This window comes from Myotis nattereri, assembly GCF_964212035.1.
Source record: "Myotis nattereri genome assembly, chromosome: 3".
Classification (NCBI taxonomy): Eukaryota; Metazoa; Chordata; class Mammalia; order Chiroptera; family Vespertilionidae; genus Myotis; species Myotis nattereri.
Genome location: NC_138077.1, coordinates 57,512,421 through 57,656,599, shown reverse-complemented (window position 1 = coordinate 57,656,599; position 144,179 = coordinate 57,512,421). Strand labels below are relative to the sequence as shown.

Here is a 144,179-nt window from a genome sequence, read left to right as displayed (position 1 = left end):
TTGCCAACAAAGTCTTTACCATCATTTTTAAACATGCCTCCTGTTTCTGAGGGTGGATCTTCTGAACTCGGTAGTACGGGAACCAGATCAGGGCCAAAGGGACATGCTGCCTGCTCTCCTACTGTTCCCAAGGTTAACTTCTGGCTGCCTGTTTGTTCTACCTCCATGAGGTTGTTGTGCATGTTGAATTCTTCCTTTTTCATGTGCTCTCCGTTTGTTCTGAGTGTTTGGATTTCTACTGTCTCAGATGTTCTGTAATGATCAAAAAAGGCAGAAACAGCTCTATTTAAGTAGCGACAATTGACGTCATGGGACGTTTCCTCAACCTAAGGAAAAAGAGAAATCTTTTAAGTGGTTACATAAACTGGAAAATAAATCTAGTCAGGGTTGATTTATTACAGAATACCAACTGCCATGATGGAAACCAGGAGCGGCCTACCTCCGTTGGGTTTAACCAAGCCCTGGTACTGTGTGGGTCCTCCGCAGTTTTCAGGGCGCACACAAGCATGCGGGTGATTGCCTCTTCTACCCGAGCCTGGTGGTCCTCTTCCTAAGTTGAGATAAAACATCATTTTTTCATTTGTCTCTCTGTCTCATGGCTTACAACAGAGACTAGAGTCCCTAATTGCGTGTTCTGTTCTCATCAACATAAGCTTTGTTACACAAGGAATGGCAGACCACAGTGTTTTATGTGTTCACTATCATCTTACATCTAGAAGAGCTGTGGAATAGTTCACTAACCAAACTTACGTATATATCCTGTCTATAAGGCATAGGCCTTGAGTAAGAACTGCCCTCTGATGTTTTTCCAATCTTTTCCATTCTCTGACATGTCTCAAGGAAAAAAAGAAAAAGTGTTACATATGGAGGAATAATCCCTATAGAGGTTGATATGCTAATTGTTTGAGAAATGGGAGAAAATTTCATATAAACTTGCTTAGCCACACGAATGTAAATATGTAAAGACACAATAAATATAAACTATAGCATTAATGAGAAATTGTATTAAGATTAACAACTTCCGTTCCTCAAACTCATAAAAGAAAAAAACCAGATGCCTGTAACATTTAGTATAATCGATATGAGATTAATATCTGGAATACATAAAGAATCTGCACAGTTCAAAAAGAAAATGACCCAATTTTTTTAAATGGTCAAAAGACATGAAGATAAGCATTTCAATTAAAAAACAATTATATGACTAATAAACATAAAAATATGCTTAACCTCATTAAAAATAGGGGAAATATAAATTATGAAACTAGTAAAAGAGGGTTTGATTATTTCAAATGGTGGAAAAATGTGCACAGACAGAAATCTTACACACTGGTGATGGAAGTGCAAACTGATAGAACCATTTGGAAAACATCTTGGCATTATCAGTAAACTTGAGTATTATGTACCCTACAGACCACCAATTCCACTTTGAGAATCACACATAATCTCTAGAGAAACTTGTACTTTTGTACAAGAATATTCTATTTATAGAAGTAAAAAATTGTAAACAACCCAATTATCCATCAATAGAACAATGAGCCAATACAGTGTGGTATATTAACACAAGAAAATGTACCACAGTGAAATGAATGAACAGCTCCATGTGACAACACAGATGAATCTTAAAAACATAATACTAAATTTTAAAAAGCAAATCCCCACAATGAGACACCACTTTACACTACGACAGATATAATAAAAAAGATTGGTAAAATTGTGGAGGATCCAGAATCTTCTTACACTGCTGGTGGGACTGTAAAGGGTGCCGCTGCTTTGGAAAATAGCCTGACAGTTCCTCAGAAGGTTAAACATAGAGTTGCTGTATGTGATGGTTATTTTTATAAGTGAACTTGATTCGGCTATGGTGCCAGTTGTTTGGTCAAGCACTGGCAGAGATGTTGCTGTGAAGATATTTTCTAGATGTGATTGATATTTATAATCAGTTGAATTTAAATAACAAAGATTGTCCTCAACAATGTGGGTGGACCTCATCCAATCAGTTGAAGGCCTTAACAGCAAAAACTAAAGTCATAATCACAAATGAAAAGAATTCTGTCATGATGGCTACTGAAAATAGTACTCTGTACCCAGTTAGTAGGATATAGTCTAACGATAAAAAGGATGCAAAAAAATATCAAATTTTACTGACGAGTTTTATAGTTTCTGAAGAGAAAGTCACATATGAGTACTAGAATTTGAAATTGTAAATTCGACATCTGAAAAAACATTGGTGGATAAAACAAAGAAGTAAATATGATACTGTTATTATGGACCCAGAAATTCAGTGTAAGAGAAGACTAAAGAAATAAATAAGAAAAATCCCTATAATGTTAACTTTGATTTAGAAGTATAGGTATATTTCTATCTATTAATCTATCAATCACCTACCTATCTATATCACATTCTAGCTTCACCACTTAGAGAGTCTGGAAACAGTGACACCAGTAGCAACGAGCAGCCGTAGAGCCCAAATCTGGATTTCTAAATACCATTCCCACTAAAAGGAACCTTGGCCACTTGGAGAAATTATTGACTTCCAAGTTTGGGGCAGCCCAAGTACAAGGCAATCCTGGGGTATCTACTATGTACCAGAAAGCAAGGATAATCTCAAAGATTAATGGTGACATACCAAAAGGGCCCAAGCCAGCCTGAAGGAGTTTCACTAAAAGCATAAATGAGACTCAAATTCAAAATTATCTTGGGAAGCTGCAATGCTCAACCAAATAGACATGATGAAAACTAAGAGAGATGACTAAAGAATGGGACTCAAATTTAAAGAACCAGCTTTACAGATTCAGGATGAAGGACAATCTGATGTGGCTGTTGATCATGTGAGAAACACATGGATATTGTAGAGCTGGATATGAGTCGCAAGTGAGATAAGATTACTAAAAAAGTTAATGTAGTATTATAAGCAGTACTGAAGAAATTTAGTATCAAAAGTCACATGAGGTAGAAATCTTATGCTCCACCAAATGAGGCCCACTGGTTTTCAGTTTTAGGTGCCAAACATTAAGAGGGCTATGCTTGGCATAACAGCTCTTTCTCCTCCTCGTGGCAATTTCTATTTTTGAACACTTCCCATGTGCCAGGCACTGAATTAGATGCTTATACATGTTTTGTCCAATTTAAACCTCACAGCCACCCTACTGAAGTGTAATAATAATCCTGTTCTACCAGTGAGGAAACTTAGGCTTATGGCATTAAGTAATCACCTAGGTTAGACAGCTAACAAAGGTATAGACCTGGGTCTTAAGTCTACCTAACTCCAAGTCTACAGCCAAAATGGTGGAGAGTCTGAAAAGAAAATCACATAAAAACATCGTGCAATAAAAAGAGGTTTTGAGCCTGGAAGAGATTAAGGGGACACATCAAAGGTATTATAAAATACTTAGAAAGGAAAAAAATTGTGTATAGTTTCAGAAATAATGGGTATGGCTGTAAGTAGGCAGATGACAGGCCCACTATTCAAGAACAGGATGAGCTACCTCGGGAGAAGCGGCATCTGTTGGGGCTACTGCACATGTGACTGGTACAGGGAGTGGAAGTGGAGTCCATGGACTCTACCTTGGCATTTGCTCCAACTCCAATTCAGCCTGCCACAAGCAGAACTTCCAGTGAGTCTACTGATCTGTCCCACCTCTCACCTAACTCCCAAGGGCGACAGATCTGCTCTAAGCTCACACTATACAGCTTCCTATTACATTTTGTTCCACCAGAGCCCTTTCCATCACCAAAGGGTAAGAAAAGCCCGACTGAGGGGACAATGCAGCCGCCAAGGAGAGGAGATGCAACCAAGGCTGGAGAGGACAGCGGAGATGGACTGAAGGCCTAGGTTAAAGAGGGCACAGGTACAGTCAACACCTCTGTAAAAGAGTGTATAGATTCAATCAAGGCCTTGGGTTGAAGAGATAGACTTGAGCCAAATGGGCAGCCATTTTAATTGTGGAGTAGAGCAGGCAACCAGGACTAAGCATAGCATATCGGAGAGAAAAGGCTTTAGGCAGAAATGAAATGATAAAAACCTAGCACAACTCTGCTTTGAGAAAATGTATAAGCCAGGACTTGGAATTGTCCAACTAGTTATGAGAGATCTGAATCAAGAAGCAGTATTTCTGGTCCAGATGGTGTGAGATGGGTCTGGCAACATGAGACAAGCATGGCAGAGCCAGCCAGGCCCGCACAATCTAACAACACTGGTCAAGGGAAAAGACCCTGCAAGCCAACCTCAAGGCCCATTGTGTGCCGTTAAAAGAAAGAATGGCACATCACTAAACATCCTGTTTCCATCCTAAACATCCATCCACAGAGCACAGAACACAATTCATGATACAGCAACACAAAGTAATACTGGAACGTTGGTTAAAATTAATCACGTTTTAGAAACAGGCTTTGTGTATCTTAAAAGCAGGGAATACAATTATTAAGAAAAAAAAGTACCATTTCAATCCACGAGTTTATACTGACAGTGACAGGATCAACGGATTCTACATAATGCCACCAGTGTCTGGGAACAAACAGAACCTGAAAACCAAGTAAAGAATGGTTAGTACAAGTCCAGGACATTTTATTTTTATATCAGAATCAAAATAAATGCCCAACTGAAGATACTAGAAAAAGAAAGTAATACAAATGAATTTACAGTAATATTGCTGTAATAAAGGAAAACAAGAAAAAAACCACAATCCTTTCATTTCCTTTTTTATTGAGAAATTCATCTGTTCTACAAAGGACACTGCCAGCTCCTCCAGTTTCTACTCTCCTTAATCCAAGACCTTATCTGTTTACATCTAGGTCTTAGTAAAGAATTCTGAGATTCTAATATTTCCTCCTTTCCATTGCAAAATAATTGCATGCATTCTGAGAAAGGGCCTAGGTAAAAAGATAGGCCATAGTTTCTATCTCCTCACAGTCTAAAACCTAGCCAGTGGAAAAGTAGTACATAGAAAGGTGGTATAAGCGGTGAATTAGAAGAGTGGACACTGGTGCAAGGGAGCTTTGAAGGTGGGAGAAGCAGGCACAAACCAAGGTCAGGGGCATCCTGGATGGAGGAAGTGTGATTTGAACCAGGGCTGGTAGAGAGTTTAGACAGAGAAAAGGATGAGGACCTATCAGGAAGGAGAAGTGGCACAGACAAGGGAGGTGGGACTGTTGAGGCACAGCAAGTAGGCCAGTCTTACCACTGCAGATGAGAGATGAGGTGGGAGAGTCAGTTAGGTGAGGGTCTGTGGAGGGCTCTGAAATCAGAACACAGAGTCTCGATTTTATCCTATTGGCACTGGGAGTGGCTGAGAAACTTTGAGTAGGGGGATGGTTAAAATAGCGACATTATGGCAGAGTCTAGGAAGGACAAGAGATTCTTGCAATAGTCCAGTTATTAAATGTTAAGATCTAAATAGGAAGGTATAGGAGACAAAAGCAATGGGCGGAGTCAAGGAGGACTGTGCTTGTCCAGACTCAGTATGAGATTTCCTCGGAAGGCTGAATAAAGCACATGGAGATGCCTCAAGCTTTTGGGCTTCAGATTTAGGAAGCTGGTGGAACTCACTATGGACAAGTAGAGCTGGGAGGTGGGAAGAGAGCACCTTTCAGTGAGACAGGACTAAACACAACCACTGGATTCCGTCACTAGGAGGTCATGCATGTCCCATCACAGAGTATACTTCAGTAAAGTAGGAAGAGAGAGAGCCAGTTTGTAGTGGATTAAGGAATAAGCAGTTTGTAGTGGATGTAAGGAAAACTGATACAATGGACAAAAACATTCATTGAAATTTGGCTATTAAAATCAAAGAAAAGATGAATTACAACCACTTTAAACCCAGTAGAATTTTTATAACAATAATAACAGTAAAGGGAAATAACAATTGTTGGTGAGGATGTAGAACAATTGGAACCATAAGATGTTGCTGGTGGGAAGATATAATGAAGTAGATGGTGTGGAAAAAAGTTTGGCAGTTCCCCTCGAGTTACTAATATGACCCAGCAATTTCACTCCTATATATGTACCCAAGAGAACTGAAAACATATGCACGTACAAAAACTTGTACACAAATGTGCATAGCAAAATTACTTATCATAGTTCAAAAGTGGAACCAACAAGAATGTCCATCAACTGATTAATGGATAAACAAAATAGATCTCCATACAGTGAAATATATTCAGCCATAAAAAGGAATGAAGTACTAACAACATTCTACAGCATGGATGAACCCTGAAAACATTATGCTAAATGAAAGGAGCCAGTTCTCAAAGCTCATATGCTGTATGAATGCACTTATGTGAAAAGTCCAGAACAGTAAATCTATAGGGAAAGAAAATAGGTAAGTGGTTGCCAGGGGCTGGGGGCAAAAGTGAAGGGGGGTAACCTCCAATGGATGGAAGCGACTTAGTCAGACTGTTTGCGTTGGAGTTCTCAAGTATGAAGGAAGCAGGAAGGAAGCCAGGGAAAAGGAAACAAAGGAAGGAAAACAGGCAGGGGAGAGGGATAAGGGAGGGAGTAAACTCTCTGTAAGAGACGAAGAATACCTTTCAAGTTGTTAATAAAACATCAGACAGCAAATGCCAGTGTTGTAAGGTGATTTTCCCTACTGGGTAGCAGCACTAGGTACAATACTTTTGTTAATGTTTCAGAGACAGTTACAAAAGCAACATCCATTCTTGCTTAAAAGCACGTCATTCTGGCTCTGTAATGCCTCTGCCCCTAGATGCACCGCAACTATATGTGTCTGGGTTCTAGCACGGTTGAACAGGTATGAACTGTGAATAAAGGTTCCCGAAGTGCTCAGATACCCATGCCTTGACACTTGCTCTTAATATGAAAAAAGAAGAAAAAAACGACTTAGTGAGCTGTCTTCTTCCACAGTCCATTCTCTTCTTTACCAGTAGGAGGAGCTGTGATCCCTCCTCCCATCTTTCCATGACTTGAGAAGCATGTATATGAAGTATGTATATGAAGCCTGTAGCTGGAAAAGCTACCTTCCAATAGCAGAGCACCATGGAAGAAACCCTTCTTATTTGTACTAGGGCCGTGGTCGGCAAACTGTGGCTCACGAGCCACATGTGGCTTTTTGGCCCCTTGAGTGTGGCTCTTCCACAAAATACCACGTGCAGTCTCATGTACAGTGCGATTGAAACTTTGTGGCCCGTGCGCAGAAGTCAGTTTTCGGCCTGGGCGAGTGTATTCTGAAGAAGTACTGCTGATATTTGGCTCTGTTGACTAATGAGTTTGCCGACCACTGGACTAGGGGAAGGTGAGGAAAGCTATAGGCATGTGTCCTAAGGCCTAGATACAAGTCCCAGCTTCCGCATTACCTGTCCTGGGCTCAGTGTAACCACATGTCTTCGAGCTTTCTGGAACCGAGGAAAACGTTTTACATCAGGATTGACAACATTGACTTTACTAAACACACTAGATTCTTCATAAGGGATTCTAGTTGGATAAAGGAAAGGAGTATCCTCAGGGGGAAAGAGATGCCATCTTTTCCTAATTTAAACAAAAAAGACATAAATTAGTACTGTGAACTTGAGACAAAACATGTAAGGAGGCAGCAATAAATATTCGTATTTACTCATTTTCATTCAATCCATGGAGGAATAGAGGAGCAATGTCAGTGGTCACTTGGGCCACCTCTCAGTAAGTGCTGGCATCTCTGCTGAACAGAGTGGAGGGAGGGCAGGATGCAAAGAATAATCTCATGATGCCCTGAGGTAGCCCTTTGCTGAGACAGGGTGTAGTTTGAAAGGTCATTCTTTCTTAGCCCAAATCAAAATCCTCCAATAAATTGTTCCTATTCCTCATTCTAGAGCAGTGGTCGGCAAACTGCGCTCGCAAGTCACATGCGGCTCTTTGGCCCCTTGAGTGTGGCTCTTCCACAAAATACCACATGCGGGCACGCACGTACAGTGCGATTGAAACTTCGTGGCCCATGCGCAGAAGTCGGTATTTTGTGCAAGAGCCACCTAAGGGGCCAAAGAGCCACATGTGACTCGCGAGCCGCAGTTTTCCACTGTTATAGAGTAACTCAAAGCAATCCCCACCCTTTCAGATATCTGTATTCTTATCTTATCCAGAGTAACCACCTGTAGTTTTATCCTCCAAATAGTTTCCAGACTTCTTCCTGTTTGGGTTGTACATTTTTTAAGTTAAACATTTGTTATGTTAATCTATTAAGGAAGACAAATGCATAAATGATGCCACATAACTAATATAATATAATGTAATAGAGGAGTTGTCAAAAAAAGTATAAGAAGTTTCAGTCACTTTAAAAATTTTTGAAAAATGGAGGTGATAAACTTTCTTACACAACACCAGACACACCCACAGTTCGAGCCAACAGAGGGAGGACATGGGAGGTAAAGGAGGAGCAAGTGTCAAAAAGGAAGAGACACAGAAATACACTGGTGGGGAAGCAAAGAGAAAAAAGGTAGAAGAACACACCGAGTTCTGAGAAAAGCCCGAAGCCCTCTCATGACCCAATGCAGTTCCACTGGGGCCATCATGTCCTTCAGAACTGGAAGCAGCCCTAGCTGGTTTGGCTCAGTGGATAGAGCGTCAGCCTGCAGACTGAAGGGTCCCAGGTTCGATTCTGGTCAAGGGCACATGCCTGGTTTGCAGGCTTGATCTCCAGTAGGGGACCAGGAGGCAGCCAATCAATGATTCTCTCTCATCACTGATGTTTCTATCTCTCTTTCCCTCTCCCTTCCTCTCTGAATTTATTCAATAAAGATATATTAAAAAAACAACAAAGAACTGGGAAACAGTTGGCTGCCATTTTCAAACTAGAGAGTATACACTCAGGTCTCATTTTGCCTGAGAGATGATAAAGCTGCTCCATTCCACTGTACCTATGACTAGTTTAGAAAAATGTTGGGTATTTAGTATGATTAGAATGTTGGAAGGACTCTTAAGAGATCATCAGTCTAATTTCACTTGCGAAGTAGTGGAAGAGGGACCCAGCACTTGCTTGGGTCTTCCACTGGGCTAGTGTTAACGGTAGGGCCAGAGCTAGGTCACAGCTCTCCTGACCTCTCCAGGTACCAGCTCCTACCTCTGCCCCATAGCTGTGGTTCCCAAAGGAAGAGCGATAATGATAACCAGGCCAGACAATTTGCTTGGCTTGGCTTAAAGTGTAACATATATGCATCCTTCTTTTGCTAATCAGAAAGCATAGTCAATCCATATGTCAAACCCTGCTCAAAAAGCCCCCATGGTTCGGCATGCTGAAAGAACAGAGAATAAGCAGTGTCTGCCTGGGAGGCAAGACCCTTACGACCCTTTCTGCTTTTCCCTCTGTGCTGCCCTATAAAAGCCCTGAAAGGCCAGGAGAAGAGACTGGGGAGTCACTAATTAGGGAGAAATAAGGCTGCACATACAAGAGCCAGAGTACATCTCCAAACCGGCAGGAACACTTACATTCCTACATAACTCCTAGAACCAGGGGCTATCAAAAGTATTAGCTGACTTAGCTCTTATGTCTCTTAGGGTCCACAGATAGGTGAAGATACAAAACTGACCCAAGTTTAAAAAAAATACTGCCTTGTGTCTACAGGTAGGCACAAACTAAAACTTAAAAGTTGAAAGAGGCAGTTCTGGTCCAGCAGTTCTCAAACCAGGCTCCCTGGCATCGCCTCAGGGGCCCGGGGTGGCAGCAGTCTCTTCCTTTCGACAAACTGCTCTGCTCTTACTTGTTTAGGCTTGAAGGAAAGGTGTTCCTGCTTTTAAATAAAAGTTTAAAAATTATGCAGACTCTCATGTAAAAGAGTAAGCAGAGCACTATCTCACTGAACTGAGATTCTAGGATCAGCTTTCTGTTGTTGTTAATCCTCACCAGAGGATATTTTTTCATTGATTTTTAGGGAGAGTGGAAGAAAGGAAACAACCAGAGGTCAAGAGATCCACCTTGGTCATGAGGCAGGCTGACAGGATGGGGCTGGAACTAAAACCTTGGGGTCCTACCGCCCGTTTTGTACTGGTTCCTCTTCCTGTGCAACACACAGAGATACACTAGGCACGCAGACACACACACTCTCATGCATGGGCCTGTGTGTTACCTTCCTTGTACCTGGAATACCAAGTTGCAACCATATGAATCCAGATGACAGGGTGTGTGAGCCCCCAGGGAGCCAATCCACAATGTACTTTCCCGTCCATTTCTTCCACGAAACCCAAAGTCAGACCATATCACATCCTGTTTTGAAAATAAAGTTATAGTCCATTAAGAATCAACCAATTCCTCTGTATGGTAGTGTTGCACATTAGTCTGACATAAACCCAAACCCATGGAATTAAAAAATATATATAAGCTAGAAGAGAGCAAACTAGTGAACCAGCTTGCAGGTTTGGTTTTATTCATTTTTTTCAATCATAATTATTTCCTACTGAGTTTAAGAAAACAAGAAAAAACACTTCCATGCGCAGAACATAGTCCTACATGCTGACACTTCTTTTATCAGTATCTTCAATCTCTATTTTCTATTTTTAGAGGCAAACCATTAACAGCTGTATTCAGAGAAAGAATGTTTTGGGGAGACATTTAATGGATGGTTTTGAGGAAGATCAGAATGAACATTTCCATTTTTGTTCTGAGTGATGAAAACAGCGGAACATGTGAACATAACTAAGGTCTGTTACAGAAGGGGGAATTTTCGCAAGGTCAGCACCACTGTAAATGCCTATGGCTCACGTGCAGCCACTCCAGGGAGTGGCAAAAGTCATGTGTCTTCTGGATACAGCCCATAAGCTCCACGCAGTGACTCAGCTCTGCATTCCCAGAGTCTAAAAGTACACCTGCCTCAGGGTGAGTGCTCATAACACTGGCTGCTTGGGAAGGAAAGAAGAATCTGTGGCCTGGTTATGGGTAAATGGTTCAGGCCAGGAACATTTTAAAGCATCTATCACATAGTTGGTATGACATTGGGTGTTTGGGATACAAAAATTAATGCAACCCAGGTCCAGCCTTCAAATCTAATAAAGAAAGATAGTCCCGTAAGTGGAACCTTTCACTATAATGTGGCAGATGCTCTGACAGAAGTGAGCAGATAACCAAAGAAGGACGCCTGGTCGCCAGCAGGGAGCTTGGGGAAGGCTGCCAATGAACCTGGGTCCCTGTTGAACAAGTCACCACACCTCAGTCTGGAATTTAGCTAAAGGCAGCTTAAAGACATGCAGTATAAAAACAAAAAGCAGGGGTTTGCCTTAGCTAAGAAGCAGCTGGTTTAAGTGATTCTTAATCTTCTTCTAGATACACTCCCTTGGGAATCTAATGAATGCCAACGCCCCTATCCACAGAGAAATGCAAGCACACACAAAATTTCTTATGTTTTGCGGGAGTCGAAGCACTGACTGCAGGTGAGAAGCTCTGTTCCACAGCATTGCTTCAGAAAGAACCACAGAAAAAAGGTTTTCTACAGGATGGGGACTGAGGGGGAGCAGAGTTAATATATGAGAAACTGACAAGAGGTTTCCCTGACCTCTTATCTACCACAATATTGATTAAAAAAGGGAAATTGTTTGGGAATGATTAGATCAAGGTGACCTAAACTACCTAAAATTTCAGCAGCATATTGGCTGGGAAACACCAGAGGAGGAAGAGTTGGGGAGGCAGGTGATGGGGTTGCAGAGAAAGTGTGAATCAAAGTAAATTTGTCAGGAAACGAACAGCATTTTGTTTCTTTCCCCACAGGCTCTTTCTTACCAATCAAGGTCAGCTACTTACAGGTAGTCAAATGTCTGAAATCAATATAGGCCCAGGAGGAATCAGCCTCAAGTCTTGCTAAAAACAAGTGACCCTGTTAGGTCACAACATCAGTGAAACCAACACAGGGGATTGATGGGGTGAATCCACTCTGGAATCTATTCTCGCATCCACCTCAAGCACTGGAAAAGTCTTTTTTTTTTTTTTTTCCTAATATATTTTTATTGATTTCAAAGAGGAAGGGAAAGAGAGAGACAGAAACATAAATGATGAGAATGATGAGAGAGAATAACTGATTGGCTGCCTCTTGCACGCCTCCCCTGGGGATCAAGCCCACAACCCAGACATGTGCCCTGACTGGGAATCGAACCATGATCTCCTGGTTCATAGATCGACATTCAACCACTGAGCCATGCCAATCGGGCCAGAGAAGTCTTTAGAAATCATCTATGTCCAGAAAATCTTTAATTGTTGAAAGTATTACATATGTTCCCTTTTTCCCCTTTGACCTCTTACTTAACAATAAATACTATGTAAAACTTATAAAGAATAAATACTTCAATTTAAATTTCAAACAACCCTTAAATGGACATTACAAATTAGCAAGTACTTAAGGCTCTGTTTTTCCTTAGGAAATTACCTTAAGTAACATAAACAGAAAACAGGTAGGATTGGATAAACGCCCGAATTCTTACATTCCAATCTGTTTCATCAGAAAGCATTGCTGGCTGTCAAACAAATCCCTTTAAATCATTACTAAACCGCCTGGTTCAATTTCAACATACTCTCATAACTATGTTATACAGTAAAGTCCAAGACAGTTATATAGAACTAATCTTCCATGTATTGCATTGTGTCCTGGTGACTTAACAAACTTGCTGACTCTCAGTAGCTAAACTGAATCACAACATAACGTGGAACCTACCTGAAAAACATTCTTGGGGCAAAATCCCTTTTGCTATATATTGATTCTTAATAGCTTCAATTGTGATGATACTTATTGATAATTATAAAAGGTAACACACCTGTCATTCTTACCTAATGAATCAGAGGTAAAGAAATTTTATATGGAATGTCACAAATTCCCTACCTTCCTTGGGAAGTAGAACACAAAATGTTTCAGATAAATGCTTTACTTAGATTAGTCAATGATATGATACATAACTAAAAATTAGTGAGACTTATTAATTTCATTTTCCACTCAAGAAAGTCAGTTAAGTGTCAATATCCTAATTTTGATCACTGGACATTTTCCAATAATATTAGCATATTTGCCAGTGTATTTACCAGTATGTGTACTGCATGTTTATCAGTGGATGATTTTAATTTGTGAAATAACATGGTTAATACATGGAAACTTTAAGTAAAGCTAAGTTAAAACTTATAAAACTAATAGAAGGCTGAAGAGAGCTAAGAATTTTGTATCAAGATTAACAAATGCTATAATTGATTAACTAGAAGCCACAGAAAATTTGACAAGGGTGAAGCTAGGGGTTTAAGTTAAAACATTCTTTGGAGGGCCCTAAAGACCAAAGAAATATCAAAACAAGAAATAAGAAAAGAAAAAAATACACTTATGTAATTGTTCAATTACTTACTACGTACACTGGTCCCACCCCACTTTCTATGCAGTTTCACTTTCCATAGTTCAAATATATTAAGTGAAAAACTTCTGAAATAAACAATTCATGTTTTAAATTCAACAACCTTCTAAGTAGCGTGATGAAATCTTACACGGAATGGCTCTGTTCCGCCCAGGACATGAATCATCCCTTTGTCTAGTATTCATTCCATAAGCTATCCACCCTTAAACATTTAGTAGCCTTCTGGGTTATTAGACTGTATTCAATGCTTGTGTTCAAGTAACCCTTATATAACTTAACAATGGCTCCAAAGCCATTCACAGAACTTTTATTACAGTATATTTTACAACTGTTCTCTTTTATTACTAGTTATTGTTAATGTTTACTGTGTCTAATTTATAAATTAAATTTTATCATAGGTATGTATGATTAGGAAAAATAGTATACATGGGGTATTAGCTGTAGTTTCAGGTATCCACTGGGGGTCTTGGGACATACGCCCAGTAGATAAGGGGGACTATGCATTCAGCACTATGTTAACACTTTTGGGGAATAAAAAAAATTATAAAACACAGTCCCTGTTCCCAAAGAGCTTACATAGAGAAATTCTATGTAATATACCATTTAAATAACAATCCAAATAAAACAGGAATGAAACCAAGGGATGAATGGATGTGGGTGCAAGTGGTTGAGAAGGTTTTATAGCCAAGGCTGAACCTTAGCCAGACCCTAAGAAGTAGAGTTTTAATAAGGAGAAACTGAGAAGAGAATGAATAAAGGCCAGAAGGTGAGAGAGAACATAGTGGCCCAGCACTCAGCGAGGAGACTAGACAAGGGACTAAGTAAAGTAGAGGAGAAAGGTTGCATCAGTCATGTTGGGGAAAGTCTTAAATGCTATCCATAATTTTAAGTCATGAAACGTTTGTGAACATGATTAACATATTTCAATATTTAATCTGGAGCATGACTTGAAATGTATTTTCATAAGAAATTGTTTTAGAAGTAATCAGAGGAAGAGTCAGAACTGGAGGAATAAAGAGTAATTTCAGAAGTGATGTAGACCAGAGGTTCTCAAAGTGGCCCATAGATCCCCTTGGGGGTCTCTTAGATCCTTTCACAGAATCTGTACGTTTAAAATTATTTTCATTATACTACTAAGATGTTACTTAGCTATGTTAAGATGCACTGTGTTCACACTGAGGGCACAAAAATAATGGTGAATAAAACTGCTGGTCAAGACAGTGGAACCAAAGTATACTGGTAGCACTGCATTCTTTTTTTTTACAGCTCTATCATCTATCTATCTATCATCTATCTATCTATCTATCTATCTATCTATCTATCTATCTATCTATCTATCTATAAAAGCTTAAGCAACCGTTATGACTGAACAACCGGTTGACCAGTCACTATGACGTACACTGACCACCAGGGGGGCAGACGCTCAACACAGGAGCTGCCCCCTGGTGGTAAGTGCACTCCCACAGGCAACCTCTCGTGGCAGTCCAACCTCCTCCTGTCCATCCCCGTGGCTGGCCAACCTCCCGTGGTCCCTCCCCCAGGCTGGCCGGCTAACCTCCCACGGTTTCTCCCCCGGCCGGCTGGCCCTGACCCGCCCCGATCGGGGCCAGCCAGCCAACCTCCCTTGGTCTGTCCCCCATCCGGTATCCCCTTCTGGCAAGCCGGTCACCCTCCCATAGTCAGTCCCTCCACCCCGTTGGCTGGCCAACCTCTCGTGGTCCCTCCCCCAAGCTGGCCGACCAACCTCCTGCAGTCCCTTCCCCCAGCTAGCAGACCCCATTGGCCCAGCTCCGATTGGGACTGGGCCAGACGGCCCTGATGGCCCTGATTGCCAGCCAGGCCGAGGGACCCCACCCATGCACATATTTGTGCACCAGGCCTCTAGTTAAGATATAATTAATGATACAATAAACAGCATATATATTAAGTGTATAATTTGGTGAATTTTTACATATATATATACACACACACACACACATATGAAACCATTACTACAATCAAGATGAGAAACATTTTGATCATGTCCAAAAGTTCCCCAGTGACTCTTTGTAACCCATCTCTCCCTACTCCCTCATTCTTAGACAAGTACTAATCTACTTTCTGTCCATTTATTTATGAGTTCTACAATTTCATACAAATGGAAGCATATACTCAGTACTCCTTTTTCATGCTAACATTAATCCAAAGGCAAATCAAACAAAGTTGACTTCACACAAAGTAGATATCAAAACAAGGAAGAACCCAGGAGAGACAGTCACTGCATCATGATAAAAGATCAATACATTAAGAGGAAATAATCATCCTAAATGTGCATAAATCTAATAGTTTCAAAATACACAAAACTAAAACTGATCAATCTTAATTGAAAAAGAAACAAATACACAATTACAGTTGGGAAATTTCAACACCTTTCTCTATATAATGGGCAAAACAAGTGCACAGAAAATTAGTAAGGACACAGGAGACTTGAACAATACCTTATATTTATAAAAAACAACAACAATATACACATTACTTTCAAGTTTACCTGGAACATTTATCAAGACTGACTATATTCTGGCCCATAAAACCATAAACTTAAAAGGCATGAAATCATACGAAGTATATTCTCTGATTATAATGGGATTAAGTTGGAAATCAGTAACAGAAAGATAGCTAGAAAACCTCCAAATATTTGGAAACTAGACATTATACTTCATAAGTCTAAGAATAAATCACAAGGAAAATTAGAAAATATTTTGAATAACATCTGCCTTCCTCCATTTATTCCTTTTTGGAAATTCACCACCAAATTGGGGGACTGCATACCAACAAAATTGTAAGCATTGTTAAGTTTCCGAGTAAGACTCTCGCTGTAGTGTGGATAGCTGTGATTGGTGAGTCAACTGCCTGTGGCTTTCAGTTACACCAAGATTGTAACAGCATTTTTATCTTTTATACAACCAAGAAGCTTTATAAATAACATTTTAACATGTAAAAAAGAAAAAGGAGATATTATGAACAGAATGAAAATGATTTTGGAAATTTGTATCCTGAAATCCATAAACTTGAAATCTTCCTAATACTTAAAAGTCTTTCTGATGAAAATGGTAATATTAGCAAGTCACTTTTTTATGATGATGCATACAGAAATGTGTCAATAGTTGGAAGATCTACAAACTCAATAAACCAATATTTTCCAAATGGCTGATGAACAGTATTATAAAAGCTCCATTCTCGTTTTTTTGGAGAAACCAAGATGGTGGCATAGGTTAACGCCGGAGATTGCTGCCTCGAACAACCACTTCAAAAAACAACTAAAGACGGAACGGACATCATCCAGAACCACAGGAAGGCTGGCTGAGTGGAAATTCTACAACTAGGAGGAAAGAGAATATCATACCCAGACTCAGAGGAGGCGCAGTGCTGAAGTGAAATACTCAGGTGTGGAGTGCGCGCGAGCGGGCTGGCGGGGGAGGGCGCGGTTGTTGTTTTCAATTGGGAGGGAGTTTCAGACTCTGAGCTCCAGATCCGGGCGAGTCTCTAGGGACCCAGACTCAAACGGGAGAAGCGGGACTGTCTGGCTTTGGTCGGAACTCGAAGGCAGCTTTCTCTCCGAGGTTTGCAGCGGTTGCTGGGACTCTGTGAGGCAGAGCCCCTAGGGACGGAACTGAGAGCAGCCATAACTGCTCGCTCGGCCCGTTCTGTAGATCCCCGGGGACCCGCCCCGCCCAAGCCCTGCACAGAGCCATTTGCCGATAGCCTCAGGCAAACGCTAGATTAGCACCGCCCTAAAGATCCAGCACAGAAGCTCTCCCACTGCAGACACAGCGGACTCTCATAGCCAGTTAGCCTGGAGGTCAAATCACCCCCACTATTGCCGACAACAATCAAGGCTTAACTACAACAAGACTGCGCACAAAGACCACTAGGGGGTGTACCAAGAAAGCATAAAAAATGCAGAGACAAAGAAACAGGACAAAACTGTCAATGGAGGATATTGAGTTCAGAATCACACTTTTAAGGTCTCTTAAGAACTGTCTAGAAGCCACCGATAAATGTAGTGAGATCCTCAAGAAAACTAATGAGACCCTCGATGTTATGATAAAGAACCAACTAGAAATTAAGCATACACGGACTGAAATAACTAATACTATACAGACTCCCAACAGCAGACCAGAGGAGCGCAAGAATCAAGGCAAAGATTTGAAATGCGAAGAAGCAAAAAACACCCAACCAGAAAAGCAAAATGAAAAAAGAATCCGAAAATATGAAGATAGTGTAAGGAGCCTCTGGGACAGCTTCAAGCGTACCAACATCAGAATTATAGGGGTGCCAGAAGATGAGAGAGAGCAAGATATTGAAAACCTATTTGAAAAAATAATGACAGAAAACTTCCCCCACCTGGTGAAAGAAATAGACTTACAGGTCCAGGAAGCACAGAGAACCCCAAACAAAAGGAATCCAAAGAGGACCACACCAAGACACATCATAATTAAAATGCCAAGAGCAAAAGACAAAGAGAGAATCTTAAAAGCAGCAAGAGAAAGAAACTCAGTTACCTACAAGGGAATACCCATACGACTGTCAGCTGATTTCTCAACAGAAACTTTGCAGGCCAGAAGGGAATGGCAAGAAATATTCAAAGTGATGAATAGCAAGAACCTACAACCAAGATTACTTTATCCAGCAAAGCTATCATTCAGAACTGAAGGTAAGATAAAGAGCTTCACAGATAAGGAAAAGCTAAAGGAGTTCATCAACACCAAACCAGGATTATATGAAATGCTGAAAGGTATCCTTTAAGAAGAGGAAGAGGAAGAAAAAGGTAAAGATACAAATTATGAACAACAAACATGCATCTATCAACAAGTGAATCGAAGAATCAAGTGAATAAATAATCTGGTGATTATAATAGAATCAGGGACATAGAAAGGGAATGGACTGACTATTCTTGGGGGGGGGGGGAAGGGGTGTGGGAGATTCGGGAAGAGACTGCACCTATGGATGAGGACAGTGGGTGGGGAGTTAGGGCGGAGGGTGGGGTGGGAACTGGGAGGAGGGGAATTATGGAGGGAAAAAAGAGGAACAAATGTAATAATCTGAACAATAAAGATTTAATTTAAAAAAAAAAAAAAAAAGCTCCATTCTCTACAAGAGAGACCAATGGAGTTTATTGTATGAGTGCAAAGAGTTCAGTGATTATGGGTTCAGACTCTACGGCAACAAACAAATCTTTTGAGAAACTACTCCTTGTCAAGTTTGGCAGAGTATTTTTAAAAATCCACAACTATCTAAAAAGGCTGCTAAAAAACTATTTTCTGCTGCATATGCACGAGGTAAGATATTCTTCATATACTTCAAATAAACCAACAAATTACAAAAGACTGAATGAAGAAACAGATAGAAGAATCCAGCTGTCTTCTATTAAAGCAGACATTAAAAAGACTTACAAAAGTGTAAAATAATACCACTCCTCTCAGAACATACAAGTCTGAATATAGTAATTTTCATTAAAATGTTATTATGTTCACAAGTTTATTTAAAATGAATTAATAAATACTTTAAACATTGATCAGTTTGAATGTTTAACTACCTACCATGACAGAGAGAAGAGTACTTGAAACAATAAGTAATAAGACTAAGTGGCCAAATGAGTTATAGCAGTAAAAGTAAAATGATAAACAACTTTGGTACCTGATGTAAGAAGACTTGGTACTCAGAAAACTCTGAGCTAAAAAATAAAATAATCTCAATAGACTTGGTTTTTCATAGCAGATTTGCCTGTACTAATCCGGAGACTTAATCACCATAATGTGAGCGGACAGAAAACTCATCCAACTAAAAAGATCAGATTTTATAAGGGCTCAATTAGAATTCTAGCACAATGCCAAAAGACTGTTTTTATGTCCACACTTCATGGACTGGATACGTGTATGCCCAGTGCTGTTATGCCTGGGCTGAGACAGATAACTGAGGGGGTCAGATCAGAGATTCATCCAAGGCAGAGTGAGCCTAGACCAGCCGTGGGCAAACTACGGCCCACGGGCCGGATCCGGCCAGTTTGAAATGAATAAAACTAAAAAAAAAAAAAGGCCGTACCCTTTTATGTAATGATGTTTACTTTGAATTTATATTAGTTCACACAAACACTCCATCCATGCTTTTGCTCTGGCCCTCTGGTCCAGTTTAAGAACCCTTTGTGGCCCTCGAGTCAAAAAGTTTGTCCACCCCTGGCCTAGCCTAAGCATAAACGGAATTCCTTAATTCTGGCTGTAGAGTTCCCACAGAACTGAATGTATTAGACCCTCTGGAGGCAGTGAAGCAGAGAAGCAGTTAAAGGTTGGAGGGCAGACAGCTTGGGTTACTCTTTTCTTAGTTGTATATTTTCAAAAGCTTTTTCACTTAACCACTTTGTGCCTCATTTTTCTTAAAATAAGGATAATTATTAAATCATAGGGTTACTGTGAGGATTATAAATGTAAAGTACTTAGAAAAGCATCAATTATAAGTACTTGATAAGTATTACTATTACACAACATTTTGCCTGAAATTTAAAGTAAAAAAAGTATTAATCTAATCTACAGATTGAAAGGGGGATATAAGAAATAATAATGAAATACTCTAAAAGTTAACTATGATATTTAAAAGGTCCAGGGTTAAACATCCATAAAGTGATCACAACTAAGGTTGTAAGAAAAAAATTACCTCAAAATTATCATTTAAAAATGAGTAAAAAGTAGATTTGGTACAGACTTTGGATTCAGAAAGCATCTATGAAATGTTTTTAAAACTGATGGATTTCTTTCATGGTTATGAAAATAAAAATATGTCCTCGCCTAACAATTATGAAATAGGTGAGATAATTTTCATTTTTTAAATAAAAAGCAAAAAATAAGCATTTAAAAATTTAATAAAGAAATCTACAAAGTATTAACAATTGTATCATAGTAATTATGTAAACATCAGCATCTACACCTTGATTCAAAGTGAAAACAAAACAAAACAAAACGCAGGCTGCATTAAAAACTTCTCACGAGTCCAAGGCCTACAGCCTATGTGAGAGGGAAGTCCAGAGAGGGAGTGGTGGTAATGGGCAGGAGGGGAGGAGTGGGGGGTGAATAGCTGGCAGTGACGACTAAGACTTCTCTCCACAAAGGATGGGCAGGGTAAAGGACTCTGGGGCCTTGACCTGACTGTGGGCAAGGCAAAGTCATCCTAACAGCTTCAGGGACTACTCCCATTCATGGCCAGGCCTAAGACACCCACCCAGAAATCAGAGCAGGGAGTTTGCAAAATCACTCCACAAAATAAACTGGCAGTCTGCAGCAGAAAACACTTAAAAGAAAAGAGGATATTGTAGCCTGCAAACTCTTCTGTCAATTATGTCAACACACGGCAAAGAACTTCCACATTCTTACTTCTGCAAGTACGCCCACACTTCTGCAGGACTTCTACAACCAAATACAGCAATAAAGTGGGAACCAGCACCTGACCCAGGCCTTAAATCTGCACTAAACCCTCAGGACAGGGAGAGATGGAAGCAGCAGCTTGGAATGCTTCTTCATGTAGTCAGCTCTGTACCTCTGTCTCACCAGAATGAATGAAAACTTCTATGTAGGTCAGAGGAAATGAAGTGTTATACATAATCTGTGCTTCTAATACACTCCAAACCAGCTTGGGGGCTGTTTAAAGGCACAGGAGAAAGTGCATAGGAAATGTGATGAGTAGAAAACCAGTGAGAAGGCTGCTCGTGTGTGTGTGTGTGCCCAACATTTCGCTTCTCTTGAGCAAATCTTTTTGGCTAGAGTGGATAAAATACTCAACACCCACAGTGAACCTCTTTTGAGAGAAAAATGACAGTGAGGAAAAATGGTACCAGGGAATTTCTCAAGAATAAATTATTACAGTGATTAAAAGGAATGTGTTGACTTACCTGGAAAATATCTGTCTTGTCTTCAAATAGACTGACAACATATTTATAGTCAGCATAAGCCCAGAATTTGGAATAATCATAATCTATAAATGGTCCAGAAATACTAGAGTGGTCACAGTTCCAGGTCAGAAACTCTTCAAGTGTAGCTTCTACATAACTACATGAAGTTTCAAACTGAGGAACTGTAAAGTAAGAGAACCCAACTTTAAATGTATTTGAAACAGTTTCCAAAATTGTTTTTTTAAAAATATTTTCAACCAAAAATGTTAACTATCATTTCAATTAATTAAAAATTAACTTGGCACTTGCTATATAATTAAAATCACTTACAACTTTCACAATGCTATTGTGGTACATATATACAATGGAATATTACTCAGCCATAAGAAAAGATAAAATACTGTCATCTGTGACAACATGGATGAGTTTTGAGAATATCATGTTAAGCGAAATTAGACAGGAAAGTCAGGAACCATATGAATTTAACTCATATCTACACTAATAAAAGAGAAAAATGGTAATTGGCGTACGGCGATACCGTTTTCATTGGCTAATCAGGGCTATATGCAAATTAACTGCCAACTAAGATTAGCAGTTAACTGCCAACAAGATGGCGGCTAATTTGCATATGTAGGCACAATGCAGGGAGGCGAAAGGGAAAGCAGGAAGAAGCCCCCTGCCACTGACAGTGATCGGAAACCCAGCGGGGAGCTAAGAGCTGGGGGGCAGGGCTGCTCCCCAGCCATGATCGGAGAATCAGGCGCCTTTGCCGCCCTGGCCAGTGATAGCAGGAAGTAGGGGTGGAGCCAGCGATGGGAGCTGGGCAAGGTCGAAGCTGGCAGTCCCAGGAGCTAGGGGTCCCTTGCCTGGGCCTAAAGCGAAGCCCACGATCGCTGCGCCCCCCGCTGCCACTGCAGGTCCCCGCTGCCCGGGCCGGACACCTAGGCCAGAGGCGTTAGGCCTGGGCAGGGGCGGAGCCTGCAACCGCGGGGAGCTGGGGGTCCCCTGCCCAGGCCTGACACCTCTGCCGGAGGCCTCAGGCCTGGTCAAGGGGCTGATCCGGTGATTGGTGATCGGAGGGTGATGAGGGTCAACTCCTCTGGCTGAGGCATCAGGCCTGGGTGGGGGGCGGAGCCGGGGATTGGGGGGATATGATGGTCCCCTTGCCCAGGCCTGAAGCCTGGGTCAGAGGCGTCAGGCTTGGGCGGGGGCCAGAGCCAGTGATCGGGGGGAGATGGGGGTCCCCTGCCCAGGCATGATTCCTGGGCCAGAGGCCTCAGGCCTGGGCGGGGGCCAGAGCCAGTGATCGGGGGGAGATGGGGGTCCCCTGTCCAAGCCTGACACCTCTGGCGGAGGCGTCAGGCCTGGGCAAGGGGCCGATCAGGCGATCGGAGGGTGATGGGGGTCAACGCCTGAGGGCTCCCAGTATGTGAGAGGGGGCAGGCTGGGCTGAGGGACACTCCCCCCCCACACACACCCAGTGCACGAATTTCGTACACCGGGCCCCTAGTCTATAATAATAAAAGCGTAATATACAAATCGACCGAATGACCGAACAGCAGAACAACCATCCAGACAACATTCTCGATGACCATGCTATGACAGGCACTGGCACCAGGCCAGCCAAGGCAGGTGTGATGTGATTGGTCGGGGGGCCTGCCATTGCTCCACGATTGCCCAGAGGGAGGCCCAGGCCACAAGTCAGCGGGGCAATCAATTGGGTGGCTCCACGATTGCCTCGCAAAGGGAGGCCCAGGCCACTTGCTGCAGGACAATTGATGGGGAGGGGGGGGCACTCTGCGGAACCAGGGAGCCAGGGGGTTGTGGTGGCGGATGTGGGCAACACCAGGCCAAGGCAGGTGCTGGTTGGGGGCGGGGCTGCGAGGCAGCGGGGTTGCGAGGCAGCTGGGGCTGCAAGGGCCTACCCTTGCACCAATTTCGTGCATTGGGCCTCTTGTATGGGATATAAAACTGGAAGCAACAAATGAACAAATAAAACAAACAAACAAAAACTCAAAGACACAGACAACAGTATGGTGGTTACCAGAGGAAAAGGGAAGTGGAGGGGAGGTGTCAAAGGGTAAAGAGGATCAAACACATGGTGATGAAAGAGATTGAACTTTGGGTTGTAAATACATAATGTAATATGCAGATATATTATAGAATTGTAACTTGTATGATTTTATTAACCAATGTCACCCCAATAAATTTAATAAAAGAATTTTAAAGACACTATTGAATTAAGCATTCATTTTTAAATAAAATAGTAAAATACTCTAAGATTTTTTTTATAAAAAGACAGTTTTAACCTTAGAACTAAAAACTATCCTTACTATTGGCTGATTCAGTTGTTAAACAACAAAGCCAAAAGCTCTTCTGAAAGAAAGCTTTTATTAAGATATAAAAAAGAAATCGCCAAAACCAGTTTGGCTCAGTGGATAGAGCGTCGGCCTGCGGACTGAAAGGTCCCAGGTTCGATTCCGGTCAAGGGCATGTACCTGGGTTGCGGGCACATCCCCAGTGGGGGATGTGCAGGAGGCGGCTGGTAGATGTTTCTCTCTCATCGATGTTTCTGACTATCTCTCTCTCTTCCTCTCTGTAAAAAATCAATAAAATATATTAAAAAAAAAAAAGAAATCATTAAGTTATTAAAAAATATTAGAATATTTATTTTCAGACCTGGCTGGCATGGCTCAGTGTTTAGCGATGGCCTATGAACCAGGAGGTCACAGTTTGATTCCCAGGTTGGGGGTTCGATCCCAAGTGGGGGGCATGCAGGAAGCAGATCAATGATTCCCTCTCATCACTGATGTTTCTATCTCTCTCTCTGAAATATAAAAATATTTAAAAAAAATATTTATTTTCAGGACACAGAAGAAATTTCTAATAAATAGGATTAAAAATATTAATGAAATATATGATTTGACTATATAAAAAGGTAAAAATCATGAAGCAAAATCAGATGGCAAATAATAACATGGGAAGCACATTATGTATCCTTATAGAAACTGCATTTCTTTAACATGATCCATTCTCCTTTCTGCCAATCCTCTCTTTTTTAATGCTTAAGTCCTTAGGACATCAGACTCCAGTCAGCATCAACTGTCTTAAGAATGAAGCCTCAAGTCTGTTGACCACAGAAACCAACCACACATCTTGACCTCAGTTGTGTTTCAGTCCCAGGCCCATAAAGCAGAAGGACCCCACTGACCACACCCTCACAGCGCTAGGCAGAACAACGCCATGGCTGACCTCAGGACCTAACACAATGATCAACTACTCCCTACCTTGGCCCCAACCAATCAGGAGAGCCTACAACCCCAACTCCCTAAATCACCATGATCACTAACTTTCCCCATTCGTAATCTGTCCCTGTGTGGTCCCTCCTGGAGCCAGGTTTTAGAGCACTAGCTTACCTGTGACTCTCGGCTTGTGCCATTTCCTTAAATAAATCTTTACTTTCTTTGCTGTAAACTCTTGGTCACATCTTATTGGGCTTTCATGGGTGCTGGCAAATGGACTCTTTTAGTCTAGCAAGATCAGTAACAAACACAGTATTCTTAATATGTAAGGCACTTATTAAAAAAAACCCACACACCTCAAAAACCTGAAAGCCCAATAAGGAATAGTCAGAGAATAATTACCAGAAAGAAAATACAAATTGCCACTAAATATGAACACATGTTCAACACCACCAGCAACCAAAAAAATGTTAAACTCATGAGATGTTACTTTTCACCTATCAGCAAGATTGTTTTCATTTCTTTTTAACTGAATTTATTGGAGTGACACTCGTTAATAAAATTAGATAGGTTTCAGCCTGCCCGGCGTGGCTCAGTGGTTGAGCGTCGACCTATGAACCAGGTCAGCGTTTGATTCCGGCCCAGGGCCCATGCCCGGGTTGTGGGCTCAATCCCCAGTAGGGGGTGTGCAGGAGGCAGCCGATCAATGATTCCTTCTCGTCACTGATGTTTCTATCTCTCTTTCTCCCTCTCCCTTCCTCTCTGAAATCTATCTATCTATCTATCTATCTATCTATCTATCTATCTATCTATCATCTATCTATCTATCTATCAATCATCTTTCTATCTATCTTAAAAACAATTTTATAGGTTTCAGGATACAGTCTATAATACATCATCTGTATGTTGTATTGTGTGTTCACCATCCCAAGCAAGATTATTTTTTGAAAAGTGCTGTCTGCAAAGAGCTGGGCCATAGTATCAGAGGTCTTTCATTCTTTCACCCCACACATATCTGAATGTCCATTAGGAGCTCAGTCCACGATGAGAAAGTGAACTTCTTCATGGGAAGAGAGACTTTGAACAGTTCATTACTGACATAACTAATCAGTTATCATAACTATGCTAAATGTTACTAAGAAATAGTAGGTGCTCTGAGATAATTTAAGAGTCACACATTTGGGGGTAGGGGAGGGAGATGTGGTCAGGAAAGACTTCCAGGAGAAAATGCTATTTGAGCTAACATCTGAAGGAAGATCTGAAGGCAGAAGAGAAATTAACTAGGTAAAGGTGGAGTAAGGGGAAAGAGGAACAGAGAGAAGCATGGCTAGACTACAGACGCAAAGGCCCTGAGGTAAGAAACAAACCTCTGGAAATACAAAAAATGCAGAAATACTTGTTTGGCTTGAGCTCAGGTAGAGGGATTAAGCTGATGAGACAAATACAGCTTTCTACACCAAAACAAAATTTTGACCTTTAGTTTAAAGGTAATGAGAAGCCATTTAAGGGTTTAAGCAGAGAAATAAGATGAGTTTAAAAAACAAAAACTGTCTCTGGTTTCAGTATAAGAATAGCCTAGGTAGGGAGAGCAGGAGGTACAGTGGGACTATAGATGAGGCTAGTGGGATGAGAGAAAGCAGGGTAACCCCAACTAGAAGATGGTTATGGAGAAAGAGAGAAGCAGGTTGCTACTAGATATTTAGGACACCACTTAAGAGAGGCATTCCCGAACGCCTCAGAAGGTTCTTGTGTTAAGAAGCTTCATGAATATTGCTGCCACTGATGATAATGGTCATATCCCTTGATCTAGTCATGATCCTTTTAGAAATCTATTCTAGAGAAATAATCACAAACTTGGAGAAGATTTATTTTCAAAATTGTTTACTACAGTCCTATTTAAAAATTTAAAACTTCAAAGCAATCTATATATCAAAATAAGAGAATTTAAAAAATACATTATGATACTATCATACAATGGAATATTAGGTAGCCATTTAAAAGTCACATTTGCCAAAACCGGTTTGGCTCAGTGGATAGAGCGTCGGCCTGCGGACTCAAGGGTCCCGGGTTCGATTCCGGTCAAGGGCATGTACCTGGGTTGCGGGCACATCCCCAGTGGGGGGTGTGCAGGAGGCAGCTGATCGATGTTTCTCTCTCATCGATGTTTCTGACTCTCTCTCTCTCTCCCTTCCTCTCTGTAAAAAATCAATAAAATATATAAAAAAAAATAAATAAATAAAAGTCACATTTAATGTTAAGAGAAACTGCTCAGAATATGTTAAGTAAAAAAAAAAAAAACAAAGCAGGCTCTGAACATTAATACATTATTTTTAAAAGACAAAAAGGCCTATATGGACATATGTACACTTTGGTGATAGGACCAAGTGCTTTTTAATTTCTCTGGCTCTTCCCATTTTTTTCAATATTCTCTACAATAAGCAATATTCTCTACAATGTTATTTTTAAAATAACATTTATTGAGCATTTACTATGTGCTAGGCACTGTTCTAAATGTTTTATGTGCATGAACACATTTAATCAATTACAGAGAAGTTAAGTTACTTAACCAAAGTCACATAGTAAGCCAAAATTTGAAACCATGCAAGCTGACTCTGAGTCAGCTCTCTTATTGCTTGTGGCAGAATTGCATTTATACTCAAAGAATAACTTCAAGATTTAGTATCCAGAATATATAAAGAACTCTTTGATAAATCAACAACAAAAGACAAAAAAAAACAAAAACAAAAACAAACCAAACCACCCAAAAACAAAAAATATCTCAATTAGAAAATGGGCAAAGCATCTGAATAGACATTTCTCCAAAAAAGATATCCAAGTGGTCAATAAGTATATGATAAGATGCTTGACATCATTAGTCAAGGGAAATGTGTATCAAGAGCATAATGAGATAACAATTCACACCCACTAGAATGACCAGAATAAAAAATGGGGTAAGCGTTGGCAAGGACAGAGAAATCGGACACTCATACATTGGGGTGGGAATTTAAGATGGTTCAGCTGCTTTGGAAAACAGTTTGGAAGTTTCTCAAAAGGTTTAATACAGAGTTACTGTATGAGTTGGCAATTCTACTTCTAGGTATAAACCCAAGAGAAATGGAAACATATGTCCACACAAAAACTTGTACATAAATGTTCATAGCAGCCTAATTTATGATAGCCAAACAGTGGAAACAACCCAAATGGCCAGAAACTGATTAATGGATAAACAAAATGTGGTATATACACATAATGGAATATTATCTGTAAATATAAAAGCCTAATATGCAAATTGTCCCTGTAGAAGTTCAACTGGGAGACTGATCACTCGCTATGACGTGCACTGACCACCAGGGGGCAACGTGGAACGAAGGAAGGCCCTGATCGGCCCTGATCGCCGGCCAGGCCTAGGGACCCTACACGTGCACGAATTTCGTGCATTGGGCCTCTAGTTCATTAATAAAAATAAATGAAGTACAGATACATGCTACAACATGGATGAATCTTGAAAACATGCTATGTGAGTGAAAGAAACTAGCACAAAAAGCCACAATATTGTATGATTACATTTATATGATGTGCCCAGAATAGTCAAATCAATAAAAACAGAAAGTAGATTAGTGGTTGCCAGGGACTGGCAGTGAGGCAGAACAGAGGGTGACTGCTGAAGGGGTACTGGGCTTCTTTATGGAGCGATGAAAATGTTCTAGAATTAGATAGTGATGATGTTGCCCAACATGGTGAATATGCTAAAACCACTGTATACTGAAAATGGTCAACTTTTCATTATGTGAATTTTACCTTAATTTTTAAAAAGAACAAAATATCTTTAGTAAAAACTCAGAGGAGTTGTTACAACCACAAAGACTTTCTACTTTCTCTTATGCTTAAGTATCAACTTGAAAATGTCAAATTACTGTGATTCATCTATAAGTCTGAAGAAGATTAAGAGTTAATATCCATAGAGCACTTACACCAGTGACTGACACAATAGCTCTCAATAACTGTTAGCTATTAGTAGTAGTATTGTATTTGGAGTCTAACCAGGATGGGGAAAAAATTACATCCTATTTCTCTCCAAATTATTGTCTTCAATGAGTGGAAGATTTACAATCAAGACTACAATCAAGAAGGAAAAAGCACAAGCTGATTTTTATGTGGCTGCCACTGGTCTAGCATTTAATTTTAAAAATATAGTAAAAACATTTCGGTCTGTCATGGGAATACAAGGAGACTCTAGACCAGCCGTGGGCAAACTACGGCCCGTAGGCCGGATCCGGCCCGTTCGGCTGTTCTATCCGGCCTGCGGAGCCGAAAGAGCGGAGAGTTCTCTTGCTCTCCCTTCCGCTCCTTCACCAGCAGCAGTGTTAACATGTATTAGTTCACACAAACACTCCATCCATGCTTTTGTTCCAGCCCTCCGGTCCAGTTTAAGAACCCACTGTGGCCCTTGAGTCAAAAGGTTTGCCCAACCCTGCTCTAGACACTAAAAACCAAATAATTCTATGAGATCTACTAGAAGGTTAACATGAAAGAAAGAAGCTTTGAGAAGACGGGTACCTTCTTAAACTGTCTCAGTTAGTAGATATTCATAGGCCACCTCACAGCAATACTTAAAACGCTGAATTTCTAGACTACCAAACCTACCCATATTTAAATATAAGTTAAACACACATTCTGAAGCCAGACAATGCTGTGGACTCCTTATCCTTCTTTTATATTAAGTATTCTGAGAGGTAACAATAATTGTGCTGACTATAAGGCAAACCAATCAAAACATTACAAGTCTTTAGGGAAGAAGAGGGAGCTGGCAAAATCTAATTGCTTAAGAGAAAAAGAAAATAGCTACACATATTACCTGCAATGGAGGTCAGGCAGCTGATAAGGCAAAGAGATAAAATTTCAACTAAGACTGAGCACTATAAATAGTGCCTGAAGCCACACATAAAAGGACACATTCTATGCAAGTCAAAAGTGGGAGCAACTATTAGATTACTATTGGTCATTTTCAGTCATGTGGGAACAGAAATAATAGCAGATTAACAAATATTTATTATTTGCCACATGCTTGAACAAAAACATTTTATAATAGAGGCCTGGTGCATGGATTCCTGCACCGGTGGGGTCCCTCAGTATGGCCTGTGAGGACTGGGCCAAAACCAGCTCTCAGACATCCCCCAAGGGGTCCCAGATTGCGTGAGGGCGGTTCTCCAGTGACGCACCCCAGAATCAGGCTCCGTCCTCTCTGGTTCTGGGTGTGTCATCCGAGAACCGCAGCTGCAAGTCACTGCAGCTCAGCAGCTCCTGCGTTGAGCATCTACCCTCTGGTGGTCATTGTGTGTCATAGCTATAGGTCGGACAGGCAAACAGTCAGATGGTCGCTTAGGCTTTTATATATATAGATGAGGTTATAAACTATAGGTTGTTTATTCTTTAAATAAAAGCTTAACACAAACTGTCCTAAAACTTCCAATAAAATATTCTCTAACTGAAAATGGTCAAAAAGAGAATCAGAAATAAAGGATTTTCTAGAGATAAAGCACACACTGCTGGGAATGTGGAAATACTATTGAAGAGACATTATTATTATGATTACTTGTGGTAATCATACCTACCTGTATCTGTACTTTTCATTCCCATCCTAAATCGTATCTGCTTGCCATGAAGGACCTTGGAAAGGTGCTCAGCAGTCCAGTGTTGTGCTGGCCAATCAAAAACCATATTACAGAAGACAGCAGGTTGCTGTAAAGACATGATAATTTCTTTTGCTTTCTCTGGTGTGAAAGGTTTGACATATTCACCTAGGAAGAGAAATAAATAGAGCAACAGATAAGTAACTATAGTTATAAATCTATATTAATAAAAGGGTAATATGCTAATTAGACTAGACATCCTTCCAGACAAAGCCACAGTGGCAGGGGCCGAGGCAGAGGTGGTTAGGGCCGATCAGGCTGGCAGGGGAGAGCAGTTAGGGGCAATCAGGCAGGCAGGCAGAGAGGTTAGGGGTGATCAGGCAGGCAGGCAGAGAGGTTAGGGGCGATCAAGCCAGCAGGGGAGAGCAGTTAAGGGCAATCAGGCCAGCAGGGGAGAGCAGTTAGAGACAATCAGGCTGGCAGGGGAGAACAGTTAGGGGTGATCAAGCCAGCAGGGGAGAGCAGTTAGGGGCGATCAGGCGGGCAGAGGAGAGCAGTTAGGGGCAATCAGGCAGGCAGGCAGAGAGGTTAGGGGTGATCAGGCAGGCAGGCAGGTGAGTGGTTTGGAGTAGTGGTCCCGGATTGCGGGAGGGATGTCCAGCAGTTGAACATCCCCTGAGGGGTCCCGGATTGGAGAGGGTGCAGGCTGGGCTGAGGGACCCCCCAGCCCCCATGCATAAATTTCGTGCACTGGGCCTCTAATATAAATATAAATATCAAACAACCATAATTCATCGATGATATGTCTTATATTAAATTTTAAATGTTAGAAAATACTTACAATTTTTAACATCAAGATTTTTTTTAAAAGGCTTTCTAACTATTTAAATTTAAAAAGATGCAATTTTTTTGAAAATATTATTTTCTAAACAGAGGATAATGTAAGAAAAGCTGATATAAGCTACTCTAGAACAACCAGAATTGCTGGGGCCAGCAACAATTCTACTTGCTCTATCACATATTTATGTCCCCAAAACCAACTGAATTAATAAAAATACACCAGTCAGTGGGAAAAGGGGAATTACTTTTATTGAAAGATTTAAAAAGGATAAAAAAATGTGCTAGGAAAAGTATCAGGGTTAATCCTTGACCAGTTTGGCTCAGTGGATAGAGCGTCAGCCCATGGACTGAAAGATCACAGGTTTGACTCTGGTCAAGGGCATGTACCTCGGTTGCAGGCCCGGTTGGGTTGTGTGTGAGAGGAAACCAATTGATGTCTCTCTCTCACATAGATGTTTCACTCTCTCTGTCTCTCCCCCTCCCTTACACTCTCTAAAAATCACTGGGAAACTGTCCTTGGGTGAGGATTAACTAACTAACTAAATAAAACATTTGTAAAAATAAAAAAATAATCATTGGCTTCAACTGCATTTATAAAGAGTATAGGGGCTAAGAACTGAGTACTGCAATAAATTCCACAGAATTATATAATGCTAATTCTGGATAGGATACTAAATATTAGTATTTGCTAAATGAAAGAATAAGTTTCTCTTTAAAGACATCTTAAACACACTGCGGACCAGTAGTTTTATTGCTAGCTTAACCCAGTAGCCAGATAAATTTCTATTGAACGAGTACAAAAAAGTTTTACATAAATGTTAAAGGCACGCTTTAAAGTTAAATACCCATTGCATTTTGAAGTTATTTATTACATATGCTTACAAGCTAAGATCTTTTTAAAGTATGATACTTTGTAAAACACTGTGTAATATGAAGCAAGAATTCTCATGATCCAGCCGCAATGTGTTAAGATGAAAGTGTTCTGGGAAAGGTAAAAAAAATGCTTCGTACTTTGACCCCCAAAACATATATTTATGATTCTCTGAATCAGCTAAATTGTGTATTTCAGTTACGTAATCTGTAATTACACTTAATTCAAAAAAATTTAGAAAAGCTCATAACTAATCCAAGTTCTCCCATCATCCAACTTTTTATAAACTTTCTGATAAAAGAAGAGGAATGGGGCAGGACTCATCGAGGAACTTGAGGAACTTGTCTGAATATAAGACTTACTTTTAAAGAAAATGAAAATTTAAGTCAATTTGACTTCCTTTCTTAATCAAGGGCTAAAACTCAGAATCCTTTCCTAAATCCTTGGTGAAAGTGAGCAAGCTCTAAGCCTTCAGCAGTTGACATTTGATAACAGTGTGTTGCCTTGGAAGTCAGGGCTTCCAAGTGAGGAGGAAATCAGTATGGATGCTTAGAGAGAGTAAGGGCAGGTAGAAGAGCTGGGGACTACACGGAGTGAGGAAGGAGAGACTCTCTTAGGTCTCAATGCAAAAAAAGCCCCAACTCTATCTTTATTATGTTTTTAAAATATATTTTTAAAATATATTTTTATTTATTTCAGAGAGGGAGAGAGATAGAAACATCAATGATGATTCCAAATCTTAGCTATGGTAAATTGTGCTGCTATGAGCACATGGGTGCATATATCCTTTCTGATTGGTGTTTCTAGTTTCTGGGATATAGTCCTAGAAGTAGGATCACAGGGTCAAATGGGAGTTTCATTTTTAGTTTTTTGAGGAAACTCCATACTGTTCTCCACAGTGGCTGCACCAGTTTGCATTCCCACCAGCAGTGCAAGAGGGTTCCTTTTTCTCCGCATCCTCTCCAGCACTTGTGCTACATCTACATAATGGAATACTCTGTTACTGTAAAAAAGGAATTCTTATCATTTGCAACAGCATGGATGGAACTAGAGAGCATTATGCTAAGTGAAATAAGCCAGTCAGAGTCAGAGAAAGATAAGTATCACATGATCTCACTCATTTGTGGAATATAATGAACAACATAAACTGATGAACCAAAACAGACCCAGAGACAGAGAAGCATCGACCAGACCGTCAAATCTCAGAGGGAAGGTAGGGAGGGTGGGGGTAAGAGGGAGAGATCAACCAAAGGACTTGTTTGCATGCACATAAGCCTAACCAATGGACATAGACACCAGGGGTGCAAGGACATGAGTGGGGGTGGGGTGGGGGTGGGGGGGCAATGGGGGGATCAGGACACATGTAATACCTTAGCCAATAAAGAAAAAAAAACAAAGTACTAATACATAGTACAACATAGGTGAACCTTGAAGAAAACATTATGCTAAGTGAAAGAAGTCAGTCATAAAACACCACATATTGTCTGAATTCATTGATATGAAATGTCCAGAATAGGCAAATCCATAGAAATAGAAAGTAGATTAGTGGCTGCACAACTCTAAATATACTAAAAACCATTGAAGTATACATTTTAAATAGGTGAATTGTGTGGTATGTGAATTGTATCTAAATAAAGCTGTTACAAGAAAAAAAAAAGAAACATCAATGATGAGAGAGAATCACTGATTGGCTGACTCCTGCATGCCCCATACTGTGGATTGAGATTGCAACCCCGGCGATGTGCCCTGACCAGGAATCGAACTATAACCTCCTGGTTCATAGGTCGATGCTCAAACACTGAGCCACACCAGCCAGGCCCCAACTCTATCCTTAAATGACCTTGAAGTACCCTGTTAAAGAAAACAGGATGTTATGAGGAATAAAAAAAGTGTCTATCTTTCCTTGAGATGTTTACCACTTTTGACATGTATGATAAATGCACATTTAAGGTCTGAACTCATACTGGTCTATACATACAAGGTTACCAGATTGCAGTGCACCAAATCTTCCAGGACTTGTAGGGACAGATTCCATGTGCATGAAAATGGACAAGGTGCATTTTTATTATATTTAAAAACATTTTTAAAAAAATATATTTTTATTGATTTCAGAGAGGAAGGGAGAGGGAGAGCAAGAGAGAAACATTAATGATGAGAGAGAACAATTGATCAGCTGCCTCCTGCCCACCCGACACTGGGGATGGAGCCTGAAACCCGGGCATATAACCCTGACTGGAATCAAACCAAGAACCCTTCAGTCTGCAGGTCGATGCTCTATCTGCTGAGCCAAACCAGCTAGGGCTATTATATATTTTTAAAGTTTTACTAGACTATGTATGAAATGCTATTAATACATTCATAATACTCTCTCATTTGTGGCATAAAAATTAGAACTATCCTTTGAGAAATAACTGGGAAAAAGAAGCAGAAGTCTCAAAGAACCACCCACTAACCTAGTAACTTAGGAATTTGCTTTTAACAAAATAATTAATCATAAGATATACATTTGTAATATATGTATATACATACATATAAAACATCTACCACCACAAAATAAATCTGAAAATATACACCTAATGTCTAAGAGTAAAATTTATAATTAGATATTTTCCCCATGGTACATATGTCCAGTAACAATAAAAATGAGGGCTATGTAGAAATCTGTAGCGTTGTAAGGACTGGAATTTACTCCGAGAACTATTGCAATAGCCAAGAGAGAAGTGTGATAACAGGGCCCTGAACAAGAAGTGGCAGTGAGGAAGGCAGAGATGGTAAAGATGGAGAAATATGCCACATAGTTCTATATACATTAAAATAAAAATGCACATGTGATCCTCTAAGAAGGCAGATAAGGTATTTTATTACCACTACCCAAAGGAAGAAATGGAAGCTCAGATATCAAAGGGCAACACCCTGGTGGTGAACTGAAATTATAGGTCACACTCCTGATTCCAAGTCCAGTGCTCTTTCCACTGCATAATCCTGCTACCAGAGGATTAACACTGAGGGACTTACACTGGCACTAAAATCTCAGGAGAGATAATATAAGCTGAAAAGATAAATAGGTGCAGGAAAGCTTTAGATCGACTCATAGATAATAAATCCGTATGTGCTGCTGGGGAGGGAGAAATGGTTTGGTTTGTGCATCGTGTATGTATTGGGGGAGGTGTTAATACCTGTAGTAGAGGCAACTGGCTGCCTAACTTACCATTCTCTTCTTCCTTACTGGCAGAACTTTGGTCATTGGGAGTAGCTGAAAAATTACATTTCTTAGACCCCTTTGCAGATAGGAAGGGCCAGAGATACATCTGGAAGTTGCGAGTCATCCTTTTTGCCCTTATCCTCCTCTCCTATCTTTGGCTTGGGAAACAGACATAATGGTTAACCATCTTAAGAGATAAAAGAACAGCCCAGGAAATTGCAATGTCAGCTGAAAGAATGCAAAGATGTCCATCTTTGTGTCACTGAGCCACCAGCCAAACTCTACTTCCTGAATCCCTTCATACTAAAAAAATTAACTCTTATAGTCAATACACTGTTATTAGCTCATAACTGGTATAACATCTCGCCTTCTGAAGCTATGGTTTTCAAGGACAACCATATATTCTCTGTTACAAACAAGACAACAGGCTCAAAATGGAGTTGCTTATGTTAAGCCCCAAGTCACCAACCTCAAACTTAATTACAGTTTCAGCTCTCATAGAAATGGAACATTGAACCAATCAAGAATCACCTGGTTAGCCCTAACCGGTTTGGCTCAGTGGATACAGCGTCAGCCTGTGGACTGAAGGGTCCCAGGTTCGATTCGGGTCAAGGGCATGTACCTTGGTTGCGGGCACATCCCCAGTAGGGGGTTGGCAGGAGGCAGCTGATCGATGTTTCTCTCTCATCGGTGTTTCTAACTCTCTATCCCTCTCCCTTCCTCTCTGTAAAAAATCAAAATATCTTAAAAAAAAAAAAAAAAGGAAAGAAAAGAATCACCTGGTTAGTACTGGCGAGGCAATCTGCCTGATAGACCCTGACATCCCTAAAGAAAAATGACCTTGCCACAGCCAATCCACGTTTTTGCTAGTGTAACTTCCTTATTCCCACTCCCCTGTGCCTATAAAGTCTTTCATTTTTGTACAGCTTCTTGGAGCTCCTTTCTGTCTACTAGATGGGATGCTGCCCGACTCATCAATCTTTGGATAAAACCAATAAGATCTTTACATCTTACTAAGTTGATTTTTTTTTTAACATTCCTATAAAGTGCTCTGTGGCTTAAGTTGGATGAATTATGGCAGTCTAATCCACTGTAGCATTCTGTCAGTTCTAAGGTTTTAAGATATTCAAGCTTTGAACATTTTACTTCTAGGAATTAAAAGGACAGAGATAAACAGAAGCACCAGTCTGTTTGGGGTTGGGTTTTTATTTATTCTGCTTATCTTAAGTCAGAGCTGATAGATCATATGGCTTAGAAAGTTCCCAAAACATGACTAGTGTTTGACAGAACAGTTTCAAAGAAAGTAAGTACTTTTCCCTCTAACATAATGTTAAAATTTTTAACATTTAATATTAAATGATTAATTTAATGATCTGATCTAAAAAATCCCAGACATTATTTAGGAGACTCTAAAAACTAAAACACCTGCCCAGTGATTAGAATACATTAAATGCTCCAATATTTGCTAAATGAATTAAAAGTGCTATAAAACGTATACAATGCAGAGCAATAGGATGCTCCCTATAATAGGAAATCAGCATAGTTACAGGATTTCAGGCCTATCAGTGAAATAAAACAACCAGCTGGTTGTGAGATAAAACTACTTTGGTTTCTGATAGTTTAATCAACAATAAACCGGGCCATTAAATTAACAAATTTAAGTATTACAATTTCCTTTCAGAAGAATGCAATCTATACTGTATTAATTAAACAGCCTAGGGATGCACCAGTTACTCCATGCCAACAGTATTTGCAAAGAGCAAACTTGACAGCCTTTAAAGAATAAGTGTGTTTAAGTCTAAAAGTCTAGGAAGCAGCGATGTTTAAATAGATGACTTAGAAACCCCTGAAAAAGCAGATTAGTGACCTAGGTGTTGCACAACAGTCTAGTCTCTTTTTCCTCTAAATGTAGCATGTTATTCAGACAATTTATTACAGCTTGATTAATAACTGATTTTTTTGTAGATAATGATACACCATCAAAAAGCAAATTGCCCTTTTTTCAGCAATTTTTTTCTTTAGTTAATGCAAAATACAAGATAATTTGAAATCTAATTTCTCTGAATTTGCTAGCAATTTGGCTTCAGTCAATATCTGGCATGGATTTGTATTTGAGAGTTAGAATTCAAGACAAGAATGAGGAAAATATACCAAGTTGTGGAGGATAGACTGCTCAATGATGTGATCACTGCAGGACCTGAGAGCTGGACATGGGCCGGAACAGAGATTGCTTAGCACAGATCCCCCTTAGAGGCAGTATGATTGTAATCCATGTTCATGCTGATCTAAGTCAGCACCTCTCCCCTGCCTCCCACTTGGTGCTGGTTCCTGGAACAGGCCATAGTTTTGAACACATAAAGTAATTTTCTGTACCTGGTAGCATTCACATACTAGACCTATGATATCTGCTCTTTACACTGTATAATTCTTTGATGCCTGCCAAGAGGTGGGGGGAACCATTTCATTCTGCACAACACAAGATACTTCTCAGATGTAAATTTCCCTTAATATTCTCTACTAATTACCATACTGGAGTGGTCAGCCTCTTCCTTCAGGCTTTCCCTCCCCGCTGCTTGCAGAGGTAGATTTTCAGTCCAGGGACCTTTACCTGGGTCTGTGTGTACTAACACACGTTTCCAGAATACTCTCCTAATGTTAATAGAATACTACAACAAAGATCCTGAAATTAAAATGAACTCACATATAATTTTAATAAAAATTTAACAATTATTAAATTTGATAGCTTTCAATCTTATTCAAAAACTTTCAGAAGGTGATATCAGAGTAAGTCACAAGTTACAATACAGCCCTAGCTGGTTTGGCTCAGGGGATAGAGCGTCAGCCTGCAGACTGAAGGGTCCTGGGTTTGATTCCGGTCAAGGGCACATGCCTCGATCCCCAGTAGGGGGCCTGCAGGAGGAAGCCAATCAATGATTCTCATCATTGATGTTTCTATCTCTCCCTCTCCCTTCCTCTCTTAAATCAATAAAAATATATTTTAAAAAGTTATAATACACAAACCCACCATAGTGGTACAGAGTATGTGTGTGTGTGTGTGTGTGTGTGTGTGTGTGTGTGTGTATAATGTATATGTTTATATATATGTACATATATATACGCACATGTATACACACACACATCCCTATGACGGTTTCATCAGGCTGACAACTACTGTATATACATACAGGGAATTTTAAAACCTCTGGAATGGTAGATATTAGAAATGGTAGATATTAGGGTAACATGAACATTGGGCCATGTCAGAAAAATACTGAACACTAATGGAATTATGCAAGTACTACTTAACAAAATGACTAAATACTAAATGGTAAAATTTACACCAAACATAATTTTTCATTTTATAGTCACTATTTTAAAATGTCAATACAAATGAAGATAATTCTCCTGAAAGTTAACATAATGCTTAAGTAAACTGATGTATAGTTTAAAAACCCTTTAAATTTCAAGGCCTAGAAGATGGTGCCACTGAAGATACCACAAGCAGAAATGTTGAGGCTGTTATGACTTCATCTTGCCAATAACAATACTTGGTGTGGTAGTGAACCCTCAAGCAAGTTCACCTGGGGATGGCAGACAGTTACATGCTGGACAGCTACCACCCTCTTCCCATCTTCTTACACTTATCACTCTGGCCCAGTTACCCCTCTTCCTTACTTTAATCCATTCATGAACCAGAAACTGGCTCATAAATACTACTTACAAGTTCAAAAGTAATACTGGTCTTAAACCTAAAGCAAAGAATAGTAAATGTGTATTTTAAGTGAAGTTAGTACTAGAAAAAATGGTGTCTCAATAAAGCTCTTTCTAATGTTCCAAAATAGCTTTAAAATTTCTACCAAAATGTTTCCATCTCTTCAGCTTTCACTATGTAAATTTTTCATAATCCAAAAAACAACAACCACACCCTGGTTATTTTATCTCAATTTTCATAAAAAATATTCAACAGGAGAGTCATGAAAAGGTATCTGCACATCCATATTCACAGCAGCACTATTCATAACAGCCAACAACAGAAGTAATCCAAATGTCCATTAAGAGATGAATGGACAAGCAAAATATTTATACATACAGTAGAATATTATTCAGCCTTAAAAAGGAAAGAAATCCTGTCGCATGCTACAACATAGATGAACCTTGAGGACATTATGCCAAGTGAAAGAAATCAGTCACAAAAAGATAAATATTGTGTTATTCAACTTATACAAAGAAACTAATACAGGCAAATTCATAGAAACAGAAAGTAAAATGACAGTTACCAGAGCTGATGGCAGCGGGAGTGTGGGGGTAGGGGGGATAGGAAGTTTCAGATTTGCATGATGAAAGGTTCTGGAGATCTGTTTCACAATAATGTGAATATACTTAACACTACTGAACTGTACGCTTAAAAATGACAAAGATGATAAAATTTATATTATTTGTTTTTTCACTACTATTAAAAAATCAATGGTATTCTTTTTCCAATATTCATTATTATCAAGCATGAAGTATTTTACCTACATATGAATTTTTTACTCTTTATCATACAGGTGTTTTTCTTTGAACTCTTGTGCCTCCCCCTGACCTTATTTTAAAAAGTGAGAATAAGAATGACACAGAGAGTATAGCATCTCTAACTAAAAAGTAAATCTAGTATAAGAGAGTCAGCTATATATGAAACTCAAATCCATACAATGCTAAAATGAGATATTTCCTTGGGCAAGACTGAAAGAACAATAGAATACATCCTTCTTTTCATAAAGGTATAAACCTAGCTATAACTAAAACTATGAGAGCCTAATAGAAATAAACATAATAACCTCAGTCTGAAAGACAAAATCAGATTCAAAGAGTTATAATTTTTAATTTCACTAAATGCTTCAATCAATGTGTGATCCTGGAAGTAACATCTCACACTCAAATTTTAAGTTGATTCTTAACAAAGTAGTTTCATATTTGTTTGTTTAGGACTATTAGATTAGTTTTAGGCTTACAACAAAATTCAGAGGAAGGTATAGAGATTTCACACATACCCCTCCACTCACACATGCATACTCCACCCCCCATTATCAACATCACTCATCAGGACGGTACATTTTTACCAGGAATGAACCTAAATTGATCACATTTCACCCACTCCTTAGGACTTCAGATGAAGAATCACCAGTTTCCTCAAAAAGCTAAATATGGAATTATCATATGACCCAGAAATTCCTCTTAGATATTATGACCAAGAGAACTGAAAACATATGCTCATACAAAAACTTGCATATGAATGTTCATAGCAGCATTAGTCATAATAGCCTAAAAATGAAAACCCAAATGCCCATTAACTGATGAATGGATAAATAAAATATGGTATATCCATACTATGTGTGGAATATTATTCAACCATAAAAAGGAATGAAGTACTAACACATGCTACAATGTGGAGGAACCTTAAAAACATTATGCTATGCTAAAACAAACATACACAAAAGGCCTCATATTATGATTTTATTTATATGAAACTAGAGGCTCGGTGCACGAATTCGTGCACAGGTGGGGTCTGGCCAGCCCTGACCCCAATTGGGGTAGGGGTCCAATCGGGGGCGGGGTTGGCTGGGGAGAGGGGCCCTGGGCGGTTGGCGGACCAGCTCCGCCCCCTAGTCAAAACTCAGTTGGAAGGGACAATTTGCCCATTACCCTTTTATTATATAGTATGTCCAGAATAGGCAAATTCGTAGGGACAGAGAGTAGATTAGTGATTGCCAGGAGCTGGAAAAAGGGGTGGATGGGTCGTAACTGCTAATGGGTACCAGGTTTCTTTTGGGTGTGATGAAAATGTTCTGAAATTATAGTAGTGATGGCTGCACAACTTTGTGAAAATAGTAAAAACCAGTGAACTGTACACTTTGAAAGGATGAATTTATGGTATGTGAATACCATAAAAAATAAAAAGCTCATCTTCCCCTTCTGCTTGCTTGACATCTTTGGCAGTATCCCTCCAAACGTAAACTCTGTGCATTCACATGAAAACTCAACGGTGCTCTCCCAACCACCTCCTTTTTTCTTCAGGTTCCTAATTTATATGTCATTTCTCAGACTGGGAATTTTCAGGTATCTCTAATTTATTTTCTCTCAGTTTCAACATTAGTCAGTCAGCAATGCCAGCACTTTCTATTAATAATACAAATGGTTACCTTTATTAAATACATAATTCCTTCCAGATACTGTGCTAGATGATCTATAAGTGTCTTTAACTTTCACAATAATTATGCATTTTACAGAGGTAACTAAAATTAATGGCGATTAAGAACTTTGTCCTTCAGTCTTTCTCCCTTGAATCTATGTCCCATCCTTCAGCCAGAGTGATGTTCCCTAAAACTAAATCTGATCATGTCACTCTCCCAGATAAGCTCTTCAAAGGCTTCCCACTGCCATAGAAAGTCCAGACTCTTTAACTTGGTATAAGGTGCCCTTTATGATCCTTCTTCTTTTCTCACCACTCCTCATACCAACTCCTTTCAGTTCCTGGATCAGGCCAAGCTCTTTTCCCTCTTGCTCTGGACTTGGCACAGGGTTCCCTTAATAATTCCCTCAACAAATATGTAACAAGTGCTCACTATGTCTGGCATTGTACTTGCTGCCTGTGGTGAACAAAACAGACATAGGTCCTGCCCTCAAGGTACTTAAGGTCTAATGGAAGAAATAAAAATAAACAAGTAATTGCAGATTGTGATAAGAGAAACAAAGGAAGAAGCATGCTGTGTTATAGAACATTTAGGGTTAGAGGTCTTGGAAAACTACAAAGAATTTTTCAAATAGGTTTGTTCTAGTAAGGTCTCAGGTGGTGACATACTCTGAAACCTGATGATTGAGGAACCAGCTATGTGAAAAGCAGGTAAAGGAAGGTGGTGAGTGATAGATGTCCTTAAGAATACAACCCAAACCAAGAATTTTTGTAGGCTGTGGTTAGGAATTTGGATTTTATTCTAAGTTCTAAGTGCAATGGAATTCATCAAAAAATTTTAAGTAAGCAAGTGTTACCTTTTGCTGAATAGAGAAGTGATTGGAGGGTACAAGGCCTGAAGAGGTTTAGTTGAGAAATGTGGATGATCTGGACAAGGATCTGATAGTGAAGGAGGAAAAAGTTGACAGACTAGATGCAGAACGGACCTGACTTACAAAGAAGTCATCAGCTGAAAATGAGAAAGAGATGAAGAGAGTATACACAAAGTTTAGGGAATTGTAATTGGAAAAAGAAAGTAGGCTTACCACAGAAACAGAGGATAAGAAGGATCTCATGCCCATACTGAGTGAATCTTCAAGTGGTTGACCATTTTCATTTTACAGTGTCATCAATTTATCCAGGACTTTTCCCAGCAAAGTTAATCCAGATAGGTGCAGGTGCAAAAAGGGAAAAAAGACTGGGTTCATCCAGAGTGTGGGTTTTGCCAGAAAAATAAAAGGCAGGGAGAGACAAGAGATAATGTATTTTCAAGGACAAGATCATAATGATAAACTATGACATGCATTCCTAATTGGGTTAGGGGATACAGATAGGCAGAAAGTGGAAGGATCAATGAATCAGAAGTTTAGATGAAGTTCAAGAATTGTCCTCTTATCTTTACTGACACAGCTCCTAGGGCAATGGAGACTAAGGAGAAAGTAAACAAATGGGACTTCATCAAAATAAAAAGCTTCTGCACAGCAAAAGAAACCATCAACAAAACAACAAGAAAGCCCGCGGCATGGGAGAACATATTTGCCAATGATATTTCCAATAAGGGTTTAATCTCCAAAATTTACAGAGAACTCATACAATTTAACAAAAAGAAGATAAATGATCCAATCAAAAATTGGGCAAAGGACCTAAATAGACACTTTTCAAAAGAGGACATATAGAATGCCGAGAGACATATGACAACATGCTCAAAGTCACTAATCATCTGAGAGATGCAAATCAAACAACAATGAGATATCATCTCACACCTGTCAGAATGGCTATCATCAACAATTCAACAAATGACAAGTGCTGGCGGGGATGTGGTGAAAGAGGAACCCTCGTGCACTGCTGGTGGGAATGCAGACTGGTGCAGCCACTGTGAAAGGCACTATGGAGTTTCCTCAAAAAGTTAAAAATGGAACTCCCATTTGACCCAGTAATCTCACTTCTAGGAATATATCCTAAGAAACCAGAAACACCAATCAGAAAGGATATATGCACCCCTATGCTCATAGCAGTACAATTTACAATAGCTGAGATTTGGAAACAGCCTAAGTGCCCATCAGCAGATGAGTGGATTAAAAAAACTGTGGTACATCTACACAATGGAATACTACGCCACTATAAAAAAGAAGGAACTTTTACAATTTGCAACAACATGGATGGAACTGGAGAGCTTTATGCTAAGCGAAATAAGCCAGTCAGAGAAAGATAAATATCACATGATCTCTCTCACTCATATGTGGGATATAATGATCAACATAATTTGATGAACAAGAATAGATCCACCTAGAGACAAATGGCAGGGGAGGGGGGGTTAGACAGCAACCAAAGGACTTGTATGCATGCATATTAGCTTAACCAATGGACACAGACACTGGGGTGGTGGGGGCTTGCCTGGGGTGGGAATGGCTGGGGAGGGGGTCAACTGGGGAAAAAGGAGACATTATGTAAAACTTTACACAATAAAAAAAATAGTTAAAAAAAAGTAAAGTACAGTATAGGGAATATAGTCAATATTACTGTAATAACTATGTATGGTGCCAGGTGGGTACTTGAAATATCAGGTGGACAACTTCGTGAAGTATATGACTGTCTAGGCACCATGCTGTACACCTGGAACTAATACAAAATAATATTAAATGTAAAATGTAATTAGGAAAAAAAGAATTATCCCCTTGGGGTACACAAGCAAGTGAGTTATAAATGCAGGAGATTTGGGTCAGATATTAAGTTATAATTTGTTTCTTCTGTTTGGAATGGTCATTTCCCCCTCTAGGCAAACATGACTTTTATCCGGAATCACATCCATCCTGCCCCCTCCTGTCTTCCAAAGACTCCCCATGACTACCACCTGAGTTTGTCACTATCTCATCCAATCATAAAGGCCCACCTCAAATTCTCCCCACCTTGAAGCATTTATCCCACCCTACTGGGCTCTCTCTCCTCCTGGTGACAGACCTCACAGTGTGTACTGACAGTATTCCCGTTACCACATGTTAGTCACTGTTTTTCCTTTCTATACCTCTTTACTCGGTTGGGAAAAGGCATTGTTATAAACAATCTCTGGTCCTGCGGCAGTCCCCAGAACAGCACCAGGAACCGAGCAACCATTCCATAAATGCTAACAGGGATCTCAGGCTACTGGGCTTCCAAACCTCACCCGTCCTTTAAAGCAGGATTCCACCCAAATCAAACAAAAGCTCACAATCTCTGTTCGCAAAGGCCCCAGACATCTCCATCTGCCTCAAGAGTGGGCTCCAATTTCACACATTTAATTTTAATCCACTGTAACATTCGAAACACCGTCAAGCGTGCAACCGCGCTGGTAGGATGCGGGGATACAGGGCCTGTGCGAGGACCCAAAATCTGGATGCCACAACGTGAGAACAGCCACGTTCGCTAGAAAACAATTCCCCTCACCGCTTACTGCAGGGCTAGAGAGGCCTGAGACAGGAGCCAGACCAAACGGCCACAGGAGAGGTGCCAAGAGAGTCAACTGGCACAGGGTTGTACCCACGGCCTGACCTCAGGCTGGCACCTACCTGCCTCCTCTCCAGTTCCAGCTGCAGCGCCCGCAGCGGTGGTGGCCCCCGAGCCCGCCGCCATGGCTAGCACGGCTCCAGCTCCGCCCGAAACCCAAACGTGGAGTGGAGAGTGAGAGGGTCCCAGCGGGGCCAAGGCTCTGGCTCTGCAGCCCGTGCACCGAAAGGAATCCCAGCGGTTGCTACCGGCTCTTCCGGAAGCGCCGCTCACGTGCAAGTCATGTGACCGGCGCTGGGCGGGGCCACGCAGGTTTGTTTTGATTCCTCCGGAGCCGTAAAGTAACCACATGGTCTCGGTTGTGGTTCTTTTTGCCTTCCGCAGTTTTGTCCTTTCAATGCTGGCTTTTCTTGGCTTCGTTTCTGCTTCTCCTCGTTTTCTAGTCAGATCCTCCCTTTCCGCCTTGGTGATTTCCTCTCTCCAATTATATTGGAGTTTTAGGGGATGTTTGCTTTTTTTTTTTTTTTTGGTGGAGCTCGGAGCAGTGGAATATGGCCCTGCGTCCGTTTACTCTGCTAACGCTCTTACAGCCTTGGATACTAGATCGCACGCTTCTCCTCTTTTCCCTTCACACCTGCTTTGCCCTTCGGGCAGCAGCATGACTCCATCTGGTTTTCGTGGCTGCCGGGAATATGAACCTCGATCAGATGTCCTTTAATTGTGCTCCCTGTGACTCATCTCCCCACCCAGTCAGGCCAAATCGCTTAGGTTTTCAAGGGCACTAACCAGCAGCTGTGAGGCTTCTGGATTTGTATAGCAAAATAAACAACCGTCAGCTTGATCTAGAGATCAACAACCCCCACCCTTCTCGTTTACTCTTCCTCAGGTCAAAATCATAATTGGATATGGATCTGGGTCATTTGGGAACAAATCCTCCAGTGTAGGTATTTTCCCCCCTCAGCCGAGGATATATACTAGTAGAATTGATTTGAGAGAGAGAGAAGAGATTGGTGAGAGAGAGAGAAAAGAAGAAAAGAAAAAAGAAAAGGAAAGAGAAGAAAAAAGAAAAGAAAAGAAAGAAGGAATATCTGTTTCTTCCAGTAAGCTCCCAGAACCTGGATGAACCTGCAACATGTGCCCTGACAGAATGGAACCCGCAACCTTTTGGTATACAGAAGGACCCTCCAACCAAATTGGCCGCCGGGCCAGGGCACAAATCTTCCAGTTTAATGAACATATCTTTTTTTAAAATATATTTTTATTTATTTAAGAGAGGAAGGGAGAAGGGGGAGAGAGAGAGAGAGAGAGAGAGAGAGAGAGAGAGAGAGAGAGAAACATCAGTGATGAGAGAATCATTGATTGGCTGCCAGCTGCAAACTGGGGGGGGGGGGGGGGGGAGATGGGGGTGCGGCGCGAGCCCCGCAACCTGGGCATGTATGTGCCCTTGACTAGAATCAAACCCAGGACCCTCCATCCACTGAGCCAAACCGGCTAGGGCACGACCATATCTTTATTGCTCGCTTATTGATGACAGGAAAAAAAGTAGAAACATCATCTTTTATATATGAGTAAAATTGGCTAGTTTATAATCTCATTGGGTATGTAATACAAAAAGCTGCTAAAACTAGGCAGTACTTACTGTACATTAAAAATTATTTTCAAGTGGCGACATTTGGGTCCCTACTACACCTGAATTTTATTCTACCTCCCCCTATAATTTCTGAAGTTAAAAAAAAAACCAACAAAAAATAAAACCCAATATAGAAGCAAGCATTAGCTTGAGTGACTAGAGGTCAACAAGTTGTTTACTAGGCACATGATGTAAAACTTGGACACTTCCTCACGCAACCCGGGTTCTTTGCCCAACCTCCTCTCATACAGCCTCTCTGGCATTTTCCCGGGGCCAGCCGCCGCCTCCCCGCCGTCCCAATTCCTCACGGTCCTCCGCTGGGACGCCAGCTCCGCTCCATCTCTCCTCACCCGGGGGCCGTCCCACTCCGGCACCCCAGCCTCCCCCAGGCGCGCCGCACCTGCCACCCCGCCCAGCCCGGGACCCGCTCGCGCGGCGCAGGCGCACCAGGCGCGGCCGGGAGGCCGAGGGCGTCCGGAGCAGCTCCGGCCTCCGCCGATTCCCGTCGCCTCCGCGCGGGGCTGGTCTGCGGCCGCACGGACCGCGCTGGGCAGGGGCCCCGCGGGCCGCGCGTCGCCATGGGCTCCGGCTGGAGCAGCGAGGAGGAGCGGCAGCCGCTGCTGGGGCCGGGGCCGGGGCCTGCGCCGGGCGCCGCCTGGAGAAGCCGGGAGGTAGCGGCGGCGGCGCTGCCCGCGGCGGCCCCGGGACCCGGGCGGGTGTACGGGCGCCGCTGGCTGGTGCTTCTGCTCTTCTCGCTGCTGGGGTTCGCGCAGGGCCTGGTCTGGAACACCTGGGGCCCCATCCAGAACTCGGCGTGCCAGGCCTACGGCTTCTCCAGCTGGGACATCGCGCTGCTCGTGCTGTGGGGGCCCATCGGCTTCCTGCCCTGCTTCGCGTTCATGTGGCTCCTGGACAAGAGAGGTGAGGGGCTCCGGGGAACACCCGCCCGCGCTGGCACTCCCGGGGGGCCTCCTTCTCGGTTTCGTCTTGGAGGTTGTCAGAGGTGACGGGAGTGTCGCTGGCATCCCTTTCCTGTCTAGGAACCCTCTGGGCCCAAAGCAGCAGCTACGGGAAGGCATCTTTGCAGCTATTATTATTGTGTTGTTGTGTTGTGTTTTTAATCAAGGCTCATTATGCAACAGCAGAGATAAAGCGTTCTCTGAACGGTCGCGTTTTTTGCATATTGCGGACCTCAGAGCATTCCCGTGCACGTGCTGCGTATGTTTTTTTACCCCTCACAAAAATGACTGATGCTTTGACTTCATGGGAACTTGGGGATGTTGAAGGTGAAAGGTCAGAAAATAGGTGCTGCCCAGATCCAGGGCAGTAGTGAGCTGGCTTTGCCTAATAGATGAGTCCAGCCCAGGAAGAGCTGTTGGGAAACTCCGGATCTGACTCTGGTTTCTGGGAACTGGTGCACCGCAGCTTTAAAGTGTGTGAATGTGGCTAGGTGGCTGTGTCAGTTGAGATTTTTAATTCTCAGATGAAACTTGTAGATAATCGAGTCTCTCTCTTCACAGAAGAATACCCTGGTCAGATATCTCGCTTTACCACTTGCCAGTGTGATTCTTTGAGGAGGAAGGAAAGGTCATAGGATTGAATGATAAGGCATTGATTTTTACCACACAAGTACAAGCAAATGATTCACGACAGATGTGACAGAACTGCTGGAAAAGGGCAGGCGATTTTAGGCAGAGGAGCATAGTGTCAAAAACAAGAAGAGAAAAAAAATTGGATAGGCTCTACTCCAGTGTTCAGTTCTGAACATTAATTTTAAGAAGGCTGTTGACAAGCTGGAGTACCTTAGAAGTTGTGGGGCAAGGATAATCAAGGATGTAAAAATCATAATGTGTAACATGAAGGGAACTGGGTGTGTCAGGCTTCAAAAAGAAACTTGAGGCAGGATATAAAATATGTGGAGATCAAGTGAAAGAGGAATTAGACTTAATGTGCGTGGGTCTAGAAGGAAGAACTAAACTGAGTGAAGTTACGAAGGGAGAAGCCACACAAGGAAGAACCTTCTAACAATGAAAGGTGCCCAGCCCTGGAAGGTGTGTCTTGGTTGGCGTGGAACCTCCAGGTAGAGCAGGTACTTATGCAGAAGATGTGCACTAGGTGCTGAGATAGGGTTTTTGTTCTGAATGGAGGTTTTCTTTTCTTTAAAAAAAAAATTTTTTTTTATTGATTTCAGGGAGGAAGGGAAAGGGAGAGAGAGATGGAAACATCAATGATGAGAGATAATCATGGATCGGCTGCTTCCTGCATGCCCCACACTGGGGATTGAGCCTGCAACCCAGGCATGTGCCCTGACCAGGAATCAAACTCTGACTTCCTGGTTCATAGGTCGATGCTCAGCCACTGAAGCCCAAGAGCCAGGAGGAGGTGTTCTTTTCTTTTCTTTTCTCTTCTCTTCTATTTGTTTGTTTTGTTCGCTTTTAAACTAAATTATAGACTTTATTTAGATTTCACTAGTTTTCCCAATGTCTTTTCCCTTCCCCCCGTTCCAGGGTTTCAGTGGAGGGTCCCAAATTGTGTTTAGTTGTTATTTCTCCTTAACCTCCTCCAATCTGTGACAATTCCTCAGTCATTTCTTATAAGGTTGGCTGACTTTAGAGGGAAAGCTCTTTTTGTTGTTTCGTTTTATCAGGAGCGATTTTCAATATTGTTCACTGAATTTAGCCAGCCTTGTTTTTATGGTGGAGAAATGTTAATTTTCACCCTTATGATTATAATTCTATCTGCTATCTCTGGCAGATAAATTAGGGACTACCTATTTGCTTCATAAAACATGTTACTTTAAGAGTTGTTTCAGATTTCCCATGAATATGTAGTGAATTCAATTTTATGTTTTCAGTTGGTTGAAGCAATAAAAAATAGATTTAAAAATTCTCTCTTTTAGGAAGTGGTTTTCCTTTTTAGTAGGAGAAGGCTAATAAACGTTTATATGTTGGTTGTCCTGCTGCAGATAGTCTATCTGCATACATTGAAAGTCAGTTCGTGCTATTGTTGGGCTCTACAGTATCTTTCTTCCTAGAAGGTAGAGGGAGTTATCTGGCCTTCCTGCTGCCATGGGTCACAGCCAGCGTAGTGTAGAAGACTGTTTCTCTTCCTGAGGTTGGTTTTGTACTCCTTCACCCCTTTTCATTTTCCAGCAAGGAGATAAAAAAGGACTAGCTAGTGAGATAATAGGAGAGCCAAAAGCTAGTGTGCCCTAGAAGCCAAATGAAGAAAGGTTTAAGAAGAGATAGCATCTACATGTGTGCTAAGCACGGGGGAGATAGCCCTCACAGAGTCTGCATTCTAGTGAGAAGACCCAGGCATCATCTATATCAGGGGTCCTCAAACTTTTTAAACAGGGGGCCAGTTCACTGTCCCTCGGATTGTTGGAGGGCCGGACTATAGTTTAAAAAAAAAAACTATGAACAAATTCCTATGCACACTGCACATATCTTATTTTGAAGTAAAAAAAAGCAAAACGGGAACAAATACAATATTTGTAATTGCATGTTGCCCGCGGACGGTAGTTAGAGGACCCCTGATCTATATTATAAAAACCCAGTGGCCCTAACGCTGTAACGACCAAAGGCTGATCACCAGGTGGGCGGGGACTTGACTCTGGATCCCGTGGTGCCTCAGGGTCTGGGGTCCCCGGTCTCACACGATTTCCTGCACTGGGTCACTAGTGCAACAATAAAATTAAATATTTACTATGTCAAATGGCAAATAGTGCTTTGGAAAATAAAGCAAAGCAAGGGAGAAAGGGGTGTGACTGGATAATACTCTGTATAGAGCAGTGGTTCTCAACCTTGGCTGCACATTAGAATCACCTGGGAATCTTTTTAAAATCCTGATTGCTGGGCCTCATCCTCCAGAAATTCTGTTTCTTTGTTATGGGGTGAGGCCACAACATTAGTAACAAAGAAACATAATTTCCAGAGGATGAAGCCCAGAAATCAGGATTTTAAAAAGATTCCCGGGTGATTCTAACGTGCAGCCAAGGTTGAGAACCACTGGTATAGAGTGTCAGGGAAGGCCTTATTGATGCGTGTTTTTGAGGAGAGACCTGAGATTAAAAGGAAGCTTGATTTGTCAGTTCTGGATAAGACTGTTTAGGGAAAATATCCAAGAGCAAACAAGTTTGGTATCTCCAAGAGCAATGAGGCCTGTGTGGCTGGAGTTGATCCATGAGGGAAATTGCAATTGTGTCATGGATACAATTATGGCAAACTTAAGGTCAGAGTGTAACCACAGAGAGTAGGACTGAGCTGGGGGAGAGAACATGATTGTGGAATAAGAAGTCAGGAGACTGAGAAGGCAGGATATTGAAAGGATCTGCACAAGAAATCACCAGACTTATGAAAGAAGTGGTGTCCTAAGGAGGAATAATGAGCCAATTCATTTTCAAGTAGTGAAGGTGAATGACCTGGAGGCAGGTATGTGGTGGTCTGTAGACAATTGCAGCCAGGAGTAGTGAGTATTACAGTCAGATAGAATGAAATCAAAGGCTGTTCTGGCCATGATGGAGTAACAAGAACTGGATATATCGTTCCACTTTAAACAACTAAAAACAAAATCAAAGTACATGAAGCTGGTTTTTAGACGTTGAGCAATCCGCAGAGCAGGCTAGTGATTCATGTGGTTGCTTCAGCTTACTACCTGGAGAGAATTTCCAAGCAACACTAAAGAGCTTGCAAGCCCTGCAGTTTTCATTAATTAATTAATTCATTTATTATTGATTTCAGAGAGGAAGGGAGAGTGAAAAAGAGATTGAAACATCAATGATGAGAGAGAACCATTGATCAGCTGCCTCCTACATCCCCCTTACTGGGGATCAGCCTGCAAACCCAGCATGTGCCCTTGACTGGAATTGAACCTGGGACCCATCAGTCCTCAGGCTGACTTTCTATCCACTGAGCCAAACCAGCTAGGGCAGCTGTGGTTTTCTAAAGTTGAGGAGACAATTGAGGATTCAAAGAGTCCAACAGAGCTAGAATTCTTAGTGTAGACTACCAGAGAGGGGAAAGCTTCATAGAGAGTGAGATCTAGATCTATAGGGAGTTCCTCTTGAGTCAAGTTCCTGCTGCCGTGGGTCACAGCCAGCTTAGTGTAGAAGACTGTTCCTCTTGACAATGTAATTAGTCCTGGTCAGTAGATAGTTGTAAGGAAACTAAGTCTGGAGAAAGGACCACCAAAAAGGAGCAGGCAGAACAATTCCCAAAGGTTATACAAGGCTGGGAATAGTTCACTTTCCCGACAGCCATAATGGAAAAAGCTTGTAATACATAGGAGGTTGGGTTGAATACTCAGAAGGGCATTGCCTCAGTAGTAAAGATAGATGATTCCTAGACTAAAGGATGTTCTGGTTCCAACTAGTAAAGCTTAAAAGATCAAAGATAACTTAACTGTATCTCAGAACATTGTTCAAATATATTTAAAGGAATAAAAAAAATCCATCGCAAAGAAGGTAAAAATCAGAATACCCGACATCCAAATCAGAAATTAGCAAACATGCAAAGAAGCAGGAACATTCAACTCATAAAGATGAGAAAATTCAGTTAATAGAAACAGACGCAGAAATGTCACAGATAATAGAATTTGTAGGCAGGGACATCAGAACAACTAGTTTAAATATACTACATATGTTCAAGAAGATAGAAGAAAGCAAGGAGAGACACAGAAACAAAAGACCAACATTAAACTTCTAGAAATGAAAATGTGATCTATGTCTGAAACCAAAAAATATACTCTTCAGGATTTAAAAGCAGATTAGATGTTTCAGAAGAAACGGTAAGTGAACTTGAAGTCAGCAATAAGTGCTCTCCAAACTGGAACATAGAGAATAAAATGCTAAAAATTAACAAAACCCCCAACAAACATCAGTGGGCTGCAGGACAGTTTTAAGTAGCCTAACAATTTGCATGTAATTAGAATCCCAGAAGAAGAAGTGCGAAGTAATGGGAAAGGGTATAGAGTGAAATGAGGTATATGTATGTGTATGTGTGTGCGCGCGCACGTGTGCACGCACGCACGCACGGGGGGTTGGGGGATGGAATAAAGAAATAATGGTAGAAATATTACCAAATTTGATATCCACAAATCTAAGAAATTAAAAAAATCCCAGCAGAAGAAACATGAAGAAAACTATACCAACACACATCATAATCAGTTTGCCTAAAACCAGAGGAAACCTTAAAAGCATTGAGAGAAAAGAGATTAGGAAGCTTAAGGGATGAGAGAGTAACAGTGAGCTACAAGTGGCTGGGGAAACAATTTTCTCAGGAGAGAGGTTTCAGTGGGAGTAAGAAGGTGAAGATAATATTTAGAGAAGAGCTTGAGGATATAGGGATTCCACTGACCCACTGATTCTGAGTACCTCAGAAGGCAGGCACAGTGGAAAGGTTTCAGGAAGGAGTTGGGGAGGTGGCAGGTGAGGTTAGATTAGGGAGTATATGAAGCCGTACTGGGATATGGCTTGGATCCCATCATGGGATCTCTGTTGACTAATGCAAACAGGAATAACAGGCACAATGTAATTAGTCCTGATGGGCTCTAAGACAGAGTGTGCTGGCCTGGCTGTGACTGTTGGGGACAGGGAGGCTAGAGGTCTTGCGAGGAGCAAAACAAGGCTTGCCTTCACTCCAGCTGATAGAAGCGTGGAGGCTGGAAAGAGTAGTCTTTTCAGATAAACATTGAGGCCATAACTGCTTTGTTTCCCAGGCGCCTGATGTAGAGACTCCATTCCTGTACTAAATAGATGCCCAGCAAAAAAGGAGTTATCTCCTTTACTGGAAGGAAGCTTCCTACCATGTCTGGATTCTACATTAGAATGGAACTTATTTTTATTTTCAGTCATGTTTTCCAAAATTGTTCTCATACCTTTCATCAAATGGTTTTTGCACTCATGTCCTAGTACTACTGTAATCACTTGGGATCTAGTTATTTAAAGGTGTTAGATTCTCCTCAGCCTATTTTCCTGGGGTCCTCTTGATATCTTTTTGATTACATGCAGTTATAGAATCCTGCCTCATCAAGATTTGAATGAGGTAAAGAAAGCATTCTTTTCAAAATTGAGCATCAGCTGGGGTGGATTAAGTAATACTTAGCAACAATTAAAAATAAGCAAGAAAGTCACAAGCTGTACTTGTGAGGTTGCTTTCATAATTAGATTTTGACAACTCTTTATTCTTAAATGTTTGTATTAGCTGTTATATTATCATTGGTTTGATAAAAAGCATACTTGAGTAGAATCGTGTGCTAGCCTTGAACAGTAGTAATAGAGAATCTGGTTATTTGGGCCATATTGCCATAACCAATGCTCTACTGCTCACTTACAAATCAAATATTTAAGGGAAAAATAAATATCATGTAGAATGTAAGCCTTATAGTCCCAAATCTGAAAAATCTTATTCAGTATCTCATAGGGCACCCATTTTGAAAGTTTAGGATAGATATATATGATCATAAATGTACTTTCTATTAATTACATTCTATTTCCTGTGGCTCCAATGTAATGTTAGAGAGAGAGAGAGAGAGAGAGAGAGAGAGAGAGAGAGAGAGAGAGAAACATTGATCAGCTGACTCCTGCACATCCCCTACTGGGGATTGGGCCCACAAACCTGGCATGTGCCCTCACTAGGAATCCCACCAGCATCCTTGTTGTGCATAGGACAACACTTAACCAACTGAGCCACACCAGCCAGGACGATAATGTGGTTTTAAAATATGTGTTCTGTTAGTAGAAGCAGTAAATGAGCAATGTGTATGCATTGCTTGTTACTGAGAAGCACAATTTTCTGTGCTATTCCTTCTGCCAAATTGCATTAATCATGTTCAGCTCATATAAGAATATTATAACGTTCATATCACAAATTGTCCTCAATGTAGTGTCTACGTGTGCCTGATCTGGATATCAAGTTTATTTTCTTCACTATGTTTAATCTGAATAATTATAGTTTTGTTGATTTTCAGTTTTCTTCAAGCAGAGAAGCCCTTTGGAAACCAAACATTTACCCATCTCCCCTTTGCCAAAAAATGAGAAAGATCTGAAAAGAGAGAAAAATTTGCATTAAACAATTTGTCCACTCATTGTGAAATGGTTTCAGAGAGGTGTTGAGTTTGGGAGAAATTGGAAGAACTTTTGCCACCTCTGCCACATGCTCACTATGAGCCACTGTGTGATGTGGCTGCTGCAAACAAGAAGGCGGCATTCGTTTAGAAGCAACAGCAGCTTTCCAATAGTAAGAGGATATAGTCCCACTTTATTACTTAGATTATTGTGTCCATTTTTTGGTACCTTCTGTTTATATTCTCTCCTACCCTATTATCCATGTGACCAACCAGAGGCAAACATTTTAGAAATAATTGATCATATTGAGATACAAAAGGGAAAGCTATCTGACCTAAATTGTCTTCTAAAGTCCTAAGCTATGTTTTCTTTTTAAAACAACATCTTTCTGTAAGTTGAAAGCCATTTGATAAATCAAGAAAAATAAAAAGAAAGACCATTATTGTGTTACTACTAATCAAAGGATTCTAAAGATCACCCCCATGACCCTATAATAAGCATTAGCTTATCCTGATTATACTATAAAATACGTAATTAGCCATTTTCTCCATTTTTGGAGAAAATTTAAAGCAATAATGTATCACATTAAAAAATATTTTAGCGCCCTGGCCAATTTGGCTCAGTGGATAGAGTGTTGGCCTGTGGACCGCAGGGTCCCAGGTTTGATTCCAGTCATGGGCACATGCCCAGGTTGCAGGCTCAGTTCCCAGTTGGGGGCGTGCAGGAGGCAGCCTATTAATGATTCTCTCTCATCATTGATGTTTCTATCTCTCTCTCCCTCTCCCTTTCTCTCTGAAATCAATAAAAAAAATTTTTTAAAGTTAAAACTACCACTCTTTAAAAATATATATATTTTAGTAAAGTTTAGAGTTTTTGCAGTTTGCATTTGAAAATTAGGAATTTTATATTGGAGATATAAAACTAAAATACCTAGTCCTTTAAAATTTTTTTCTACATTTTTAGTGTTCCATATGAACAAAACATTATAGCCGTTTATTTTGAAAAAACAGAACTAATGGAACTTCTTTTATCCTTGATGTGATCATTAAATTTTCTATTAAAGTTATAAAAATTTCATTTTCAGCATGTAGAGGTCTTTTTTGCATGTTGGGTATTATGGGGAAAAGCTGTAATATTAGGTTATAACATTATTATGATTGAGTATAAAAATCTTTGTTCTTAACACTGGACTTACTTGAAGAGAAAATAGAAAATAATCCGGATGTTTTTGTTTCCTTTTAGGTCTTCGGATAACTGTGCTTCTGACATCCTTCCTCATGGTTTTGGGAACTGGTCTAAGATGCATACCTATATCAGACTTAGTGCTTAAACGAAGGTAACTCCTATAAATAACTTAAAATTTTTTTCCCAATTTTTCTTTTGTTATGAGTATGTTATGCATGTTTGCTTATAAACTTTTAGTGAACAGTTCTATTTTTAAGATGATAAATAGAGGGTCATATTTATAGTAGCATTTATTTCCCCCATATATAATGATTAATTCAGTATACATTTATTAGTTGTTATATGGAAGACATTATACTAGTTATGTTAAGAGAACAAGTTCATCTTCATGCTATCCAGGCGCTGTAATAACCACAGGAAAATAATAGTGTAACTTAAGGAAGAATGATGGAGTTAATGTCATAGAAGAGGTTAAAATTGCTCTGAGAGACTGAGAAGTTTTGTCTGAGGGTATGAAGAAGAAGAGTTTGTGAAGGAGCCGATAATTAAACTAGGTATTGAAGGATGAGTAGAATTCTGATAACTATTGTCAGGGGAAGGATATTCCGGGATAGCAAACATTAGGAACAAAGGCATGGAGGCAGGTAAGTGTAGGCCTCTTCTGGGCTGGGTAGGTAGTTTCATTTCTGTCACTGGGGGTCCATGGGTTTATTCTCCGAGGGTGTAAAGTATACAAAGATTTAAAATGTTTGTTTTCCTTTTGGTTATAATACTGTATTAAGAATTATTTTATCAGTAACAATCCATATTTTAAAAAGATTTTTATTGATCTGAACTTCAATTTCTTAAATTAGTGTTTCTTAAGTGGGGCCTTAGATGTGACCTTGTAAGCCATTAAGAATTTTTTTCCCTTTAAAAAGGACCCATAAAGTACTCGATTTGGGGAAACACTGGTCTATAGAATAAGGTATAAGAATGGAATGTAAAGAGATGAGTTCAGAAAAGAGTATCCAGATTATGCAGGATCTTGATGCCACCCTATAGAGCCATATTTTCCTCAAAGGACAGTTTGCAAGCCACTAAGGTTCTTAACCAGAGCAGCAATAGAGTCAGACCCATGTGAGGTCAACTACTGATTTGAGGTGTGTAGGATTAATTACAGAGCCTGCTGGGAGGAGACCAGGAAAGATGCAGCGAGAGCCCAAGCTGGAGTCATTCTTTTGTTTGTTTATTTATTTATTGAGCAAAGTTAACTGAGCTCCTATCATGTGTTCTGGGTGTGGGGGATACAGCATGGAACACAGTAGACAAATCCCTGCCTCATGGAGTTTACATTCCAGTTGGGGAGGCTGGCAATAAACTAGGTAAGTAAGTAAAATATGTAGTATGTGCTATGGAGAAAAAAGTAAAATAAGAAAGAAAGATTTGAAATGTCAGGGGAAGGATGGTAACATTTCATAAATAACGAAAAAAATCTCATTGGGAAGTTCACTTTTTTGGATAAAAACCTAGGACGGAATGATGCATTATCTAGGGGACAAGGATTCTGAGCAGAGAGAATAACAAGGGGAATGGGTGGGAAGGGAACGACATAGCTTGGCAGGGAGATATGGCTGGAATCCAGTGAGAGACTTCATGGGAAGAATAATAGGAAATGAGACCAGTGCAGTTATGCATGGTGGTGGGAGTGTGAGCTAGGAAACCACTGGAAGTTTTGAGCCAACGAGAACCAGAGTCATATTCTGCTTTACTTAGAATAGACTGAAGCTGGAGGTCAAGGCAGGAGTAAGGAGACCTATTAGGAAACCAGTGCTATAAACTAGGTAAGAGATGATGGTAGCTTGGGCCATAGTGGTGGCAATGGTGGTGGTGAGAAGTGGTCTTTTTTTTTTTTTAGTATATTTTTATTGATGTCAGAGAAGAAGGGAGAGGGAGAGAGAGATAGAAACATCAATGACGAGAGAGAGTGGCTGCCTCCTGCACACTTCTTAATGCTGGGGATCAAGCCTGCAACCCAGGCATGTACGCTGACAGGGAATCAAACCATGGCCTCCTGATTTATAGGTTGATGCTCAACCACTGAGCCATACCGGCCAGGCTAGAAGTGAACAAATTCTGATTATGTTTTGAAGGATTTGCTGATGGATTAGATAAGGAGGTAAGAAAAAGAGTAGGGTTCAGAATGACTCTGGGAAGTTGTGGGAATGAAAAGAATAGCACAGATATGAGAGAAAGAAATTGAAGGCATGTTTAAGGTTTCACTCAAAGAACGCAGGAGGGAGGAGTGAATTTTAAGGACAAGATTTTGACTTTCATTTGGAAAAGAATTTTTCCATTTCAAAATAAATACTGTTCATTTTCAAATTTTTAAAATGTTACCTTTCCAGAAAATATAAACTGCAAGTATTTCATATTTTAAAAGGAAAACAGCCAAATCATTTGGGTTCCTATGGAAAGCTAGTCTTATTTCCTATCCTGAGTGAGGTTTTAATAGATTACTTTCATTATTGTGTTGTGATTACTTTCATTATTGTGTAAGACCATCATTATGGTCTTACTTTTTCAAACATCCAGTTTTTTTTTCCTAAGCATCCTCAGCTTTTAAGTACAAATTTCAGGGTAAGCTTAAATTCTACAATACATTCTTGTAAAATGCTTATTAATATATTTGTTGGCTTTTCTTCTGTTTGGGGCCATCCATATTATTCTCTCTGGTTTTATATCCATCCCTTCATATACTTTCCAGACATAAAATTCCAGGAATAATAAAGAGTTGACTCTCTGTTTTGGTGGAGAAAGTGGTATGAAAAAGAAATAAAGCTCATAAAGAAATGTAAACAAAGCAGAAAAGAGAAGAAATAAAAGAGTTCAGAGAGATTGAATCGTTTATGAAAAAATCATATAAGTTGAATTTTCAGTCCTCATGTGTTCAATTATAAAGAATTTAGTGACATTATCCCCTTGAAATTAGACTTCATTTTATGTCTATACAGTATTTCTGTTAAGCAGCATTATTTATTAACAGCTGTTAAAATGAAAATGCTACAACTGGAATATGTATTGTTGACTAGTAAGTTCAGTACATCACCACTTTGAAGCTTCATCGGACACTCAGTGGGAAGGGGATAAAGACTGTTAATGTACATTTGTCCAGCACTGAAACAGCATTTGGCAGTCTGTGTTTTTGTGGCCCTGTTTCACTTGGAGCTTTTGAGTTACTGAACCAGCCTGTAGAATATTGTCCATGCACCTATGGCTTCCTGTATCTTAGCTTATGTAAATCTCGAGAATAGTGGCTTTCTGACAGCCCTTTCCTCAATCAGAACTAGACTTAACCACCTTCCAAATGGTGTTCTACCACTGCATAGTATCATTTATTTTATGTACATAGTACCAATGAAAATTCAAGAAAAATTATTTTACTACTTTTATTTATATCATAGACAAATACGGAATTTAGAATAATGAACTATGAGACATTTCTCCTTTTATGATCTGAAAGCAATTCAAACCTAAGAAATTATAGATGGCATTGCTCTATAGTGTGAAATGTGATTTTGCATACTCAGTGAACAATTTAAAGACCTAGAGGTGAACGTGTATAGTAAGTTATACCTGCTTTTAATCATAGATGTATTCAATAATTCCTATTGTTCAATTCAGTGTAATTTTCATTAGTATTACCATTATTTTTCAATTCAGTGTAATTTTAATTAATATTAACAATAGATAACATTTACTAAAATGTATTATATGGTTAAATACTATGCATCTAGTTAAGATAGATTTTCTAGAAATATGCTCCATTTTGAAATGCTTTGCAACTGGCAAAATTACATTTAAATTGATCATAACAGAAAAAATGATTTGTTTAGTATATGGTTTTGTGACAACTGCTTACTCTCTGGGAAAAAAAATAAAGTTGAATCTTAAATCTCAGCCTCAATGCTTAGTAAATTTCAGATGGATCTAAGATTTAAATGCAAAAAATAAACCATAAACATATGTGAAAACAAGACTGTTTTTTAATAAGACTTTTTTAAATAACCTTAGAAGGGAGAAGGCCTTCCAACTAAAACACACATCCCCAAAGTGATAAAAGAAAGGCTTAACATATTTGACTACTTAAAACTTTTAAATATCTGCATGATTAATTATACTATAAAACAAAGTCAGAGACAAGTTAAAAACTGGGAAATGTTCTCTACAATAAGAAACATAGCAACTCAGTAGGAAAATGGGTGATAGATATGAGCAAGTAATTATAGAAATTGAAATACAAATGACATAAACTTAAGATGTTCAACTTTCCAGCATAATTAAGGAAATGAAAATTAAGACAGCAATTAAATATCTGTTTATTAGCAAAGATGAAAAAATATGATAATGTGCTGCGTTGTTGAAGTATAGGGAAAAACAGAACCCTCTGATGGGCGAGTAGTTTGATGCATCCTGTTTGGAGGGCATTTTGGCAGTACTTATCAGATTCAAAATGCACATGTTCTTTAACCCAGTATTTGCATGTCTAGAAAATTGGCTCACATATAAAGCTCTACCAGTTTGTAGCTTTGCTTATAATAGTAGTAGAGGCCCGGTGCACGAAATTCATGCATGGGTAGGGTCCCTAGGCCTGGCCAGTGACCAGAGCCTCCCTTCCCCAGCTACCGGCTGCTGGCTGGGGCCTTCCTTCGTTCCACACCGCCCCTGGTGGTCAGTGCACATTATAGTGAGTGATTGAACTCCTGATCTCCTGGTCAAATTCACAAGGGGACAATTTGCATATTAGGCTTTTATGTATATAGACTAGAGGCCCAGTGCACGAAATTTGTTCACGGGGGAGGGGTCCCTCAGCCCAGCTTCGTCCGGAAGGATGTCCAGAAGGTCATTTGGCTATCTAGTCTAATTAGCATAATCCTCTTCTATTATTATAGACTAGAGGCCCGGTGCACAAAAATTTGTGCACTCAGGGGGGAGGGAGTCCCTCAGCCCGGCCTGTGCCCTCTTGCAGTCTGGGACCCCTCGGGAGATAATGACCTGCTGGCTTAGGCCCACTCCCGGGTGGCAGAGGGCAGGCCCAATCCCTAGGTGCAGCCCCTGGTCGGGCTCAGAGCAGGGCTGATTGGGGAGTTGGGGCGCCGCCCCCTGTCATGCACAGAGCAGGGCGGATCAGGAGGTTGCGATGCCACCCTCAGTCACGCTCAGGGTAGGGCCGATTAGGGGGTTGGGGCACCGTCCCCTGTCACACTCAAGGCAGGGTTGATGGGGAGGTTGCGGCACCACCCCCTGTCACGCACAGAGCAGGGCCAATCATGGGGGTTAGGGCTCCGTATCCTGTCACGCACAGAGCAGGGTCGATCAGGGGGTTGGGGAGCTCCCCTCTGTCACGCACAGAGCAGGGTCCATCAGGGAGTTGGGGAGCTCCCCCCTGTCACGTAGAGAGCAGGGCCGATCAGGGAGTTGAGGAGCTCCCCCCTGTCACTCACAGAGTAGGGCCGATACGGGAGTTTGGGCACCGCCCCCTGTCACACACAGAGCAGGGCGGATCAGGGGGTTGGGGCGTCGCACCCTGTCACACTCAGGGCAGGGCCGATGGGGAGGTTATGGCTCTACCCCGTCACACACAGAGCAGGGCCCGTGGCGGGGTGTTGGGGCGCCGCACCCTGTCACACACAGAGCAGGGCGGATAGGGAGATTGTGGCCCCGCTCCCTGTCACACACAGAGCCACAGGGCGATCAGGGCGTTTGGTCGCTGCCCTGTCACGCTGATCCTGGTGCCGAGAGGCCTCACAGCTCCGCTGATCCCGGTGCTGGGAGGTCTCGCTGCTCCGCTGATTCTGGTGCTGGGAGGCATATTACCCTTTTACTATGTAGAATAGAGGCCTGGTGCAGGGGTAGGGGCTGGCTGGTTTGCCCTGAAGGATGTCCTGGATCAGGGTGGGGGTCCCCACTGGGGTTCCTGGCCAGTCTGGGTGAGGGGCTGAGGGCTGTTTTCAGGCTGGCGGGTGACTGAAGCTCCCAACCGCTCCTTTTTTTCCTTTTCTTTTTTATTCTGGGCCAGCTTTAGCTCTGAGGCTTGGCTCCAGCTCTTAGGCCAACGCTGCTGAAAGCAGGTATCTGGTTTGTTTGGGTTCTATAATCGAAACACTGTATCAACTCCAGCTCTGAGATCCTGGCTGGCTGAAAGCTGGTGTCTGGGGTTTTGTTTAGCTTCTATATTTGTAACAATGTTTCAAACTGCAAACTCAGAGGCTGGCAGCGGCAGGCGGGGAACATTGGAGTCCTCCGTCACTGAAGCAAGCAAGCCTCATGTTCGCTTCAAGCTGCCTGGCTGCTGGCTGCCATCTTGGCTGGCAGTTATTTGCATATCACCCTGATTAGCCAATGGGAAGGGTAGCGGAGGTACGGCTAATTACCATGTTTCTCTTTTATTAGATAGGATAAGGCTGGATGCAACTCACTATCTTCACCAGAGAACTGGTTATGGTGAAGTATATAATGGAATAGTATGTAGCGATGAAATAGAAGTAAAGTTTTGTAACTGCTGATATGGAATAATCTCCAAAATATACATTTTAGAGTTTTATAAAAAGGCAAAGTTTACATATTATGTAACACTAGAGGCCCAGTGCATGGATTCATGCACCGGTGGGATCCCTTGGCCGTGCCTGCACCCTCTCACAATCCAGGACCCCTCGGGGGATGTTGGACAGCCATTTTCGGCCTGATCCCTGCAGGCCAGGCCAAGGGACCCCACCGGTGCATGAATCTGTGCACCGGGCCTCTAGTATGCATATAAGATCTTTGGTTAATCTCTTCCTGCCCTCCCCCCACCCCCTTTCCCTCAGATTCATCAGTCTGTTCTATGTTTCCATGCATGTGCATTGAGGGTTGCCCCCTGGTGGTCAGTGCGTGTCATAGCTACTGGTCGAATGGTTGAACAGTTGCTTAGGCTTTTATATATATATCTTCTTAAATAGAAATAAGTGAGAAGGATATACACTGAGTGGCCAGATTATTATGACCACCTGACATTTGTAGGCAAATTAGCTATAATTTTGCGCTGAAGTTGCTAGAGGGCCAGACCATTATAAATAGGGAAGCAGGTTGTTTACCATGACAGTAGAAGTGATTTTTTTCTGAAGATATGGGTAAACAATGGAATTTAACAGCCTTCGAACGTGAGTGGCCAGATTATTATGACCACCTCATTAGTACTTTGTTGGGCCACCTTTTGCCTTCAATACTACGATTCTTCTTGGCATTGACTCCACGAGATGTTGAAAGGTGATGTGAGGAATTTGACACCATGCCTGATGAATAGCACTGTCCAGTTCTGTGAGATTTGATGGCTGTGGAACCAGCTGCCTGATGGCTCTTTTAACTTTGTTCCACAAATGCTCAATTGGATTGAAATCTGGTGATTGTGGGGGCCACCTAAGCAAGGTAAAGTCTCCCTCATGTTCTTGAAACCACTCCTGCACAGTACGAGTACCATGGCATGGCACATTGTCTTGTTGGAAGAAGCCATCTCCATTGGGATATGCCATCAACAGGATAGGATGAACTTGATCAGGAACGATACTTAGGTATGTTGTGCTATTCAGACATTGTTCTGCATGAATTAAAGTTCCCAAATCATGCCAGGAAAACATGCCCCAAACCATAACACTGCCCCCACCAGCTTGAAGGGTTGTATTCATGCAGGTGAGGTGCATGCTTTCATGCTGTTGCCACCAAATTCTCACTCTGCCATCTGCATGATGCAACGGAAACGTGATTCATCGGACCACATGACTTTTTTCCAATGCTCGACTGTCCAATCCTTGGGCTCCTGTGTGAATTGGAGATGTTTTATCTTAGTAACTGCAGACAGCAAAGGTGTTCGAACAGGCCTTCAGCTTCCATATCCCATACGATACAGTGTATGACTAATTTGTCTACAAACGTCAGGTGGTCATAATAATCTGGCCATTCATAATAATATATATCCCACGTTCAAAGGCTGTTAAATCGCGTTGTTTACCCATATCTTCAGAAAAATATCACTTCTACTGTCATGGTAAACAACCTGCTTCCCTATTTATAATGGTCTGGCCCTCTAGCAACTTCAGCATGAAATTATAGCTAATTTGCCTACAAACGTCAGGTGGTCATAATAATCTGGCCACTCAGTGTATATGCCATTGTTTGGCAAGGGCTATTTCTAAAAGAAACTATTACCATTCGTTATTTCGTGGGAGGAGGCTTAGGGAACTAGAAGTCTAGATGGAAAAGAGATTTACTTTTTATTTTATACTCTTTTCTAGTCTTTGGAATATTTTTATTTTTGCATATATTATCTTTTTGACTGAGAACACCAGTTAAGTGAAATAATTAGAGCTTTAATAATGAAAATAGGAGAAGGAAAGGTAAGGGTTATATGTAAATTTCCCTAGTACAGAAATAGAAACCTTTTGATGTAAAAATGAACAATTGGTAGATTTGAGAACTAAGGCTCTTCTCTGTTTTTACGTAAGATTCATATTCCCCTAGGTCAATATTTTTTAGAAGTATGGTTCAAAGATTATGGTACATGCTTATTAAAAATACGGATTCTTGGGCCTCACTCTAGTCCTACTCAGTTAGTCTCTGGAGTGAATCCCAAATCAATAATTTTAACAAGTTCCTCAAAGGTTCAATTATTGCATCTAACTCAAATTCCAGGATTTCTGATTTCTGCGGAGTTTTTGTGGCTCTCTGGGAGTATTTCCTTTGATTGTTGTTTGTGGCTTTGGGTTTGTCCTCTGCAAGGCTCTTTTTCTGTCCAGCATCCTCATTGTCCATGCCTGCGAATGTTGGAAGAAATGCTCTTTGTGAGGGCTACACAGCTTTGCCTTTCCCTTTCTGCCTGGTGCTGATTTGGGGACCTGAGGATTGCTTTAGGCATCTGCAATCATAAACTTTTCTAGAACTGTTTTGTAATGTCTTCTGTCTAGAAGGGAACACAGCCATGCCGACACCTTGATTTTAGCCCAGTGAGACCTATGTTGGACTTCTGATTTATAGAACTGTAATATAATAAATTAGTGTTGTTTTAAAGCTACTGAGTGTGTGATACTTTGTTATAAGAGCAATAGAAAACTAGTACACCAAGTTACTTTTGTGTGTGTGTGTGTGTGTGTGTGTATGTGTATGTGTGTGTGTTTGACTGTGTGCCCGGGCGCACGCACGTGCGTGCATGTGTGCATAATTTTTTAGTGATATTCAGTGCTGATAAGGCACATCCTGTCATCCACTACTGAGGGGAATGAAAATTACTACAAACTCTTTTGAAAATCAGGTTTTTTTTGTTTTGTTGTTTTTTTTAATATATTTTATTGATTTTTTACAGAGAGGAAGGGAGAGAGATAGAGAGTTAGAAACATCGATGAGAGAGAAACATCGATCAGCTGCCTCCTGCACATCTCCCACTGGGGATGTGCCTGCAACCCAGGTACATGCCCTTGACCGGAATCGAACCTGGGACCTTTCAGTCCACAGGCCGACGCTCTATCCACTGAGCCAAACCGGTTTCGGCAGAAAATCAGTTTTAAAGTAAGTTTCGTGAGGGCTGAAATGTTCATGCCTTTGTTTCATTGATCTTAAAGAAATAATTTGGAAAGTGGCAAATATTTATGTACAAAGATGGTCACACAGCATTATTAATATTAGCAAATAAGTAGCAAACATTAGAAAAATGCTTAAATGGGTTTTTGTACATCTGCATAATAGACTGCCATGGAGCCATTATGATTATGATAATAAATTATGGAGAATCTTTAGTGAAATGATAAAATGCTTATGATAGGCTGTAAAGTTAAAAATATTTGGTGCATAAAACTATATATTCTATATGATATCTGTGGTTACCTATGCTTAAGTATTGATTGGGGGGGGGAGGGGAATGAAAGAAAAAAGAAGATTAAAAAAAAACCCCCAAAGTATTAGTAGTGCTTGTGTGAGTTACTTAACTGAATTACTGAATGTATTCTTTTTTTTTCTCTTTGTACTCCTCTACTATGAATATATATACTTTTAAGTTAAGAGTACAAAATATAAGGTAGGAGACAAGAAAAAAGTTATGAGACAAATGTGAGGAGGTTGACATCTCTCAGATCAGTTCATTTCCCCCTGTACCTTGCCTAGAGATTATTGCGTTTGGCCTTAATAAAAACTCCGTGACTAATAATAATAAAAAAACAAACAAACAAACAAAAAACTCCGTGAGATAGAACAGAAAGGGAATAAGGGATTCAACAAAGATTACATGGTTAATAAATTTAGCTAAGACTAGAAGCTGAGTCTTCTGATATCTAATCCAATATTCTTTTTCTGTGTTTTTTCTGTATTTTCTATAACTGGTACTTGATAAGTAATTATAAGCTTCTTTAGGGACAAGACTGTAATACTCATCTTTGTATTCCCTTTGGTGTCTAGCTTCAGGTACCTTCACTATAATAGATATTCAATAGATATTTTTAATTGAATCTTAATTGGCCAAGATTATTAAAGATACAAAAGTGAAATAGATTTTTATAAAAGAAAACTGAGGCTGTGATAACAGTCTTTAAGGGCTCACTTCCTTCCCACCATTATCTCTATTTCGTCCTTCCTAACTTCCTTTCTCCTGTAATTGATTCATAACATCTCTGATCCTTTTTATTGCCCTATCTTTTCTTGGGCTACATAAAGGAAAACTCTAGCACTTCTGACATTTTCAATATACAGGAAATTCTATAACACATGAGTTTATTCTGATATACAGTGATTAAGAATTGGAAAATATGTTTGTGAGCCATTGGCATCTTGAGCCTTAGAGGGAAGTATTTTTATAGATTCTAAATTATTTCATATTAAAAATACATATAATTTAAGTTAAGATTGCTGTACTTACACTAATGCTGTATCTGCTAAGTTTCTAAAAAGCTGACTCTCCAATGTTATCACCAATGCTAGTCATAATAAACTGAAGGTTTATAAAGTAGATTTATGCACATAATAAAAATATACTAGCTACTGTATGCCTTTGGATCTGAGAACCTTAGGTTGTCTTAGCAATCAATGATTTTTATTATTACTATTATTAACAGAGAACCTTCAGAATGAGACCATGTGGAAGAATAGAGAAATTTGTGGGCTGATGAAATCATTTCTAATTTTTCTTACTAGTCCTGGCTCAGCCATTTGCTAATTGTATGACTTTGGAGTTCCCCCCAATACTTTTAGGGGTAAGGAAAGTTATAAAATTATGAGTGTTATTTTAAACATGGTAATAGCCTTTCTGGAACTCAATATTTCTATAAAATGAGAAGGGTGGGTTATCTAGGTGAAGTTTCAGGTCTCTTCCAGCTATAAAAATTGTAAGGCTAATATATCATACTAGAGGCCTGGTGCACAAATTCATGCATGGGTGGGGTATCTCAGCCTGGCTGACGGGGCTCATGAGGTCAGGAGCCGGGAGGAGGGGCCATGGGAGGTTGACCAACGGTGGGAGTTTGGCTGTGGGAGCCCACTAACCACCAGGGGACAGCTCCTGCGTTGAGCATCTGCCCACTGGTGATCAGTGTGAGTCATAGCTACCATCTGGTCATAAAGACCCTTAGGCTTTTATATATATAGATTATTCCAAGTAGAAAATAATTTAGGAATGATAGGTGTTTGTTTCAGGATATCAGAAAGTAAAAGGTTAGGATATTAGAATACCATTAAATACAAATGGAAATGTCAAGTACATTAGAAAATGTGAACTAGAGATCTTCAGTTTGAACTTTTGCTATTGGCATTTCTTTGAAAAGCTGTAGAATATTGAATAATACAAAAGGGAATGCAGCTGTACACAAATACCACACAGACCACCAGGCCTGAGCCTCTCTGTGGGCAGGGGCACTGATTGAGGGCAGAAAGCACACAGGCAAGGGCAGGACTTGGTGAGTCCCGTTTAGGAGTCCCCCGGCCTACCACAGGCCAGCAAACCTCAGCAAGACTGACCCTGGTGGGCAGCATTCGGCCTTCCCAGTCTCTACGGTATGGTTCTGCTGATGCTGGAGAAATTCACGAATCTTTAATCTTCCTCTCAGCCTCTATGGAAATGCCCCTATCTCTTATCCACTTTCCTACTGGGCCTATGGGGATGGCACAAACCAGACCTCAGAAACAGGCAGAAGCTAGGTAAAGAGAAAGGAAAAAGACCCGAGGGAGAAAAGAGGAGGGTGGGAGACTGGGAGAGGGAGTAAGTTTAGGGGTCAGTGAGAGGAGACTGGGTTGATCTGTCACAGATTGGCCTGCAAAGGTCAGACTTGCTATCCCCTAACTCTGAATATACACCTACTTCTTTCTTCAGGCATGAAGTTTCAGGTGAGGAAGCAAGAGTTCACCCCTTGAATTAATTAGTCAATTTCCAGGATGCTCCCTTTCTGCTGCAGAGCTTATTGCCCAGGAGACAAAACTGCCTCCTCACACTCTTAACTTCTCATCCTTCCCAAGTCCACTGTGCTTGGGACAGTACTAAAGTGTTGGCCTTGCTTTTACCACCCTGAGTGTCTTTTTAAAAAGGTTTATTTCCAAATATTTGTTAATCACCTTGTTTTTCATATTGCTGAATTTGAAACGTTCAAAATCTACAAGTGCAACTGACATGATGCATGTGTTGGGTAACTGGGATTTTTAAAAATATATTTTTATTGATTTCAGAGAGGAAGGAAGTGGGAGAGAGAGATAGAAACATCAATGATGAGAGAGAATCATCGATTGGCTGCCTTCTGCACGCCCCACACTGGGGATCGAGTCCGCCACCCAGGCATGTGCTCTGACTCGAAACCATGACCTCCTGGTTCATAGGTCCATGCTCAACCACTAAGCCACGCTGGCCAGGAAAGGTAACTGAGATTTTTAAAGGGCAGGTTAGCTATGTATCTCAGTGACCCTACCTGCCTCTACTTGAATCAGTCCCTGCATTCCTAGAGAGCGTCCACACTGCCGCAGCTCTTCATGAAGCGCTCTGGGAATTCAGAAACCATGGCCCTTACCCACAAGGAATTTAACTGTTACTTGCAAAACAAAACTGAAGCACGTAATGACACACAAAAATAGACATTAGGTTATACGATTCGCTTCACTTCACTGGAGATTGTGAATCACTCCTCTTTTGTTTATCTGCATTATTTTTAACAGTCAGCCCAGATCGCTAAGTATTAATTTCTGAAAGCCAACTTCTTCCACGCGTGCTTAGAAAGCATTAAGACAATCATAATGAGGTGCGTTTATCTTTCATTTCATGAAGGCAGAGAGACTTTTCAGCCCAGACTGTTCATTTAAGCCGGGTGCTTTTCTTTTTCACATTGCTAAGCTTATATACCTAACTTCTGTTCTGGCATCTGTTTCTAACTACAAGTATGAATAGTCTAAATTGAAATTTCCATTTCCTCAGGAAGCATACTGCTTTTATTCAGATCAGGAATAACCTCCTTGTTGCCGAATCCAGTGGTCACATTTCAGTTAAACTATCTCTCTGTTAATTTTGATGCTATCAACCACTCACTCTCATCTTCTTGATACCCTTTTCTTCTCAGTTGCTATAATGTTCATCTTTCCTTTTATTTTTTTCCTGGCTCTATAATTGCCCCTTCTCAATCCTTTTTCTTGACTCTTGCTGGTCAGGGCACATACTTGGGTTTCAGATTTGATTCCCAGTAGGGGAGTGTGTGTGTGGGTGTGGGACGGCAGGGGTGGCGATTGGATGGCCAGTTGAGATTCTCTCTCTCTCTCTCTCTCTCTCTCTCTTTCCTTCCCTCCCCTCCCCTCCCCTCCCCTCCCCTCCCCTCCCCTCCCCTCCCCTCCCCTCCCGTCCCCTTTCCTTCCCTTCCTTAGCATATCCTCTGGTGAGGATTAAAAAAAGAAAATATATATATATTGGTATTCTCCAGTTTTTGTTCCCAATCCCAATGTACATCTATTAGCTTAGACCTCTTTCCTTAACTTCTAACCTATCTTAAAAAACTTACTGGACATTTTTACAGAGATATGGTTGCAGGCCTTCCCTCCCCCCGCCCCCCAATATCCAGTCATTCACCTGGCCATATAGTGTGGCTAGGACCACTTCTCCAAACCACCCTCTCCTCTGTAGCCGCACTCTTGTTGCCATCACTGCCAAAGGGTCCTTGTCCTGGACTCCACGCTTGAAAGTGTCCCACTCTGGTTTTCCTTTAGTTTTGCCATTCCCTATGAGCTGAGGAGTCTGTAGGGCCAAGGAAATGTGAAATGTGTGTGTGTCCCCTCACCCCTGCCGACCGCTATCTAACTACACAGACCCCAGAAATCCCTGCAACGGGCCCCCTTCCCAGGTCTGTTCTTCCAAGAGTAGACTGCATGCATCGTGCGTGTTCCCTATGCCCAAGGGACAGCTGTTTGAAGGGGATAGATGGTGCTTGGATGGAGCTGGTCATGTGCATACCTGTGAAGCCCTTGGTGCTATAGATCAGAGCCAGAGGTCAGAGGAGGAGGAGGACACACAGGGACCTCCACTGGTACTCTCATCAGAGGCCCACAGCATTAGGGGTAGGACTAATCATTGCCTTACTTTCCTTTATATTCCTGGTACAGGGCTTCAACTACTTTCAGCGATTCTTAAGGGCGGGGCTTTACCTTTTTACCTTTATGTTCCAGTATACATAGCCTATCACAATACCTACCCCAATATGCAGTGAATACTCAGTATGTTTGTTGAATGAGTTAACAACACAGCTTATAATGAATAATTTAAAATTATTCATCTTCTTCATTGTCATTGTGAAGTTTATAGATTTTATTATGTCTTATGGCCAGCATTTTTCCAGAAAGCATGCCTCTAATTTTGCATTACTATTTTATGAGAAACTAGATTTTATATATAAAACTGAATTTTATTTTTAAATATATATTTAGAAACAATTTATAAAATAGAATTAGTTAATGGTAGGTAGCAGAAAATACTGTCAGGCAAACATAAAATTCTTGATAATACAAGTTAGTGTTATATTATGGTTACCAGGACAACAGTGCTTATAACCAGTTATATTAGTAACTACCAAGCCCTGAGGGGCTCTGGGATACTAGTGTGAGAAGGAGCAGGAAAACTTAAAGATGCTGGTAAGAATGGAATTGGGTTTCCTTGCCAGGTTTCCCATGAATTCAGAGAGTAACCCCAAGATCCTGTTCTACTGAGGTCCCAGTTCTACTGAGCTCATTTGTGAGGGATGTGTCTGTGTGTGATGACTTTTAATACAAAACACATAATTATTTAAATTTGAGTAATTTTAAAGTACCAAATCAGCATGTTTTAATTCAAGATGACTTTTCAGTGTGATAATACACATATGTTCTAGATCAGTGATGGAGAACCTTTTGAGCTCAGCGTGTCAGCGTTTTGAAAAACCCTAACTTAACTCTGGTGCCGTGTCACATATAGGAGTTTTTTGATATTTGCAACCATAGTAAAACAAAGACTTATATTTTTGATATTTATTTTATATATTTAAGTGCCATTTAACAAAGAAAAATCAACCAAAAAAAATGAGTTCGCATGTCACCTCTAACACGCGTGTCATAGGTTCGCCAACACTGTTCTAGGCTCACCCCCCTCCCCCCCCCCTACCAAGTTCAGTGACCTTAGAGATTGAATGCCCCTAGTATCATACCTGCTTTGGTTTCTACTTGAGCACATGTACCACACTATAGTGAGGAATACTCTGATATGAGAATTGAGTAAACTGGATTTGGATGATCCTTACATTGTCGCAAGCTCACATGTTCTGACTCTTAGGTTTGCTATTTGGAAAATAGTCAATTCATGATTCCACAGAAGAGTGCCAAAATGTTAAGCCATCGCAATAACTTTAGTTTTAACCTTAACTTTGAGGATTCATACTGTTTTGTCTTTTTTTTTGTGTTTGTTTTGTCTTTTTAATGGGTTGTTTCTTCCTTATTCTCCTTCTATTCTTAACATTTTTAGGACTCATAAAATGTACTTCTTCCGCTCCTCCCCTTTCCTGATGAGATGAGTCTTTCAGGAACACCTTATTAAAAGTATTAAATATCAAAGCAGTTACCTGTATGAGCCATCCTGTGCTGTCTGATTGTTGCGCCATCACGAGTCATGATTAAGAGAGTCATGATTAAAACCACTTAGTGACATTGTTTCAAGAATACTTTTATGATGAAATTGCTGTGTGACAGCTTGGGATCCACTGACTTTTGGAGGAGGCATTCAATTTATAAACACTAAATTGTTTTTGTCATCTAGAAAATAGTTCCCCTTACACAAGAAGATTTTAAAATGTCCTTAATTGTTTAATTTAATAATGACATGTGAATCCATTTGCCTTCAAATAATTTTTCCAACATTTACAAAGATGTCAGCAGACCTAATTCACATATTTTACCTCCCACTCACTTATGCTTCTACATTAAGGCCCTACCTCTCTTTCGTATACCTGTTTATTCTTTCTGCATTCAGAAACCTTTAAGTAAGTAACTTAAGGTGGTAATTCTTTATAAAGAGGATTTGATGCCCATATGGTGATTAAAAAACAAAACAAGCAAAAAAAAAGTAGTTATTATCATGTATATGTCACATATACTGTCCCTGCCCTTTACCTTTAAGACAGAAAAAGTGGACTCATCTCCTTTTTGGACTTCTGGCTTCTTTTCTTCTTCAAGGCTATTCATGAATGTGAATGTGAATGTTGGGGATGGGTAAAGAAATGTTGCGAAAGGGTTTGCTCAGCAAAGAACAGAATGAAGCATTGACTAGAATGCTGAGAAAAGGTGGGCAAGAGAACAAGTGGAATGGAAGCAAGAAACTATTCTTCACCAACCCTTACAAGTCATGTGAGTCAGAGAACTAGAACCAGAAGGGACCTAGTGATCCTGTGATTACAGTCCCTTAACCTAACAGGTGCTTAGTACCTGCTTATGCAACTTAACCCCTCATTTTATGGGAGAAGAAAGGGAATCTCACAAAGGTACATTACCCAGTGCCATTCAGCTAGTTAGTTGCACATCACGTCATCTGATTCCTCCACTAATTCCTCTTCTATTAGAAGGTACTGTGGTAACTTTTTCTGTTTTTATAATTCTGTCGCTTGGTACAGAGTAGGAATGAAATGTGGAGCTCATTAAATAACTGTTTCATTTGTAGGCTGGTAGCACTTGCTAGGTCTCTTTATGAGTATGGGTTTTGGAGTCAGACTTAAATCTCAGCTTTGCCTGTTAGCACGTGGGCAAGTTTCTTATTCTTTCTACGTGAAGCTCTCACATCTCAATAAATGGGGATAATAATAGCTCCCACATAGTGTTATAACAAATGAAACAATATTGTTTGGAAGTCTTTAGTTTGGTGTGTTGCACAAATCATAGGCTTCAGTAAATGTTTGTGAAATGAATAAGGGATAACTATTACTGTATTTAACCTTCCTCAGAGAGAGTCAATATTCTTTACCCTTCAGGTGTGGGATATTATTTACAGATATGTATTCTTATTGCCCTAGTTAACTGCTGTTTGGCTACTGTCTTGTCTAGAAAATGCCTGCTTTACCTACCTCACAGCCTTTTAATTTGTTTAATTCCAGACTAATCCATGGAGGACAGCTTTTAAATGGATTGGCAGGCCCAACCGTAATGAATGCAGCTCCATTCCTGTCCACAACGTGGTTTTCTGCAGATGAACGAGCCACTGCCACAGCTATCGCGTCCATGCTCAGTTATCTCGGTGGAGCATGTGCATTTTTAGTTGGACCGCTTTTTGTTCCAGCTCCCAATGGCACATCACCTCTTCTTGCATCCGAGAATAGCAGGGCCCACATTAAAGACCGTATAGAGACTGTATTATATGCAGGTATTTTGAAGTTTATTTCCTTCCTGTTATACTTTGTCTTTTATCCCAGTCATCTTCACTCTGCTTTTGTGTAACAGGTCACTTATGAAATACTTAAGAGGGCTAATATATACATATGCATATATGTGCTTTCTTTGTTTTATAATACTAGAGGCCTGGTGCACGACATTCAGGCACTGGGGGGGGAGGGTCCCTCAGCCCGGCCTGCACCCTCTCACAGTCCAGGACCCCTCGGGGGATGTCTGCCTGCTTGCTTAGGAGTGCTGCCTTGGAGGCGGGAACTGCACGTAACTTGGTATGTCTACAGTAGATTCAGTATTTGTGTTTAGGTGTCGATAGCAAGTGGCAGAAAATGAGACTGGAAAGGTAAGGGACCAGATTATAATAAACTTTGAATTAATTTATTCACTTATTAATTTGACAGCTATATTTTACATTCCTATATATCTTTCACTGTGCTAGGCACTGAGGTAAACATGGTTCCTCTTCTCATAGAACTTGTAGTGTCGCAAAGGATACAAGCAGGAAAGCAAACAGTTGTTAAAGAGGGTAGTAAGTACTATAACCAAAGGCCTACACTTGTTCTAAGAGCTGAGAAGTGGAACACCTAACCCAGATTTTGGAGGTCAAGTAGAGCTTCCCAGAGATATAGCATCTAAGTTGGAAACTGAGGGATGGCAGAGAGTTAGCCAAGTACAGTGGGCAGGAGGAAGAATATACCAGAGAGAGAGAACCAGAGAGAGAAGCCCAGTAAGGGGAGAGAGAGTGCTACATTCAAGCAACTTAAAGCCCATAGTAGCTTAGGTGTGGTGAGAGTAGATGAAGCTAGAGAGGTAAGCCAGGCCCTGTAAGCCTTGTAAACAGGACTAAAGGGTTTGAAATTCACCACATTTTCAGCAGTGGCCATACTCTGAAGAATTTTATGCAAGAGAATTACATGGTGAGATTTACATTTCCAAATATGGTTTGAAGGGAATAAAAGTGAAAACAGAAATAGTGGCAGCATATAAAGCATTTAACCCACCTTACTCCTATTAAAGAAACAAATTTGAATTGTAAAATTAAATAAGTAAATAAATAAAACACAAAGCAGGTGAAACAAATTTAGACTTCATTTCAGTTATATCATTCTTTTCATTGAAAATGTAAGCAATGATTTTATCTTCAAATGATTTGATTTTAGGCACTTTTGGATATAGCAGATAACCTACTCAAAGCTTCCTAGTTATTTCTTCATTGCTTTTATATTTTCCAATCTGCCTTCCTGAAATATTATCCCAAACCCTTCATTCCATTAAAAACATTTGCTAGAATTGCTACCTTAAAACATTAATGACTCTTACACTGAATTATTCCAGACAAACACATCATAAGTGAAATATAGACTAATAGACCAATATCTCTTAGGTATGTAGAACCATAGTCCTGAAAAAAATACTAGCAAACGAAATCCAGCAACATACACAAAGGATTATATACCATGACCAAATAGGATTTATTTCTGGAATGCAAGGTTGTTTGAACATTCAAAACTCAACTAATGTAATATGCCATATCAGTAGAATAAAGGAGCAAAACCATGTGATCATCTTAAAAGATGAGGAAAAAAAAAGCATTTGACAGATCCAACACTTTCAAGATAAAAACACTCAACAAATCAGAAATAGATACAGGAGCTCTCTCAACCTAATAAAGGGCATGTATGAAAAACCCACAAATAAGATCATAGTTATTGGTCAAAGACTGAATGCATTCCCCCTGAGATCAGAAATAAGACAAGGATGTCTATTTTTGCACCATCTATAAAGGACATATATGAAAAATCCACAGATAAGATCATAGTTATTGGTCAAAGACTGAATGCATTTACCTGGAGATCAGGAACAAGATAAGTATGTCTACTCTTGCTATGTCTACTTAACATTGTGTTGGAAGTTCTAACCAGGATCACGGAGAAAATGAAATAAAATGCATTTTAGATCAGAAAGGAAAAAACAAAGCTATCTCTTTTGAAAATGATCTTGAATGTAGAAAATTCTCTGTAATCCATAAACATATTTATCTGAAAAACAAGTTCAGTAAGAATGAACAAGTTTATTCTAAAAAAAAGTTTTAGGATGCAAGTTACTATATATAAAGATCAATTGTATTTCTGTACATTAGCAATGAATAATCCAAACATGAAATTAGGAAAACAATGCAATTTACAATAGCCTCAAAAAGAATAAAATATTTATGAATAAGTTTAACAAAATACGGTAAAACTTGCACTCTGAAAGACTACAGAACACTGTTGGAAAAAATTAAAGAAGACCTAAAGAAATGAAAAGAGAATCCATGAGAAAATTTAGTGTTGTGAAGATGCTAATATCCCCAAATTTATTTACAAATTCAGTGCAAGCCCAAATAATATTTGGCTGCTTTTGTTGCAAAAACTGACAAGCTGATTCTAAAGTTTATATGGAAATTCAAGGGACTTAGAATAGCCAAAACAATCTTGAAAAAGAACAAAGTTGGAGAACTCTCACTTCCCAATTTCAAGTTACTGCAAAGCTATGCCAATCAAAACAGGATTGTACTGGCATAAGGATAAACATATAAGTCAATGGAACAGAAGTAAGATTCCAAAAATTAAACTACTGCATAATTTATGTGCAATTGACTTTTCACAAGGGTGCCAAGACAATTCAATAGGGGAAAGAAAAGTCTTTTCAATGAACAGTACTAGAATAACTGGATATCCACATGCAAAAGAATCCATTTGATCCCCTTCCTTACACCATACACAAATGAACTCAAAATGGATCATGGACTTAAAATGTGAGAGCTAAAACAATTAACTTATATAAGACGAGATAGGAGTAAATCTTCATGTCCTTGGGTTAGGCAAAGCCTTTTTTAAAGGATACCAAAAGCACAAATGACAAAAGAAAAAAATATGTAAATTGGATTTCATCGAAGTTAAAACTTTTGTGCTTCAAAGGACACCTTCTACAAACTGAGAAGACAATCCATAAAATGGAAGAAAATAGTTTCAAATTACATATCTGAAAAGGAACTTTTAACCAGAATATATTTTTTAAAACTTACAATTCAACAACAGAGAGTTAAACAACCCAATTAAAAAATGGGCAAAGGACTGAATAGACATTTCTCTAAAGAAAATATATAAATGGCCAAGAAGCACCTGAAAAAAAAGCTCACTGTCATTAGTCATTGGGAAAATGCAAATGAAAGCGATAATGAGATAAACTTCACACCCAATAGGGTGGCTTTAATCAATCAAATTGAAAATAAGTGTTGGTGAGAAAGTGGGGAAATTATACATTGGAACCCTTATACATTGCTAGTCCTATATAATAAAAGGCTAAAATGCAAATCAACCAAACAGCAGAACGACTGGTCACTGTGATGCGCACTGACTACCAGGGGGCAGACGCTCAATGCAGGAGCTGCCCCCTGGTGGTCAGTGCAATCCCATGGGGGAGTGCCACTCAGCCAGTAGCCAGGCTCAAGGCTGGCAAGCACAGCAGTGGTGGCGGGAACCATTCCTGCCTCTGAGGCAGTGCTAAGCTGTCAGTTGGACATCCCCTAAGGGATCCTGGACTGCGAGAGGGCACAGGCCGGGCAGAGGGACCACCTCCCCTCCCCCGAGTGCACAAATTTTGTGCACCAGGCTTCTAGTAGAAATATAAAATGCCACTTTGGAAACATTTTGGTAATTCCTCAAAATGTTAAACAGAAATTGCCATATGACCCAGCAGTTTCATTTCTAGGTATATACCCAAGTGAGATGAAAACACATCTGTGCAAGAAATTGTACATGAATGTTCATAGTAGTATTATTCATGATGACCTAAATGTAGAAACAGTCCAAAATGTCTGTCAATTACATGGATTAAGAATGTGGTATATCTACTCAGTGGAATATTACTTGGTAAAAAAATAATAAAGTATTGATATATGCTCCAACATAGATGAACCCTGAAAACATGCCAGTGAAAGAAGCCAGTCACAAAAACCCCCAAATTATATGATTTTGTTTATAAGAAATGTCCATAATATTCATCCATAGATAATGAAAGTAGATTAATGGTAACCTAGGCCTGGGATATTTGTGCAGGTAATGAATACAGAGTTTCTTTTTTGGGATGATGAAGCAGTTCTAAAATTGATTAAGGTAATGGTTGCACAATTGTGAATATACTAAAAACCATTTAATTGTGCACTTTAAAAGTGCAGATCTCTGGAGGGAATAATCGGGATAGCTAGGAACCTTCCCTCCTGTGATAATGCCAAACTAAGATTGTTGCAATATTCATTTTAATTCTGATTGTTTAATATTCTGCAGTAGCTAGTCATGTTTATAATTGTATATTATGTGAATTATATCTCAAGTTGTTTACAAAAATGCCAGAAGGAACATGGGCAAAGAATATGAACAAGGCAACCACAGTAGAAAAAATACAAGTGACCAATAAGCATATAGAAGACTAGAGGCCCCATGCACGAAATTCGTGCAAGAGTAGGCCTTCACAGCCATGGTGGCTGCCTAGTTCCCTCCCTCGCAGCCATGGTGCCGCAGTGGCCTGGATCCTTGATCCTGGTCTAATTAGCAATTATGCTTTTATTATAATAGATGCTCATTCATTGTTACTAATAAATAAAAACTGTAAATTAAAACAATTCATTAACTTTAGTTGCTTCTCAGATTGACAAAGAATAAAGATATTATCTGTGGCTAAGTGTCATAAGAATGTTGTATTTTTTGCAAAGAATATAACCCTAGAATTAGAATTATCCTACTGAAAGGTCCCTGGAAATCACTTAACCCAAACCCTTTATTGGCCCAGAAAGAGTAAGTGATTCATTCAAATTCCAAGTTAATTGATAGCATAGACAGGTATATACTTTAAGGCTTCCAGACATTTCTACTAAATGAAGCACAGCTAACAAAAGGTGGGACTTCTAGGAGACAAATCTCTGGAGGGAATAATCGGGACAGCTAGGAACCTTTCCTCCTGTGATAATGCCACACTAAGATTGTTGCAATATTCATTTTAATTCTGATTGTTTAATATTCTGCAGTAGCTAGTCTTGTGTTTATAAATTTTACTTTCTGTCTCTTGGTTTCTTATTTTGTATGCTTTCCTGTTCTGTTCAAATTTCCCATATAGCCTGTAAATTGAGTCTGTCCTACATCAGAATATCATATCATTGATCAACCAAACCTCCTGATCTCGTCTTACATATTTTCTCATATTTTTTATTTATGAGGCCCATGCATATTAGACAACCATCCCAGACCTGCTTCAAAATCTCTTACAGTTCAATACTGTGGGTTTCTTTTTCATTGTATCTATATTTTTATATGAAATATTCAGAAAAGGCAAAGCCACTGGGATAGAAAATAGATTAGCAGTTTCCACAAGCTGGGGAGGATGAGGGTGGGGAGTGGAGTCACTGCTAATGGGAAAGGTGGTATTTTGGGGGGATGAGGAAAATGTTTGCTGTTGTTGACACTGTTACAGATGTTCCCCCTTCCTCCCTCTTTGCCCCCCTCCACCCAGCCCCCCTCCTTTTTCTCCATAGAGCAACCTTTGCTTACTGCCTCAGTCTTTTTGTCTGTATAGTGCACCATAGTACCACCATACTTCATTGCTTACAGAAGGACTTCTTACCTATGACCTGCTGAAATGTTTATCTTGACATACTATGTTTTTCACAAGACTGAGCTATTTTGGTTAGGTACTATATTTCGCCTATTTTCATATGCCTAGTGCTTAGTTGATGCTCAATAAATATTTGTTAGATAAGTAATAATTGAAATGTTGAACTGTTTGTGTCATCTAGTTAACATTTTATTTTTTATTTTTTTATTTTTTTCAGAATTTGGAGTGGTCTGCTTAATATTTTCTGCAACTCTCGCTTATTTCCCACCCCGTCCTCCCCTTCCTCCCAGTGTTGCTGCAGCTAGCCAGCGACTGAGTTATCGGCGGAGCTTTTGTAGATTATTAAGGTAAATGTACTTAGAATTACTGAGTGGTTTTGACTAGCACCTTTAAAAAGAATTTCACATTTAATTAAGATAATTTAAAATAGTAATTTTTCAGCAATCTATTAATCAGCTTGTAAATAATTGATAAAAAAAAATGGATTAAATACTTTAATGGGACTTCCTATCAGAAATCTATCTTAAAAAGTTGCCCAAAACAAAAACCTCCATAATTTTTCCCTTCTCTATCTCTATTGTTATTTATTTAACATTTTAAAAATTAAATCTTTAAGTGATTTCTTTTATAAGGAGCCATATCACATAATAGTATCTGTGAAATCATGGATTTTATGTGTTTATTATATTTTTCCTATTATGTAAATTCTTTTTATTCATTTTGTATTTCTTTTTTTAAAAAAAATATATTTTTATTGATTTCAGAGAGGAAGGGAGAAGGAGAGAGAGAGAAACAGCAACCTGACATGTGCCCTGTCCGGGAATCGAACCGTGACCTCCTGGTTCATAGGTTGACGCTCAACCACTGAGCCACACCAGTCGGGCCATTTTGTATTTCTCCATACACATTAAAATAACAAGTGAATAAAATACATAGTGCTTATTTATATGCCTCCAGTAGGATCATACTTTGAGAAATTTAATATTTTATTTTATTGGTATAATTTAACTGTAATTAGATTAAATTCTGCCCTTGAAGGCTCAAATGCTATAGTACTGAACTCGATTCTTTGGATATATAGACCATCACTGGTGATTATGATTTGCAGTTGGACCATTAGAACTTATCTTTTGAAGTATTCCCCCAGTTTGTTATAATAAGTTTTTAGTGATTCATTAGCAACTCTCTCTGGTTGGTTCTTTCTTTTCTAGTCCTCCTCTCCCACCAGATGATAAGACCCTGTGGTCAAAAACTATGTCTTTTTGTCCACAGTAATATTACCTAATTCTATATAATAAGGCTAATATGCAAATTGTCCCCTCGGGAGTTCAACCGGCCAGGAGTTCTACTGCTCGCTATGATGTGTGCTGACCACCAGGGGGCAACATGGAACAAAGGAAGGCCCTGGCCCACAGCCAGCAGCCAGGGGAAGGAAGGCCCCGGCAGGCCCTGATCGCCGGCCAGGCCTACGGACCCTACCCTCACGAATTTCGTGCACCGGGCCTCTAGCAGGATTATAATATGAGCCACATAATAGATAATTTAGAATTTTCTAGTAGTTGCATTTAAAAAGATTAAAATAAATAGGTAAAAATTAATTTTAGTAGCATATTTTACTTAAGCCAGTATATCTAAAATATTATTTTAACATGTAATCCATACTAAAAAATCTTAATGAAGTATTTTATACTCTCTTATTCATACAAAATCTTTGGAATTCGGTGTATATTTTACTTACAGCATATCTCAATTCAGATGCTAGATTTTCATTAGAAATACTTGGTCTGCATTTAAATTTTGTTATATTAACAATTGAGCAGTGTCTCCCATATTGCACTATTTTATCTAAAGTTAAAAATATGCACCTGCAATTTTTTAAGCTTGGAATCATTGCATCTGTGATATTATTTCAAAGGTCTTATATTCTACAGACAATTGTTTGGGCCTTAATTGAAGATCTTTCACTTCACTTTCGTGGAAACTTCTTAATAAAATTCATTGTGTATTTGTTGAACATGTCTCTTAATATTATCCACTTAATTATCTTAAAATTTGTTTTACACAGCAGACATCATTTTGCTCTGCTGCAGCAAGTTGCAATTGCTATTCATTATGAAATTTGCAACATATTTTATTCCAGTCTCATATTTTTCTCTATAAAACATTTAGATAAGCAAATTACAATGTTATTACGTAAAAAATATTTAGAATTGAGTTAGTTCACTGACACCAAGAAGGTCAGTGACAGGTTATAATACTAGAAGCAACACATACTACAACATGCACACTACAATATCTTACCCAGTGCAGCAGTTAAAGTGAATTGTAGTTCTACCAAAAAAAAAAAAAAAAGTTGCATTTAAAATTAGTTCTAAAGTTGCACTAGCCACATTTCAAGTGTTTCATAGCCACATCTGGCTTGTGACTACCATGTTAGCATAGCTATGTAACATTATTTTTCAAGTTTGGTTCACAGCCAACTAATGAAAGAAGGTTGACCATCTTTACTTTTTTTTTTTTTTAAAAAAGTAGAATAAAATAGAATAATATTATTGAATCATTTATAGTAATGATACATATCTTTTGTGAGAGTTTCAGTCTATCTATATGTACATATATATGGGTAGGTCACAAAGGTAGATTAGGGTCATATTATGCCATATTAGTAATTTTGGACTATTCTGTGGGAAATGTGGGGTCATTGAAGGATTGATTTTAATGAAAGAAGTTACATAAAAGATTGTTCTGAGAAGGGAAAACAACTTAAAATTATCACTCTGACTATCCTCTGTTTGCTTCTAATTGCCCCAGAGTCAAGATCTTTATTTTCTGTGTAAACCATGAAATATAAGATTTTTTTTCTTTATTTTAAAAAAATCATTTTCATTAATGTTAACATTCCTTTGTCTCTCCCATATTCGACTGTTTACTCTGCAGAATTGCTTGCTTCTACTTTTGGCTCACCATAGTCAGTACATACAGAGCTTCCTCAGGGGAGTTCTTTGGGCCTGCCATGCTGTATTCCCCTAGCCTACCAATGTAATTTAAATTTTCTCTGGTCGTTCAAAGAAACCCTGGTTACTTTATTATTTCCTGGATTCATTGGAATAATTGTTTTCTTTTTCTAGACTAATTGCATTATCTGGGGTAGGTGGTGAAGGGAATGGTTATGTGCTAAGGTTTCCACCACAATTTTTTTGTACTATTCATACCATTCTCATCTCTTAATATGCATTTAAACTGTGTAACCTAATGTAAACATTTCTCTCCCTTTATGTGTTGGTTTAATGTTCGATGACGGTGGTGGTTGTTTTGCCTTTCAAACTTCAAGGGTGGAGAGTTGAGTTGAACATGTTCTTTACTTCAGGACAGATGAACACATTTACTCATTTATTTACTTGTTCATTCTTTTATTTATATTTCCCGCTTTCATTCCTCTCCCCTTCCCTTGCCCAGGCCACCTTTCAAATGCATTTAATGTGTATCTGTCTGTGTATCTCATTCTTTTTTACTCTTTTCACTAAACATGGTAAGATATTTAAAAAAAAAAAATAACTTCATTTGGGGAATTTATAGAAATATCCAAAGGTAGAATAGTTCAACTTCCATGTCCCCATTACCCAATATCAACAGTTGCCTTTTTATAGCTAATATTATTTCAGCTCTACTTGACCTACTTCCCCCATTCCTGTATCATGAAGCAAATCCCAGATGACAAGTCATTTCATCCATAAATATTTCAATATGTGTAATATATGTTAAAAAGATAGGGACACTTTAACATATAGTACCATTATCACACCTAAAATCTTTTAAAAAATAGTTTACTAATATGACATCATAGTTTATATTTCCAATTGTCATAAATGTCATAAAATTTTTTTAACAATTTGTTTGGATCAGGACCCAAATTAGGTTCACATACTGCATTTGGCTCAAATCCATTAGGTTTCCTTTCCTCTCTCTCTCTCTCTCTCTCACCCTTGTAATTTCTTTGTTGAGGAGCCAACTCTTTTGTCTCCAGGGTCTAGGTTTTGAGGATTGCTTCCTTATGGTGTAATTTGCCATGTTTCTCTGTTCTTTGTATTTCCTGTAAATTGTAGTCAGAGCTATGTTCTAACTCAAGGTTTTGCTTTTGCTTTGGTTTTGGTTTTACAAGACTACTTCATAAATGATGCTTCCTTCTTCTAACAGGAAGAGCAAAGGAATAAAGTTATGTTATATGTACATATACAAAAATAGTAAACTACATATTATATAAAATGTAAAATTGTATGTCTATATTACAGTATGGAGCTGGATAAATAAATTATGATATACCAACATAATGGGATACTATGTAGCTATGAGAAAGAATGAGGAAGCTCTGTATGTATTGACTATGGAAGAGCTTTAAGACTTAAATTGAAAAAGTAAAATTCAGCAAATGGTTGTACTATGCTATCATTTATGTAAAAAGATTGGGGGAAATATATATTTTGTATGTTTTGTAATATTTCTGGGAAGTTACCAAAGAAAGTGATAACATTGAGAATTGTGGGAAGAGGGGAAGAGGGAACAGAGGGAGATATTTTCCCCATATTTTTTTCCCTGTTTGGTTGTGAGCCATTTGAATTGTATTGCCTATTAAATAATTATCTAAAAAATAATAGTAAAACAAATAATAATAAAACAAAAATGAAAACGACTTTCTGAAAATGATAAAACTAGCAAATTATACATTTGTTTTTAATCTTTTTTTCTAACTTGTTCGAGGAGAAAGTATAATTTTTTTAACATTTGACGTGTTTATCTTTCACCTACAGTTGATATATTATATTAGTTTCAGGCATACAACATAGTGATTAGACATTTATATAACTTATAAAGTGATCACCTGATAAGTCCAGTACCCACTTAAGCAACAGTAATTTATCCTTTTAAATAGAGCTTTTGTTAAATTGAACCTACCTACGTCATTCTATGAAATAATGTTGGTAATTCATTGATGTAATAAACATTGACAATTTTAAACAATATGAACAAAAAAGACTATTCTTATTAAAATAAAAAATTTAAAGAACTTTGATTTTTATTAACGAACTGACAACTATTTTTTATTTCTGATTCTGATGTTCTAATTTTCAAATGACTGTTTTCATGAGTAAGTTTAAATTCTAGAGTTTGAATCTGCAATAATATTTTTCACTTCTCTTTCACAGCAATGTGAGATTTTTGATGATTGCTTTAGCATATGCCATACCGCTCGGTGTATTTGCTGGCTGGTCTGGAGTTCTGGACTTAATTTTAACACCAGTGCATGTCAGCCAAGTAAGCATTTTATCTTTATATTTGAAGGTATTTTTAGTTCATTTAAATGATAACTGTTGTCTACATGTTCTTGGTTTTAGCTTCAAGGCCTGGATAAAACAATAGTCCATACCATTATTGCAAAAGCAAGGTCCATGTGAAATACTTATAAACAATATTTATTTTCTTCCTGGAAAAAGCCATGAATTTCACACTTATTTGGGTGTTATTAATGATGCTACTAAACAGAAAAATAAAGAAGGAAAATCTTAGTTTTGTTGACTCTATCCTTTACATTCTTGCTTTATGCTTTATGAAGATTAAGATCCCATCATCAAATATATGGCTATTCCTACATCTAATTTCTCACTTTCTCTCTAGTCTCAGGATAAGGATATCTCATGTATTTAAAAGTAGCCATTTCTTTGGTGGTGTGGGGTCCTCAGCAAGTGAGAAATGTGTTGCACATGTAAAGGGCAAAGCTACCAGAGGTTTAACAGAGAGACTGTTACAGGGTTGAAAGTAGAATAAATACAGTAGAGGGTGAGCAGTACTGGGCTCTCGGAGTTCGGGCTCTGCCAGAGTGGAGAGACCTCATTAACATCTTGGGCTTCTGCTGAGACACCAGAATATAGGACTCTGCCCGAGAGAGAGTAAGACCTAGCCTACTTAAACCCAGAAACAAAGCCTAAAACCAGGCCCCAACGAAAATCTGCAGAGGAGGCAATTGAGTCCTCTCACCTTGGTTTCTACTTCTCTGCTATAATGAAGCACAAAATCAAGCCTACCCAAGTGCAAAGTGATCATTTAGTAGCTGAACTGAAAGAGTTCGGAATCTTTATATTGTATTTTCCATGACATATACTTTACAATTAAAAAAAAAAGATACCACACCAAAACATTAGACATACAAAGAAACAGGAAAATGTGACCCATATTTTAAAAATAAAAGTAAAAAGAAAAGTGAAAAGAAAAGTAGTCAGTAGAAACCAACTTGGAGATAGTCCTGACATTGGATCTAGCAGACAGAGACTGTAATGTAAAAGAGAGAGAGAAATCTTTGCTCCAAGTTCATAAACATATTCCCCTTGTTAATCTCGTAGACCTGAAAGTATAGTAGCCACTAGCAACATGTGCCTGTTAAATTTAAATCAGTTGAAATAAAATAAAAATTAAAAATTCACTTCTTCAGTGATACTTTTCAAGTGCTTAATAGCCACTTGTAACTTGTGGCTACCATCTTGAACAGTGCAGATATATTACATTTTCATCATCATGGAAAGTTCTATTGGACATTGCTGTTCTAAAAGCTTTATCGTTATGCCTGTCATATTTAAACCTGGGATGGAATTTTGTGCTTGTTATAGTTAGGAGTTTATTTTCCCCCAATATAAATAAATATCCATTAACCTAATATCAGTCTTTGAAAACATCATGCTTTCCCGTTGTCTCTAGTGTCATCTTTGTCATAATGAAGTGCCCTCGTGTGCATGAATGTGTTTCTAAATCATTTTTTCCCTCTATCCTTGATGCCATCCATTCCTTCCTCTTGTATACAGTTTTTGTGTCATCTTTAGTCTATGTGTGTCAACCTCTAGTCTATTTGTCTGTCTTTGTGCCAATACCAAATTGTCTGAAGTATTCTCATATTACAAGTTTTGGTATCTGATAGAATAATACTCTTTTTTATTCAGATTTTGATGAAATATTTTTGAATCAATAGATCAGCTTGAGAATTAACTTATTTATAATACTGAGTCTTCCAAGCTATGCTCATTGTATTTCTCTTCATTTACTTAGGCCATAATGTCTCTGAATGATGCTTTATAATTTTCTGCAAAGATGTCATCTGTATATTTGTTAGATTTATTCCCCGGTATTTGATATTTTTTGAAGGTGTTGTCATTGGTAATTTCAAAAATTACCAGGAGGCCACAGTTTGATTCCCGGTTAGGGAACATACCTGGGTTGTGGGCTCCATCACCAGGGTGGGGAGTGCAGGAGGCAGCCGATCAATGATTCTCTCTCAACCACTGAGCCATGATGGCTGGGCTATGCTAAATTTTTTCTAATTTCACCTTTAGGAACTCTAACTATATATGTTATACCTTCATATTGTATTTCCTAAGTCTCTTACTCTCAATTCTGAGTTTTTCATCCTTTTGTATTCCTTTGCTTCAGACTGGATATTTTATCTAGCCTTTCTTCCAAATCCAATTTTAGTTTTCAGTCTAATATGCTATTAAACTTATCTAAGGGTTACCGATTTCAATTATATTTTTAACTTATAAAATTTGGGTACTTTTTTGTAGTTTCCAACTTTCTATAAAATGCTTGAGCTTATCTTTTATTTTTTAAACTTTTAAAAATAGTTATTTAAAGTCTGCATCTCATAATTCCCTTTTCTGGATCCCCTGTGGGTATTTTTATATTTGTGGTATTCATTGATGTTTTCTAATCTCCTTACATGTTCTACTATTTTTGACTGAGTGCTAGACATAGTAGCATTATGAAAAGTTGTAGAGATAATTTAAGCTCCAAGATGATGTTATTTTTGTCCAAAAAGAACTTATATTTTTCTTGCAGGAGTCTAGAGATCATTTAATCTAGTTCCAGAAATAGGGATTATTTATAGCTGGGCTTCAGTCCCTCAAAATATAGTTTTCAGGTCACAGTACTCTTAAGTATAGTCCTTCAGAGCCCCCAACTAAAGCCTGGGATTTTTCACAAGGCCACTCACCCCACAATAAGCCTCAAATTCATTTTTCCCCCCTTATGTCAATAAGGCTGTTGATAACTTCTCAGCCCCTTAGCCACTTTTTCTAAAATCAGCAGACACCCCACCCCTAAGGGAAGAGTGTCACCAAGTACCAGGTGTATCTGAGTTTCCTTCCCATTCTACATAATAATAAAAGCATAATATGCTAATTGGACTGGATAGCCGAACGATCTTCTGGACATCATTCTGGACGTCCTTCCAGACGAAGCCACAGTGGCGGGGCCAAGACAGAGTGGTTAGGGGTGATCAAGCAGGCAGGCAGAGGCAGTTAGGGGTGATCAGGCAGGCAAGCTAGTGGTTAGGGGCGATCAGGCAAGCAGGCAAGTGGTTAGGGGCAGTCAGGCAGGCAGGCAAGTGATTAGGGGCGATCAGGCAGGCAGAGGGTTAGGGGTGATCAGGCAGGCAGGCAAGTGGTTAGGGGCAATCAGGCAGACAGGTGAGTGGTTAGGGCTATCAGGCAGGCAAGTGATTAGGGGTGATCAGGCAGGCAGGCAGAGGAGCTTAGGGCTAATCAGGCAGGCAGGCAAGTGGTTAGGGGTGATCAGGCAGTCAGTCAGAGGTGGTTAGGGATGATCAGGCAGGCAGGCAGAGGCGGTTAGGGCTAATCAGGCAGGCAGGCAGGCAAGTGGTTAGGGATGATCAGGCAGGCAGGCAAGTGGTTAGGGGCGATCAGGCAGGTGAGTGGTTAGGGGCAATCAGGCAGGCAGGTGAGTGGTTGGGGCAATCAGGCAGACAGGTGAGTGGTTAGGGGCGATCAGGCAGGCAGGTGAGTGGTTAGGGGCGATCAGGCAGTCAGTCAGAGGTGGTTAGGGGTGATCAGGCAGGCAGGCGGGTGGTTAGAGGTGATCAGGCAGGCAGGCAGGTGTGTGGTTAGGAGCCAACAGTCCTGGATTGCGAGAGGGATGCACTGGGCCTCTAGTGTTTCCATAATTATGTATTACCTTCTTGGCTCTCTGATGCCATCAGATAGATTTCCTTCCAGATTTCCTAGTTCTCAACCAGAATATTAATCCAGATTACTTAGTATACCTTCACCATAAGAAGTAAGCCTTAATTTCCTAACCTGTTTTCTGGATGGCAGGTATTTCAAGCATGTTCACTTTCAAGAAGGAAAAGTGTAGCACTCATTTAAATGATTCTCATTCTGCAAATCCTTTTTCATTTTTATCTTCACTAGGGGGTATTTTTCCATTGAGTTGTAGAGAGTGGAAGGGAGGGGCAGAGACAGAGAGAAACTTTGATGTGAGAGAGACAGATGGATTGGTTGCCTCCTGCACACACCCCAACTAGGCAGGGAGGATGAGTGTCCTTGACCAGGAATTGATCCTGCGACCCTTCAGGGCTGACATTCTAAATATTGAGCCAAACAGGCAAGGACTGATTTTGCAACATCTTATGCTTCATCTTATAAATCCTTCCAAGTATCTGCCTCTGTACAAACTCTGAGAGGTATAGAGACCATAAATCACACCAGGTATTAAGTAAAGCGAAATTTAAAATTAAATGAAAGCAACAGATCAAAACAAAGAAAATATTTTAATTATTGTGTAGAATGTTATTAAATAAAGCAATTATCATGAGCAAAGGAAGCAGAAAATTACAAAAGCCTGACAGGACCAGGGTCAGTATGGTCAGAAGCATGGTGGTTCTTGCCCTGGTACAGGACCCCACTCGCCTAGGGGACAGATGGAAATGTTAGTGGGAGCCTGATAGCATTATCTGGGCCTTAGATGATGGATGCAATGAGAGGGGCAATTCTGCAGAACAGAGAATTCTCTTGCTCCAAAAACCAATAGTATAAAAAAAATGTAGAGAGAATTTAAGCTTCAGGGTGTTCTCTTTTTTCCAGAGAGAGTTTTTCTTTGTTTTGGCACCAAACACTGGCACAACAAAGGACTTGTGTAAAAGTATTGTATTACTTGGAGCAGAATCTCAAAATTCTGAGACTTAAGAAGAAATCCATTTGTCATTCGCATAGCAATCTAGGACAGCTTGCCTGGTAATGTAGGACAGTTGTCTACAGTTTGGACAGGTATTTTCCTCACTCTTATTTAGAGACCTGGGTTGCTTCCACTTTGCAGCTCTTTGTCTCCTAAGACCTTGTCTTTATAGTCATGGGTGAAGCTGGGTGACCACATCTGGATTCCAGCTGGCAGAAGGGAAAGAAAGCATGGAGGAGGCATATAACTGTGTTCCAGGTTCTAGCCCAGAGATGGCACACCTCAGTCTGGCCCCTTCCAGTAATGAGAACTTAGTCACGTGGTCACATGGAAATGAATGGGGGTTGGGACGTGTAATCTAGCCAAATGCCCAGGCAGAAGAAAATAATATGTTTTGGTGGACAGCTGAACATTTCTGACACAGGTGTAATGAAAAATATGACTAGAAAAAATAAAATGTTGAAGTTAGTATGGGCAGCTCTCAAATGCCAGTTAGATTTGGACTTCTCCCAGTAACCACAAGGAAATCCAGGAACTGTTTCTGAGAAACGAAGGGGAATGATCGGGATAATTGTTCTGGCAGGATGTAAGGAGTAGATTGTGGAGACCATTCCAGATGCTATTACAGGAGTCTAGAGTAGGAAATAAGATAAGCAAGTGTGGTGGATGTGGGAAAGGGAAAGAGGAGACAGACTGCATCTGTATTGTTAGGGACACAAGGATTTCAGTGTAACAACAACTAACATGTACCAAGCACTTTACATTTATTAGTTTATTTAATTCTCCAAAAAAAAAATTCTTTATCATCCCCACCTACCTAGTGAGAAAGCTGAAACTTAGAGTGTGAGTTGAGACAGAAGCCAAGTCATAATAAGAGTTAAAGATACAGGCATGATGAGCAAATAAAGGCAGCATTTGTAGATTGCTCTGAATAAGTTTGTCCGTGAAGGTAGGAAAGCGATTAAGACATCAGGTAGATGGAGAAGCATCATCAGGTAATGATGACAGCTCTAACTGTCATCATGAGGTAATGATGAGCATTTCCTCTGTGCCAACCACTGATCTAAGACCTATACATAAATTATCTCATTTAGTCTATTTTATAGGTAAGAAGATGTAATAACATTTTTCCCAGGGTCACAGAGCTAGTACATGGCAGGGCCAGAAATGTTTTCTCAAGAACTGACTGAGCTATACAATTGAAACTCAACTCAAATTCTCTTGCTCTATTCAGTCTCTCCAGGTGCTCAACCCTCAAACCTACATTGTCCCCCCGCCCCTTTTGTGTTCTGTTAAATACATTTTTAGTTGTTGCTAGGTGTTTAACACTCAGTTATTTCCTAGTAGTTGCCTTTGTGTTGGCTATTTTTTTAAAAATATATTTTATTGATTTTTTACAGAGAGAAAGGAAAAGGGATAGAGAGTTAGAAACATCGATGAGAGAGAAACATTGATCAGCTGCCTCCTGCATACCCCCGACTGGGGATGTGCCCTCAATCAAGGTACATGCCCTTAACTGGAATTGAACCTGGGACCCTTTAGTCCACAGGCTGATGCTCTATCCACTGAGCCAAACTGGTTAGGGCATGTTGGCTATTTTTGAACTTTTTTTCTGTCAGTGACCATCTTTTGTCCTTTTCCTGTTTTCTTAAGAGTTCCTATTATAAAGCTAGGCATGTAGAATATATTTTTAAAAATTTGTTGTGACATTAATTATAAGGTATGACACTGATAAGTTAATGGAAGACATATTTACTGAGATACATTTGTATTACTTAGTCACACATAAATCCTTTCATTTGATTCATTTTCTTTAATGGCATTTCCTAGATTTGTTGTTGTGTAGCTATTAATATTGATTAAAGAGGACTTTTTTCAAGCCTTCTAAATTGCAATGTGATAATCTTATGTTTAATGTGTCTGCCATTTTCTTAACAGGTAGATGCTGGCTGGATTGGATTTTGGTCCATAGTTGGGGGCTGTGTTGTTGGAATAGCTATGGCAAGGTAAGAACATTTTATGTTAAACATGTGAGTAGCCAGAAACAAAAAGCCCAAAGAAATAATCAGCTCCCCTAAATAAAAATTAAAATTTAAGGAAAAGTAAATAGGCAAAGGTCAGAGAGAGGGGCTACAAGAAAATCGACATACAGTAGGGAGAATGTGCTGCTAGAAGAAACCTCAAGAGTGGTCCATCCTGAAATGTTTTTGTAGACTGGAGATGTATTTCCAGTGTAACTGAGCTGCCTCTTTCCATATTATTAGAGAACATCTACAGATGGAACTCAAAGAAAGGTGATAGTGTAATAGAGGCAAATTGATAGTTATCGAGAATTGAAAAGAATTGAAAAAAGTCATTTGTAAGAGCATGTCTAGAAATTTCCATGAAAAGGTACTGTCCTGATTAGCATATATTGACTTCTGGGTTTTTTTTGGCATGTATCTCAATGGTTATTCTATTTTGATTAAAAATGTTCATAAAGACTTCCAGTTTCATCAAACTGCCTATGATCTTAACACATTATGACAACACATTTTTTAAAAATATATTTTATTGATTTTTTTACAGAGAGGAAGGGAGCGAGATAGAGAGCTAGAAACATCGATGAGAGAGAAACACCGATCAGCTGCCTCCCGCACACCTCCCACTGGGGATGTGCCCACAACCAAGGCACATGCCCCTGACCAGAATCGAACCTGGGACCCCTCAGTCCGCAGTCCGACGCTCTATCCACTGAGCCAAACCAGTTACAGCAACAACACATTTTTAGAATGAGTCAAGAGAGGGAAAAAGTTTCATTTATTCTAAAAAAGGAAAGAATGACAGTGTCACTCATGTATGTGACTGCCTATAAAGCTACTCTTGGTCTTTCCAAAGCGATGATATTCATTCATTTCCCAAATAATTTTACCCTATTTAATCAGAAACAAAATTAGGCAATCAATTTTGCCAGGAAAGGAAGAATTTAATTACATATTTGGGGAGGTAAATAAGATGGGTAAATCACCTCAATATCTAAACACTTAAGCATAATTGACACAGGATAATATTATATCTAAATCTTTTGTTTGTTTGTTAATCCTCACTTGAGGAGATTTTTCCATTGATTATTAGAGAGAGTGGAAAAGAGAGGGAAAGGCAGAAAAAAACATCGATGTTAGAGAAACACATCGATTGGTTGCCTCCTGCATGAACCCCAACCAGGGCCCAGGCCAAGGAGGAGCCTACAACCAAAGTATGTGCCCTTGACCAGAATTGAACCTGGAACCCTTTGGTCTGCAGGCTGGTGGTCTATCCACTGAGCCAAACTGGCTAAGGCAGTCTAGATCTTAAAGTTTGCAAAGTGTTTCTTGGATAATGAAAGAATAAATTGACACTAATTTCTAAATCACTTTATGAGGTTTTTATAAGTTAAGAAAATATAAGAATAAAATCTAAAAGATAGTTATTTGTAGCAAATCACTACATTGATACTGAAATGTATTGACCTATCACATTTGACAAAAATCATACCTAATTATTCTAATTAAATCTCCAAGCCAATTAGAGTAAGTCATCATTTACCAAATTCTATTCTGAGCACCAAATAGATTAGAGGAAACCATTATCAAAAATGACATCTCACATTCTCCTTTCTCTTCATTTTCTTTCCATAAACCTTTCATTTTAACTCTATAGAAATAGAATTAGAGGAGAAAATTAGAATGAGAACAATTTGTTTTTAATATGTTGAAATGGAAGTTTTATAAAGTACTACCCTTACTCTGGGATCTGAAATCAATTATAGGTATCTCCTAGACCTTAAATAAATTTTAAAATTACATTTATAACACCAGTTTTTTGGGACCCTAGATTGCAGTCCCTTTGTAGACATGAGTGCTTTGGGTGATTATTTTATAATTATGTTGGCAAAGGCCACTATAAATGTACTACTTTGTTCCTAGCAGTATACTTACAGTATTTGCCCATTTGAAAGGTCTAGGCCTCCAAAAAAGCAGACCCCAGTGGTCAGTTTATTCTTGGGTCATCTGGCCCTGCGAAACTGCCTCCCAGTTCAACTTCACTCAGCTCTGCTTGTACCACAAAACTCTTCTATTCTCTCAGACCTGGCCACCTGCCTATCTGACAAGTATGTTCAGGAAGCATACCAAAAATATATATACCAGAAACATGTGTGATTTTTAGATTTTCTTGAGGGACATTTCTATCAAGCTGTGGAACAACCTTTTTTAGAAGGTTCCACAGCTTCAAGATCAAAATTTTCTGTCTGTGAACTTTCATAGTTGAGAACAAACCTGTCACTGGGCAAAGGTGCAGTCATTTTTCCTACCAAAAGATGGCATCAGCTCTCAGAGGAAGTCATTTTAGTCTAGAATGCTCACAAACATGATTAACCATATCATGCCAAGTAAGTGCAATACAAAAGATAGTATTGAAAGTATGTTGATAGGGACAGACACATAATTACAACAGAAACTAAATTTATTTTTAAAGCTTCAAAGAGAAAACATGGTAAATGCCAGATTTGGGATGGGATCTGTTTTTCTGCAATGGAAACAATTCTGAAGGACAGAGAAAGTTGTATGTTGGCTCAGCCAGAGGATTGTGCCTGTACAGTCAACAGTTAATCAGCAGATGAGGAAAAGCAATTAACAAATGGAAAAGGTTTTGGTCATAACTAAATGGTAAGCATCTCTACCAGATGCCTTTTAGTTTCACGTTAATTCAGAGGGAAAAGCAGGGATTTTAAGAACTTAAAATGCTAGGAAACAGTAGTCACAAGGTTTAAAAAATAGTATTCACTGTTCCAGAGCCATGTTCTTGCTCTCACAAAGCTTACAGTCTGATAGGAAAGACAGAAAACAAATGCAAAAACAGAAGGAATTACAATAGAGGTAAATGATATGAAGAAAATAAAGAAGTGGCAAGGCTTTTAAATGAGCCTGTTGAACTGACACCTGAATGACCTGAGGAAGAAGCAGGAGTAACTCATGTGAAGAACCGGGGTACCAGCATTCCAGGCAGACAGGACAGGTCACTGCTGGGGAAACAGCGTTGCATGTATGAGAAACAGAATCAGGGCTGTTCAGCTGGAGCATAGTAAAGCAAAGGGAGGGTGAGGCAGAGACCAGGTCATATAGGACCACAAAGCATTAAAATTGGTTCTCTGAGTCTGAATTTTGGGAGAGCCATCTCTGCAAGTTTATGTCAACAATTAGCCTGTTTTCTAAAACTAGAACAATATGTACTCATTAGAGGATATTTAGCAATTATAGAAAAAATATAAAGAAAGTAAAAGTGGTATTGAAAAGCTCAGAATCCATCCTGTAAGTTATAGATCCTGAACAGAGATCACCTTTTGTGTGTTTTGTAAGAGAAGAAAGTCATTTATCACAAAGTAACATTTATCACCTATGTACACACACACAATGTATCAGTTAAAAAAATTTAAAACTTGCTTTTAAAAGAATGTATGGAAATTTCTTTAAGAAATTATCTATCTTCTTCTATATATGTAAAAGGCTAGTATGTAAAGTGTCCCCTCGGGAGTTTGACCGGGAGACTGGGAGTTCAATCCCTCGCTATGACGTGCACTGACCACCAGGGGGCAGCGCGGAATGAAGGAAGGCCCTAGCCAGCAGCCGGCAGCCATGGGAAGGAAGGCCCCAGCTGAAGGAAGGCCCCAATCGTCCCTGATCTCAGGCCAGGCCGAGGGACCCTACCTGTGCACAAATTTCATGCACTGGGCCTCTAGTCCTTAACACCGTCAGTCACCGGTGACTGACACTATACTTTCTGTCCCAAAGACAAAAAAGGCTGGGCGCTTAACATGTTAAATGAAAGTGTATCATTGATTTAAACAGTATTTTTAAAATTCAGCTAGGATTAATAAACTATTGTTTCTTTTTTTAGGTTTGCAGATTTTATCAGGGGTATGCTGAAATTAATTCTTCTCCTCCTGTTTTCTGGGGCTACACTATCATCCACGTGGTTTACCCTCACTTGTTTGAACAGCATCACACACCTGCCTTTAACCACAGGTAAACACTGACTTTTGAACTTTGAATAAATATTTTTAGTTCATAGAAGTATGTATATTTTGACAGTAGGACTTTTTCTTGCTTTCTATAAGTAACTGTTAAATATGCAAAAAGGTCCTTTGCCAGCCATCAAACCATTATCCCATCTAAAAAAAGCTCAATAAATAACTAAAAATATAATATTTCACTGGTATTTTACATATGAAAAAGAAGTATTATCTTTAACCCAAGCTATATAACATAAGCTTATATGCTTTTAACATTCATATCAGTGCATAATACAAAGATTTTTATCTTCTTTATAGCCATTACATCATTGTAGAACAGTAAAGAAAATGAACAAAGGCAAAAAGCTATGATGTTTGTAGTACACTTTAGTAAAATCCTTTGAACCAGCAACAATATTTTATATTTAGTATAATTACATCATCAATACAAACATTACATCATCAAAACAAAACTTACTGGAAATATCTGTTGGAAGTACATTAGAGGCAGCTTACTTAGCTCATCCAATTAACCTGAAACATTTATAGTTGTTGTTTTTATTGTTGTTATTAATATCATTGGGGGTCTGTATTAGTTTTCTGTGGCTGTTGTAATAAGTTACCACAAAGGTAGTGGCTTAGACCAACACAAATTTATCTTACATTTCTGTATGTTAGAAGTCCAGCTTGGATCTCCCTAAGGCCTAGGCTAAAATGAAAGTGTGGGCCGACTTGGGAAGAACTGTTTCCTTGCCTTTTCTATCACATTCCTTGGCTTGTAGCTCCCTTCCTCCATCTTTAAAGCCCAGGACAGCCTGTTACATCCTCCTCACATTGTGTCATCTGTGCCTCTCTTCCAAAGCCACATCTCCCTCTGAACTCTCACCTTCGGTCTCCCGCTTCCACTTTCAAGGATCCTTGTGATTGCATGGAGCCCATCCAGATAATCTAGGGTAGTCTCCCAACTTTAAAGTCAGCTGATTGTAAACTTAATTCCAAAGATAACATGTTCATGGATTCCAGGGATTAAGACATAAATATATTTTGGGTTAGGATTAGGGGGACATTGTTCTGCCTACCACAGAATCTTTGTAAACTTACTATGACAGCCCAGCCAGTGCGGCTCCATGGTTGAGCTTCAATCTATGACCTTCAACCAAAGGTCACAGTGTGATTCCTAGTAAGGGCACATGCCCAGGTTGAGGGCTCGAACCCTAGTGGCGGATGTGCAGGAGGCAGCTGATCAGTGATTCTCTCTCATCATTGATGTTTCTATCTCTCCCTTCCCTTCCTCTCTGAATTAAAACATTTTTAAAAATTACTATGACAAATCATTTTATAAATCAAGGGATTCTCTTCCTTTTTTTTTTCACTTTAACAAAAGATTAAGATTCATACACTAGTCTCTCTTATTCATGGGGGATATGTTCCAAGACCCCCAGTGAATGCCTGAAAGTCCAGAGTACCAAACCCTAAACATACTATGTTTTTTTCCTATACGTAAGTACCTTTTCACTTAAAGAAAGCTCTTTATGGCTTCAGTTTGGCATATTCTAATTGCCAGCATCTTTTGTGCTTTTGGACCATTATTAAGTAAAATAAGGGTTACTGGCATAATCCCTGAGCTACCATGACAGTTGATCTGATAACAGAGACTACTCAGTGAGTACCAGGCAGGTAGCGTATACATTGTATGCATCGTGGATGTGTGGACAATGATGATTCATGTCCCAACCTGGATGGAGTTTGGGAAGGTGACAGTGAGAGATTGCATCACCCTACTCAGAAAAGTGTGCAATTTAAAACTTACAAATTACTTATATCTGGAATTTTCATTTAATATTTTCAGACTAAAGTTGAGCTCGGTAACTGAAATAGCAGAAAGCAAACCCACAGATAAGGGGGGACTACCATATTTTTTTTTACTTCATTTGCAATTAATATTCAGCCACCTGTTGGATTAAATAATTCTAGGATTATTTGTTGTGAAGGTAGATTGTAGGATTATAGGGTTATTTGTTATACCAAGCACTTACATGGGTAGGAGTGAATAGTCTGAAAGTGGCTCTGTAGCCACCTATTATCCAGGGGCATGCATGTTCCCTGGGACTCCTTGAGAGGAGGGTTCCTTGTCTACAGATAATTAAGGAATACTACACATCCCAATTTGGACTTATACTGTCTGTAATAAAAGGACCAACACTTGAGATGTAACGGGGAGGGGGGCAAATCCACTCATTTATTTGGGAGTTCCTACACTTTCATGGTAATAATTGGGCAACAGGATACAGTTGTCCTATAGCCATGATTACCAAACTGTGCCAAGCGAGCTGCCCTGGAGTGCCACAGCAAACTCACAAGGCAACACGGGCTATTTTAAATTTCCAAAGGAAACGGATATTCCACATCTGCCAGGCACGGTGTGAGCCTCTAGTTCCAGGCAGTTTCCACTTTCAGCATGGATCCTGCTACGTTATTTTTGATGATGTCTTGGCAAAGTTAGGTTTTCTGCAGTTGCTGTGATAAAAAGCAAATACTGCCAAAAATCAATGTGGAACAGGAAATGAGGGTGGTGGTGTCAATCTGATTCTAAGATCTGAGAAGTTGTACAGTGCCCATTAGATGCACACATCCCATTAGTAGGTAACTGCGGTTATTTAAGAATGAAATAAAAACATATTTATTTCAATATTTGGGTATTATTTTTTAAAATAGCTACTAAACTGTTAGGACATAAATATTTTTTAAATTGTTTGGCTCTAACTATGTATTTAACACAATTGTTAGCTGTTTCTCTTGGCTTTGGAGCACCATGAAAAATTTACTGAGAACTGCTGCTGAGAGGGCAGGTTTGAAACCTCTGCTCTATACCACCCTGGGAATCCTCTGTAATGTTTATCGCTTTGCCCAGTGTCCAGAGTAATCATTTTTGGATATTACGTACTTTTTATACATTAACATTCCTACTTTAGGGTTTTGAGCAATTTGGGAAATATTCTGGGCCATAATTTTATTTTATTCTGGTATAATTTCATAGTTTAGCAGTTGTACAACATTCTGGTGGAACAGTTTTGGTTTATAACTTTTCTTATTCATGGCATTATGCTCAGATTTTTGTGTGATATTGTATGTCAAGTATGCATCTGTTAGATTTTACAAGAACACGGTCATGAGTACCCAACGAACAGATTTCTTTCCCTTGAATTAAGTGTAAAATACTCATTATAAGATAGTACATTCATTAAATTATATGTATTTTCTAATTAACATAAATTAACAGTTTTATCTCTAGATGGAGGCACTAGGAATGAATTTAACTTTTTACCTCCTTTTTTTGGTTTGGGATTTGTATAATGAACATACTTTTATAATCAGGGGAAAAAAGTATATATTTGAAAACAATACATCTTTTTTAACCTTAAAAGAAAATTGATGTAACTGAACCTGGTCACAACTGTTTTCCCAATTTGTCCCTGAAAATATGTTGGACAGAAAGGAAAAACATAATTCTAAATTAAATCAAGACCATAATTGAAAGGTTGAATTTGACTTGGCCATCTTAACAACTACTGAATTTATAAATTCTACTGTTGCTTTCAACTGCAAGTCAGTTTTTGAATGTCACTTAGATACTCCTGAAAGATGCATTTTAAATATTTTTTACATTTATATTTTATACTTACACTGGGTTAAGGACTAGATTTATTCACATTCCTTCTCTTGATTGTAGTATATATTTTTTGTCTTTCCTGATACCACTTAATAGTTACTTGAGTGTATGTTTCATCTCCTCTAAAAATGTGGAGCATGAACTTGTGCCTTATAAATTCTGACCTCAACTCCCACCACAGTACCTACCACAAGCCCTGAGGAATGAATGAATGAGTGAGTGAATGAATGAATGAATGCAATGTATATATTATCTCCATTTTGATTCTCAGTAGATATGACTTATTGCAAGTAGTAGTCAGCAATCATGCCCACTCTTTGTTATTCAGCACTAGCTGTAGGAAGGCAAAAGGGCACATTTTAATGGAACAGTGGAGCATTTGAATAAATCTGTCACAGATACTCTTCCCACCTTTGTAAAAATCTGATCTCATTTCTCTTAAGTAAAAGAGGTTTCACAAAAAGGAACTTACTATAAAACCTAATTATAGACAAAGTTAGACCTTGGAGCTATTTAAAGTCAGTAATGGCAAATTCATGTTTCTTTTTTTTACCACAGTCATTCTTTTTTTAATCAGGAAAATATCTAGCCTTATTCCCCATTTCTAGCAAACTTAGTATGTCTGTTACTGCTTTTTCTATATCAGAAGAATCTACATGAAAAGCACTTGAAAATATATTCATTAATTATAACAGTTGACATAATAAATTAAAAGCTAGTTAATTTTGTTCAACCCATGTGTTGTAAGTGCTAACTACTACTAAAAACCTTCTATTGCAATCATTTTGTAATCCACTGATCTTGACATTATTGTGCCATACAGAAGAAAACTGGATCATTTCAGTTGTGTAAAGGCATACTGTTTTGCTATATGTACTTGCTTACACACATCTTCTTGTAGGCTACCAGCAATATGCTTTTATTTCCTTAAGGAAACTTAATATTTAAAATTGCATTATATCTTTATAAATTGAAATATTTACAATAGGGAAAATAAATAAACTCTTGACTAGATAATGCAGGTTTCAAAATCTTGAAGCTATGCCATGAAAAAAAATTATGAAAATACATTATTCACCTTATCTGAGAACTTGATGCCTAGCCCTGTTAGCCACAACTCAGTCATTTTTCACAGAACAGATGAATAGTTTGAAAATGGCATTTTGAAAAATGTTAGCACTTTGGTGTTGAGTTTGCTGAAACAATATAATTTGGGTATTTAACAGAAGTTGCCTTGGGAGACATTTTTCCTCTAATTCAAGTTACTAGAATGCCATGATGGTGACATCAGAAACAGATAGTGGGAGGGGAATAAAGGGGATAATTAGCTAGACATGAGCCCCTTGAGAGTGATACCTGACTACAAGCTGACTTCAAGTGATATTTGAAGAAAGAAAACATATTTGTTTGTACTGAAAGGCATGTGACATAAATAGGGGAGAGCTTTAACCTCTTAATATATTTTCATGTATGTTGCATTTATTAAGATAATTATGTCCCATTTTAATTAGCATATAAAGAAGTAAAAACATAATTGCCAAAAATGGGTGGTAAATAAGAAAATTCAGGCCGTGGCCGGTGTGTCTCAGTTGGTTAAGTGTCGTCCTATGCACTGACGGGTTGCCAGTTCGATTCCCGATCAGGGCACATGTCCGGGTTGCTGGTTTGATCCCCAGTTGGGGTACGTATGGAAGGCAACCAATCGATGTTACTCTCTTAAATTGATGTTTCTCTCTCTCTCTCTCTCTCTCTCTCTCTCTCTCTCTCTCTCCCTTCCTCTTTCTCTAAAATCAATAAAAACATATTAGAAAACAGAAATATTTTTTAAAAAGAAAATTCAGAAAAGAATGATGAACATGATTAAAGAAATGCATATTATTAAGGAAATTAGAGGTATTGAGGGATAAATTTGGGATATTAAGAAGATTAGAAATGACTTAATTATTGTTTTCAATTTTTATGAAAATGATTTTTACTCATGTTTATGACTGATCAAGAGTGAAAAAAATAGAACATAGATTAAAAGAAGAAAATGAATTTGTGAAAAATCTGAAATGTAAGTCATGAAATGCTCAAAGGGCCTATTAGGGAAGACCGTGTACTGTTTGTTTATCCATGAGATTGTCAAGAACAAATAATTTTCCAGGCAGAATCTGTATTTCTTGAAGGTAGAGGGCTTGACCAGGTGATCAGTGTTTCGTGATTTAATAGTACATCGCCTTCTTCAGATCCTTAAGTAATTCTTTGGGAGCTTGAAAGTTACTGATTAAACCTATATCAACAATATCTGATTCCACACTAGTCTCTATTCTGGGACCGTTGTTACAATGGATTATTAGTTGTGCCTCGTTCCTGCGAGATAGTCACTTCTAGCCCTTAGAGACTCTAAACATAACCATCAACCTTTGGAGGACTGGACTGTGTCAACAAAGAGGCTAAACAAGGGACACCACAAATTAATAACACAAAGAAAGAAAATCATCTCCACTACTGAATACTGCAGCAAAATATGCCCATCCTCTTTTGGAACCAGTTTCATGCACTGCATATTTTAATTATGGTAGATCACGAAGGCCACAGCAGTCATTTTTAGGAAGGAAATATGAGGCTGAGAAGAGAAACACAGCTCAGTGATATAGGAATGTGTATCAGTGAGTGTGTATGCATACATATGTATTCTGCCTGTTCCACACGCTCAAAATCTATGAAGAAAGACTGTGTAGTTAACAATGTGGGTGTTTACTCTTTCTCTTTATAGGTATGTCTTTATTTCCAAAAGGATTTGCAATATCAAGTTTAGATTGTAGAAATATTTTTAGTAAAGGTCTAATATAATAACTCCCAGTTATTTTCCTAAATCATAAAATAAAATAAAATAAAAATTCAATCAATATGCACAAGAATAAAAGTTTATCTAATAAAGAGTATTAATGTTATAAACCTACTCTTTAGGGAAATTTCTTGATTCTAATTGTTAATAATTCATAATAAAAATGTATTGTTATTTTGTAATCCTTATTTCTTATTTATAATGCTTTTTAATAAAACCACAAACAAATTCTCTATTATTCTTATCTATCTAGATTCTAGAAGCACCTATAAGATTTTTGTTTTTCATATCCTAGTTAAGTTCTCTTGCCTACATCTTTTTTTTTTTTAAATATATTTTATTGATTTTTTACAGAGAGGAAGGGAGAGAGATAGAGAGTTAGAAACATCGATCAGCTGCCTCCTGCACATCTCCTACTGGGGATATGCCCGCAACCAAGGTACATGCCCTTGACCGGAATCGAACCTGGGACCTTTCAGTCCTCAGGCCGACGCTCTATCCACTGAGCCAAACCGGTTTCAGTGCACATCTTTTAATTTTGTTATTGATCTACTAAAATAAATCCTGGTCATCATCTGATATAACTTATCATCCCATAAATGTATCAGTGTATCTCTTTCATTACCATCCACATAGATCTTCATCACACTGCAATTTGAATATCTCCCCAAACGTACATTACCAATTCTGTTGTTAGTCAGCTCTGGGTCCTGGGAAATTGTTCCTTCCATTGAAATAACTGATGTGGAACAACACAGCTTCCACAGAGCAGGCCAGCTCCCTCCCTCTTCCATTAATGGCCCTCAAAACATTTGAAGACATTTATCATGTCTGGCCTTAGCCTTTTAAGCTAACCATCCCCCAGTTCTTACAACTCTTTCTCACTGGACTTGGATTCCACACCACTGACCAGCATAGTCACTCTCTTCTAAACCTACCATTGCTTGTCATTGTCCTTCTTAAAATGTACTGCTAGAGTTTAGCACACCTTTCCTGCTGCACTCAGCACTTAAGATCAGGAGGCTCTTATTTCTCATGGTTAGACATTGCTTTTTCTAAGAGAATGAAGAATAATTATCTCCCGAACTCTTCTTGTGCATGTAAATGGCTGCTGAGCCAATAGGCATCTATCGTATTTCTTTAGATTCAGAGTGATTTGAGGACAGAGTATGTCCTATTAATTGTTCTAGTATAGTGGCTTACATATATATAATAGGCTCCTGATAAGTGATTTTGAAGAAAGACTTAAGCTAAAGTTTTCCCTGTTATATGCCTAAGCAATAATTTTTGGACTTATTTTGCATTTATCACGATTAAAGTTCATCTCTTTCTTTGTAACCTTTTGGTGCTCTATTTTTGATTTCTGTCATCTGTCTTATGTGCAGTCACTTCCAGCTTTGTACTGAATACAGATTTGAGGAGCATGCCTGTTGTGTCAATACCATTGAATAAAAGAAATACCAAGCCTTGTTTGTGTTTTTCCAACCTGACACAGTGGCTTGATGGAAAACATGCTAGATTCTGTAGGCCTTAATTACATTATTTTTACCACTGCTAACTCACTTTGTTCCTAAATAAGTCCTTTTGACCTTCGGAACTTTGGTCAGTTCATCTGTAAAATACCTTACCTGCCTCAAAGAGTTGATAAGATGATAAAATATGATAATATATTTGAAAGTATTTTCAAAAATGTTTTTAAAATTATGTAAATCCAAGATTTGAAATTGTTCTTGTTATTGATGATATCTTGAGAATCTCATTAGATGTTGAGTGGAAATAGTCCTTATCTGAAATTTTGTGTTTGTTTTATAACTGCTACTCATCTAAGGTTTGAGTATTTTGGTAAAAAAATGTATTTATACATAGTTTTATTTCCCTAAAGTTTAGTAATTTGGTTTGTCATTGGGAGCAGGGTTGGGGGACCAGATGTTCAGGGTTATGATCCAATTCATGTTCTTGAAACACATCCATTGTAACTATTTTGTGCTACACAGGGCTTTGTGTTTTTATAATTTAAATTATGGGCCTGTGAATTTTGTTAGCTTCTTTGAAAGAACTCTACATCAGCATTGTGTTTGTTCCGCTAAATTACCTTGGCTTTTTAATTGAAAGGCAGTCTGTTATAATTTTAGTATGAGTACTATAGAAAGTCATGGAAATATTTAATGATCATGTAGTTTGAACCCTCTCTGACGAGCAGGAAATTATCTTGTCTGCCTGACTTTTAATAGATGACATTCACCCACTAGATCTGCCAAACCAGTATATAAAGACAATGTATCAGGCTCTAAACTGCAAACTCAAATGGAAGTCAAATTCAGGCTCTTAAAAATCAGCTTCTACTTTCGGCATGCCCCAGAACACTGGGGAGGAATATTTTAAATCAGTCCTGACAGCCACCTTCCCCCATTCTGCTTATGGAGATCTTAATTTAACCCTTTCCTGTGCAAATTACTTTGATTCTTTAGTTTCTACAATAAGAAGTGATTTCAGCATATCCATCAAGTGTAAAACAACCTTTTGCTGATCTTTTTTTGTTTTGTTAATCCTCACCCAAGGTTATTTTTCTATTGATTTTTAGAGAGAGAGAGCGACAGAGAGAAACATCGAAGTGAGATAGACACATCGATTGGTTGCCTCCTGCATGCACCCAGCCAGGGCCAGGAAACCTGCGACCAATTTATGTACCCTTGACTGGAATCGATCCCAGGACCCTTCAGTCCTCGGGCTGACACTATATCCACTGAGCCAAACTGGCTAGGGCTTGCTCATCATTTTTATAGTAATACTAGTGGCCCAGTGCAAGAATTTGTGCACATTGAAAGGAAATTAATTAGAAGAAATATTTTAATATTGCTGTTTGCCCTTTCTCTATAATAGAAGTGTTAACCAAAATCACAATCAACAGTGACAGATCGAAACACACGCATGTGATTGGCGCCAGCAAGAGCTTTACATATATATAGATAATGCTTAATTAGACCTGCTTTCTGATTTAGCTAAACTTTCTCCAGCCCAGTGAAGCACCCCAACTTCTCTTTCAGGTAATTGTCAGCAACACAGCAGGAAATATCAACACGACGCAGATTGTTATTATAGATCATGCAGGGAGAACAAAGGGTAAAAGATTGAACTGCAGCAGTGTTTGACTATATTCTGCGCAGTGAGAAAACCTGACGTCATTTTCAAGGTCCACCATTTCTTACTTCTTTTCAGTCGGGTCAAGTTTTTAAACTTCCTAAATCTCTGTTTTCCAGCTAATTAAAAGAAAATAGGATTCCACTGAGTCTCCTATCTACCTACTCCAGGACTTCTGTGAGGATCAAATGAGATGAGGCATGGGAAAACACTTCACAGACATTTGATTAAATTGTGAAATATTTCCACCTGACTATAAAGCAAGTCGTCTTCCTGGGCTGAAGAAACTGCAAGGAGGCTAGTCGCTAGGGAGAGGAAGCCAGGCGTTGCTACGTGACATCATTACCCGGCGCCAACAGACACCGTTTGGGGCCACATTTTGCACCATAGGGTCCCGGCAGCATCAGTTGCAATTTGGTGGGGTGGGTGTCGTTCCAGGGTGGTGGCAGGGCCTGTGTCCCACTTGGGAGAAGCCAAGTGTTGCTTTGTGGGCGCCACGTCCACGGTGCCATTTCTCTGTGCACATCACGGCAGCACCAGTCAGACACTTAGCATATTAGCCTTTTATGTATATAGACTAGTGACCCAGTGCACGGATTCGTGCACATTGAAAGGAAATTAATTAGAAGATGGCCAGCGGGGAGGGACTGGGCAAGACAGGCCGGAAACATCCTGGAGCCAACCTCCCGTGGTCCCTCCCCAGCTGGCTGCACCTGGGGTGGCGCCGTGGCTCGAAGGGTGTCTGCATAGTGAGCAGGGTCCCTCTGGCATGTAGGGTCCCTTGGCCTGGCCTGTGGGGATCAGGCTGAAACTCCGATATCCCCTGAGGGGTCCCAGGGTGCAAGAGGGCACTCTGCAAAGTTGCTGTTGTGCAGGGTGTGGAATGCAAACACAAGTGTGCAGTAAACCAGATTCAGGGCCAACAGTGCCCCAGCAACAGCATAACCCACAGCCAAAGGTGGGACCATGTGACCCCATGAGGAATCGGGATCCCTCCTCTCTGGTTTCGGGGTGCGTCACCCGAGAACTGCTGCTGCCAAGTCACTGCAGCTCTGCAGCTCCTGCATTGAGCATCTGTCCCCTGGTGGTCAGTGCGCATCATAGCTACTGGTCGTATAGTTGGACACTTAGCATATTAGCCTTCTATATATAGAGATACGAAGCAAACATTGAGAGTAAGAGAGTTGAATGAAAATACTCACTTTTTTATTACTGGCCTCTGAAGTGATATATTATTCATCACAGCACATTTTTCCTGTGTATAACAGGAATTCTAGTAAATAAAATGGGAATGATTATGTCAAGGCTCCTGCAACAAGACTGGGTTATGTGGCTCCCAGGTGCAGACATCATTGATGAGTCAGTGAGCTAACAATTTTGCATGAAGGGGAGTTGGATGAGCTACCAATTCACTATTTTATTACCAATGAAATTTCCCTTTTTATTTTGTCAAATAGGCAAGATATACACATAGTTAAAAAAACAAACAAACCAAAAAAAAACCCCTCAAATTCAAATGGTAGATAAAGGGTATACAATGAAAAATGTCTACTTTCCTGTGCCCCCAATTTCCCTCTCTAGAGGCAACCCTGAATGTCAGTTTCATGGGTATTTGCCCAGAGAATTCTATACATTTGCAAATGTGTGTGTATCCTTTTTAAAAATATAACACTTGTACATTTTTTATTTACATATCTTAGATGTCCTTAATATCAGTACATATAAAGTTAATTCATTTTTAATGATTGTGTAATGTATCTTTGTTGGATGTTTGATGAATTTTTTAATGACCAACCTCCTATTGATAGACATTTAGCTTGGTTGTAATATTTTCATGCTACGAACAATATTTCAGTGAGTCTGCTTTATATACTTGGACTTGCAGGATAAATTCCTAGATCTGGAATTGCTGGGTCAAACAGTGTGCATTATTTATTTTGATAGACATTTTCAATTACCCACCAGAAGATGAATTATTTACAGCTCCGTCAACAATAAAAATTTTATTTTTCCAATGACCAAGATTTCCTCTTCCCTTCCCACAGTTTAGATACCTAAGAAACCAAAACTGGAAGATTTATAATGAGCATAAACTGAAGCCACAGGAGCTGCATGGCCATGAGAGGTTTTCAGACAGGGCTCTTCCCCTGCGTCACCAGGCTCTCCTTCTCCAAGATATCCCAAGTTTCTCTCTCTCTCTCTCTCTCTCTCTCTTTCTCTCTCTCTCTTCTTCCCTCCCTCCCTCTCTTTTTTGTATCATGATTGATAAAAATCAGCAAACTCAGATATCTCTTTTCAAGACTCCATACCCACAGATGGTCCCTTTTCAGTATGTCATCATTACATTATCTCTCTTTTTTTTTTTTTAACAACATGCAATTATTCTATTATACAGAGATTATGATTATTTTGTAGGTATTACATTTGAATTTGCCTGATTATACATTACATGTGAGGGTATATATCCTTCAGAAATACAAATGTCAAAAGGATTATTTCCAAACATATTTTCTAAAGAATAGTAAGTCTGTCAAAGGTTTATGAATTCTTAGCAGTAGCACTTTCTAGTTCTTAAGGGTTTGCTTTTTTCCTGTCACTTATTTAAGTGTTGTCTTGTTTTACACTCCTAGGCCTGTCGGTGTTTGGGTCAATAGCCCAATCTGCTCTGATTACCATTAACTGCCCATTAAATTATTATAAAATGTTTTGTAGATAGAATACTTTATAAAAGCTACCAGTGATATTCCATCCCTGGATTTCCTAATGGGTCACTAGTGAGTCATGTGTTAGGTAGAATTGGTGACTGAATTGCATGATCTATGTCTAGTAAATATACAGTGAGCAAGTAGTGTTAGGTTTTGTTGTTTCCAGGAATCTCTTGACAATTACTTCATGATTTAAATGGTATTTATTGTAACTATTAGATGCTTCCCATTTAATTTTGTGGGTAATTTGGGCACTGCTTTAGCCAGTAGCATGTTCTTTATTCACAGTCATCCTTTTGTTCTCTATTTTCATGTGTCGTCGATGCAAAGAAAGTCAAAGTAATCACCAGCTATTTATGTTATTAGAAGGAACTAAATATTTTATAACCCTGAAAGACCAGTATAATTGGAAGAGGAAGTGGGAGTTGAGGTTAATTGGAGAAATTTTATTAGAAAACAGTGGATATTATTTTTTTACCCCTTCAACAGTGTCGTAGACTGTTAATTATTGTAATCAGTATGATAAATTGTGGTAATTTGCTATGCTCTATGAATAATACATTAACAGATTTGGGATCACTCCTTCACTTTCTGTACAGAAATTTCTTAACAAATATGTTTATTAAAAATATTTTCCTGGTAACCTTAACCTTAGAATAAGTTCTATGCATTATCACTAGTGGGTATGATATACTTATTAGTCTATAGGAAACATGTTTTAGATTTCTAAATAGGATATCATTTTTTCCTCACTGGTTCCATTTTTACCTTCAAATTAAAATTTGTGAAGGTTTGTATGTAAGCAGTTTGTATGTAGCAAATGATATAATTATTTGGAGTGGGGTGCATGTCTCTAAACTTTATTCTAAGAAAAAGAATAATGTCCTTATTCAAAAATTTTACTACAGAACAGGGTTAATAGGCTTTTTATTGACTAATCTAGGGTTCTAACTACTATTTTTTGTTGTTGTTAATCCTCACATTGATTTTTAGAGAGAGTAGAAGGGAGGGAGAAAGGGAGGAAAAGAAAGGAGGAGAGAGAGAGAGAGAGAGAGAGAGAGAGAGAGAGAGAGAGAGAGGGAGAGAGAGAGAGAAAAGAGAGAAGCATCAATGTGAGAGAGACACATTGTTTAGTTGTTTCCTGTATGTGCCCCAACCAGGGCTGGGGATCAAACCTACAACCTAGGTATGTGCCCTTGACTGGGAATCGAACCCACAACCCTTCAGTCACAGGCCGACACTCACTGACCAGGACTCTAATTACTATTTATGATGCATTTCTGGATGAAATTTTTCTGTGTTCCAAAAAGTTACAAATTTTAAAACAACAGTTGACACAAAACTCATTCCAAAACTGAGGACTAATTCTATTTTAAGTGTTTCTTCTGGAATTACATACTGAATAATTTTTATTTTGTACCCGGAGGGTTGTTTTTTACCAGTCTCTTTAAAGATGTAACTTTCAGTAATACTTAATGTTTCTTATACTTATTCTTAGATTTTAAGTTCTCTTTAAAATGATAGAATGAGTCTAGATTTCAAATTTAGTTGCTATATTTTATCTATCTATGTGCCAGGAGTGTATGACTAAGGAGAAAGAATCCTTTTAATTATATTACAATGGTAAAATTGTTTCTGTGCTTTGGAATAAGCCACCAAAAAGATAAAACAATTAAACTGCTAAGCATCTAGCAACAAAACTTCTCCCTATCTGCCCACCAGAGCAAAAAGCTGACGGATATATGATGCCTTGTCAAACATTATCAGCTGCATTGAAAAGAGATGAAACTGCAGAGTCAATACTTATAAGAGAGAAGACCCAGAAGACCTACCTGCTGGGACTCACGCTGCCACCGGGAAATTGACCTGTTTGTGTTTTTATTTCAGTGACGTTGTATGCCTCCTGTATTCTCCTGGGCGTGTTCTTGAATAGCAGTATACCTATATTTTTCGAGCTGTTTGTTGAAACTGTCTACCCAGTTCCAGAAGGAATTACTTGTGGAGTTGTCACTTTTTTAAGTAATATGTTCATGGGAGTGCTTTTACTTTTTCTCACATTTTATCACAAAGGTAAGAAATTTGGCTTCTTGTTTATGATCTAAACTAGAGGCCCGGTGCATGAAATTCGTGCATGGGGGCGGGGGGCGGTGTCCCTCAGCCCGGCCTGCACAGTCTCCAATCTGGGATCCCTCTCACAATCCAGGACCACTGGCTCCTAACCACTCGCCTGCCTGCCTAATGCCTCCAACTGCCCTCCCCTGCCAGTCTGGCCGCCCCCAACTGCCCTCCCCTGCTGGCCTGGTCGACCCCAACTGCCCTCCCCTACCGGCCTGATCACCCCTATCCCCCTGCCAGCCTGATCTTGCCCCTAACTGCCTTTACCTCGGCCCCCACCACCATGGCTATGTCCGGAAGGAAGTTGGACATCCAGAAGATGGCTGTTTCACTGGTCTAATTAGCATATTACGTTTTTATTAGTATAGATGTGTTATGAGAGGGGCTTTGTGGCACTGCTATATAGGGAATTTATATGGAGAATTTTCATTAAGACCAATTACTTTAGTTGAGGTTTTACATACTAATAAAATACCTTCAGTTTTTTTAAAAATGCATCCTAACATGATCTAATGTACCCTTACCCCCCTCCTCGAATTTCTGATTTAATTAACCTGGACCAGGGCCCAGCATTTATAATTTTTTTTTTTTTTTTTTTTTTTTTTTTTTTTTTTTTTAAAATATATTTTATTGATTTTTTACAGAGAGGAAGGGAGAGGGATAGAGAGTTAGAAACATCGATGAGAGAGAAACATCGATCAGCTGCCTCCTGCACATCTCCTACTGGGGATGTGCCCGCAGCCCAGGTACATGCCCTTGACCGGAATCGAACCTGGGACCTTCCAGTCCGCAGGCCGAAGCTCTATCCACTGAGCCAAACCGGTTCCGGCGTATAATTTTTATAAATTCTAATATGCAGGTTCCCATTGAGAACCACTGGTATATTACTTTAAAGAATATTTAGAATCTCCTGTCTTAACAGAGGTATATATTAATGTCAGGGGTACATAGTTTGAAGCCTTGGAATGAATGAGAGGTCACCCAAGGAGTGTATAGAACAGCACTGTCCAAACGGAGCTTTTTATGATAATGAAAATGTTTTTATCTGCACTGTCCGGTACAGTAGCCACTGGCCACATGAAGCTAGTGCAGCTAAGGAACTGGATTTTTTATTTCATTTTAATTAATTCAAGTTTAAGTAGCTACTCATAGTCGTGCAAGTATAGAGTGAAAAGAAGGTTGAAGTTAGGACCCCGTGGTACACATTTGAAGAAGAGGGAAATCCGTACAAAGGAGGAAGGGATGGGGTCCTGAACCCAAGTGGAGGATTTGCCTTGCACAAAAGGAGATAAGAGAGAAGGCTGTGTCGATGGGCATGGAGGCAGATATCTTTGCTGGGCAGAATATTGAAGGAGTTCATTCTAGATGGCATCACCGTTCTGCTTAGAAGCCAGTTCATCTACTAAGAGTTGGTGGAAAGAAGGTGGAGGACAGGCTTCAGGAGAGAATGAAATTTTCACATAACCTTTGAGGGGCAGGAGGAGGCGCTACAGGGACAGCTGGAGAGGTTGCGGGGCATGTTGAAGGCAGGGCCACTGGTGTTCGGGTTCGTGGTTTGTTTTTTTCTGTACAGTTGTCTGGTTTTCTCTCATGTTCTCTCTTCTGCAATCCAAATTCTGTTTTACTGTTTTCAGAAAATTTGGGCATAATTAACTAGAATTGTTTTTGCATGTTAAAATAAAAACTCATGCTTGTGACTCTTTGAATAGAAAGCTTTTATTAATTTCTACTAGATTTATGTCCCATTTTATTTCTCATCTTAATCAACCTAATATTACTACCCTCCCACACTCTGGTTGCTATTCTCTTACTACTCATCAAATGCCAGTAAATGTGAATAATTTGTACATGGAAGAATCTTTAAGATTCAAATGTAAGAAATGCTCTAAAATGTGTTGCTCCAAGAGGCCTAATTGTTTATAGGAAGCTTTCTGACAAGCTTATAATTGAAATCATAGCCACGATAACCTGTTTACCTGGAAAAGACATTTTTGAAACTTTCAAAGCTGATGAAACAGAATTTGCCCTAAGTTTTGGGCAACTTCCGGCATCATACTTTCACTTAACAGCAAAAAGCATACACACGATATATTCACTTCTGATTATAATTAACAACAAACTAGATTATTTCTGTCAATCAGTAATGCAGGTAAAGTAGGTTTTAGCTTTGCTAAACCTGATGTGTGCTTGGTTTATCAGATGAAGGAGAGTGACGTCAGTGACGTCAGACCACTCCTGACTGTCCTGGAAACGTGTGTTTCCTTTAGAGAAAATGCCGTCACCACCTACTGGACTAAGGTGTTTGCTTCCAGGGAGTTTTCTAAACAGAACCATCTGATAATTACTACCTATCAGCTTTAATCTACTTCAGTTATGTCACAGCTGCAATTAAGAGGCTCAGCACCTCTCTTTTGCCAGGTAAAGTATCAAAGATGGCTGTGTTGCCTCTCCGGGTGATAGAAGCAATTTTCCAGCTCATGGGCACAGGTTTGGTAGTGATCCTTGCAGCCCAGTAGAGCGTGGTTTTTCCTGTCTGCTGGAAATAGAGTTCTGTCCTCCCAGTATTTAGAAACAACAGTCGATGCCAGATATTGTTTCCCCCAATAACCCTCTTGTGTGCAGTCTCTGGACTGTAACACGTATTTATTGATCAGTTTAGGGCAGGGAATAGCCTTACACTGTCTGACTGGAAGAGCCCAGGGCACTCCTGACTACCTGCTTGGCCAGCAGAATATCCCTGTCACGCCCGAGATCCTGACACTCCCCCAATGCTTGTTTTGTTTCCTTGTAGATAACTAGCTGGTTGGTGTTAGTAATTTAAATATCTAGGCTTCTATTTTAAAGAATTTCTTTTATATATTTGTTTTTGGGTGTCTATTAAAGACACACAAACATACCCCACATCTCTCTGAGGCTGCAGTCCTCAGAACTAGGAAAACTGTGTTGAGAATCTTACACATACAGTTAATTGGTGTTGTCCCAAAAGTCCTGCAGCAAAAGTTCACGTGCCTTATAACTGAGGCATGATGATACAGAAATTGCAAATCTCCAAATTCTGTAAAATTATTTCCTAAAAATATCTTTTAGCTCCACAGCCTAGTACCCTCGACAGTTTTTATGATACATTGAATTCCCTTCCATTAGAGCCAGTGTTCAAATGTCATCATTTAGTCATTTTAAAACTTGAAAAATTCACCCAGAAGTTAAGTTGTATGTCAGAATTCAGCTGTTAGTTACATGATTGGAAGGCCAGCTTTTTAATCATCATCAAGATCTGCGACTCTTTAGGTCTCTTGCCAAAGAAGCACTGCACTTCCTGCCTGGGGTTCTGTCTCCCACAGTGTGCTGCCCAGTAGGCGATTATGTCAGTTTTTCAGGGCGTACAGACTGGCCTGCAGTGAGCCCTTTATACAGGCTTGCCCAGCAGGAAAGGCTCCACTGGCAATTAGCTTGCAGCTCATGGCCATCGCCACCCTCAACAGTGAATGTCACTCAGGCTCCTACACCGAGGCACTGGAGCCGGGGTCACAGGGCTCCCCAGGTCCTGCTTTGATTCTGCTTTGGGTACCTGGGACCGTGTCAGAAGTTTCTTAGAGTTGTTCTGACCTGGCTTTTTCATGGTCACTTTAAAAAAATTGTTACATGCTCCCTAATATAAGCATGTTTATAAAACTCAGTTGTTTCCTATAATATTTACTTTGAGAATCTCAGTGAGTTATTTCACACAGCACAGTGATGCTTTCCTCTAATAACTTCACTTACAGCATCATTAGGGAGTGCTCTTATATTCTTTATATGCTCTGAAATGTATTCCAATGTTCTATTGTATGATTTGTAACTTATTCTGCAGTTTGTTTTATCTGGTTTGTTGTTGTTGTTCTAGAAGCTTCACAGTAGGTTTTGGCTAAAAGCCTTAAAGTTTGTTGTTGTTGTTGTTGTTTTTTTTTACCTCAGTCCTTTCATTTTTGAAGCAGCTGACCATGAATTTGAGGCTACGATGTGGCTCAAAAGATTCAGGGGTCTGGCTGAGGTGGGAGGCATTGACTAGTGGTTACAACAGCTTCAGCATATGTGGGCCTGTGAGAAGTATTCTGACATCTAAGGAGTAAAATCAGGCAGTGTGTTTGATGGTCAGATCTGGTGGGTAATTTACGTGGAGCGAAGGGAGGAGGGTGTTACTCTGTGTGTGAAATCATGATGTCAGCTGGATCCTCACAAATGAGAATGGAGACAGTTTTGCTAAATCATCTGGTTAAACCACCAAAAACAAATAGAAGGTTCGTTCTGGAGGGTGGTATCTGGATTCAGAAAAGTACCTAAAGGTGGTAGAGATGAAGCCATGGCATCATTGAATGGAAAGTGCAGGTGGAAAGCACAGTAGTGCTTCTGGTAGAAAAAGGTGAAAGGATGAGCAAAACCCTAATTAGTTTGGTCCCAACAGAGCATCACCATTTGGTGCAGAGCCACTACACCGAGAGAAATATAGCACCTGTCCAAACTGTAAATTGGCAGAGAGCCTCAGGTTACAGTGTACGTAATAACTGACAGAGAACCAGCAGAAGCAGAGAGGCGAATTGCGGAGCCTGGAGTATAGATCTGTACTTTCTCTAGTTAAGGACAAAGGGAAGGAATGTTAGAAAACCGTGCTCACTTTAAAAGATTTAAGGATAAGAATAAGCAAATCCAATGGATTAGGACTCTGTTGGCTCAGTTGGGTCCTATGACATCTGGCTCGAAAGGACAGCAGTTGCCTTTGCGACTGCTAAGTTAAATGACACTTTTACACAAACCATTTCCTGATTGTTAGAGCGCCTACATGGTGGTTTATGTGAGTGGCTTCCGGTGGGAAAATGTACAGGTTCACGTCCCTGACCTTTTGCTTTCGTAAAAGGCAAAGAATTTCAAAGAACACTTATAGTTACTGAGCCAAGTGGGTTTGACTTTTCAGAGAGAAGCATAATAGTAAACATGAACCAACCCACCATGACACTAACGAGTAATGATGAGGCATTTTTAAAGACTTCATCTGAATGTAGGTAGAAGGAAGAATTTACAACTCTGATAAACTAGAAGGTCCACTTTGGCAATATTTGACCAAGTTTTGCTTAGTATTGACAAAGTTTTGCTTTGGCAAACACTTAGCTAGGTTTAAGAAGAGCAAGGACAAGTTGATGGTTGCTGCATGTGTGTTTGCTCTAGTTCCCCATAAAAAACAGCTGAAAATTTTTCCTTAAAGTCAAAATACTCGCTACAAATGGTATGATGTTGTCAACTGTTTTGCTGCTTTTTCTCTTCTTATTTTTTTACTGCTTTTTTTTTTTTTTGCCTGTTAAAATTAACATCAGAAATCCAGAATATGGTTAATATTAAAGCAGAAGACACCGGGTGTGTCATTTCAGGGAATATCAGAATAAAGACAAGATCCCAGAGGTCACAGCCTCTCTGAGTGTTGAGATTATATTCAGCCCAAGTAAAGCACAGAAAATAGCTTTGCATGAAATATGATTGAAATACATGCCTTTGTTACATGCCATATAATAGCAGGTCTGACTTAAAATGTAGAAATTGAGAGGTAAGGAGGTGGCTTTTCTGAGCATATTACAGAAAAAAAGTATTTCAGCACCTTCTCTTACCTGTTGGTTTTTGGGTTTCCATTCCTGAGCATAAATTGCTCTTTTAGCCATATGAATTATGGATTAAACTGTGGGCATCTTTAGGATGATTTTTGAAGATTAGGGAAGTATTAGCATTCGGTAGAAGTACAAAGGGAAAATATAAACCGATAGCAGTGCCCAAAGAAAAGATGTCCCAGGGAACTTCTTTATCTCATTTGCTGTTTCTTTTTCAGTATATTTTATTGGTTTTTTTACAGAGAGGAAGGGAGAGGAATAGAGAGTTAGAAACATTGATGAGAGAGGAACATCAACTAGCTGCCTTCTGCACACCTCCTACTGGGGATATGCCCGCAACCAAGGTACATGCCCTTGATCGGAATCGAACCTGGGACCCTTCAGTCTCCAGGCTGATGCTCTGTCCACTGAGCCAAACCGGCTAGGGCCATTTGCTGTTTCTTTAAGTTAAAAATGCTACATGGATATTAAACTATAGAAGTTATCCCCACCACTGCCACCAACCTCTTTATGCCAAGAAGCTGCGCACTTCTGCACCCAGCAACTCAGGATCGACTGGTAAAGGGGTCGGGATAGGAGAAGGCTGAGCAGATGCCTCGCTGAAGGGCCACTGGAGCTGGAGGAACAGCTGGCAGCAGCCACAGTGGGCTGGTGTGTATTCATAGCGAGAGGCCCAGGATTGGCCTGTTGGCAAGTCCTGAATTCAGGAGCAAGCCATTTTGAAGAAGCATGTTCTTAATTCCATTAAATCAGCTCATAACAGAATTGTCTGTTTAGGTCAGTGGTCGGCAAACTGCATCTCGCGAGCCACATGCGGCTCTTTGGCCCCTTGAGTGTGGCTCTTCCACAAGATACCACGTGCGGGCGCTCACGTACAGTGTGATTGAAACTTCGTGGCCCATGCGCAGAAGTCGGTATTTTGTGGAAAAGCTGGTATTTTGTGGAAGAGCCACACTCATGGGGCCAAAGAGCCGCATGTGGCTCGCGAGCCACAGTTTGCCAACCACTGGTTTAGGTGATTCTTGTAGGTTTTCTGGTAATTGGCATCATATGTAACTATGATGCCAGCAGGAAAAAGGAAGAAATAAATAAGCCAACATATGCACAGTAGTTTCCGTGAGGGTAGAATTAGGATTAATTTTTTGTTTTTCTTTAATTTTTATATATTTTCTCATCTGTTTTACAGTGAATTACTACTTGATGTTTTTGCTGAGAATTAGATGTTTCTATCCAAAAAATAAGTGTTATTTCAAAGTTCAGGTGATGTTCTTATTTGTCTTTCTAATCCAGCAGCTATTTCTAAATAAGGACAAAAGTGAGAGTGATAGAGGGCCCTTAAAAATAATTAACAAACTAACATTTAAAGGTGATTGATTTTTTTCTTTGAAGTTAATAGATTCTTTTTTGCCACCAAAGTCAAGGTGGATTAAATTGATGAAAACTTATTAGCAAAGTGATTAAAAATACTCCACATGAAAGCCCCGTCGTATATTACATGCATCACTTAGACCCCAGACTCTCTCTGTTTATTGAAAGCCAGTGCCAGGCCTTCCAGGTGAGTTTATCGTAAGTGCTTTTGAATGCAGAGCAGCTTGCTCCCGGCCTGCAGGAGGCGTTCTGCTGGTGCCACGTGAATGCTTACAACTGCGTGTTTTTGTCTTACAGAGTTGTCTTGGTTCAACTGGTGCCTTCCCGGGTCGTGTTTGCTCAGTCTCCTCCTCATTCTGTGCTTCAGGGAATCCTATGACAGACTCTATCTTGATGTGGTTGTCTCAGTGTAATAGCACAGACTCGAAGGAGTTTACAGAGAGACTGGAGATCCATTCTGCATCCTGCACATTTGCTCGGAATTGCACACCTGACGGATAAAAAGGAGAAGACAGAAAATTCATTCAGAGGTCTTGTGAAGTTACTGGTGATCACATTAATTTAATTACTACTAGGTAATGATAATGTGGGACTCCAATGATAACCGGGGATTTAAAAACTCTCTAAATGGCATGCCTGTGCCCACTGCTGGGGTTGGCAGTGTGCTGTCTTACACACAAGGCACTACCTAAATAATTCCCTCTGTGCTCTGTGCCATTGCCACACTGCTGATGGATCCATTGTTACTATGAAAAGAAATAAAGGGTGTCTATCACATGGAGATAACGCCTTCCCTAAGGGACATATCAGAATAGGAAGAAATGCCACTAACTTCTAAAGAAGTTTAAACCTTATATCCGATTTTAATAAAAAAACAGCCAACAGATATATCCAGAATAGAAATTAGCCCCATGTACACTACATTTTTTTCTAATAAAGTCATTTCTTCTATGACTCCTTATTTTTAACTAGAGGCCCAATGCACGAAATTCATGCAAGGGGCTCGGCCCTCGCAGCCATGGCAGCTTGCCTCAGCCCTCGCAGCCTCGACTTCGTCTGGAAGGTCATCCGGAAGGATGTCCAGAAGGTCATTCGGCTGTCTGGTCTAATTAGCATATCACGCTTTTATTATTCTAGATTAGGTCAGAAACCCCTGGCCATCTTATTATGGTGACCAACCACTTTCCAGTGACTTCAGAACACACACTTTGTGTCTCGACCTAAAGTTATCCTTGTTTCTGTGAAATACAGTTTCATCTATTAGACTCTTAAATGATTATATTAAAGGTGACTAAACGTTTAATGTAGCCTCATTAAAAATTGTATGACAAATGTAATTCCATTCTGATTTAGCACTTTGTTAAAAGAGAAATGACAAATCACATAGGACATTCTATATCTTCGGTTGTGTGCGTGTGTGTGTGTGTGTGTGTGTGTATCAGATATTATTTACAGGGGTTACATTTTATTAAATGACCCTTGTTTGAAAATAATAATTTATAACATTGAAACTTCTGTTAATTACATTTTTGTATTTGAATTCAGGTTGAAAAATATTCAGTTCTATATGGAGTTGATGTATTTGAGAGGGCAGTATTTTGCCGGTACCCATTTTCTGTGTAAGGAGGATAGCTTTGTAAAAAATAACAGTAACTCATTGAACAGCTCTCAGACATGTACTTCACTGTCACATAAAATATGCTCTGGTGGGATTATTACCACCATTCACATTTACATAATTCCCCTCACACAGGAAAACCAAACATTTCCCCCAGAAGTCAAGAGTAATACTTTGCCTTCATTATTCTCAGTTTCATTCAACCCTCTTTCCTTTTTCCTCACTTGAAATTGTGTCTTCCTTGTCAGCTAAATATAACTTATATTTGTCTTTTTTTGGGCAGACAAGGTGCAAGCCAGCTCTTTCTGTTAGCCACGGCGGTGACGTATGGTTAAGGAAAGCTGGTCAGCACTTAATTACTCATCTCTCCATGTGTACATATACCGTGACACACACTCATCCATAGTTCCAACTCTTAGTAAGTTCAAAGCTATTTATTAACTCACCTCGGTCCTGGAGGAAGATTCTATTACTTCTGAGCCTTCTTCTAAAATCCTAAATTGTGCAACTTGGAAAGTTTCTTACAAAAACCCTGAAATTTAACATCTGTAAGTCACCTTTAAATCATCTCCCTTTTATAACCACTCTGCTGACTTAGCAACAAGAAACAAAGGAACTAAGGAAGTTGCTGAAAAGTAGAAGAAAACCCATGAAAGCTAGACTTATTTCCAATGAACTCGATCATTCTCCTTAAATAAAAATAAAATAAAACCAGAATTCTTTAAGATGATTGAAAGGCAGCCACTAAGGATATTATTAGTTCATGCCCCAGAACCTAAATTAACCACCAGCCCTTCTATTTAGAAAGAAGATAGAGAGCAGAGGGAAGAATTCTTAAGTGTTTGGTTTTAGCCAGATCGATTGTGTTTGAGGATGTTGCTGTATAAAATTTTGCTGTAATGCTTCTGATATACTAGTAGAACATTTTCATTATGGTTAATTCTAGTTTTAACACAAAGTAAAGAATAACACTTACTACCTAAATGACTAATTAGTTAACAGCTCATTGGTTAATTCAACATCTCAAGTGAGTAGTGATTAAAAGTTCTCACGTGTGCCAGACACCAACCATTGTTTTTAGCATGAGATGAGCCCCTCTGTCTCATTTATATCCACTTACCACTCCAGCAGATCATTCATTGTTCTCAACACAAATTGCAGCTGTTTTAAATGATTAAAATTTCTTATACCAAATCTGATAGAAAGGGAACCAAAAAGCTTTGGAGTCGGGGAGGATTACACACTATTTATTTACCTGAATATTTCAAATCATATTTTTTTATCTTTGTTTTTATTTCTAGCTTGCATTAAAATAGGCCAGCTGCTATCTTTGCACTTTCTAAACAAATGTTATAGAATCCTAATGAAATTTTTATAACTAAAAGAAATCTTAACTTTCCACTAACCTAAGCCTTCATTTTAGAATTTGTAGAAACAGTCCCAGAGAGGTCAAGGATCTTGCCAAAGGTCACACTCTTAGTGACAAAAGTAGGACTAAAACCCACATCTTCTGACTTCTAAAATACTTTTTTCCTACCTCACAGAATTGCAGCTTAATTTGGACACTTGGGGGAGTTTATGAATACTCTTCCATGTTCACAAACAATGGGGCTTAAGAGTAAACTGCCATTATTTTGTGTGGAAAGTACAGGGATTAAATTGAGGTGATTATTTTGTTTTTAAGTGAAATCATTCTATTCTCTTCTTCACTCTCCAGTTGGTGCTCTAAGTCTTAGTTTGCAATGACATGATACAGAAAGATTCTGATGAATAATTCAGTCCTCATAAACCAAGTCCACAACATTATTAATTGGTAAGGACATGTTATAGTCTAAGTTCCCTGTGGCTTACCAATGAACACTTAGTCTATGGGAAGACACATTTTTTAATATGGTCCATGATGGAGGAATAGGAATAAGACAAGTACACACATTTCCCAGGAGGATGGAGCAAATAAAAAAAAATAAAAAGAGGGAATCCATACAAGTATAATCTTGTATAGTTAAGCATATATGGCCTAAGGGCCAAATTTTATCATAGATCACATATTCACGTTTAATTATTGAGAACGTTTACAACTTGTTGTTGATGAAGCTCTTCTAATGAAGGATTCAAGCTAAGAGCTTTTAAATTGAAGAGGTTAAATTCCCATCTACTTATCTTTTAATTAGTTTTTGTTACTATTATATTTATTAAAATCTAGGCATTCATCCTGCTGTTTGCATACGTACAAGCTTCACTTTAAGATCCAATACAAATGCATAGTAAATTTGCTTTAATGTTAACAACCACATTTCCACATTTGTCCCTGAAGTAATAAATAAAGGAATTACTATGATTATGCCATATTATCAAGCAAGTGCAAAAGCTGTGATAGGAAGAAAGTGCCATATTAAAAAAGAAATATATAGAAAACTGTGAGAAAATATTATCAGACCTGTTTGACCTAAATATAGGAAAACTAGAATTCCATTCTAATTGGGAATTATGCAGAAAGAAGAAAGATAAAGTTTATTTCCATAATATCAAACAGTTGCTACTTTGTTAGGAAATAGAAGCAATACTTTGGGGAAAGTGTTGGACCATCCTAGAAGAACAAAACTTGACAGGCAGGGGAGGGGATTTCCTTCTAGCAGCATCCATCAGGTAAGCAGGTATCATGTTTGCCACCCTGAGCATTCATTTCCTTTCAGGAGTTCTCCCAGCTCAGTTGGAACCTCAGAGTCAGGAGGTGAACAATACCAAGGCCCTTGAAAGGTCACTTCTGGCCAGGGGATGGGAAGGATAGAGGCTGTGGGCAGTCTCTCCCCTGAACCATGCTTCTTTCTATAACCACTTTCAGTTTGTTCTGGGGCAGGACAGAAACGTCAGCCTCTTGTTTCACCGAACAGTTTCTCCACTGTCCTCATTGCCTGGCACCTCAGCTTTCGGAACGCTTGCATGAGTCAGACCTCAGCTCCATCCCTGCGACTCCTAGGTGCCCGCTTCCTTGAACTGACTTCCTGGCACAGGCTTCTTCACGCCCTCTACCCCTCCCTCAGCTCCCAGGCCAAAGTCCCAGGCTCAGTCCGGACTGGTAGTAGACCTCCCTCTCCCGAAAGGATGCTAACATGACCCAAACACAAGTAAATCCAGGTACTCCAGAAAGAGTTTAGCAATTCTTAGGGCCAAGGCTCATAAGTTAGACTGTCTCCCTGAGATGGGAGTGACAAAGGTCTCTAACAACTTTCTATACTTGTTATTTGCTGCATTTTAGAATACGGACATTAGATTGCCTTACGTTGTCTTTCTGTTGTGCTTTGGAACTTGGTGGGCCTCAAACAGTAACTTTCCATCGCAGCCCTTACTGAGAAAGAGCAGAAAGTTAGCCCAGCCCACCTGCTGTGTTCATTCAACAAGGGGGCATTGAAATAAAATTTTAAAAAACACAGCTAAAAAATGAAACAAAGCACAGAATTCATTTCAGCAACTTTGATAAAATGATTTAAAACACACACACACACACACACACACACACACACACACACACGTCAAACTCTTTTATTAAATGTGCTGGGCTTGGTACATGTTGAGGGTTGGGGCTCCAGAGGGACTGCCAGGAGATCCACCCCACGTCACAGGCTCTTGGGGTTCCCGCCTGGCTCTTCCAGTTTGAAAGAGAGGCGGCTTTAGGCCCGACCAAAATGGCCAGAATGACTTGGAGATACTTTTAATTTACCTCAAGGTTAGAAAATGATGCTTCTTTAAGAAACTGCAGTTTAATTTGGACTTCCTGTAATTCAGATTGGCTTTCTTCCCATGTACCCAGAAGGATCATAGAATCAAAAAGATGATCTAATCCAACCACCTCATTTTACAGATAAGTAAAAATAGAGCCTGAGAAGTTAATGACACAGCCAGGGCTTAGCAGGTCACCTCCTCCCAAACCAGCATTTCCCCCCATAAATGTGTTAACCAGAAGTAAATTCTTACAGGTAAATTGTTTTCATTTCTTTAAAATTTTTGAAAATTAAAAAAAATACATGACTATATGCTCATTGTAAAATTCTTAGTCCAGAAGTATAAAGTGAACCCTACAAACAAGTGCTGGCTAAGTCCGTTCTCCTTTCCAGAGGTCATCCCTAAGAAGCCTCTCAAATCTTTCTATGCAGTTTCCTACAAATGTATAAAAACTTGGGATTTAAAATCAAGTGACCTAAGGAACTGTTTCTCAGGCCACATTGGCATTAACTTTGGGCAGAAGCAGGAGTTTCTGAGATCCTTATCTGTCTCCTCATGAGTCTGTATCAAATGTCACAGTGGTTAATATTTAGCAGCATTTCACCGGCCTCATTATATACCATCAAGCTCTATCATATTCTAAAATGTAAAGATGGATTCCAATATGCAACATTCTGCTTTTCTTTTGGGAAATAGAGCTTCTGTTTTTAAGTCACCAACTAAGGTCCACATACAGTGAGGGAAGAAGATGAGTGACCCCCCAAAATCCAAATAGATTTCTCTTTTTTTTATTTTATTGATTTTTTTTACAGAGAGGAAGGGAGAGAGAGAGAGAGAGAGAGTTCGAAACATCAATGAGAGATAAACATCGATCAGCCGCCTCCTGCACACCCCCCACTGGGGATGTGCCTGCAACCAAGGTACATGCCCTTGACCGGAATCAAACCTGGGACCCTTCAGTCTGCAGGCCGACGCTCTATCTACTGAGCCAAACCGGCTACGGCCAAATAGATTTCTTGACAGGGTTTCTTGGCTCCCCATCTCAGCAGAGGCACGCAATGCTGCAGAACGTCTGGAGGATGCACTTATGTGATTCCACTTGCTCAAAATAACAGATAAGGAAGATTTGGTAACCCTTACTGTTTTCCTGATCGGCTTCCTCAGCTCTCCTATCTTTCCCGCTAGCAGTGAAAATGTTGAGCTGCAGCAGGACAAGAACTTAGCTTTGTGTGGTCATTTCCTTTCCTGCCTTCCCTCCCATCCAGCTGTCCCTTCTGGTTGTGTTCTTACTTATTTCTGACTATGCTTGGAAGCAAGTTGTGTGAAACCCAGATTTTCTGAATTGCCAGCATCAGGGAGGCAAGCTGGCCAACCAGTGTCTTAATGAACTAGAGCCAGTGGTTCTCAACCTTCTGGCCCTTTAAATACAGTTCCTCATGTTGTGACCCAACCATAAAATTATTTTCGTTGCTACTTCATAACTGTAATGTTGCTACTGTTATGAATCGTAATGTAAATATCTGATATGCAGGATGGTCTTAGGTGACCCCTGTTAAAGGTTCGTTCGACCGCCAAAGGGGTCGCGACCCACAGGTTGAGAACTGCTGAAGTAGACGAGAGAGGACCTAGAGAAAGCACCCTGGCCGAGGAGCCCCAGGCCCGGCTCAGGTCCCAGCCCTGGTGTCGTCAGCTGTTTGAGAGTAAGTCACTTCGTCTCTCATGTATTCACATCACTGAAATGAGGGAGTGAGCAACGATGTTCGCTAAGGTTTCTTCCAGGAAATTCGGGGCCACTCTTATCTGAGTATTAGAAAATGACTGAAGGTCATGCAGTCTGTGAAACTGCACAGCCTGCGGTAGGGTCACGGTCATGTTTGTGCAGTAGCCCTCCTACTGTGCCTGCTGGAGTGTGAACACGTGGGCTGCTCCATCGCACTCACGTGCAATAAGAAGTGGTTTCTTCATTTTCTGCCAGGAGATAAACCACAGGTGCTATTTATTTCCCTGGAGGACTATATACATGACATGGGGTTTATTAAATTTGTCAAATGCAATAAGAGAAAATCTGCCATCTGATGCTGAGAGAGCATTCCGGCACCAGGCCAGAGTACTGCGTTTGCTCGCGGGAATCAGGCCTAACAGGAACGTCCTTTGGTTTGGTTTGATTCATCATGGGCCAGCAATGCGTTTGCACCCGCAGGACTCAAATTGATAGATCAGGTGGTAAAGCTGATCCTCGAATTGTACGTTGATTTGCAAATACTCTCCTGAACTAACAATTAAAAGGAATGGTGAGAGTTTCCCAAATACCTAATTATGCATAGCAGGAACCAAATATTTTTCTCACAACATCATTGACTATCACTGAATTCAAAGGAGGATATTTTGTTCCATTGAAGTTGCCATCATAGACAGAACCTGTACCTGCCTGGGAGCATAGGACCAATTTCAAGGAATCCCAGACCCTGTCATAATTCCATGTCTGAGGGGTGGGTGACTGTTCCTTAGGGAAGCTGGGGATACTGTTGGCTCCTCAACTCCCCCTGGAGACAAAATTTAACAAATGCATACACATTGAAATACGCATGCTCAGAAGGCCTGTGAGTCTCCTTTCTGAAAGAGATTTGAGTTTTAATAAAGAACAAAGTCTAAACACCAAAAAGAAGGATTTCTAATGACAGAACTTTTTTTTTTTTAAATGTGGACTCATCATTTTGATTTCATTTTTTTGGACTAGTGGTAACTTTTTAAAATAGATTTTATTGATTTTTTACAGAGAGGAAGGGAGAGAGATAGAAACATCGATCAGCTGCCTCTTGCACACCCCCTACTGGGGATTTGCCCACAACCAAGGTACATGCCCTTTACCGGAATCGAACCTGGGACCCTTGAGTCCGCAGGCCGACACTCTATCCACTGAGCCAAACCGGTTAGGGCATCTAATGACAGAACTTGGGATACCACCTATTCCGGTAGAGAAGGCTACTCTGGGGGCTGGAGACTGGGCACTGGGCTACAGAAACAAGTAAGACAGGGTCCTGGCCCTCAGAGACATTCATATTCTGAAGAATCCATTCATAAAAACTGATTCAAAGCCAGCAACACCACCTAAATGCTGTTGGCAGTTCTGCAGCTTATTTCTACAGCTGTCTATGGTATCTTTCCCTCCTTGGAAAATATGTTCTAAATCCTGTTTTCTTGGTCTGTTAAAAGTCCATGCTGTCTCTAATCAATGTATAGCTATGTGTAACCTTTGTGGACAGCCTTCGAAGGGAAAGGCAGAGAAATCTGGTTTAATGGCTTGAAAAGAATTGGAAAGAGTTTAGAGAAAGATGACAAGCTTCCGAAGCGTTCATATCTGCTAGTGTTCGTTCAGGCATGGGGTGAGGCGGGGGGAAGGGCCTCCAGCACGGGAAACCCAGGAGACCCCCTTGGAAGAGTTAGTGAGGTGTAACTGGCTTAATAGGCATGTGTAAGCATGTCTGCTGAGCAAAAGTGGAGGAGCAGGTTTGGAGGCAGGGAATTGTGGTGGAAGCAGGTTCCAGAAAACAACCTCGAGCTGGCTCATCTCCTGACTCATCTGGCCCAGCCTCCTGCCTCCACACACATCCTGTCTGCAGTGCGTCTGGCCACCTGCTTCTTCAGCTCTTGAGAGATGGCAGCTCTATAGTCCCCCTGTCGTCTGTTCCAGAGCCAGCCCCTTCTCACTTAGAAGTGCTTGCTTTCAAGGAGTGGCGGCAGGAGAGATGGGGTCAGAGGGAAGACAAGCAGCACGAGTCAGGGCAGAGGACCCGGTGACAAGGAATGGTGACAAGGGATTTCGCAATTCCTCCACACTCCAAAGCGCCCACCCCCCCACCCCCCCAACACTGGAAGGTGGAGCCCGCCCACCCAGATGCCCCATCTGGCACAGTGGAGGTGCCTGTGCTGCTCTGAGAAACAGTGGGAATCTAGACCTGCACCGCCTCCCAAGAGGAACTGTGTTTTATTCAAAGGACTGTAACTCTCACAATGCCCCCTCCCATTTTCAAAGGAATGTCTGTAAGTGAAGGCACGCTTTCAGCTCCCCAGTGTGTTTTGTGCATTCTGCCTGAGTAATCACTTTTCATACCTGGGCGTGGGGCAGAGGAACCTTGGGTCGTCCAAGTGGACCTAGATTCAAGTCAGGTGACCATGTCTTATCCATTCAGACTTTTCCATCTGCCTCCACCCTCTCACACTCCTAGAAGCAAGCCACAAAGCCTGTCCAACCAAAACCATTATCCCAACGCCCAAGCACTCTTGTTCTCCTGTTCTCAAGCCAGGGTGTGTTTGGTTTCATTTTGCAGGGGCAGCAGGCTGAAGAGAGTTGAGTGGGATGGCTGCAGAAATAGCAGAGGCAGCTGCTGGTGTGGGAGCCTTTAATAGTCCCATTGTCACCGCTCTCCACACTCGGGGGCCTCACATGCCAAACAGGGTCTCCCTCACCCCATTCCCTGGGGTTCCTGGAGGTGACCCAGCCCTTGGCTTTAGGCCTCCCGCTGGACCTTGAATGTCATGCCTTCCCCTATTTCTCCTCCCAGTCCCGGCCACACTGAAGCCCCTCACTCCTTTTCAGTCTGTGGAAGAACGAAGTCCTTACCTATGGGGGTCCTGGGAGTGGTTCGGGTTGAAACCGCTGCAGTGGGACAGACATAAGAAGTTCCGGCTGCCCTAATGCCTGCCTCTGGGCTCTGAGTTAAGAACAGGCCAGGCCAGTCCCAGGGGACTGAGGATAGAGCACATGATGTATTTGAGCTTCTCCCACCTCCAGGACCTGACTTTAAAATAGCACCTCTAAGTCCCAGGTGATTACAGGCTCCTGACAGCCGGTGCTCTCTTCCTGTGATGCCCCGTGGTCTCCTGGCAGGAGGTGTGGTGCAAATATGAGCGGGTACAGAGAGGGGGCTTAACATCTGCCCGCACAGAGACGATGCTGGGGGTCCCAGCTCTGCGACCTGGTGGGTCTATGCAACTGTCAGAACATGAGTGTGTGGGATGAATTCTCCTAGAAAGGGTTCTGTGAGTTTTTAAATAATTCTTACCACGTAAAGGTTGTATTACATTTTAATAAAAGAAATTGTTTTGCATTTTACTTTTTCAACAATTGAGGTTTTCTAGATTTTTATTTTATGGCCAAGTATACTTTTGTAAGGAAATGTTGAAGTCGTATTTTTGTTCTTTTAAAACCATAGTTCATGTCAACTATAAGCACTGATCAATATTATTCATGTGCAATTTTCCTTCCTTTCCATTGGGCCTTTCTAAGAAACTGTTTTGGCATAGCTTTTTATTTAAAACTTCATTTTACATGTTGTGCATACTGAAGATTCTAAAAAATAAAGATGCATTTAAAATCTCTGTGCTGTTACGTTGTAGAAATGGTAATGTGCTTTGCTTTGCCAAAGTGGTAATTAAATGTTTAATGGTTTAGAACTCCGAGCTCAGAATGGAGGCTCTAGTCATTACTCGCAGCGTGGGAGCTTCCACACAGGCCGGCTTTTGGGGAGAATTCACATTAGAATGGCGATCGCCTGTTCAGTCAGGAAATACGGTGATGTTGACGGTGTAGTGACTGTGCTGTGCTTTTGCAATAAATGTGTATTGAAAGCACTTGTGCTAGCGTGGTCCGCATTTTGTTTTTAACCAAACTCCAAATGGCAGGAGACGTGAAGCCAAAGCTCCCTGAGCATTTGGGCAGCGAGATGTGGTGGGAAAAACGTGAGCTTGGGAGCAGAACAGGCTGGGCCACTGAACCCTGCCCCTCAACAGACAAGCCCCGAGACTTGGGAACTCCTTCATCTCTTTTGGAAATCCTGTGTTTTCATCCATTAAAAATACATAATTAAAGCCCTGGCCCTGCCCTCGCTGGTTATAGAGTGTCAGCCTTCGGATTAAAGGGTCCCAGGTTCGATTCTGGCCAAGGGCACATGCCCAGGTTGCGGGCTCGATCCCCCCGGTAGGGGGCGTGCAAGAGGCTGCCAATCAATCATTCTCATCATTGATGTTTCTATCTCTCTCTCTCCCTCTCCCTCTCTGAAATCAATAAAAATATATTTAACAAAATATTTTAAAAAATAAAGTCCTGGCCGGTGTGGCTCAGTTGGTTGAGCATCATCCCGTGCACCGAAAGGTTGCTGGTTTGATTCCCTGTCAGAATACATGTCCAGGTTTCAGGTCTATCCCTGGTCTGAGTAGGTGTGGGAGGCAACAATTAATGTTTCTCTCTCCCTCTCCCTCTAAAGACCAATAAAACATTTTTAAAAATACATAATCAAAATAAAGGAGGGGTGGAAATTAGGCTTTCCTCCCATGAGTTTTGTGATGACAGCAAAAAGTGAGGAACATGGAGCACCTGGCACATTGGAACTGTTGAAGTCGTGAGTATTTTTCTTTTCTTTTTACGCCTGGTGTTACTTGCCTTCTCCCCTTCCTTCCCTCTTATATCTCTCCCAAAGTCATTTTTATTTTTTTAATATTCAAGTTAAAATGTATTGGCATCTGAGAAAGAAGATTGTGATTAGATGTTTACATATTTAATGCTGCTTCTAATTTTTCATGGAAGCTAATTCTCAAAACTGTTGATCACAGCTGGATTGAAAGAGCAGCTGGGGAATGAGGTGATGTTGTTTATGTAAGTAGACAGTACCCTAAGTCCACTGGAGACCCAACGGGATTTGCCTTGTGGAATTCGAAACAAATGAACAAGCAGCAAAAGCCATTGAAGTAGGTCCAGATCCATTGCTAAAACATGGGGGCATTTCCTTTCTTAGTTTCTAAGCAAGTTTATCCACGAGTGAGTGGCCAGGAGCCCAGTCCTGGAATCACTTGTAGTCATGAACGTCCTTTAACCTTGCGGAGGAAAGTTTTTCTTAATCTTCCCGGATTAGTTTCCGAACTGTCCTGTTCTCCTCTCACAGGTTCCAAAGTCTTCATTTTTAAAAATACAGAAAAATATAATGCTTTCTTTACATCTCATTGTGAATAGTTTTAATATAGAATGGATCATCACTGTATTTTTGTTTTATATCTTTAACATGTCATGAACATTTTCCCATGACAAGGGACACTTTTTACGCCTGGTGTTACTTGCCTTCTCCCCTTTCTTCCCTCTTACATCTCTCCCAAAATTAAGGTTTTTAATTTTATTTTTGGACATTAAGGTTGTTTCTGAGGAGATGTATTCTGGGGAAATACATTGTTTGATATTTATCTTTGTCCTAGTTTCTCAATATTTTTCTATGAAAGATATCTAGAAGGAGAATTACTTGGTTCAGGTATGGAGACTTAGCTCCTGACACATATCCTCATATTGATTTAACTAGAGGCCTGGTGCACAAAACTTGTGCATGGGGGGGGGGGGGGGGGTCCTTCAGCCAGGCCTGTGCCCTCTCACAGTCCAGGAGCCCTCAGGGGAAGTCCATCTTAAACTATACTGATCCCCTGAGGATCAGGCCTAAGCTGGCAGTCGGACCCCTTGCTCCTTACCGCTCCTTACTGCCTGCCTCCAGGGCTGGCCAGCTGTGAGCCTGGCTTCTGGCTGAGCTGTGCTTCCCCTGTGGGAGCACACTTACCACCAGGGGCAGCTCCTGCATTGAGCATCTGTTCCCTGGTTGTCAGTGCAAGTCATAGTGACCGGTCGTTCTGCTGATTGTTCTGCCATTCAGTTGATTTGCATATTAGTGTTTTATTATATAGAATTATTTATCCAGCCTCAATGGAAAAACTGTTTCTTCTCTACACTCAGTACAGGCATACCTTGGAGATATTTCAGTTCCAGACTCTGCAATAAAGTGAGTATCACAATAAAGTGAGTCACACGAATTTTTGGGTTTCCTAGTGTATATAAAAGTTTAAACTATAATGTAGTTTATTAAATGTGCAATAGGATTATCTAAAAATGTACATAAGTTAATTTTAAAATATTTTATTGCTAAAAAATTATGCTAACCATCAGCTGAGCCTTCAATGCATTGGAATCTTTCTGCTGGTGGAAGATTGCCTTTAATTTGTAAAAAAAAGGCAGTGTCTCTGAAGCTCAATAAAATGAGGCAGGTCTAGTCTCACTTCTGACATCAAATGTGTGGGGTTTTCCACACAAAGCAATTCTCCAGTCCTCAGGAGACACCAACAATTTAACTCAATTCTGACACTAACTGCCCAGAGTTAGGGTAGACCTCAAGGTTAAGGCCTCAGCCCCACAGGATGACCCCCCTCCCCACGACTTCAGGTGCAGTGGCAAGCCAAGTTGTCACCTGTGTTTCTGACCAATGAAAGGCTTTAAATTAGGGGTTCTCAGGAGCCTTTCCTCGGGTCTGATAATTTGCTAGGATGACCCGGAACTCAGGAAAACACTTTATGTACTAGATCACACATTTAAACTAGAGGCCCAGCGTGCACGAGTAGCTGGCTTCTGCTTGCCTCAGCTGGCCGACCCGCTTCTAGCTCACACCCCTGCCCTCCGCCCCTCATAGCTCTCTGCCACTAGTAGCTCGCGCCCTGCCCCACCCGCCAGGAGAGCTGCTGCTTGTTTGGTCTTGGCGTTATGGCGTCACGGCCAGAGGCCTTTTATTAGTATAGACACAACCCAGGAGTGACCAGGTGGAGATGGAGACATGCGGGAAGGGGCACAGAGCTTCAGCGCCTCCAGGCACACACCCTCTCAGCACCTCCATGTGTTCACCAAAGGCTCAGGTCCCAGCACCTTCAGTTAGGGTTTCTATAGGGTTCATTAGCAATGATTGATTAAATCATTGGCTGTTAGAGATTAGCTCAACCTCCCATCCCTCTGCCCTCCCAGGAGGTTTCAGAGTGGGACTGAAGTTCGGTCTAATCACCGTGGTTAGTTCCCCTGGCAACCAGCCCCTGTACTGCGGCTATGCCCCCATTTGTCTCATGAGCATACAAAAGGACACAGCACTTAGGAGACTCTCCTGATTTTAGGCTCTGTGTGCCAGAAAGTGGAGGCAGAGACCAAATGTCTATTTCTTATTGTGTCACAAGCCCCATTAAGTGTACCAGCAAATGAGTTTGATTCAGAGATGCTGCTCTGGTGGGCAGGTGACCAGTAAGGGTGACAGGAGGGCAAGTCACACTGGTCTCTTTCCCCTCCCTGTTCTTTTCCTCGCTTCTCATAAATTGCACACCCTTGGCATGTATGAGCCTTGCTTCAACCCTTTAGTTCTTTCTTACATTAAAACACTGGATCTGCTGAGCATTAAGATCCCGTTCAATTCTGAATTCCAGTAAGTTAGAGGCCAGAAGGAGGCAGTATAAGAAGGGATGGAGGGAAGAAGAGAAATTCTCAAGTTCGGATAAATGGAGATAAATGGAAAGCCCTATAGAGGAGACTTTAGTTTTTCACTAGTGGTGTCTTGCAGAGCTGTTTCATGCATAATTTACTGGACTGGTATCTTCTGTCCCCAAAGGAAGCTAGGACATATTTTGGAATTTTGTCAACGAAGCAATTTTTGTGAAGCTCAAGACTATATTTTCCATATTTACTTTGACATACCAGTGACTTAGGTTGCTGAAACAACTTTAACCCCCATGCTTAGCTCAGTAACAATGATAACAATTTTGGGTGCTTATTGGGTGCCTGATACTGTTCTAAGCACTTTCCATGCTTTAGCCCTCACAGCAAAGCCAGAGTACATTCTATTATTAGCTCCATTTTGCATAAGAAGAACAAATTGCCCAAGGTCAAATTGCTGGTGAGCAGTGCGCTGGGTTAGAGGCCAGGCTGTGAGGATGCAGACCCCCGACTCCAACCAGGAGGCAGCAGGTCCTGGAAATCTCTCTCTCTCTCTCTCTCTCTCTCTCTCTCTCTCTCTCTCTCTCGCTCTCTCTCTCTCTCTCGTTTCTTTTTTTTTAAGATCACTGCCAGACTTTGTTTCAGGCTCTGTTCTGTAACATTTACTCTTCACAACAGTCCTGCCAGGTAGGTGTCACTGCTCCCACCTCACACATCGCCCAGCCAGGAAATGGTGGGTCTAGAATGCAAAGATCCAGGGGTCATCCTTCTGCATCAGGGGCTTTAGATCAGGGCATGTGAGTGCAGGAGGTTCACAGGTGCTGGATTTAAGGAAACCAAGTACGGCCTTTCCTAACGCCCATCTGAGATGGCTCCTGCTGATGGGAGGTGAGGGCTGGGTTCTATTTTTCCTACTTACCATTTCATCTTTGTCCATTTTCTACTTTATAAGTGACAGGTGTATCTCTCACACTTAGCAATATTACTATGGAGGTCCTGGGATGTGAAAACCTGCCCACTGCCCCATAAAAGGGGAGGAATCGGGACAATTAGAAATACATGTCCACAATGCCTCCTATAGTAAGTTATTATAGAGTTTGTATCTATCCCTTTCTTTTAAAAAAAAATATATTTTATTGATTTTTTACAGAAAGGAAGGGAGAGGGATAGAGTTAGAAACATCGATGAGAGAGAAACATCAATCAGCTGCCTCCTGCACACCCCCCATTGGGGATGTGCCCGCAACCAAGGTGCATGCCCTTGACTGGAATTGAACCTGGAACCTTTCAGTCCTCAGGCCGATGCTCTATCCACTGAGCCAAACCAGTCAGGGCTCTATCCCTTTCTTATACATATTTCTGTTACAGAAAACATGGCATTGTAAATGGGGTACTCTGGCTCAGAATTCAGATGTAGTATAGAGTGGGAGAGCAGGAGGGATAACTTTTGTTTAATAACCCCACCTTTTCCATCCCCCAACTATTGTCAAAGATCATGAAACTCCTAAGGAACAGACCAAGAAAGCAAAGCAAGTGAGAGATGATGACCGTGGCAGGACCTTATCTCCCCCACATGACACCCTTGTCTGGGCTAAGGGCCTTATCTAACTGTATCTGTCTTAGAATCTTCCAGGTTGGAATAACGCCTGCTGCGTGTGAAGGCCTTCCATCCTCTCTGCTTCTCCACACGCCCAGCCCCGAGGAAGTGCTCTGAGAGGGCTGTCTCTCACCCAGGCCCGGCCTGGGTCCCAGGGGAGGCCTTGAGAGTGTTCCAAAGACCAGGGGGGAAAGAAGTTCCCTATTTACTTTAGCCAGAATTCATTGGTTGGCAAACTGTGGCTCGCAAGCCACATGGGGCTCTTTGGCCCTTTGAGTGTGGCTCTTCCTAAGCCTTAGGAGTACCCTAATTAAGTTAATAACGATGTACCTACCTATATAGTTTATGTTTAAAAAATTTGGCTCTCAAAAGAAATTTCAGCCCTAACTGGTTTGGCTCAATGGATAGAGTGTTGGCCTTCAGACTGAAGGGTCCCAGGTTTGATTCCGGTCAAGGGCATGTACCTTGGTTGCGGGCATATCCCCAGTGGGGAGTGTGCAGGAGGCAGCTGGTCGATGTTTCTCTCTCATTGATGTTTTTGAATCTCTATCCCTCTCCCTTCCTCTCTGTAAAAAATCAATAAAATATATTTTAAAAAAAGAAAAAGAAATTTCAATCATTGTACTATTGATATTTGGCTCTGTTGACTAATGAGTTTCCCAACCACTGAGCCAGATGAATAGTACACCTTCAAGTAAAGGAAACACTGTAAGAGCTAAGTTATATATTTTATATTTTCTTGGACACTTATTCACATTTTTTAACAGCTTTATCGAGGTATAATTGCCTAACATATTTAAAGTGTACAATATGCATTTTGATACCTGTACATACCCATGAAACCATCACTACCATAACTATGTGGGCATATCTACTGCCCCCTTTAATACCCCTCTCTCCTGTCACTATACCCCATCCTAGGCCAACACTGATCAGCTCTCTGCCACTATAGATTAGATGTCATTTTCTAGAATGTATATAAATGAACAGTACAGTACAGTATGTACCCTTTATTTTTGGCTTCTTTTACTTAGTGTAATTATTTTGATTTTTATTCAAACTGCTGTGTGTATCAATAGTTTGTTCCTTTTTATTGCTGCATAGTATTCCATTGAATGGATATACCACAATTTTTATCCATTTACCTGATGAGGAGCTGTGTCTAGTTTTCAGCTTTGCAAATAAAACCTCTATTTTTTTCTTTGTGTGGACATATACTTTCTTTTTTTCTTTAGTGAATACCTAGGAGTGGAATGGCTGGATCATGTAGTAAATATATATTTAACTACTTAAGAAATGGCCAGACCATTTTCTGAAGTGTTGTTCTGTAAGTAATGCACTTGATACTCAGCATTAATACATGTTTTGCAAGTCCTAAGATGGACTCTTTCTCTATTGTTAATCTTTCTCATTTTAGTAATAAGTAATATTTATTCTAAACCGCTGTTGCCTAAAAATTATTTTACATTTAATATTTGTTAAAATTCAAGTATCTCTATAATGTTTGATGTTAATAATAATTATGATATCTCATTCCAAATACTTGATTAACTTAGATCTTACAGTCATAGGAAATTTTTAAAAATTAACATTATAATCCATGTATACATTTTAGTTGCAGAGAAGTATGATTGTGTGAATATTAAGAGACTTTTGAGCTTAAAAATAAGTTACAGTGGGGTAAAATTCTGTGGGGTAAGTGGCATGATATTCACATTCAAGGGTAAAGGAACAATGTGAATTTCCAATTGTTAAAGAACTCTTCCTGTATTTTTTTTAAATGCTGTGCTTTTTAGGTTGTATTAGTTACATTTAAAAGAACAACTTTATTTTTAAACTAGAGGCCCAGCACACAAATTCATACACTTGGGAGGGTTCCCTCAGCCCAGCCTGTACCCTCTTGCAGTTCGGGAGGCTCCCGTCATCGCCCTTGTGCTCACCAGCCATAAGCCCTGCTCAGGGCTTCTGGCTGAGAAGAGCTCCCCCTGTGGGAGTGCACTGACCACAAGGGGCATCTCCTGCATTGAGTGTCTGCCCCCTGGTGGTCATTGTGCGTCATAGTGACCAGTAGTTCCATGGTTCGGTCGATTTGCATATTAACCTTTTATTATATAGGATGCCAGTATTTACAATATGCCAGAAATTACATCCTTTGCAGCTCTTTACATTATGATGAAATATTCTAGATGTCAACGTAAAAATCTGAAGATATAACTAAATTTTTCAAAATTCTTTCAGAAAGTATGTATGGGGAAAAAAAAGATGATAATAATGGCCACTGCTCTACCCTTCAGGACCAGCAGGTGCACAAGAGTTGTTGGCTGGGTGCTGGTGTGCCTCTCAGAGGTGGGAGAAAAGACGTTCAGGGAATTAGATTTGCTTCTGGATGTGGTCAGGAAGGCAAACATGACTATGTCAGACTCCACTTTTCTCTGCAAGAAAATTTTAAAAGTAAAGATCATGAGCCAGGCCAGTCTTACACACTGTGGGTGGAGAATCTCCTTAGCCGGATATTGAGTGGAGGGAGAAGGTGGACCAGGAGAGTGAGTTCTGAGCTGCACCATGGTTGTCCGTGAGACAGTGTGCTCCATGGTTACAGGAATCACAGAGTTACCTCAGCCATCCCAGCAAGGCAAGATGTGTGAAGCCAAGAGGGGACATCGCCATCCGTCCCCGATCTCTCTCAGTCAGCCCAGTCTGTCTCGGTGGAGTCTCTGTGTGTCTGCTCCATTCTTCTACTGCTGCTGGCCAATCTTACCTTTATTCTTCATCACAAATCCCACAGAGTTCCAATCTGATTGGCTTAGCTGATTTTCCTTTGGGCTTCTGAGTCCTTCATGCCAGGCCACCCTGTGGCAGGTGGAGCCAACCAACGACCAAGTTGCTTGTCTGATGGGAGGAGGCCTGGTGTGAGGGTGGGGCTGCTTCAGAGCTTTGGGAACAATAGACTTGACAGGACTAAGTCTGATGAGTTCCTTTGAGTGGCATTCTGTGGGGTTGAGATGGAAGTCTGGTTCTCGCCATGCTTGCTTGTCCCAATCTCCTGCCACAAATCAAGTTGAAATAATGCCTTTATATTGCTATTTAGGGACCAGGGTCCTATGCAGACATTAAAATGAAGATCAAGAAAACACAGGAGCCTTCTAAGTACAAAAAGATGCCCCAAGCAGCCAGAGAGACCCCACTCCTTGCACAGATGAAAGTGCTCAGTAGAGGGTCTGGAGGAAGCCATGGAGGAATTTGAGAGAACCCCAGGCCTTTTCCCAACTCCTGAAAGATGGAAAGGGGTGGAAGAAGGAAGTGTCAAGTGTCAAGTGTCCCTCTACCTAAAATGTTGGTCTCACCTGCCAGGTAGGTCTTGAAAGTCCCAGCATCACTTCTTTTAGGTGAGGCCTGGAAAGCCTAATTATTTTAATGCTAGGAAATTGCATGAAGCAAGGATCTGCTTACCCAGCTAGTATTTTAGAGAACATGGTCCTAGGAAATGGAAGACATCGGACAGACAGAGTTGGATGGTGAAAGAACAGGTGTAGCAGGATCCTTGAGAGGGTCTGACCAGGTGCCTGAGGAACCAGGGCCATGTGGGGAAGGAGGGGACTCCTTGGAGGTGGAGGGACAATGAAATCACCTTGACTAACTCTCTGTAAAATTGTTTAACATTTGTTGACTCACAAAGACTATCATGAATCATTCTCTCACAAGGTTCTTTTAACTCTCAACCTTTTCCCATATTTATTTGCTATTTTAAAATGCTTACTTGTGTTTGGAAATACAATTAGCAGTTTCACAGTCATCATTAATGTGGCATTTTACTCTTACAATACTAAATATACATATACAGTATTTTATCATATGAAGCATAAGGAGATTTCTATTTCAAGGTCTGGGTATACATTTATAGCAAGTATCATCTATTAACAATAAATCTAAGTGGCGTGCCCTGTGCAAACCACTAGAGTTGATGTGCTGATTCGCTACAATGGTAACCTATATAATCATGCCTGTAGACCAGGCACAAGCTCAGGAGTTCTATAAATGATGACAAAGTACACATTCAGCGATTTAGACTTCCAGAAGTTGAGAGTGGAGGCCAATTCACAGATTTGGGGTTGAATATCAAGGTCAAAGCCAAACATTGGTGCATTTTATGTACATCCACATAAAGATACAGATATGTTTGTTTGTCCACCTCTATCTGCCTCAGGGAAGGGGAACCTGGGGCACAAGAACCAAGAATGAGAGACTCACTTGTCACTGGATTTCTTTTTTGTACTGTTTGATTTTTTTTAACCCGATACATGCATTCTTTCTAAATACCCACTATGCTCATTAAAGAAATGTATTAAAAAATATATTGAAGAAAGTTGTACACTTACGTCCAAGGAGAGAAATGCTATTGGTTGAGGAGGAATTTGGCGCTACCTACTTACACCTAGGAGAGCTGTGTGGCAGGGCCTACTTACAGCTTGCCCCTCTGGGAATCTTGCAAAGGAGACTTACTGGGGGGGGAGGGGTGTGAACCTTATGTTTGAGAATGGCCAATGCTGGGCACAGCTGGATAAGAATGCCCCGAGTATGCCCCGGATAGAGATGAACTTTCCAATGACTTTGAGAGTTAGGAGTCTGACCCTGAGGCTGAGCACAGTCAGATGTGGAATTAGCTGGCCAGCCCTCGGGCACTGAGGGAGCTCAGGATGAGGACAAAGCTTTGCCAGGGGTCCTTCCCAGGCTGGCCTGCAGGTTCTCCAGGAGTTCTGGGGGATAACCTAGTGGTGCAGCTGAGGCCAGAGTGACCTGGGCAGAGGCCACAGACACCCAAGCCATTTGACCACAGAGTCATATGGAAGACTATCCTTGGGGACCCAATCAGGTCTTAGGAACTCGGGACTCTGGACCCTTATGTGGTATTAATGACAATACCCCTTCTCTAATGAAGCTCGCCTTTTAGAATGTTGCAAGTCGGGGAGACAGCTCTCGTCCGGATGACTCTCTGAGGAAGACATTTCCCCAGGCTCCTGTGTGAGGACAGTGGGGCCAGGGCTGGGGCAACACTGGAGCGCTTGGCTAGTAAAACATCCCAAAGGGAAAAAAGCACCATATATAAGATTTTTTTTTTTCCCAAAGCTCTGGGAATCACAGAATTTGGCAGGGACCATTACATAGGCCAGAAAACAGAAACCCAGAGAAGGGAAGAGACTTGCTGAGGTCGCACATCTAGTGAGAGGTAAAGCCAGAGACTCTGGGCTCTTGACATTCTGTACCATGTCTGTTCTCCCACAGAATGAGCAAGCAGAATGGGCCCTATCGGGAGAGGTGCCTGCCTGTTTTTGGCTGTCAGAGCAAGTTTGGGGCAATATCCTCTGTCCCCAGACTACGTGAACCAAGTCAGACTAATTTTAATTTTGCACAGAGAGAGCTAAATTGTGCTGCATGACTTTGGAAGCAGGACTCAGAAGCCAGCATCGAGTCAGAGAGGACCTGGCCCTCATGCAGGTGTGCCGCCTCCTGTCAGCGGCCCCTCCCTGGCCTTGTGGGGAGTGGATCTCTTTGCATCACCAATGTGCTCCTACCCTGGGATGCTTGAGGGGTCCATCTGACCTGCTCAGAGACCTGGCTTGTGATCAAGGGTGCCCTGTACTCCGGGTTGGAATAACTACTGACCACAGTCTCTGCCAGCCGAGAGAAGAGCCCTCGGTTTTGTTTCTCATCTAAAGCTCACTTGTCCTGTAGGTAGAAGGGGCCCAGTTGTATTTCCTTCTCCCAGAGACATGAACCGCTCAACCTACACCCTGTTCTCTTTCTCGCTTAAGCATTCCCCTTCCTTGGGACAGCATAAGGATGGGAGCTTCCTAAGCCAAATCCCAAACTGATCATTCCCCAACCTGGACCCGTCTTTACTTGCTCACCAGGCAGGGTGTACAGGAGAGAGATGTGTCCCCTAAAGTCTTCATACCTGAGATTCATGGTGGTGACCACAAGAAGAGTCATCACTTCAGGGTCGTTCATGCAAAATCAGTGCAATTTTCATTTTTAAAAAATCAATAGTTCTGACTATGTAAAAAAAATCAATGTTTGAAAATAGGCATAGGCTCAATTAGAGAAATATTTAAATCCGTTGACCAAGAATTAATATTTTTTATATACAAGAGCTCCTATAAAATAATAGGGAAAAGATGACCATCTAAGAGAAAAGGAACAGAACATCCCCCTTAAAAAGAAGAAATGCAAATAGCCAGTATGCTTATGGGGGAGGGGGGAATGGTCACTCACTAAATATTTAAAAATGAAAATGTAAACCATTGTGCTTTAAAAAACTATCAAGTTGATAATAAGCTCACGGACACCTAGTTTAAAATCCTGGCCCTCTTACAGACTGTGTGACTTTGGGCAATGAAATTTATTAAACCTCAGTTTCCTCATCTGTAAATTGGGCATGCCATTAGTACCTTCTTAGGATTGCAGTGAGAATTGAAGATGATATCAATGCACAGCACTTGGTACCATGCTTGGAAAGGACAGCTCTTATTAGAGTTAGTGGTTAGGGTTAGTAATAATAAAATGAGAATACACTGCTGGTGGGATGCATTCCCACCAGCAAGATATTTGGCCTTAGACGTTAGGAGCCCTCACTTCTGCAAATTTATCCTGAGGACATAGAGATATGGATAAGGTCCATAATAGCATTCTTTTTTTTTTTTTTAATATATTTTATTGATTTTTTTACAGAGAGGAAGGGAGAGAGATAGAGAGTCAGAAACATTGATGAGAGAGAAACATCGACCAGCTGCCTCCCACACATCTCCCACTGGAGATGTGTCCGCAACCCAGGCACATGCCCTCGACCGGAATCGAACCCGGGACCCTTCAGTCCGCAGGCCGACGCTCTATCCACTGAGCCAAACCGGTTTCAGCCATAATAGCATTCTTTGATAAAGTAAATTTTGAAACAAATGAGAGTAATTTAAATTATAATAAATTTATGTAATAGAATGATACATTTATATGATAGAGTAGAATAAATTTATGTAATAGAATAGATAAATTTGTGTAACAGAAATAGCACTTATATAATAGAATGTTTTAGGTCAGGATTTTTCAAATTTTATGCAAATTTTACATCCTCCGTGATGTAAACAAATGAGATATATATAAATTGAACTTCAAATGGTGGGGGTGGGGCAGGAGATTCCCTGTGGAGCTTTACAAACAAGGCCCTGTGTCCCCTCCCTGACTCACTCCTAGGGCAGCTGCTGAAAGAGGTTCTGAGGATCCAAGACTTTTATTTTTATATTTTACTAGAGGCCCGATGCACAAAATTCATGCAAGAGTAGGCCTTCCTTCCCCCAGCAGCTGCTGGCACTGGCTTCCCTCTGGCACCCAGGACCCGGGCTTCCCTCACAGCCCCGGCTTTGTCCAGAAGGTCGTTTGGAAGGATGTCCAGTCTAATTAGCATATTACACTTTTATTATTATAGATCTTTATTGTTGAGAGTTTACAGATGTCCCCCCTTATTCCTCCTTGCCCACCCAACCCGGTTCCCACCTAACCTCAGGCTTTCACCACCCTGTTGTCTGTGGGTTATGCATATATGCATATAAGTTCTTTGATTAATCTCTTCCTGCCCCCCGCCTGCCCCCCCCTCCCACCACCACCACACACACACACACACACACACTCTGAGATTCATCAGTCTGTTCCATGTTTCCATACTTCTGGTTCTATTTTATTCATCAGTTTATTGTGTTCATTAGATTCCACATATAAATGAGATCATATTTGTCTTTCTCCTACTGGCTTATTTCACTTAGCATAATCATCTTCAGTCCCTCCATGCTGTCTCAAAGGGTAATAGATCCTTTCTCTTTTACTGCTGCATAGTATTCCACTGAGTAAATGTACTACAGGTTTTTTTTAAATCCATTCATATACTGATGAACACTTGGGCTGTTTCCAGATCTTAGCTATTGTAAATGATGCTGCTATGAACATAAGGGTGCATATATTCTTTCTGGTTGGTGTTTCAGGATTCTTAGAATATATTCCTAGAAGTGGGATCACTGGTTCAAATAGCAATTCCATTTTTAGTTTTTTGAGGAAACTCCACACTGTTCTCCACAGGGGCTGCACCAGTCTGCATGCCCACCAGCAGTGCACTAAGTTTCCCTTTTCTCTGCATCCTCACCTGCACTTACTGTTTGTCGATTTATTGATGTTCCAGTTTTTCCTCTTGGTGCAAGACAACCTCCTAATCTGTATCGCTGCTCTCTCCTCACCCCCTTACTGTGTTAGATCCCCTTTCTTTTGCATCCACATTTTCTTTTTTTACTCTTTTGTTTTAGTGAAACAAGAGCACATGTGAGATACATTTTTTGAGATTACATGCCTGAAATTGTCTTTATTTTATTCTCATATGATTCATAGTTTGGCTGGGTATAAAATTCACACCCAAACATTATTTTCCAGAATTTTGAGGATAACTTCCACTGTATTCTAACTTTAAATTTTGTTAGTAAGAGAAACATCGATGTAAGAGAGACACATTGATTGGTTGCCTTCCCTCTCAGGCCCCAACCAGGGCTGGGGATTGAACCTGCAACTGAGGTATGTGCCTTTGACTGGGAAGCCAACCCTCAACCCTTTGGTCTGTGGGCCCACACTCTAACCACTAAGACAAACTGGCCAGGGCTGTTGTTTTTTAAAATTGACTTGAGAGAGAGAGGAAGGAGAGAGAGAGAGAGAGAGAGAGAGAGAGAGAGAGAGAGAGAGAGAAAGAAACACTGCTTTGTTGCCTCCTGTATGCACCAGACCAGGAATGGAACCCGCAACCTACGTATGTGCCCTGACCGGAAATCAAACTCACAAGCTTTTGGTGTATGGAAGGACACTCCAACCAAGAGTGACCTGGTGAGGGCCCTCCACTGAGTTTTTTAATGGGCTGTTATACCTCCTGGATTGATCCTCTAATTTTCTTACTCTTTTCTCCTATTTTCCATCTCTTTGACTTTTTGTTTGACTTTCTGGGAAATTTCCTTTATCTTTAAATGCCTTTACTATTTTTTTCTGCTGTCATATATATTTTTTCATTTCTAAGGGCTGGCTTCAAATTTTTTATTGCATCCTATATTAGTTCACGAATGCAATATCTTCACTTATTCTGAAGAATTATGGTGTCATTGAAATGTGCTTTTCCATATGCCATCTGTATTTTCATTGAAGTCCTCTTTATCTGTTTACTTGTTTTGGTCTTTCTTTCATGTTGGCACTTTTTTCTGATGTCTGTGCCCATTACTCTCTGTGCTTGGGCGCTGCTTATTACTGAGTGTACTTCGCTATAGGACTGTTGCATGGATGAATGGATGACTAGCTGGCTTATTCTTTTGGAATCCATAGGCTTGATTTGTTTCTTCAAAGAATCATCTTCCAATATCCTGCCTAGAGTCAGAGGGGGGGGAAACCTGGGTGCCAGGGTCTTGGAGTTAGCTGGAAAGGGCAACTGCTAATGCCCATTGATAATTATACAGTCCATAGAAAATCATACAGTCACTAGTTGTCTAAACAGGCTGTCACCACACACCCACCTCTGTGCCTAGCATCCCCATGTCCAGGGGGGCCTCTCTGGTTCAGTGTCTCAAGGGAACATAAATATTGCCCCCTGTGGAGACCTAGCTGTAAAAGTTCAGAATGAAGACAACTTGAGGGTCTAGCTGAAGTTTACATGCAGATTTTCAACCAACCTCTCTCTTTTCATGCTCCCACCTTAATCTCACCTTTCTTAATACCTGGTTCCTCCAATTACTGATTCTTTCTGATGTTGCTTGGGTGCCCAGATTTGACCTACATCCACTCTACTAGATGACTGAGATTCCTCCATCTGATTCTGTCTTCGTGTGTTATGATTTGGGATTATAGATACATCCTAGTTTTATTGAAAATAGTGACAGAGCTTTTGTTTTTTGTATTCTTTTGGAGTGCTGTTGAGAGAAGGGGAAGAAATGTCTTCACACCACCATTTAAATCCCTAAGTCTCTGCCTTGGTTTTTAATATAACTGTAATTATATTTTTGGTTTCCTGTATCCTCTAAATTTTCTGCAATGAACACATATTACTTTAATAATAAAAAAGCACACACACACACACACACACACACAACATTATTGAAGGCCTGGGACACTAGACCCTGCATCTTCCTTCTCTTGCTGAGCCAGTTGGGCTCCTGAAGCCCCCTTATCTTTCACACCTCAGCTTCCTGACACCATGCAGCCATCTATGAGGCTTCAAGCATCTGCCAAAGAGTACCACACCCTCCTTGTCAAGGAGCACAGTCCTGGTTTCCTCATCTCTGAGCCAGGGCTGGTTATGGAGTAGCCATATCAACCATGCATGATATGGATCCCTTCATGCATTCTGAATGGTCATGCCTTCAAATCCACAACAGTTTTTATAAAAAGATAATTCAGAGTGTGTGTGTGGCATTTTGCCATGGCGTCTATTGATTTCTTCCCAATGGTGCCATTGCAGTCAACAGGGGGTGGGCATTATCTGGGATTTTTCCATGACTACTTCCTACAGACCAATATACTCCCTCCACTTGGACATACATGAGTGGCCCTTGGGAAGCCAGCACACGGCTTTCAAACACAATTGAACTTTACTGGCTCTACCAGATCCGAGGGAAATCAAGACCCTAAGTTCTAACCACTAATACCGCCCACCCCCCGCCTCCTCTCCCCCACCCCCACCCCACCCCGGCCAGGCCTCCACAAGTTCTGGACTCATGGGGCTAACAAGAACCCAGTGAGAAATCCCAGAGCTGCAGAAATAGCCCTTGTCCTTGAGCTCTCTGATGGGCTCCACCCTGGCCTGAGGACGTTGCTATTTCAGTTGTCCTGGTAAGCACAGGGATTCCAGGACATGGGGTCCAGCAATGCTCTTTTCTTCCTCCTCTACCACTAGGATCACAGCCTTTACAGACTGACCTACAAGTAGCTTTTGCTGGGAATCCTATGAGAATTGATCCAGCTAATTACTAGTGAGGAAATTGCTCTCTAAATTTAACATGTCCATCATTCTCATCCAAAAGAGCAGTATTGATGTGGTGGGCTGAGACTTTGAGGTGATTTGTATTTAACCCAGCAAAAACTGCATGGGGCTTCACAGGTTTACTCATTTACACCTCACAGCTTTACTCATTTCTCAGTCAATTTTGATTTTATTAAACTCAGCATTGTAAAAACCTCATAAAATAACCCTCATCAATTCTCCCCTGCTGGACTCACACATTCCCGCTCTGGAAGAGCTGCTAAGAGAACGGGCAGAGATTTCTCCTGTCGTGTTGCCATTGGCATACCTTGTGTTCCCAC

The 144,179-nt window shown here is 40.2% G+C and overlaps 2 protein-coding genes across 2 annotated transcripts in view; one reads left to right on the top strand and one right to left on the bottom strand.

Annotated features, from left to right (window-relative positions):
* The window catches only part of HSPBAP1 (HSPB1 associated protein 1), a 46,699-nt gene extending 1,761 nt beyond the window's left edge, over positions 1-44,938 (bottom strand). The window contains exons 1-8 of the mRNA XM_081087254.1: positions 44,745-44,938; positions 30,064-30,249; positions 21,210-21,391; positions 10,048-10,184; positions 7,309-7,480; positions 4,438-4,521; positions 440-550; positions 1-326 (exon numbers count right to left, since the gene is read on the bottom strand). The exon at positions 1-326 is cut by the window's left edge and continues 1,761 nt beyond it. Coding sequence (XP_080943380.1) covers positions 1-326; positions 440-550; positions 4,438-4,521; positions 7,309-7,480; positions 10,048-10,184; positions 21,210-21,391; positions 30,064-30,249; positions 44,745-44,808 — 1,262 coding nt within the window. The 5' untranslated portion in view covers positions 44,809-44,938. The remainder of the gene's footprint in view (positions 327-439; positions 551-4,437; positions 4,522-7,308; positions 7,481-10,047; positions 10,185-21,209; positions 21,392-30,063; positions 30,250-44,744) is intronic.
* Positions 44,939-46,843: 1,905 nt separating this feature from the next.
* Positions 46,844-118,923, top strand: SLC49A4 (solute carrier family 49 member 4). Its single transcript, XM_081087253.1, has 9 exons — positions 46,844-47,233; positions 55,620-55,713; positions 73,184-73,449; positions 79,339-79,468; positions 84,323-84,431; positions 91,068-91,135; positions 95,043-95,170; positions 109,388-109,570; positions 116,911-118,923. Exons 1-9 carry the CDS (start codon positions 46,891-46,893, stop codon positions 117,024-117,026), a joined length of 1,437 nt encoding a protein of 478 aa, XP_080943379.1. The 5' UTR covers positions 46,844-46,890; the 3' UTR covers positions 117,027-118,923.
* The last annotated feature ends 25,256 nt before the right edge of the window (positions 118,924-144,179 follow it).

Coding starts and splice junctions, on each gene's coding strand:
- SLC49A4 (XM_081087253.1), top strand. CDS start 46,891: ATGGGCTCCGGCTGGAGCAGCGAGGAGGAGCGGCAGCCGCTGCTGGGG. Junction 84,432..91,067: donor CACCAGTGCATGTCAGCCAA/GTAAGCATTTTA, acceptor TTTTCTTAACAG/GTAGATGCTGGCTGGATTGG. Junction 91,136..95,042: donor GTTGGAATAGCTATGGCAAG/GTAAGAACATTT, acceptor TTCTTTTTTTAG/GTTTGCAGATTTTATCAGGG.